The 142,879-nt window shown below is 46.2% G+C and overlaps 3 protein-coding genes and 1 pseudogene across 5 annotated transcripts; 3 read left to right on the forward strand and 1 right to left on the reverse strand.

Moving 5' to 3' along the window:
• The first annotated feature begins 5,048 nt into the window (after positions 1-5,048).
• On the forward strand, positions 5,049-29,490 carry CMBL (carboxymethylenebutenolidase homolog). 2 transcript variants are annotated; one of them, XM_068990623.1, is made up of 6 exons: positions 5,049-5,191; positions 17,507-17,740; positions 21,000-21,107; positions 24,699-24,841; positions 27,800-27,891; positions 28,752-29,490. In XM_068990623.1, exons 2-6 carry the CDS (start codon positions 17,526-17,528, stop codon positions 28,929-28,931), a joined length of 738 nt encoding a protein of 245 aa, XP_068846724.1. In that variant the 5' UTR covers positions 5,049-5,191; positions 17,507-17,525; the 3' UTR covers positions 28,932-29,490. The 2 variants fall into 2 exon arrangements, with proteins under 2 accessions (XP_068846724.1, XP_068846725.1); XM_068990624.1 differs by lacking the exon at positions 5,049-5,191 and adding an exon at positions 8,962-9,094.
• A 6,966-nt stretch (positions 29,491-36,456) lies between these two features.
• Positions 36,457-47,665, reverse strand: CCT5 (chaperonin containing TCP1 subunit 5). 2 transcript variants are annotated; one of them, XM_068990510.1, is made up of 11 exons: positions 47,510-47,665; positions 44,854-44,914; positions 44,163-44,327; positions 42,705-42,903; positions 40,881-41,073; positions 40,651-40,800; positions 40,330-40,449; positions 39,569-39,754; positions 38,801-38,938; positions 38,206-38,386; positions 36,457-36,999 (listed from the first exon to the last, which is right to left on the reverse strand). In XM_068990510.1, exons 1-11 carry the CDS (start codon positions 47,612-47,614, stop codon positions 36,872-36,874), a joined length of 1,626 nt encoding a protein of 541 aa, XP_068846611.1. In that variant the 5' UTR covers positions 47,615-47,665; the 3' UTR covers positions 36,457-36,871. The 2 variants fall into 2 exon arrangements, with proteins under 2 accessions (XP_068846611.1, XP_068846612.1); XM_068990511.1 differs by lacking the exon at positions 44,163-44,327.
• Positions 47,666-55,300: 7,635 nt separating this feature from the next.
• ATPSCKMT (ATP synthase c subunit lysine N-methyltransferase) lies at positions 55,301-67,446 on the forward strand. Its single transcript, XM_068990698.1, has 4 exons — positions 55,301-55,449; positions 56,121-56,258; positions 58,096-58,146; positions 66,048-67,446. The coding sequence occupies exons 1-4, from the start codon at positions 55,393-55,395 to the stop codon at positions 66,216-66,218; spliced, it is 417 nt and encodes a 138-aa protein (XP_068846799.1). The 5' UTR covers positions 55,301-55,392; the 3' UTR covers positions 66,219-67,446.
• LOC138094743 (U2 spliceosomal RNA) lies at positions 60,341-60,460 on the forward strand (annotated as a pseudogene).
• Positions 67,447-142,879: the final 75,433 nt, after the last annotated feature.

Below are 142,879 nucleotides of genomic sequence, written 5' to 3' on the forward strand. Positions count from 1 at the left end.
TTGGACACACAAATTTCTGCACCACCTCCCAACCACACCTTGGACCTTCTGAATCAGAGGCTCTGTGTTTGGGGGCCTGGCACTCTGTGGTTTAATAAACCCACCAGGGGATTCTGATGCATGATAAAATTTGAGAACCAAATCGAGTTTAATCCCTCATTTCATAGTTAATGAAACCGAGTCTAAAGAGAAGGACACATCTTTGGCTCAATATAAGGAGACAAGTCACTCTTTCCATTTTTCTGGAAACAGTGGCAGAACTTTATTTTGGGGGGCTCCAAAATCACTGCAGATGGTAACTGCAGCCATGAAATTAAAAGACATTTGGTCCTTGGAAGAAAAGCTATGATAAACCTAGACTATGTATTAAAAAGCAGAGACATCACTATGCTCAGGAAGATCCATAGAGTCAAAGTTACAGATTTTCCAGCAGTCATGTATGGATGTGAGAGTTGGACCATAAAGAGGGCTGAGTTCTGAAGAATTGATGCTTTTGAACTGTGGTGTTGGAGAAGACGCTTGAGAGCCCCTTGGACTGCAAGGAGATCCAATCAGTCCATCCTAAAGGAGATCAGTCTTGAGTGTTCATTGGAAGGACTGATGCTGAAGCTGAAGGTCCAATACTTTGTCCATCTGATGTGACGGGCTGACTCACTGGAAAAGACCCTGATCCTGGAAAAGACTGAGGGCAGGAGGAGAAGGGGACGACAGAGGATGAGATGGTTGGATGGCATCACTGACTAAATGGACATGAGTTTGAGCAAACTCTAGGAAATAGCGGCCAGGAAAGCCTGGTGTGCGGCAGTGGATGGAATTGCAGAGTTGGACATGACTTTGTGACTGAACAACAACAACAGGGAGAGGAGAAGAATAAGCGGCCTCTTATGGCACTCAGGTATTTTGAGGAGAGAGTACTCACAGCCTTTGTTTGGAGAAACCTCGGGTTACTACACTTGTGAAAGCAAAGTTGTCATCAACTAGAATATAATACACGATTCAATGAACCAGTTTGTCGTCCAAGATGCCAAAGGAATCGTTTTTTAGGAGTGCATATTGCCAACATCCGCTGGATCATCGAAAAAAGAAGAGAGATACAGAAAAACACCTATTTCTGCTTTATTGGCAATGCCAAAGCATTTGACTGTGTGGACCGCAATAAACTGTGGAAAAGTCTGAAAGAGATGGGAATACCAGACCACCTGACCTGCCTCTTGAGAAACCTATATGCAGGTCAGGAAGCAACAGTTAGAACTGGACATGGAACAACAGACTGGTTCCAAACAGGAAAAGGAGTAAGTCAAGGCTGTATATTGTCACCCTGCTTATTTTCACATGCAGAGTACATCATGAGAAACGCTGGGCTGGAAGAAGCACAAGTTGGAATCAAGATTGCCGGGAGAAATATCAATAACCTCAGATATGCAGATAACACCATCCTTATGGCAGAAAGTGAAGAGGAACTAAAAAGCCTCTTGATGAAAGTGAAAGAGGAGAATGAAAAAGTTGGCTTAAAGCTCAACATTCAGAAAATGAAGATCATGGCATCCGGTCCCATCACTTCTTGGGAAATAGATGGGGAAACAGCGGAAACAGTGTCAGACTTTAATTTTTTGGCTCCAAAATCACTGCAGATGGTGCTTGCAGCCATGAAATTAAAAGACGCTTACTCCTTGGAAGGAAAGTTATGACCAACCTAGATAGCATATTAAAAAGCAGAGATATTACTTTGCCAACAAAGGTCTGTTTAGTCGAGGCTATGGTTTTTCCAGTGGTCATATATGGATGCAAGAGTTGGACTGTGAAGAAAGCTGAGCACTGAAGAATTGATGCTTTTGAACTGTGGTGTTGGAGAAGACTCTTGAGAGTCCCTTGGACTTCAAGGAGATCCAGCCAGTCCATTCTGAAGGAGATCAGTCCTGGGTGTTCTTTGAAAGGAATGATGCTAAAGCTGAAATTCCAGTACTCTGGCCACCTCATGTGAAGAGCTGACTCACTGGAAAAGACTCTGATGCTGGGAGGGATTAGGGGCAGGAGGAGAAGGGGACGACAGAGGATGAGATGGTTGGATGGCATCACCGACTCGATGGACGTTGAGTCTGAGTGAACTCTGGGAGTTGGTGATGGACAGGGAGGCCTGGCGTGCTGCAATTCATGGGGTTGCAAAGAGTCGTACACAACTGAGCAACTGAAATGAACTGAACTGATTAGGGAAAAATCAAGAGCTGTAGCACTAAGGGAAGCTTCATGGAGAAGAATTTTAAAAGCTGGAAAGGATTTGCACAAATGGAAAAAGAGAAGGCGGCTCTTTCCCCAAAGTGGGAAAACCACAGGGAGGGAAAGGCAGAGAAAGGAAAATTGCAGCCAGGCTGAAGTGGAAGGTGCAAGTTAGGACAAAGAGAAAGCTTGTGGGCTGGATCTTGGAGATTATTTTAGGAAAACAGGTGGGAAAACAGTAGATACAAACCGTTCTGAATGTGGTTGTTATTCATTTGCTCAGTCGTGTCCATCTCTTTCCGATTCCATGAACTGCAGCACGCGAAGCTTCCCTGTCCTTCACCCTCTTCCGGGGTTTGCTCAAACTCACATCCATTGAGTCAGTGATGCTATCTAACCATCTCATCCTCTGTTGCCCTCTTCTCCTCTTGCCCTTCATCTTTCCCAGCATCAGGGTCTTTTCTAGCTAGTTGGCTCTTCGCATAAGGTGGCCAAAGTATTGGAGCTTCAGCTTAGGTAGGAGCAGAGGTGTATTTCACATTATAAGGCTGTCTCGTAAAATCTGAATCTGCCACACAACTTTGCTAGTTGGGAGTGATCTGGAGGTTTCCCAGGTGATAAAGAATATGGCTGCCAATGCAGGAGGCACGTGTTCGATCTCTGGGTCAGGAAGTTACCCTGGAGCAGGAAATGGCAACCCACTCCAGTATTCTTGCCTGGAAAATCCCCTGGATAGAGGAGCCTGGCAGGCTAACTGAGCATGCACGTGTACATCGACCTGGAGGACACTTAAAAAACCAAAACAAAAAAAAACTACTTTTAAGTATCTATGTCAATTTAGCACTGGGTTGGTATGTTTTGGCAAGACATGCATAGAGCTTCGAATATGAAATCCATCATGTTCAGTTCAGTGCAGTTGCTCAGTCATGTCCGACTGTTTGCAACCCCATGAATCGCAACAGGCCAGGCATCCCTGTCCATCACCAACTCCCGGAGTTCACCCAAACTCATGTCCATCGAGTCAGTGATGCCATCCAGCCACCTCATCCTCTGTCGTCCCCTTCTCCTCCTGCCCCCAATCCCTCCCAGCATGAGTCTTTTCCAATGAGTCAACTCTTCGCATGAGGTGGCCAAAGTACTGGAGTTTCAGCTTTAGCATCAGTCCTTCCAAAGAATACCCAGGACTGATCTCCTTTAGAATGGACTGGTTAACTAGTGTTAATAAATAAGAAGTCACTAATGATGCTTGAAGAGCAAAACTCAGCAAATACAGGAAAAATGATGCCTAATCAGTCACTTCTAATCCTTTCTTGTAAATGGTACTTACAAGATGCTTAGAAATAGTCTTATAGAAACAATTTTGTGTTTCCATGGAAACATATGCTTGTGTAGAGGTCACCCTTCAGGCTGTCTGATTTTTGTCTTTCAGTGTCTGAGAGCTATTTTACAATTCAGTAAGTTGTATGGAAATGATAGATAAACAAACTGACCTTTGCCTCTGTCTTGTGGGAAAAAAGCCAGTTTTGCCTTCGTCTGCATTTTCCTTTCAACATTCCTTTACTCCACATATGTGTGGACTCCCCAAAACTTTCTTTTGAACTAGTTTTAACATGTGCCTGGTGTTCTCATTAATTCATGAATAAGTAAAATCTTTAACACATGTCATTTTTATATCTGTGTGAGCATTGTTTTCCCTTTTTTGAAAATTACTCTTTAACAATCAGATTAAGTCTCACAAACCTTATTGCTGCAGGCTTTTATATTATTGACTCATCATCCCTCTGTGGAAAAAATGTCTTATGAAAAAGGTCACCCTTAATCTCGATTCACAAGGTTTCCAATTAGAAGCATCTTAATTAGCAAGGCTCTGGTCTCTCTGGCCATCAGATTTTGGATGAAACTCTTATGGTGTCAAAAAAACTGCTGTTCCTTTTCGCTCTGCCACTTATTTTACCCTCATTCCTTCCCGTTTTCTTTCTCAACCTTCCTCTGTGGCCAGTTGCCTTGGTTATCACACTCTCAGGTGACCTGAAAAGGCAGAGGGCGGGAGGTCAGGTATGAATACCTAGCCACCTACTTTTTAAAAGAGCCTAATTTAGATTTATAGCAAAGAAGCCACAGGCGAAGAGGGACGACGACAGAGGATGAGATGGTTGGAGGGCATCACCCATCCAATGGAGGCGAGCTTGGGCAAACTCAGGGGGATAGTGTGGGGAAGGAAATGGCAACCCACTCCAGTATTCTTGTTTAGAGGATCCGGTGGACAGAGGAGCCTGGTGGGCTGTTGTCCGTGGGGTCGCACAGAGTCGGACACGACTGAAGCGACTTAGCATGCGTGCATGCCTTGGTGAAGGAAATGGCAACCCACTCCAGTATTCTTGCCTGGAGAATCCCAGGGACAGAGGAGCCTGGTGGGCTGCCGTCTATGGGGTCCAACAGAGTCGGCCACGACTTAAGGGACTTAGCAGCAGCAGCAGCAGGGGTATAGTGAGGGGCAGGGAGATTTGGCGAGCTGCACAGTCTACGGGGTCGCAAAGAGGCAGATATGACTTAGCCACTAAACAACAACAAAGGGGTCACAGGCCTCCAGAACCAGGCACACATGTAAATTTCAGGGGCTCGCGGTCTTTATCCTCCCGGTCGACCTCCCTCCTTCCCCCATCCCTCCTCCCTCCCCCGTCCCTCCCCCGTCCTTCCTCCGTCCCTCCTCCCTCTCTCCTCCCTCCGGGCCTCCCCGCCCCTCCCCGCCCTCCGACTCCGGCCTTCGCGGAGGCTGGAATCCTGGACGGCCACTGGCCCGCCGGGATCCCGCCGCGCTTCGTCACCGCGTCCACTTCCGTCTCGGCCGAAGGCGCCTCCCCTTTCGGCTGGTCCCCGACCGGCTCCCCTGGGTCCCGCAGGACTGCGGCGCTGCCCTCTCCTGTCCAGTCCCCTCCTTCTCGCGGGGTGGACAGCGGTCTTCAGGCGGCTGGAGGAGGTAAGTGTGCTTTGCTGGCCCGAGGACTGCGCTGCAGGTCGGCGCTGTTCTGACTTGCGTGCGTGCGCGCGCAGGAGGCAAAGGAGGTCTTTGGCATACGTGCACAGGGAATGAACCTATCCAGTTCACTCCCGACACCTGCTTTCAGCAAAGCAGGACATTGTCCCTTGCAGGACCGCCACCCCGCCATCCTGCTTTGGAGTGTTTTCCTGTACTACACTTTCACTATACATTTTGAAAAGAAAGTTGAACTCATACTCTGCATAAATTTGCAATCTTTTTTTTTTTTTTCCCATGAAACACCATGTCACAATCCTTTCCTGCATGCTACTCTTCGTGACTGAGTTCCTACGGTTGAACATTTTGGTTGTAAAGTTCTTCCTATTAATGTAAAAGTGTGCGGGGAGTGGGGGTGGGGGTGCGGGGGGTGGGGGGTGGGAATGAGCATACCCGGGTCCAGTCGGTTCTCCACACTTTGAAGCATTTATTAACACGTGATGGAGAAGGGAGTGACAACCCACTCCAGTATTCTTGCCTCGGAAATCCCATGGACAGAGAGGAGCCTGGCGGGCTACAGTCTATGGGGCTGCAGAGAGTTGGACACGAAGCGACTTAGTGCGCTGTTAAGAGAGACTGGGGCTGGTCTAGGAGCGTGGCATCCTGGGTGCTGGCTGGGTCCTGCCAGCAGAGACTGTACAGTTCCCGCTGGGCCACGTGTGTCGGGAAGGCCCAGGCCTTGCTGACACTGGGCCCTGTGATTTAGGGCCACTTGGTGATGGGAATGCCACCTGTTGTTTTCAAAACCCATTTAAAGTAAGGTGGTCAGAAGTGAGCCTTGTGGGTATCAGTGGGAATGCCATCTGGGCCTCGCCACAGTCCAAGAAAAGGCCAAAGGCAGGTGTCTGGTTGCCAAGTTCACAGGCCAATCTATCCTCATCCCATCTTGTTTTCTAATTAATGTTCTCATGACTGTGTGCTCTCTGGAAAACACAGCCCAGACTGTGTGCGTGTCAGTCGCAAGGTGGTATCCGTGTAGCCCACTGGTCTCCTCTGTCCAAGGGATTCTCCAGGCAAGAATACGGGAGTGGGTTGCCATTCCCTTCTCCAGGGATCTTCCAGACCCAGGGATCGAACTCGGGTCTTCTGCATTCCTGGCTGATTCTTTACTGTTTGAGCCACCAGGGAAAGCCATGATTACTGAAAAACAAAAATAACTGGAGGAGTTGACGTTCACAGAACCATCTCTAAGGGTTGAGACTGAAGATCGATTGCCCTGCAAATTCCAATGTTGACCCTTAAAGGAAGCCCCCCAGCCTTTCCCGGCAGCCACCTTCGCGGTCCTGTAACATTCCTCAGTGTTGCTTTCAATGTCTTTGCAGGGATCTCCATCTCTAAATCTCTGAGGCTGCTGGCACTTTATTCCTTGACTTCTTTGCTAGTTGCATTTCCCTCGATGCCCATTTGCTTCACTCATTGAGATCTGCTTCTCTGTCTCTGTTAGAGAATCTTCATTGCTTGGGAAGTGTGTCTCCTGAGTTATTTAAATCCTTGGGAGGATGAAAGCAGAGACCAGCTTTACCACCCATTTCTCTCGCCTTCTGCCCTCCAGTGAGAAAAGGAGAGTGTTCAGTTACACAGTTAAAGGGTACTTTTCTGCGAAAGGCAAAATCATGACTCTAATACAAACATGAGCATGTGCTAAAGATTCTGATTTATTCATTAAAGAGGGAACTAGGCAGGTGTTATCATTGGTTCAAAAGAAGAAGTCAAGAGGCACACGTTCGTATGGAGTAAAAGGATGCCTCCGGAAGGTGCATCTTAGGGGAAGAGGGAGGACACAGCAGCCCCTTGGACTCTGCAGATGGAACACGCCCCAGGGATCTCCGTGGGTCTGCTGCTGCTGCTGCTGTCGAGTCAGTCATGTCTGACTCTGTGCGACCCCATAGACGGCAGCCCACCAGGCTCCTCCGTCCCTGGGATTCTCCAGGGAAGAACACTGGAGTGGGTTGCCATTTCCTCCTCCAATGCATGAAAGTGAAAGGTGAAAGTGCAGTTGCTCAGTCGTGTCTGACTCTTTGCCACCCCGTGGACTGCAGCCCACCAGGCTCCTCCGCCCATGGGCTTCTCCTCCGTCCATGGGACTCAGTCCATGGCAAGAGTACTGGAGTGGGTTGCCATTGCCTTCTCCCTCTGTGAGTCTAGACTTGTAATTTGGTGGAGACATTTGCTGTGTGAAGGAGGACTGGAGGGTGTTAAAGAAAAAATTAATCATTCGTGATGCTTGTTGAAACACGGTAAGGTAGAGTTATTCAGGACCATTGTGATAGCTGTAGGGACCAGTCCAGCAGGATTTTGCAGTAGGAGAGAGGCAAGGGGCTTTAACTCCAAGTGTCAGGAAAAGTGGGAATTTCTAGCCAGAGAGCAGAGTAGGGGTCAGTGGCTGAAAATAAGGGGATTCCGGCTTAAGCTGACGTAACAGGATTCTTGCAGAAAATGAGCCAGGGTGAGCAGACATCTCCTGGGGGGCGGTGGAGGAGGAGGAACCGAGTCAGATATGGAGAGTGGGGGCTGAACCGACTTAGCCCGGAGTCTTAATAACACTGCACGAAGCCCAAAGTCAGAGCCTGGCTGAGAAGAGAGTTCAGAGGGTCCTGACTGGAGTCAGATCAAGGAGAGCATCTTTGTCGAGGGATGAGAAAACCGGTCTGTAGAAGGTGGCTCTTGCAGTCATTCACAGTTGTGTGGGATCTTGCATGGATGTGGTGGGCGGATCGCGGGCTTCACTGCAGCATTCTGGGTGGCCTTGCCAAAAAAATTGTGCTCCTCGAGGTCTCCCCTGCTGGGGTCTGTCCTGGCCACCCCTGGTGTCATACAGAGGACTCTGACTTCTGGAGGCGTCCGTGGTGAAGACCACAGGTCTGATCTCGGCGTGGCTGGCACATGTGGCTTAGCCCACCTGCCACGATCCAGAAAAGCCCTTCTCGGTACATTTTATGAGGCCCCCGCCATAGGTGTCAGCCCACAGTCTGATCCCCTTACAGGAGGAAACCTTATCACTCACCATGACCTTGTCATGTCATTGAAGGAACTCTGTTTCAGTGGGAAAGTACCCGTTGACTATAGCACATCCTCTGAGCTGTGTGGTTCCAGGCCTGTTCACTGTATTTGACCTCTTCTGCAGCTCTGTGAACGCTGGGGGTTGCTGATAGTTTTGTAAATTTTGTCCTGACTGGTGATAAACTAATTGGCTTCCTCCCCTATGATGGAAAAATCTGTTTGGTCTCCACATACAGTTCATCTCAAGATCACTCTCCTGGGTAGACATCTGTGCCCTTTCCTTTTCCCCTTAGGCCCAGTTACAACATCTGCTTTATTTCCTCTTATTACACGAATAATACACAAGCCTTAACATGAAGTCATTTTGATAACTCTTCAGGAGTCATAATAGTTTTCCTTTGTTTCCTGAAAGTTATGTTGTAACAAGTGTGTACTTGGCGGGTAGGGTGAGGGAAGGGCCCAAATCCTAAAGTGTCTGTGCAGAAAATTTATGTCTAGTACAGTCAGTCGAGCGTCAAGGGCACGTTTCCCAAGGCTCTTGCCCACAGAGAAACTGTCTGCCCTGCCCGCCGTGGCCTTGGGCTGGGGCACACAGGCTGGGCTGGGCTGCTGTGCCACGTGAAGGCTCTGGCAGGAGTCCAGCCTTCGTGTGTGGCATGGCCAAGCCTGCCCTGGCCACCAGCCCTTTCTGCGGGAGAGAGACCTTTCGGGATCAGCCCAGAGAGTGGCTCTCTTGGCTGTAAACATTCCCTTCAGAAAGTGGATAGCAGTGGAAAGTCAAGGAAAAAGATTCTGATTCGAGGTTGCTGCTTTTCTGCTGTCTTGCCTCCTCATTGGACCGTCCAGGTAAGAAATTAGCTGGAGGAATTGCTTTTCAAGAAATAGTGTGCAGTGGCACATGAAATTCACTGCTATTGATTGCTCTGACTTCTGTTACTAATCATTGTTCTATAATGTTATTTACGGAAGCAAAGCCGTGAAAGATGCAGTCAGATTTTTCTACGATCCAGTGGCCCACTCTGTTTGTATTTTTTCTGGTTTCCAGAGCTCTGCTTAGCAGGCAGTTTTGTTGTTGTTGTTTTTAGCCCGACTCTTTGCAGCCCTGTGGACTGTAACTCGCCAGCTCTGTCCGTGGGATTTCCCAGGCAAGAATACTGGCGTGGGCTGTTGTTCCTTTCTCCAGGGGATCTTCTCGACCCAGGGATCAAACCCGAGTCTCCTGCATTGGCAGGTAGATTCTTTCCTACTGAGCCACCAGGGAGGTCGTCAAATGACTAACTCTTAATTTCTCTTTCCTTAAAATGTATTTATTGCTAGTTATGAACATTTAGAATCTGGTAGAAAGTACAGGATAGCATGTAACAGCCACCTATAGTTATATGACACAGATTTAAGATATGAATATTTTGTCCTGTGTACTTGAAACCAAAACTTTAAAAAAACAACAACAATTTTATTTATTTATTTGATTTTGGCTGTCCTGGGTCTTCGTTGCTGCACAGGATTTTCTCTAGGTGCCGTGAGTGCGGGCTACTCTCTAGTTGCACTGGGAGGGCTTCTCACTGTGATGGCTCCTTGTTGTGGAGCGCAGGCTCGAGAGTGCTCAGGTTTCAGTAGTTGCAGTCCGTGGGCTCAGAAGTTGCAGTCCGTGGGCTCAGAAGTTGCAGTCCGTGGGCTCAGAAGTTGCAGTCCCTGGGCTCAGAAGTTGCAGTCCGTGGGCTCAGAGGTTGCAGTCCGTGGGCTCAGAAGTTGCAGTCCGTGGGCTCAGAGGTTGCAGTCCGTGGGCTCAGAGGTTGCAGTCCGTGGGCTCTCCAGCACAGGCTTAGTTGTTCTGGTGCATGTGCTTTGTTGCTCTGCTGCATGTGGGATCTTCCTGGATCAAGGATTGAACCTGTGTCTCCTGCATTTTCAGGCAGATTGGTCACCCCTGAGCCACCAGGGAACCCCAAATCAAAGCTTTTTAAGGAAATAAGATGTAGCAAATACAGTTAAAACCAACAGTCTCCGTCTCTTACCTCCTGCCAATAACCACTGTGTAATGCGTGGTGTGTTTTATTCCCATGTGTTACACTTTTCCTACAGTGTATTTGTTAATGGAGTATTATTATTTGGAGGTCTTAGTGTTTATTTAGCATCAAAAAGCCATTGTCTTTTTATAAAACATGAGATTTTGAGATTGAACATTTTGGCACATATGTATGGAGTTTGTTCACTGAACTTGCAGTGTTGTTTATAAGAATGGATTAGCTTCCTGCAGCTGCTGTAACAAATCACCACAAACTGGGTGATTTAAGACAACAGAAGCTTACTTTCTCATTGTCCGGAGGCCAGAAATCTGAAATGAAGACGTTGGCAGGGCCATGCTCTTCCTGACACCTGTAAAGGAGAGTTTTTCCTTGTCTCTCTCCTGGCTTCTGGTGGTGGCTGCGGTCTTTGGCATCCTTGGCGTGTAGATGCCTCACTCCAGCCTCTGCCTGTGTTGTCCCGTGACTGTATCTGTACCCAAATTCATTTCTCTTCTAGGTACACCAGTCATTAATTATATTAACACCCACCCTCCTCCAGGATGTTGTTGTTTGGTCTCTCAGTCGTGTCTGACATTTTATGACCCCATGGACTGCAGCATGCCAGGCTTCCCCGTCCTTCACTATCTCCTGGAGTTGGCTCAAACTCATGTCCGTCGAGTCGGTGATGCCATCCAACCGTCTCATCTCCTGTCGTCTGTTTCTCTTCCTGCCGTCAATCTTTCCCAGCATCAGGGTCTTTTCCAATGAGTTGACTCTTCCCATCAGATGGCCAAAGTATTGGAGCTTCAGCTTCAGTATCAGTCCTTCCAATGCATATTCAGGGTTGATTTCCTTTAGAATTGACTTCCTTGCTGTCCAAGGGACTCTCAGGAGTCTTCTCCAGCGCCACAATTCTAAAGCATCACTTCTCTGGTGCTCAGCCTTCTTTATGGTCCAGCTCTCATCTCCGTACATGACTACTGGAAACACCATAGCTTTGACTATATGGACCTTTGTTGGCGAAGTAATGTCTCTGCTTTTTAATACGCTAAGTTGGTCATAGCTTTTGTTCCAAGGAGCAAGCGTCTTTTAATTTCATGGTTGCAGTCGCCATCTGCAGTGATTTTGGAGCCCAAGAAAATAAAGTCTGTCACTGTTTCCATTTTTCCTCATCTATTTGCCATGAAGTGATGGGACCAGATGCCATGATCTTGATTTTTTGAATGTTGAGTTTTAAGTCAGCTTTTCCACTCTCCTCTTTCACCTTCATCAAGAGGTTCTTTAGTTCCCCTTCTTAACCTGGTTACCTCCGCAAAGACCTTATTTCCAAATAAGGCCACTTTCATAGGTTCTGTGCGTTCAGACTTGAACAGTATCTTTGGAGGGGAACATGATTTAACCCATGACAGTGAGTAAATGACAGTGTATCCCATTCTCCTCCTGATGGTCCTTAGGTTGCTTGCATAGGTTGCTTGAAGTTGTTGCTACATCTTGATGGCAAGAACAGTCTTCCACATTCTCTGCGGGTGTGCGTGGTGAGCACATACACACATATGCATGAATTTCTCCAAGGAATACACCAAGTGGGGGATTTCTGGGCTGCAGGGTGCGTTCACTGTTGCCTTTGCTGACCTGCTTCCCAGAGTGTGTAGCAGTTTTTACTCCCTTCCTCCTCCCTACATGGGCATCATCTCTTGGTGCTGAAAGACTTATTGCTGATCTGCAAGAGGTAAAATGGTATGTTGTGTTGTTCTTAGTATAATTTCCTTAAATACCATTGAGGTTAAGTATATTTTCATATATGTTTACGGACCATTCAGGTATATCCTGTTGTGAATTGCCTATTCATATCTTTGGAGCATATTCTACTGGAGTTGTCTTTTTCTTGTTAATTTCTAACAATTCCTCATGTATTTTATCTGGATCCAACAGCCTCTACTTTGAAAAGAGTAACTTCATTTAGTCTGTATCTTGTTTTCCTCACTTTTTTTTTTTTTTGGAATCTTTTATCTTAGTGTTTAAAATTTTAATGAGAGTTTGAAAGCTTTTTGTTGTGGAACATCTGAAGGGTGTGTGAAAGGCCAGAGACTAGTACAAAAGACACTCCTGAACCCCTCACTTCCAGCACAGTCAGAACTTGGACACTCTCTGCCACCTTCATGGCCTACTGGGAGAGCCCCAGACTCCTGGTCATTTATTAGTATGTGTGTTAGCCTGTTGCTATAAAAGATAGGACTCATTAAAACCAAAACTATTGCTGATATAATACTATTCCTCTTTCCCTTCCCTCACCGCCGCCCCCCCCCCATTAAAATGATTCTCAATATCACCAAATACCCAGTCCGTCGATTTTCTCCAATCTTTTTCAAGTGTGTATTTACTTATTTGGCTGTGCCGGGTCTTAGCTGCAGCATGCAAACTCTTAGTTGCAGCATGCGGGATCCAGTTTCCTGATCAAGGGATTGAACCCAGGCCTCCTGCATTGCGACTTCGGAGTCTTAGCCACTGGACCACCAAGGAAGTCCCTTCAGTTTTCTCATAAGTGTTTTTTAGACTTGGTTACATCGGCACCTTCTTGCACTTAGAACAGCAGACAGCACTTCAGCACTTCCCATGAAACCACCAGCAAAAAACAGAATTACAAAAGACGTGGCTCTAAATAGACCACGAGAAGGACACTTGTTCACAGCATGCGAGCTGAAACAGGAAGTGAGAGCACAGCCTTGTTCAGCCTTGGCTGGGCATGCGCGTCTCGGTGGCTCAGATTTTTCGCACCTCTACACAGACCTGCAGATGACGCAAAAGCCCTGCAAATATTGATTTTGGCCTTCCGAGTAAATGTACCAAGTAGGCAAGTTCATGAATATAGAATCTGCAGGTCATGAGGTTCGACTGTGTGTGCTGATCACTCTCAAATGCATATCTTCAGCTTGGCCCCCGGCCCTGAGCTCGTGTGTTGTCATCCAACTGTCCCACTCAGGGCGTCTCAGAGCCATTTCAAACTCTCACGCCCCAGACTGAAGTCCTGGTCTCAAACCTGCTCTGTCTCACCCTCCCCTTCTTGTTGAGACCTTCTGTCCTTTCCCAGTTGCTCAAGCAAAAGACCTAGTCACCCCTGACTCTTTTCTGTCAAGTACCCTACCCATGCCATCTGTCAACAAAACCAATTGGCTGCGCTTGAAAAATCTACTCAGCCCCTGACTTTTCTCCCTCTTTTCTCCATTGCCCCTCTTGCAGAAATAATTTGGCTTTTCCTCCATATGAGATGGGAGCTATTGGAGGATCCTGGGAAGTGGCATATCCCCCACTGTCCTCCCTGATCTTTCTGTTCCAGTTACACTCTTCCTTGTTGTTCTTCACAAACTGAAAGAAAGGGGACGTCCTGGGTGGCTCAGTGGTAAAGAATCCACCGGCCGATGCAGGAGACAGGTTCGATCCGCGATTTGGAGACATCCCACGTACCATGGAGCAACTAAGCCCGTGTGGCACAACTGTTGGGTCTGTGCTATAGAGCCCAGAAGCCACAACTGCCGAGCCCACGTGCGATGATTCCTGAAGCCCACATGTCCTGGAGCCTGTGGTCCACAAGAGAAGCCGTGCAGTGAGAAGTCTGCACACTGCAAGTAAAGGAAAGCCCGTGCGGCAATGGAGACCCAGAATGGGCAAACACACACACACACACACACACACACACACATACACACGGAAAGCAAGCCAAACTTGTGTACCGATCACCTAGGTTCAGTAAGTGTTTGCAGTTTGCCATAACTGCTTTACGTGTCTATATGTGTGTCTTACATGTCTGTTTGATGAATGATTTGAGGGTAAACTTAAGATGTTGATACTTCATGCCCACTTGAACATACATCTTCTAAAACTAAAAATGTTCTCCTGCATAACTATCAGTTCAGTTCAGTCCAGTTCAGTTGCTCAGTCGTGTCCGACTCTTTGCGACCCCATGAATCGCAGCACACCAGGCCTCCCTGTCCATCACCAACTCCCGGAGTTCACTCAGATTCACGTCCATCGAGTCAGTGATGCCATCCAGTCATCTCATCCTCTGTCGTCCCCTTCTCCTCCTGCCCCCAATCCCTCCCAGCATCAGAGTCTTTTCCAATGAGTCAACTCTTCGCATGAGGTGGCCAAAGTACTGGAGTTTCAGCTTTAGCATCATTTCTTCCAAAGAAATCCCAGGGCTGATCTCCTTCAGAATGGACTGGTTGGATCTCCTTGCAGTCCAAGGGACTCTCAAGAGTCTTCTCCAACACCACGGTTTAAAAGCATAAATTCTTCGGTGCTCAGCCTTCTTCACAGTCCAACTCTCACATCCATACATGACTACAGGAAAAACCATAGCCTTGACTAGACGGACCTTAGTCGGCAAAGTAATGTCTCTGCTTTTGAATATACTATCTAGGTTGGTCATAACTTTTCTTCCAAGGAGTAAGCATCTTTTAATTTCATGGCTGCAGTTACCATCTGCAGTGATTTTGGAGCCCAAAAACATAAAGTCTGACACTGTTTCCACTGTTCCCCCATCTATTTCTCATGAAGTGATGGGACTGGATGCCATGATCTTCGTTTTCTGAATGTTGAGCTTTAGGCCAACTTTTTCACTCTCCACTTTCACTCTCATCCAGAGGCTTTTTAGTTCCTCTTCACTTTCTGCCATAAGGGTGGTGTCATCTGCATATCTGAGGTTATTGATATTTCTCCTGGCAATCTTGGTTCCAGCTTGTGTTTCTTCCAGTCCAGCGTTTCTCATGATGTATTCTGCATGTAAGTTAAATAAGCAGGGTGACAATATATAGCCTTGATATACTCCTACTATCACACCGTAGAAATTTAATATTAATTCATAATATCAACTATCATCCATATCCATTTCCTCGATTATTCCCCAAATGTCTCTTATAGCTGTTCTTTTAAAAATCATTTTATTTATTTCATTTATTTATATTTTTATTTTTTTACTTATTTATTTATTTTTTCTTTATTTTATTTATTTTTGCTGGGTCTTCGTTGCTGCTCAGGCTTTTCTCTAGCTGTGGAGAGTGGCGGCTACTCTTTGTGATGATGTGCAGGCTTCTCATTGCAGTGGCTTCCCTTGCATGGAGCACAAGCCTAGGCGACGCGGGCTTCAGGAGTTGAGGTGCAGGGGCTCAGTAGCTGGGGCTCCCCGGCTCTGGAGCGCAGGCTCTGTTGTGACGCACGGGCTTAGTTGCACCGAGCCATGTGGGGTCATCCTGGATCGGGGATTGAACCCACGTCTTCTGCATGGGCAGGTGGATTCTTTACCAGAGTTACCAGGGAAACGCTATAACTGTTCATAATTTGGAACCAGGATGTAGTCAAGATTCACACAGTGCGTTTGGTTTTCTTTCTCTTTAATCTCTTAATCTCCTGCTGCCTCATCCTTTATTTTTTCTTTTCCATTGGTTTCTGGAGTTAGGAATCTTTCCCTCTCTTGTATTCTGTGTATTTGTCAGTTTTTTTTCTGTTTCCAAATTTAATAGCATGAAGTTGTTCGTACTTACTATCTATGAGTTTTAAAAGGAAACATATGTAATCTTTTCATTCCTTGTGCGATTATGTTGTTGCTATGTGTCTTTATCATTCTGTCCTTTTTACTGATCCGGTTTCCTGGAGATATACCTATTTTATAACTCTTCAAAAAAACTCAGATTTTAATCATTTTCTGTTTTCTTCATTGTTTATTTTCATCTCATTATTTTCTTCTTTGGGGTTTATTCTGTTTTTCCCCTCACTTTTTTTTTTTTTTTAAGCTGAGCTTTAAAGGATCTTAGTTCCCTGACCATGGATTGAACCCAGGGCCCCTACAGTGGAAGCTTGGAGTCCTAACCACTGGACTACCAGGGAAGTCCCTTCTCTCACTTCATGAATTGGATTCTTAGCTTATTTCTGTTCTTTCCTTTTGTCAATTACATACACTTGAAGAGCATCAGAGAATGCCATCCTCAAATATGGCACTTGGGCATATTGATTATTTTGAGCTGAAGGCAACTGAGAAACAGCAGATGAAAAAAGAGTTGTTTTTCACTCCCACTTTCTACTTTTCTGCCTAAAATTAGGCCATAACTACCCCCTCCCCCGCTCCCCCGCAATGAGAGGAGCAACTGTTATCACCAGAGATGAAGAGCTGCCACTGAGACGAGTCTGCATGAACAAACTGGGCTCAAAGATCCTTCTCTTTTTATCAATTCCCCATGTCTTTCCTGGTCACATCTCCACAATTTATCACCCTTTGTTAAAATGGTATATAAGCCACGTGTCTGCTTCTTGGGCTTTCACTTCTTTTCTGCAAAGCCCCTGTGTACTCATTAAAAATATTAATAACATGTATGCTCTCTCTCCTGTTAATCTGCCATTTTTTAAAAAGGAACTTTCACTGAAGTATGATATATTCACTCCTTTTAAGTGAACAGTTTGATTGATGCTGAAGTTATCGAACTAGGTAGCCACCACCAAAACCAAGGTACAGAGCATGTCCATCATCCCAGTAAGCGCCCTGTCCTTTTGCAGCCAGTCTTCTTCCACTCCCAGCCTCTGGCAATAGTGGTTTAATTTCTTTCTCTCTTATTTTACCTTCCCTGGAATGTCACAGGGGCTTCCCTAGTGGCTCAGCGGTAAGGAATCTGTCTGCCAATGCTGGAGGTGCGGGTTCAGTCTCTGGATCAGGAAGATCCTTTGGAGTAGGGGCTGGGTACCTGCCCCAGTATTCTTGCCTGGGAAATCTTTCCTATGGACAGAGGAGCCTGGTGTGCTGCAGTTCATGGGGTTGGGTTGCAGAGTCATACATAACTGAGCATGCCTGCACATACTCTTGTACTTCTCATGATTGTAATGGGAGTGGATTCTGATCAGCCTTCATCTTATTACTCAGAACTAGAAGTGATCATTGACTTCTTGCCTGAATACACTTCCCCAGTGGCTCAGTGGTAAAGAATCCTCCTACCAGTGCAGGAGATGTGGGTTCGATCCCTGGGTCAGTAAGGTCCCCTGGAGAAGGAAATGGCAACCCACTCCAGAATTCTTGCGTGGAGAATGCCACGAACAGAGGAGCCTGGCAGGCTGTAGTCCATGGGGTGGCAAAGAGTCAGATACAACTGAGCAACTAAACAACATCATAGTTAAAATTAATTTTCCCTGTGCTCTTGATTTAAGTTTACTTATTGTTTGTAAGCTTTGGCTTTGCACCACTCAGAGTATAATGCCTGTTTTCTCTCTGTAGCCCGAGCTGAGTATCTCCAATGGCTAACGAAGCTCATCCTTGTCCGTGTGACATTGGCCACAGAATAGAGTATGGAGGGCTGGGGCATGAAGTTCAAGTGGAGCACATCAAGGCTTATCTCACCAAATCCCCCGTGGACGCTGGCAAAGCTGTGGTTGTCATTCAGGATATATTTGGCTGGCAGTTGCCCAACACCAGATATATGGCTGACATGATTGCAGGAAATGGATACACGTACGTATGAAATTCTGTGTGTGTGTGTTTTTTTTTTTTTGGCTTAAATTTTTGTAAATTTCTGTATTTTGTTTCCTTCAAAGGAAACAAAACCAAAAAACTCTGACTGTGTTGTGACGTACATTATCTATTTTCTTATCTCACTGAAAAGAAAAAAGGAAGTGAAGTCACTCAGTCATGTCCGACTCTTTCTGACCCCATGGACTGTAGCCTACCAGGCTCCTCCAATCCATGGAATTTTCCAGGCAAGAGTACTGAAGTGGGTTGCCATTTCCTTCTCCAAGGGGATCTTTCCAATCCAGGGATCAAACCCGGGTCTCCTGCTTTACTGTCTGAGCCACCAGGGAAACCCTTGAAATGGAGAATGTCATATGATAGCCAATATCCAATGGAAGCCAACTGCTCCCAACTCAATCTCTTGCCTTCAGATCCTTTGGTTGGCTGGCCGTGTAGACCTGCCGAGTGCTGAGAGAGTTATTTCCCCATGTGGGGCCCCACACAGACACTAGTGCAGGACAGCTGGGACAGAAGTCGGCAACTCTGAAATGGACCCATTACTTGGCTCCCGAAGCATCTCCACCTGGAGTCAGCTTTCACACACAGGACGCCCATGATTATCCTGGTCTAAACACAAACTATCATGTCAGAGTGAGACCTCCCTCACCTCCTGAAGGTCATCTCTTGGTCACGTTGCGTGGGCATGACTACCTTTGGTGAATGCTGTCATCTGTTTGCTCCTCACCACCCTGGTGTTGGTAGTAGCTTCAGTAAAGCTTCCCTGATAGCTCAATTGGCAAAGAATCTGCCTGCAGTGTAGGAGACCCTGGTTCAGTTCCTGGGTTGGGAAGATCCGCTGGAGAAGGGATAGGCTCCCCACTAGAGTATTCTTGGGCTTTCCTGGTGGCTCAGCCGGTAAAGAATCCGCCTGCAATGTGGGAGACCTGGGTTCGATCCCTGGGTTGGGAAGATCCCCTGGAGAAGGGAAAGGCTACCCACACCATATTCTGGCCTGGAGAATTCCATGGACTTTATAGTCCATGGGGTTGCAAAGAGTCGGACACGACTGAGCGACTTTCACTTTCTTTTCAATAAAGCTTGGAGGAGAGAGGGAGGGACCCTTCCTCTGTCCAGCTTCGCTAAGCGGAACGCCCAGCAAGCCCCGAGTGTGGTGCGCTCGATTCCCTTTTCTCAAAAAGAGGAGCTGCAAAGCAAAGGGAGCTCCTGTCTTGTTCTCCTACAAGGAGAACCCATTTAAAAGGTGCACGCCCACTGACGTGTGATGTGGATTTCCTGTTGACCGGAGAGAGGGTCTTCATTTGACTTTTCCCGTTTTCGTGCCCTCAGGTTTCTTTTTGAAGATGTGTGCTTAGTCACTCGGTCGTGTCTGACTCTTTGCAACCCCATGAGCTGTAACCTTCCGTGCTCCTCTGTCCAGGCAAGAGCACTGGAGTGGGTTGCAATGCCTTCCTCCAGGAGATCTTCCCAACCCAGGGATGGAACCCAGATCTCCCGCATTGCAGGTGGATTCCTTACCAGCTGAGCCACCAGGGAAGCCTCTTGAAGATGAGGCAGCTTAACTCTCCAGGGGCTACCCCATTATAAAAACAACAGCCAATCCTGGTTGCCTTCTGGCTCGGCCAGACTGTGGGCTAGGGTGGGTCCTGGGCGATTCTCCTTCATCCTCCCAACAACTCTGCTGAGGTGGGGCTGTCGCAGTTCTCATTTTGCTGGTCAGGAAACGGGCATGAAGGCAGAGGTCTCAGGGGCCCTAGGTCACCTGCTGTGACCAGGAGGCTGGATAGGATGGAGGCTACTATTGTTTCAGTTCCGTTCAGTGCAGTCGCTCAGTCGTGTCTGACTCTGCGACCCCATGGACAGCAGCATGCCAGCCTCCCTGTCCAGCACCAACTCCTGGAGCATGCTCAAACTCATGTCCATCGAGTCGGTGATGCCATCCAATCATCTCATCCTCTGTCGTCCCCTTCTCCTCCTGCCCTCAGTCTTTCCCAGCATCAAGGTCTTTTCCACTGAGTCAGTTATTCGCATCAGGTGACCAAAGCATTGGAGTTTCAGCTTCAGCATCAGTCCTTCCAATGAGTATTCAGGACTGATTTCCTTTAGGATGGACTGGTTCAGGTGGGTGCATTAGCTGGAGACGGAACATAAAAATTGGGTAAAGATGCCTGTGACTTACAAAGTCCCTTCATACTTGTCTATTTTCCCTTCAGAATAGTCTTCTGAGGTTGGGTGGTGCTTGGCGCCATCTCTGTCAGATCAAGAAAAAGAGGCTGAAAGTGATTAAGTGACTTGTTAAGGTTCCGGGGGGTGTCCCTGGTGGCTCAGTGGTAAAGAGTCCACCTGCCAATGTAGGAGATGAGGGTTCGATCCCTGGGTTGGGAAGATCCCCTGGAGGAGGAAATGGCAACCCACTCCAGTATTCTTGCCTGGGGAGTCCCATGGACAGAGGAGCCTGGCAGGCTACAGTCCATGGGGTCACCAAAAGGCAAAAAGTTGGACATGACTTCGTGACAACAGAAGGTTTCAGGGCAGAACAGGGCAGTCCTGGGACCTGAACTTAGATTCTCCTGACCCGATTTCAGTGTTCTTCCTCCCACCACCACCCCCCGCCCCCGCAAGAGGAGGAGCTGTGTTTCTCTGTCCATGGCTGTGACCTTTACTTTAGGGACTGGGTCTCTGGCTGGAGCCATGTTGCCCAGTCCCTGGGCTGATGCTCGTGGAAGGGGCTGACGTGGACCCCACAAGCCATCTTGTCTGCTCCTCAGCCCTTTTAGAGCCTGCCCAAGACCAGACCCTCCAGGCAGGAGATTGTGCCCCGTTGGCCTCTTGGGCAGAGGCTGAGAAATTGCTTGGTCATGGTGACTGGACCGCTCAGAGGTGTGCCCGCTAGCCCAAGGCTAACTCAAAAGGCCTGCTGAGAGGTGCGGCTCCCCAGGGGTAGGTGCCACCCAGAACCTTTGTCCCAGGTGTCACACCTCGTGGGCATTGTGCTGAGGCAGGTGTTTCGGAGGGGTTGGGCTCTGAACAGGCTGCTGGTGGCCGTGCACCTTGGGTTGTGAAAAGATGCTCTGGCCTGGGGCCAGCTGGCCCGTTGGCCGTGATCACAGTCCACCCGGTGGCCACTGCTTTTTCTTTTCCCGTGGTCCAGAACCTCCAGCACGGTAGGTTTCGTAAGGAAGGTAAACAGAGCCCGAACCCCAGCAGCTCTGACACTAAGACGGGTGGCTCTCCTATTTTACAGAACCATTGTTCCAGACTTCTTTGTCGGGCAGGAACCGTGGCATCCCTCGGGGGACTGGTCCACCTTCCCGGAGTGGTTGAAGACCAGAAATGCCAGAAAGATTGATAAGTAAGTTAACGAGTGTGTCACCAGCCGGCATGGAGGTCTTGGTGGAGCCCCCAGGGACCCAGGAAGCAAGAGGCTGGAGGGAGGGGTGGGTCTGGCTTCTCCATCACATAGGACCTTAGAGGCTACTGCTCACCGAGTCCTTCCTGAGGCAGGAAGACAAGGTCTATGCAGTGGAGGGGTAGAACCGCACAGGCACCCTGCCACCAGCAAGCTAACTTGCTTTGCCTTTTGGGAAATTCTTCATAGCACGGATGCTGAGGGAGCTTTCTTGAAGTCCCTGGGGTCCCCTCTCCCTTGGGCCCTCGGGGGCTATAGATCAACAGGCCTTCCTCTTCCTCGGGCTGCAGAACCGCTCGAAACAACAGGCAGAGAAGAGAGACTCGAGAAAACCTCAGGCCAGTTTCTGCTCAGCGGATTGGAAACTAAGCCTTGAGTGCTGTTCTCCCCCAGCGAGCCTCCCCACCTCCCTGGGGAAACTGCGGGTCTTTAGACCAGACCTGCCAGACCAGGGCTGCTGTCTTGCCAGGGTCCAGGGAGCAGTGGGAAGAAAAGGGGGGGGGGCAGGAAATCTCCCAGATTGCAGCCTTTCATTGAATTGGCTCCAGCCAGTCCAGAAGCAAGGACCAGAGTGCTCAGCTGCCACTCGGATCCCTTCTCTGTCTGGAGGGTGAAGGATGGAGACGGGGGAAGAGGCGGGATGTTCTCCAGGGCCAAGCTCCTCCTGAGTTAGAGACCTGAGTCCTGGGCAAACGGCTCCACCAACCCCTAGGCCTCGTCTCCCATCATTGGACTTTGTCCTGCCACGCATGTGAGCCTCGTGTTTGATAAGTTGCCCCCAAGCCCAGGCTGGGGCAATTGCAATAACAAGGCTCCCTACCGGTGGCCACCTGGTCCCCGGACTCTGCGCTCCTCTAGAGCTGACCCTGGGCTGTGGGCCCCTCCGTCCCCCGACCTGGGGGACCCCACGCTGACCCCTGCCCCCAGCCCCCAGGGGCCCGAGAATGGAGCTGGCATCAGACAGAGGTGTGGAGATGGGCATCCCAGGGATACCTTCTGAGCTGTGGATCAGCCTTTGCTCAGAGTCAGAAGATACCTCCCCAGCCTATCCGCCGTCCGCTGCAGCTCCTTGGCCCCCCTCCCCACGCTCACTGGGGTTCTGGACACCCTCTCTCTGGGTGCCTGTGCGGAGCAGCCGCGACGCTCTATGGCTCAGGCCAGGGTCTCCCTCGGGTCCCTGCACAGTCCGTCAGGCTGGGGAGATGCTGGAGGCTGCCCTGGGAGCTCCCCTCTTGCCAGGGCGTATCAGCAAGAGTAACAGCCTCAGGGTCTCACTGCGGGGGAGACCAGGGCCAGCGGCTCCCTTTGGAATTGCCTCTGGGGTGTGAAGCACCTTGTCTTGCGTCCCATCCCGGGAGATCTCACTGCAGGGCTATGGAGCCCCGGCTCCTTGCCCCAAGCTGGGGGACCCTCAGAGGTCACCCCAGCTCCAAGCTCCCCGAGGAGCCAGGTGAGGCTTTTGTAGAGACTTTGCCACTCCCCACTTTCTGTCCCCATCCTGCTTTCTCCCTTCCCCAGGGTGGACCCCGAGATCACTGGGGACCCAAGCTCCCACACATTTATCCATTTCCAGGCCTCCCTCCCGGGAGTTCAAGCTGCAAGCCGAAGGAAAACAAAATAAGCAAAGAGTTAAGAGTAAATTAGAAGTCGAAACACAAGAAAACCCAAGAGCCTGGGATGTGACTATGAAATTCAGCTTTGCGTGTGGGGGTGGGCTGGAGAGACTAGTTAGGACATTTTGAGGAAGAGCCCACGGGGCTGCCTCCCGTTCGTGAGTTCAGATCTGGGTGGTCCTTTCTGGCAGGCATCAGAGCAGCCCAGAGGGAGCCCTCCACAGGGGATAAGGAGAACTGCACCTTTTCAATCAAAATGAGACATAAAATGCAAGCACTAATTTGGAAAGTAGACCGGAGTCCTCGTGCCTGGTTAAGTCTTTTGTTTGAAAGAAAAGCCATCTTGAACTTACTGCTTAAGCAGTCGTGGGATTTGTTGGCTGACAGAACTGAAAAGAGATAGTTTCTGGCTCTGAGCAGAGGTTGATCCGTAGCTCAGAAGGTATCCGCATGATTCGACCTCCACACCCTTGTCTGATACTGGCTCCATTCTCGGGCAGCGTTTGCCTCGGGATGACAAGATGGCTGCAGCAGCTCCAGCCTCCTTTTGACTCTTTTCCTAGCAACCCAGCAAAATTCCCATTTTGTCCTGATGGTTATGATTGGGTCACAAGTCCATCCTTGAACCATTTATTGTGGCCAGAGATCACTTATACTCTGACTGGCCAGGCCTGAGTCACATATTACCGTCCTGGAACCAAGGCCCGCAAGGTATATGGACCAAGCATGGGGAGGAGAGATTCGTCTAAAGCTAAATCCTGGTGTTCCTGGGAAAGTGGGGAATATTTGCAGCAACAAAAGCAAAGATAGGGTCACTCGAGTCGGTTAAAGAATTTTTACAGAAATGCCCTCTTCCTTCTTGTCCCCTCCAATTAAGGCACTTATTCTTAAGATCAGAGCATTTGAGAAAAACCAAAATGACACAAACAGTGGCTTATTCCATTTCATTTTGCAGAATTACTCAGTTACTGCCCTTCTAACATTGTGAAAACTACTTGCACCCAGAATGGTATGATACAAACGTTTAAATATGTTCCAAGATATCTTATGATTAAAGGAGAAAAAAAGTGCAAGAGAATTGTTTTCTCTCTCCCGTTCTCTCTTTTTTATCCTTAATTGCAAACAGACAGCATTTCTTTCTTATCAGAACAAGCAGAACTTTCTGGGCAGGGCTTGCAGCCCTACCTCCATTTTGGCATCTTGCGTCTAAAAAAAAAAGTTGTATGAGTTCCAAATGACCAGTTTGCAAAAGAGCCATTTGCGAGAGGAGGGCCGCTGTCCCAGGTCCCCTCGGGCTTGCCTTGTCCTTGTGGCTTTCCCAACACCGCTGGGCTCCTGGGCACCAGAGGAAAGAGGCAAGGCAGAGTTAAAGTGTTGGGCAGGGAGCACAAAGGTGCCCAGTCAGACAGGGCTGGGGAGCTGTCTCCTGGTTGCGGCTGGGCCCTCCTGGGGAGGAGAGAGAGGAGCTGGAGGTGCTTTCTGGGGCAGGACTTGGATCAGGCCCTCGAGCTGAGCTGCAGTCGTTGGCTTTGATTCCAAGGCTGTGGGAGACTGTTGCTCAAACTCGTCCTGTTTGTGCCGCCCTGTTGGGTGGTTGGAAGAGGCTGGGCTTGGCAGGGAGACTTCCCGGGGGATAGGGCACTGGTTACTCATCAGCTGGGCAGGAGGGCAGGGCTCTGAAGGTAGGAATCTCAGAGCTTCCCAGAACAGCTGCTGACAAAGCCCTGTAACCATTGACACTTGCTGCCCGGCTTGCTTTCAAGGGGCCACACGATTTTTTTTTTTTTTTTTTTGTGGGGAGGGGTGGGGGGTCGTGCTGTGACCGGGGATTGAACCCGGGCCCTGGCAGTGGAGGTGCTGAGTCGTAACCACTGAACCACCCGGTTATTCCCCTTGAATGACTTTCCTTTCTGTTTCTTAGAGAGTTCGATGCAGTCTTGAAGTATCTGAAGCAACAGTGTCAGGCCAAGAGAATCGGCGTCGTGGGATTCTGCTGGGGTGGAATTGCTGTTCATCATCTGATGTTGAAATACCCAGAGCTCAGGGCAGGGGTGTCCGTCTATGGTAAATCTGCCTTGTGTGTTTTTACACAGTGAAAGCCGGAGCGGGTGTTGAGGGACAATGGCCGCAAGCTGCTTCCCCAGCTGAGGGTCTCAGATGTAACACAAAACCCAGTTGTGTAGAGATGTTGTGCTGATCTTCAGGAAACGGTTTTAAGAATCTGAAGCTAGAGGCGGATGTGTGTTCTAGCTGACCAGAGGAAACGAGGGCCCAGCAGCGTGCCTTTGGGAAAACCCCCTAACCCACGGGCTCAGTTTTTCACCTAGGATGGAGGGGAGAATGTTTCTTTCCACGATAAGGTTAATATCAAACAATGTTGTTAGCCACAGCTTTGAAAAGATTTTTTTTCTAAGATATGAATTCTCAACTACTCATACATGTGTGCCCTCCTGCACACACACACACATACACACACACACACACACACACACACACACACACACAGGTTTCCCAGGTGGCACTAGTGGTAAAGAATCCGCCTGCCAGTGCAGGAGATGGAGGAGATGCAGTTTGACCCCTGGCTCGGGAAGATCCCCTGGAGGAGGGAATGGCAGCTTGCTCCATTATTCCTGCCTGGAGAGTCCCCATGGACAGAGGAGTCTGGCGGACTCTTTAGTCCATGGTGTTGCAAACAGCTGGACACGGCTGAGCAGCTGAACACACGCACATGAAGAAAGGGAAAACCCACTCTAAAATGTAAATAGCAACATAAACATTTCATCCAGATAGACCAAAGGTATCACAGCAGTGACATAAGAACGTTATCTGTGTCAGTCAGTTCAGTCTCTCAGTCCTGACTCTTTGTGACCCCATGAACCGCAGCATGCCAGGCCTCCCTGTCCATCACCACCTCCCGGAGTCCAACCAAACCCATGTCCATTGAGTCGGTGATGCCATCCAACCATCTCATCCTCTGTCCTCCCCTTCTCCTCCTGCCGTCAATCTTTCCCAGCATCAGGGTCTTTTCACATGAGCCAGCTGTTTGCATCAGGTGGCCAAAGTATTGGAGTTTCAGCTTCAACATCTATATACAGAGACATTAAGTTAGGATGTGAAACGTTTGATTTTGGCTTTTTTTCGTAGTCGTATATTCCATAGTTATGCTAGAGATTCTTATTTAGCTTAATGGTTCCTTACTGTGGTATTTTCACTTACTTTTAGCATTTAAAGAGCCCTTTACCTGTTAATTTACACAAAGGTGTTAGTAAGTAGCTAGTTGCTGCTGTGCGCAATGGGGCTGGCCACCCAGGCGCTCCGGCGTGGACTGCTCGCCGACGCCCCCTCGTGGTCGCTGCTGCGAAGTGCCGACTGCGGAGCCGAGCTGGTCTTAGAGCCCTGGGGTCTCAAACGGCGGTCCAGCCACCCAACCAGGGCTTAACAGGACAGTGCAGAAAGCATGGCCCTCTTTCCCATGGCTCTTCTAGAGAAGAACTGCAGCTGAAGGGAGGCTCTCCGGGTTACCTAACTTTGCTACAGAAAATGGGGAAATTTTATCTCCTCTCTCCTAACCAGGATTCCCCATGACTACCCTTGAGTCAGGCTCCTCTGTGAGTCCTCTGTTTGCCTAGGTCCCGACCTTGGGCTCTGTCCTTGGCAAGAGTCCTCCACCCTCGATATGTGATCGAACTCCTCATGTCTCACCCTTGATGTCTTGTCACCCTGGCCTGCCTCCAGCAAGGAGAAAGTGTTAGTTGCTCAGTCTTGTCTGACTCTTTGTGACCCCAAGGACTCTCCGTGGACTGTACCTCTGTCCATGGGATTCTCCAGGCCAGAATACTGGAGTGGGTAGCCTTTCCCTTCTCCAGGGGATCTTCCCGACCCCGGGATCGGACCCGGGTCTCCGGCACTGCAGGCAGATTCTTTACCGTCTATGCCACCAGAGAAGCCCTGTCTCCAGCGAAGGCTTTGTCAAATGCTATCTGGCCAGCATCCCCTTTCCACTTGGTCCCTTTGTGACTTTCCATCCACCAGTCCTCACTCTGCTTTATTGTCAGTAAATCCCTCTTGTCCTTACAGTGTGGTTGAGTCTGGTCTCCCTCCCCCGCTGCAAATTCTTATTGAATAAAACATGCATATCTCGTTTAATAGGTGCCAAAATAATCTTTTCTTAAAGCTCCTCTTGAGCTTCCCTGATAGCTCAGCTGATAAAGAATCCACCTGCAATGTGTGAGGCCCTGGTTTGATCCCTGGGTCAGGAAGAGCCCCTGAAGAAGAGAAAGGCTACCTACTCCAGTATTCTGGCCTGGAGAATTCCATGGACTTCATAGTTCATGGGGTTGCAAAGTCAGACATGACTGAGTGACTTTCACTTAGAACTTCTCTTATTTCAAAATATCAATGGATGGCAAAACTTTTAGAGATTTTCCTATAGGACTGAGCACACCCACAGTTGTCTGAATCCATGAGGATTTTGACTAAATGATCTCTAAATTTCTAAAGGCACCTTTAGAAGGATAAAAGCTAATTATTATAAGTGACCCGCTAGGACCCTGCACTGTCCCCGGGGACTTCATACGCTTGGTCTTATTTGAGCACAAATACCCTGTCGAACACTGAAGTCAGAACCTCGGGGCTTGAGTAGACTGTGAGAAACTTCCAGAACAGCCCTGGTCAGATGGTCCAGGTTAGAAAGTTATCAGTTCTTGGTAAATGAAGGCACACCCCCGGGAGGGAGCATTTTTCAGGCTGCTCCGCCGCATCTTTACCAGCCAGGCAGCCGGCAAGGTCTACAGTCATCATTTAATGGCCCGATTCCTGGTGAGTGAGGTGGAGAGAAGGGAGAGCTGACTCAGCAGCCTTCTCTTTGAGCCCAGTTGTATGGGCCAGGCCACTTCTGTGGAACTGCTAAAAAAGAAGAGAGAGAAAACCCCCAAAGCACGACTTCCTTTGGAAAATCAAGCTCGCATCATTTTCTGTGGCTCGTGTACGGGATTCACACCCCCGTGTCTGCCCCTTCTCCAGGCATCATCAAAGACGCTGAAGACGTGTACGGCCTGAAGAATCCCACGCTGTTCATCTTTGCTGAAAACGATGCTGTGATTCCTCTCGAGCAGGTAAGCTGGCATCTTGTTTAAGAGGATGACTTGACATTTCGGGGAAGATATCCCAAAGGATTTGTGTGTTGCTCCAGATAGTTTTCAACACTGAAATTTTAAAAGTGGTTTTCTTTTGGGGGGGATTGTAGAGAGAGAGAGAGCTGGCATGGAGGCTCCTGGTAAGCAGGCCCTGCCTCCCTGTGCCCTGTGTGTAACCCTCCAATTACCATAAGTTCTCTGTCCTTGAAGGCATGGTTTTGTTAAATCCAGTATGTTGATAAGGTGAAGGCAGAAGGGAACTGTGGTTCAAAGCAGTTGTTTGGAAATTACTGTAGTTATTCATAACCCTTGTTGTTGTTCAGTCACCAAGTCGTGTCTGACTCTTTGGGACCCCATGGACTGCAGCATGCCAGGCCTCCCTGTCCATCACCATCTCCTGGACTTTGCCCAAGTTATATCTATTGAATTGGTGATGCCATCCAAATACAATACATCATATTACAACCAATGCATTATATTAATGTTGAATATACATTTCAAACAACTTGTATTTGAATCTACTGAAGTACAGATTGAATCCACTGAATATTGTGTGGTCAAATAGATTGAAGTATATTTTGAGTAATATGTGAATATATTAATATAACTTCAAAATAATGGATGTATCATTTTTATCAACATACTGCTCTGAATTCTCTCCTTTGCGAGAGGTTAGGATGGTGTCAGTTATAAAATTAAAAGTGAAAGCTTCATTCTAGCTCTGGTGCTTAAAGCACAGGCATTAAAGCTCTGTGATGAGCATTCGGGGAAGGAGTGGAGACTGGAACATACTGCTGGAGGGGTAATATCCTATCTTCATGACATCTTTTTCCCACCAGGTCTCTTTGCTGACTCAGAAGCTGAAAGAGCACTGCAAAGTGGAATATCAAATTAAAACGTTTTCCGGGCAGACGCATGGCTTTGTGCATCGCAAGAGAGAAGACTGTTCGCCTGAAGACAAGCCGTACATTGACGAGGCGAGGAGGAACTTACTTGAGTGGCTGAACAAGTATGTGTAGCCACGGGCAAGGGCAAACTTTCTACAAGTAGCTCTCATTCGGAAATATGCTTTGACATGTTTAGATCATTTTACTTTCACTTTACAGAAAATAAATCAAGGAATCCTGAAATTCATCGTGTCATTTGAAACACAAATTCAGAAGGAAAAGTTAATGTATGAAATACTTTCATCTTTAACATATGCCCAAAATAAGATTTTTAACAACAGGTCAATACCTGAAGAATTTGGGCGATAGAGTAATATCCTATTAGCAAAAAATCCTAGAGGTCCCCAAGGAACACGTGACGACTCAGGTATGGCCTTCGTGGCTTGAATTGAGCACATTCTCTAGAACAACTAAATTAGTGAAAGCATGAAAAGCATGAAATGTAAACTCAGGTAGCGCAAAAGCCCACCGTCATTGTACTTTTATCTCTGTCTTTACAGGAATGAATTTGTCATGATCATATACATATTGAGATTAAAGTAGGGTTCCATTGAACTAATTATATAAAGCTTATAAACTTGATTTTTTGGGTTTTTGAATCTGTGGCTTTTTCTAAAATCTAATAAACAGTGGATGAGAGTTGCCATCTGGCTGTCTCATGGTTTTTCAAACACGCCGTTTTTGGGCCCCCGGGGTTGGAGCTGCATCAAAAACTGCTCCTGTATTCAGCCAGGAGGCTGGCGGTGTCAGAGGTGAAGCTTCAGTGTTTACATTGAAATTCATTAAAATGAAATCAAAGCTAAGGGATTTCCCTGGTGGTCCAGAGGTTAAGAATTCACCTCTTCACACAGAGGGGTGTGGGTTCAATCCCTGGTTGGGGAGCTGAGATTCCCACATGCCTTGTGGCCCCCAAACCAGAACAAAACAGAAGCAATATGGTAACACATTTAATAAAGGGCTTTAAAAAATGATTCTCATTAAAAAAAATCATAAGCCAAGCCCTGGCTCCTCAAGAGCCGCCTCCCGAGTCAAGCCTCGTTAGCCGCGGGTGGCACAGCTTCTGAGTTTCTGCATCTGTGGCTTTTCCCGCATCCCATGGCTGCACCCTCATGATGCCATGAGACCTGCAGCCGTCCTTCTCGGCTGCAACTTGGAGACTCTCCACCCCACCGGGTCCTCAGCCTTCCCTCCCACTGCCCCTGGGGTCTGCAGACACTGAAGGCTGCTTGTGTTCTCCCGGGGGCCTGGGCCCTGCAGGCGGTACTCCTCACAGGCTGGGGGAAGGGGGCTTGCTTACGTACTGAGCTGCGGGTGGGCTTTCGGCCCAAGGTGCATGGGCTACCAGACCATTCCTTGTCAGGGCTGGGGTTTTGGGGTAAGGGCGAATCGGGACCCTTCTCTTCTAGAAGACGGGGAGTGAGACGATCCCTTCAGCCCCAGGGAACCTCTCTTCTGGGCCTGCAGGAACCCAGGGAAGGGGTGGCGGCTGATTGAATCTCTTCCTGGAGGGGCACCCGAGGGGCCAGGGCTGGAGGGCTGGCCCCTCTGGAGAGTGAGGGGGCCAGGGAGCAGAGGTGCCAGCCTGACCCTGTGGGGGCGGGGAGGGGAAGGGGGCGCTAGAGCATTAGGAAGGGAGCTGGGAGGGCACAGGGTCACCTGAAGTCGCTGAGAGACCATGCAGGAGCAGGGATACCACAGAGAAGTGGAGCTGTGGGGAGCAGAGTTTGGTTTCGGTCCAGCCTGGAATATCAGGTCTTCTTAGGCTGCAAATAACAGAAAGGCCCACTAACAAACAGTGGCTCAGACAGTCAGAGCTACGGTGTTTCTAGTGGTCACGTACAGATGCGCGAGCTGGACCATAAGGAAGGCTGAGCACCAAAGAATTGATGCTTCTGAACTGTGGTGCTGGAGAAGACTCTTGAGAGTCCCTTGAACCAGCAAGGAGATCAAACCAGTCCATCTTTCATTCATTGGAAGGACTGATGTTGAAGCTAAAACTCCAATACTTTGGCCACCTGGTGCAAAGAGAGGACTCATTTGAAAAGACCCTGATGCTGGGAAAGATTGAAGATGGGAGGAGAAGGTGACGACAGAGGATGAGATGGTTGCATGGCATCACAGACTCAATGGACATGAGTTTGAGTAAACTCTGGGAGTTGGTGATGGACAGGGAGGCCTGGCGTGCTGCAGTCCATGGGGTTGCAGAGTCGGATATGACTGAGTGACTGAACAGTAAAGAGAGTGATGGTGAAGTCTCCCCCAGACACCCTTAAACGGACCGGGAGTGGCTCAGGAGTCAGGATGTGGTAGGTGCCTGCTGCTCTGGGCCTCTCTCCTCCAGGCCTCGTGGGAAGGGAGGGAAATCCTGTCAATTTCTGTTAGGAGGGAGCTCTCCCAGAACCCAGCCTCTCCTCCCCCTAGCTGTCCTCCTGCCATGAAGGAGGCTGAGTGAGCCTGAGCTGAAGGGGGTCCATGGTCAGGACTGACTGGTTCCCGGCGCACCCCAGGGTGGGCCCAGTGGAGGCCTCCTGGCGGGTGGGCAGTAGAGGAGCCCCACGTGGATCTTGGGATTTGGGAACCAACTGCCAGGTGGCTGTGCCCCACGTGGGCAGAGGCAGGTGTGGAGCAGGATGAGAGTGAGGTGGGCGGGGAGGGGTCCCAGTATCCAGGCCCCAGCGTGTCAAGCTCCCGTGTGGCTTTGGGAAACGCCCTAATGCTCTGACCTCTGGTGGTGGTGGTTTAGGTGCTCAGTTGTCTGCCTCTTTGTGACCCCACGGACTGTAGCCCGCTAGGCTCCTCTGTCCATGGGATCTCCCAGGCAAGACTACTGGAGTGGGTTGCCATTTCCTCCTCTAGGGGATCTTCCTGACTCAGGGATCAAACTCGTGTCTGTTAAATCTCCTGCACTGGCAGGCGGATTCTTGACCACTCACACCCTCTAGTTCTTCTCAATGGGAAATCTACAAAATGAAGAAAGTGACATTATTTTGCAGATGGGTGTGGGCTTGTCATCAGGTGCTGGTCAGGGGGCTGAGCTGTGGTTGCTTCTGACTGTGTGCGTCAACCTGCCTTCACGGGTGCTGCAGAGGAGAGGGGCGGCGGAGCCCGCGCTCAGGACCCAGAGGGCTTTGCTCTGTTCTGTGAGGTGAAATGGTGAGAGACTATTTTTTGGGTACCATCTCCAGATAGTGACTGCAGCCATGAAATTAAAGGACGCTTGCTCCTTGGAAGAAAAGCTATGACCAACCTAGACAGCAAATTAAAAAACAGAGTCATTAATTTGCCAACAAAGGTCAGTTTAGTCAGAGCTATGGTTTTTCCAATGGTCATGTATGGATGTGAGAGTTGGACCATAAGGAAAGCTGAGCACTGAAGAAGTGAGGCTTTTGAACTGTGGTGTTGGAGAAGACTCCTGAGAGTCCCTTGGACTGCAAGGAGACCCAACCAGTCCATCCTAAAGGAAATCAGCCCTGAATATTCATTGGAAGGATTGATGCTGAAGCTGAAACTCCAATACTTTGGCCACCTGATGTGAAGAGCTGACTCATTTGAAAAGACCCTGATGCTGGGAAAGATTGAGGGCAGGAGAAGGGGACGACAGAGGATGAGATGGCTGGATGGCATCACTGACTCCATGGACATGAGTCTGAGTAGGCTCTGGGAGTTGGTGATGGAAAGGGAGGCCTGGCATGCTGCAGTCCATGGCATCACAGAGTCAGATATGACTGAGCGACTTCATTTTCACTTTCAAGAGGGCAGGGTGAGGATGCAGAGAGGTTCCAGCCCTGCCCTAGGGCAGCTCACTCCTGCTCCGTGCCCGTGGCTGCTGGCAGAAACTCCTGTCACTGTCACCTCCAGCGGCCAGGCTGGAGGCCGCCCTGGAGCAGGCCCTGGCTGAGCCCAGAGGGAAGTGCCCCATGGGGCCCTGCATGGCGCGTCAGTGCTTTGCCCTGGAAATGATGCTTCTTTCTGTTCATGGGCCGGAGCTGCTTACATGGCCCACCGGCCACAAGAATCCAGAAGTGTGACCCTGTCGGGTGCCCAGAAAGTGCTGGTGTGACAGACACGCACAAACTCTGTGGCTTAAGGACAGATGTATGACCCCATGGTTCTGTGGACTGGAAGCCCAGGTTGGCTTATGTTGGTTTCTCCACTCTGGGTCTCCTGAGGTCCAAGTGCAGATGCTGGCTGGCCAGGCTCTGGGGAGGATTCGCTTCCAGATACAGTTCACTTATCAACAACAGGCTTGAACTGCAAGAGTCCTCTTGCAGATTTTGCAAACGAGATTTCTCAATAGTAAACCCAACAGTACTACGTTTGATGTTGGCTGAATGCTCAGATGCAGAACCGAGCCCATGGAGGACAGGCTGTAATTTTTTCTTTCATTTTCAACGGCACAGATGGTCAGCGCCCCAACCTGTGTTTAAGGACCAACTGTTCCTTGCAGCTTAGGACCGAGCTCTTGTTTCCTTCCTCAGGACCTAGAGGCCTTCAGGGCCAGCAGGTGGGCGTCCAGTCCTTCGTACCTACCCGGCCCCGCTTCTGCTGTGGTTGCATGGGGCCCACCCACATCAGCTTTCTAAGGTCTGCCAGCTAGTACTTGACTCCACTTGCAAAGTCTCTTCACAGCAGCACCTGGATTAGTGTCTGACTGACTGCACCACCAGGCTGAACCCTGGTGTACATTCCTGCCTACCACAGGGAAGGGGTGGGTGCGTGAGACTCTAGGTGGGAGCACGGAAGCTGGAAGTCCACATGGTCGACTTCAGTTGTTTTTGAAACAGGAGTTGAAGATTATAATGCAAGTACTGATGAAGCTCTTAGTGCTTATCTTCAAAACATCTGCTATATGAACTTGAGTTTATTTCAGGCTGGTGCAAATTATGTAGCACCTCTTGAATCTGTCCATGACCAGCACTACTCATGAAGATCAGACGTACTAACAGAGCAGTTCTCAAACATTTTGATTTCAAGATCCGGGAATACTCATCAAGACCTGCGAAATGCCCTACCCCCTGCTGCTTGTTTATGCCAGTTACACTAACTGGCATTCAATGTGTTAATGTAATTTTATATTTTCCAAAATGAAAAAAGGGAGCAGCAGCATTATTTTCCACTTTTACAAACCTCAATGCCTTTCTTTACAGAGGACAGACAATAAGTTCTCCTATCTGCTTCTAACATGTGCTCAGTCCCTTAGTCGTGTCCAACTCTTTGCGACCCCATGGACTGTAGCCCCCCAGGCTCCTCTGTCCACGGGATTCTCCAGGCAAGTATACTAGAGTGGATGGCCATTTCCTTCTCCAAGGGATCTTCCCGACCCAGGGATCAAAACCATGTCTTCGGCATTGACAGGCAGTTTCTTTACCACTGAGTCACCTGGGAAGCTCTATTTCTGTGTGATTGCTTGTAATTAAAGATCAAGCCATTTAACAAACATCAAATAGGGACTTCCTTGGTGGTCCAGTGGTTAGAACTCTGCTTTCACTGCCAGGGGCTGAGGTTCTATCCCTGGCTAGGGAACTAAGATCCTAGAAACTGAGTGGCATGGCCAGAAAACAATAAAGCAGCTGAGTGGCATCGCCAGAAAACAATAAAGAACTCGCCTCCAACCCCTGAAACACTGAATAAAGCTGGAAGTGCAGGAACTGGGAACCAACAGGACAGTGTTGGGTACTGTGTGGGGATGTGGCCTCAGGGTCAAGGGCTTTATTGGCATGAGATACTGCTGCTGCTGCTAAGCTGCTTCAGTTGTGTCCGTCTCTGTGCAACCCCATAGACGGCAGCCCACCAGGCTCCTGTCCCTGGGACTCTCCAGGTAAGAATATTGGAGTGGGTTGCCATTTCCTTCTCCTATGCATGCATGCATGCTAAGTCGCTTCAGTCGTGTCCGGCTCTGTGCGACCCCATAGACAGCAGCCAACCAGGCTCCTCCATCCCTGGGATTCTCCAGACAAGAATACTGGAGCAGGTTGCTATTTCCTTTTCCAATACATGAAAGTGAAAGGTGAAAGTGAAGTTGCTCAGTTGTGTCTGACTGTTCGCAACCCCATGGACTGTAGCCTACCAGGCTTCTCTGTCCACGGAATTCTCCAGGCAAGAATACTGGAATGGGCTGCAATCTCCTCCAGGCATGAGATGGGGGTCAGCCAGAGCACAAGGGATGTAAACAAGCCACTTGGAATTGAAAGATAAAGGGCAACGTGGTACCTAGAAGAGGTGCTTTTTCTGGAAAGAATCAAAAGCATGTGAGCAACACATCTACAAGTTTGTTCATCAACTACGCAGTTTCTTTCAACCAAAACCCTTCAAGAACGTCTGTGGTTCCCTGTTGGAGTGGTTAAGTCTTCACTCAACCACAAACCGCTTCACGTAAGAGACTCCGGTTCAAAGCAAGCTGTTGGATGTTCTTCACAGGCTGAAATCCGCCCTTGTAAATCAACTCATCCAGACAACTAGGTCAAGACAGTATCTGAGTCGGTCTGTGTCTGCACTGAAACCAAACTTGAAATCGATGCATTCTGACGCTGCACCCAACAGGTAGTAAATAATAATCGAGCCACTTCAGAGGCCATTTCACGATGAGATACATACTAGGTTGTACGTTCATCAGGAAGAATGTTAGTGTTCCCTGCTAAGTTTTCTAATGAAACCACCAATGTTTTAACATGGAGCAAACACGACCCAACAGTTAAGACTGGCCAGCGTCCAGGTTCCCAGGAGAAACTAACGGCTCCAAACTCTCTCCCCTGGTGGCACAAGAGTGCACTTCATCATCACATCTTCTAAGCAGCATGCTTTTAGAAAAGCAAACACAAGCCAGCAGGGGGCAGAACAGCACGGGGAGGGGGTACCCCAGAGAAGTCAGCCAGGGTGTCTGACCCCACTCCACTGAATGCTGGCTGGAAGATGCTGGCCAATGAGGCCATTTGTAAGATGTGAACAGTAAGAAGGCTTTCTCCCAACACACGGTGGTAACAGGTGAAGCGCTCGGAGCACAGCCTGGCCTCTGCCAAGGGCTATGCCACTGTGAGCCAGTACTGTTTAGTTGCCAAGTCACGGAGATTTGCTTCTTGACTCCATGGACCATGGCCCACCAGGTTTCTCTGTCCATGGGGATTCTCCAGGCAAGAAGACTGGAGTGAGTTGCCATTTCCTCCTCCAGGGGATCTCCCAGACCCAGGGATCAAACCCACAGTAAGAAGAACTAACTCAATACCAACCTACACACATGGTAATTGCAAGGTGTTTCCTTCCACTCAACCCTTTTTTTCTGTTTCACTCTAACCTTCACTTGTTTTGTTCCCTGGAGAAAAGCCCAACTGGCTTCTGAATGACCTTCTAAGCACCTGAGGGGGGGCCCTTCTCTGCATGATGCTGGCCAGGGCTCTGGGTGGAGCCAGGCCAGGACAATGCCAGGGAGCTGTGTGAAGATCACACCATTAATGCTGGTCTACTCAGCACTGTGGGAACACCCCAGTCAGTATAACCGAACAGCACAGAAGACAGCCCACAGTCGTGTGGTGGATACTCATCTCTGAAGGGTCTCCACAATCAAAGACTCACCCATTTAGACAGATGCAGCACTTAAATAAATTTAATAGGACCAAGCCCATATTCCTCAATGTTAAAGTAAATCTTGAGACAAACCAAACGTTTAAAACTGTTAAAAACAGGGCGTACATTTAAAAAAAAAAAAAAATTAAACTCAAACCCCTTCAATTAAGGCATTTGATGAATGTTATAGTGAATGTTTAACTTAAAGAGCAGAATATAAAGGCTGTTTAGAGTTCCCTTTAATATAACAAATACAAAACCTTGTGAGATCACCTCTACACTTCCGTGTCTCTAACAAGTGAAACTATGGTTACAAACAGCTACTGCTGTCACAGCATCTACGACAGTGTCTGATACGGGACGTAACAATAAATAGCTGTAGATGCAGCACAAGACCCCCATTTATTTAGTCACAGGAGTGGATCTTACTCCTCATTTTACTCTAAATTCTCTCTTTACTCTTCAGATTCTCCAGGCTTACGGATGTCGTCAATCTTCAAAATCATTCTGACCATTTGTGTTGCAAGAGAGATCTGTTGCTTTTTGCCGATCAAAGTTTCTATGACATGTTGATGTTTCATATCTGAAAGACACAAATTCATTATTCTAAAACAGCATACTCTGATCATTAATGGAAAGTGAACGTCGCTCAGTCGTGTCTGACTCCTTGGGACCCCATGGACTGTAACCCGCCAGGCTCCTCTGTCCCTGGTGATTCTGCAGGCAAGAATACTGGAGTGGGCAGCCATACCCTCCTCCAGGGAATCTTTCCAACCCAGGGACTGAACGCAGGTCTTCTGAATTGCAGGCTGATTCTTTACTGTTTGAGCCACCAGGGTAGCCCGTTATCATTAATACCTTGTTCCTATTTATCAATCAAAGTAAAACTTAACAGAACTTTGAAAGCCACTAGTCTCGGTTATGTTTTCAGAAGAATACAATTTCATTACTTCCCAGGACATTCTGGAATGTGGGCCTGGTTACTGGAACACTGCGGAGGACAGGGAGTCCTCTTCAATAACAGGGTGAATTTCTCAGTGACTTGCTAAAGAGGCAATCATTCAGTGACTTCTCACCCCACAAAGTTCCCTACGCTATCGGTTAGTAAGCCCGAAGTCAGATCAGATGGTGCCTGACATGGAAAGCTGCTTCAGCAAAAACACAGACATTCAGGTTAAAGAAATGTAAACTGCCTGACAAGAAGTTGCTGCTGTTACTAAATCCTCAGGTTGCTAACCTGAAATCCAGAATACACCTGTAGTTCTGAGTAAAAAAAAAATAAGCCATCAGATTCTGTGGTCAGGATTGAGACAGAACCTCAGAGATGGCCCAACTAGTACAGAATCTGGGGATTCACCAGGACCACCATCCCACATGCTAGGGCTGTGCTACCGTTTCAGCAATGAATGATGAAGTGCTATGAAGCCACAGTACACACTCAATTTATAAAACACCCTCTGATTTACGGGACGCACCCACAGAATCAGTGGTAAACTGAAAGTCAATTTCACAGCTGTTCACTGACAGACATTTATATAAAAGAAATGAGATGGGAATGATTTTCTACAATGGAAATCACCTTTGGAATAAATACTGCACTGCATTTTTTTGTTGTAGCTTGCTAAAACCAGCATCCTAACAATTCCCCAGGTAATTATACCAAACACTAAAACTCAGGACCTGGGTACCTGAAGCGTGTTCAACAATTTAAAAAGCCAGGACCAGTTCATGGTACACGCTATGCAGCAATAATTCCCCAGCTTAGGTCAGATTGCACCCAGTGCCTCACCATTGGTCCCCTTGTGCAGACAGTCGATCCCAAGGGCAGGGTTCGCCTCCTTCACTTGTCTGGCCCGGACCTCGGTCATGGTCTGGATGGGGTTCATGCCGCTGTTCTCGGCGAGCGCCATGGGGATGACCTCCAGTGCGTCGGCGAAGGCGCGCATGGCGTACTGCTCCAGGGTCGGGCACTGCGAGGGCACAGGGTTACGTCAGCGTACTTGACAGAACCCCCAGCAGCTATTTGTGGACATTACAGAATGACACCCTTGGACAAGCTAATTCAGGATGAGTCCTCAGAACAGGCCGTCATATGAGTGCAGCTACAGGGCGAGGGTGCAGAAGGTACATGTCAGAAGTCAAGAGAGCCAGTTTTCCTGCTGCACCTTTAGTTACAACATCTAAGCAATTCTCAATTCCAGTTAATACTAAGTGTGCAGAGATCTGTGTCAAGGCTGCAGTCTGAAAAAGGCTGACAGACGCTGGCCTGTGGTAACCCACATCCACATCCTCAGGCACAAGGATCAGCTCAGATCAAAGGCCCGGAGTCTAGCCCCCGCCGCACACCATTCAGTCGGTCACACACCGCGGTCACAGGCCCTCACCTTGTCGGCCTCCTGGCTGACTGCCAGGGCGCAGGAGATCTCCGCAGCGCCCCCGCCGTACACCACGCGGCTGTCCCGGATCAGGTTGCGGATGACGCACAGAGCATCATGAAGGGAACGCTTGGCCTCCTCGATGATCTGGGAAAGCAAAGCTGCCCAAGTTAACGGTCCTATCTTCATTCTACTTTTCCTCCCTATAATGTACTTAGGGAAAAAACTCCCAAAATACTGGAGTAAGCCTAGGACTCACTCCAGGACATATGACCAAGTGGTAAAGGGGGTCAAACAAAAAAGACAAAGCAACAGCCTTACAATGAATGAGTCTTACTCATCGTGATGCACTAGAAACCCATCCCTGGAGAGTGGAGAGCGCACCCACGCTCCCTCAGGTCTGCGTTTCTACCTGAGACTGAGGAAAGGAAAGTGTGCCCTGTAGGCCCAACAGTGGCACATGGTCCTCAGGGTTTTACACTGTGACACAAACTTATTTTATCTTTTCTTGGGGGGGCGGGGGGGGCGGGTAGGGGAGAGGCCCGCACTGCGTGGCTTGAGGGATCTTAGTTCCCCGACCAGGGATCGAGTCCAAGCCCCAGCAGTGCAAGAGCAGAGTCCTAACACTGGACTGCTAGGGAATTCCGGAGGTGTCCCTGCTTCTCCAAGAAAGATGGCCCCGTCCTTCTTCAAGTGTCCCAGCTAAATACATTATGTGAAAAGTCCAATCACATTCCAGAATCAGAAAAAATGCAGGACAAATAAGCGAGTCCTTACCATCTTATTCCCTCCTCTGATGAAAATGGTGACGGCTCTGGAGTTCTTACACTGCTCGATGACCAGCATCTTGTCTTTGGTGGTCCCAAACGAGATCTCTTTCACAAGACCCGCAAAGCCCAGCTTCTCAGCTGTGAGCTCTGAGAACCGAGGGACGATGCGGCCGCCTGTGGCGATGGCGATCAACTGACGGGAGGAACGGAGAGACCAGCGTGGTGAGCAGGGAACTCTCAACACCAGACCACAGATGAGCCGAACGTGACCCACGACCGCCGTGCTCCCTAGAACCACCGCCCAAATCCAGCCCAAGAATCAAGGTCCAGCCCAACGCCTCGTTCAGGGAACAAGGTTCTGAAGGGTGGGTGACCTGCCACTATGACCCTGCACACACTCTCAGCTCTCCCCCTTTCCCTCCCGCCCCCATGAGGACCAACTACGCCTTGTCTGTGGGGCCACAGCATTTCTGGGCAACTCTGAATGTTTATGAGGCTGACACAGAAGTGCACAACCAGTCTGCCCCCTCAGAAGGCCAAGCAGACAGCAGTGAGAAAGGAAAGCACCTGAAAATGCCATGGAATGCCAGAAACACATGCACAAACAGCAGGAAGATTCTACCATTTCCCCCCTTGCAGCTCAGCCTCTGGTCTTGGAGCCTCAGCACAGTGTGGGAACCACAGCAGGGCGAGGTCACAGGGGCTTTGAGCAGAGATGTTCTGTGAGCTCAAGCCCTGCATGCAATCTCCTCGCAGGGGGCCTCCTACCTCAATTTCAGGTCCTCCGACCCAGCGAACCGCCGGCAGGTTATTCTGGAGAAGTAAATGATTCGCTTCATCGTCAAAGCCCCACTGGCAAATAGCTAGGTTAGCACCAGTTTCTTTAATCTGGGAAAGAAATGCCACAATCACGTTAACAGAAGTATTTTTTATGCTCTTCTATTGGAAAAATGGTTGAAACCAAGGCGAGAAACACAGCTGGGTATGTAGGTGGGAGCATTAAAGTACAGAGAAGAGAAAGAAATACACAAGTGGCTATGTTCTGTCAGCTCTAGTTTAAATCTCACTAGGAGCAGTCTTAAGGCGCACCTGCCGGATCATCTCTTCAAACTTCTCCTTTTCGTACTTCTGAAGGGCTTTAAAATCTTCCACAGATGTCACATCCAGCTTATGCTTCGTCTTTGGTTTTGGTGGCTCAAATGGACACGTGAGGATTGCAATCTTAGCATCTTCCACTTGCTGCAGGAAGAGACAGAGACCTATGAACTACCTGGAGGGCTCAAGAGGGAGAGGCCTGATGCCACGGAGGCACGGCTCACCTTGGGCATCTGCGGGTGACTGAAGTCCTTGTCCACGATCACGCCCTTGATCAGCTTGGTGTCCTCCAGCCGCCCGCCCACCTTGCCTTCTACCTTGATGAGCTCGAAGTCAACGTCCCTGCGCTGCATGTCGGCCACGGTGAGGACGGCATTCACGGCAATCTCGGCCATTTGCCGGTGACAGCTGTTAACCCTGAGGGGACACACAACACTGACCTTTCCTGTCCACGCGACAGTGACTGCAGCCAGAAAGAACACACGCTGCAAAACTCAGACAGCACGGCACAGCATGACCCACACGTATGTTACACAACTAACATATTCAGCGTCCCCAGGGAAGAATGTCACCACTACCTGTACTTTCAACAGTCTGGGGAGGGACGCTTAACCCGGGTCCAGGGACTCCAAAGGGAATCATAAACTGGGATGGGAAAAAAATTGTTAATAACTGTACTGTACTATTTTCTTCCATTATGAATGTACACGAAGAGACCACTAACGTATGTCAAGAACCAAAAATTTACCAAGACCACTACTTGGTAATAGCACTAACACTTTCAAGTCAAAACAGGAGAGAGAGGAAACTACCAAGGAGAAGCCAATCTTATCTACGGGACGTGCCCCACTCAACATCTGAAGCGACTGTTCAATTTCCCATCTGATTCTGAAAAAACCACAAAGCAACTGTAGCCCTCCAAATACAGTACCTGGAATCCTAAGTTACCTGGAAAAGATAGCCGAGAAACTACAAACATTGTGTGTCCTAAGTAACTGACAAACAATGTTTCAAAATATGTTGAGTGTATCTGGCCCTTGTTGGTCCATTTGAACGTTTTCTATAGAAAAGATCTACGCATACCGGAGTTTTCTAAAGACTTGCAAATAAAGCTGAGTCAACTTAGAAAGCAATAACACAGAATGTGTGCATTTCAAGAAAGGGTAAAGCCTTCTTTCCAGGAGAACCAGAGTGCTGTACTTACAATAAAGGCCACCCCGGGCAGTCACCCCTCCGAGGTGTGGTCTCGGCTCAGACCTGCGACAAGGAGGCAGCTGGCACCACAGAGGAAAGAAGGAAGCAGGCAACTTGGCTGCACTTGCCCCACCCTCTAAGTTGAGCCCATGTCATCCTTTAGGGCACAAATTTAAATACTTCCCAAATTGATGTGGATTAAGACAAACCGTGCAATAAGGTACCTTACATTAGGTTTTTATACTACATTTTAACAAGAGCCCCTAAGTCTCCACTGTTGTTCAAGGTGAGCTTGTCTTGTGGCTGAGGCGGCTGAGTCTCCAGGGGGCAAGAGCTGTTTTGTGTCTCCAAGACTCTAGCTCTAGGCCTGGCAAGTAATGAGCACTATGTACATGTTAGCAACAGCCCGTGTAAGACAATTTCAAGACTGCCCCTTCATACTAAACTAAAATTCTGGATCATTCAATTCCCTGTTGAATGAATAAGGAGCAGAACCTCTCCATTAAAATGCTTCCTAGCAAAGAAATGGTAGAAAGTGTTAGAAAAAATGAGTACTGCCCACTAGTAGGATCCTTTACCACCCTAGCCTATTTTCAGAAATAAAGAACTAAATAGCTTACAAAAACTATCAAGGGGACTTAACCAAACCTGGAAATCCAGCCTCTAACAAAAACACAAAATGCCCATATTTATATCTGCAGTAAAGAGAAAGTAAACCCAAGTAACAAAACCAGAAGGCAGTCATTAAATCAGTATGAAGCCACCGTGGATAATTCTGAGCTGTCTTTAAGACCCAGCACACGACCACAGCCTCCTGCACGAACGCGCCCTGCAGCCCCGCACTGTACACGCACACTTTGGAGCCCAGAGTGGTCTTCGCCGTCTGGATCAGGGGCTCAGTGTTCTTCATGTCGACAAGGACACTGTCGCTGATCTTGTCCAAGTGCTCGATAGCGATGCGGGCGGCCTGCTCATAGCCGTCGGCGATCCTGATGGGGTGAATGCCGCGGTCCAGCAGCTGCTCGGCCTCTTCCAACAGGGCGCCAGCCAGGACTGCGGATAAGACAGCACACCTGGCTCAGGAAACCGCTAGAACTCAAAACACATGAGATGCTGCCCTGGAAATACCAAGGTTCCAGATTTAAGCTACAAGTGTCTCAGAGGTAGAGGCCATCCTTAAAAATGGAGCCTCGTGTTTTGGTTCTAACAGGTACACAGATGGATGCTCAACTCTCAGTGACGTACAGAACGCAAAGAATGTAATACACAAACATTTTTATAAGGGAAAAAAACTTCCTGTTTCCTAGGCCAAGGGTTTCTATTCAGTGAAATTTATGCTGGCATTATACAGTATTAAATAAAATTTGTTTACTATCCCTCCCATAACCTGTTGCCTTCCCCTCTCATTTTAGCATCACAAAAATTAAGTTTGAATGCTGCTGCACTCCAAGTACATCCAGAACAGTGTTTGGTTCCCAATGAATGTATAAGATATTTGCTGAATTAATTAATTCAAATTTCAAATGCAGAAAAAATAACACTGAAGATATTCATCTCATCAATTCTCCCAAACTTAAATTTTCAAACACTGAAAACAAATTTCAAGAGTAATATAATGAATAGTTTACTTATTAAATCAGACATGTCACTCCTGAATATTTTAACATTCAGCTCCTAAGGACAGGCACAGTCTCCTGCATCGCTGTAACAAAACTGTCACACTCAGGAAATCTGTTTTTTTTTTTTTTTTTTTAAGGAAATCTTGACGTTGGTAAGATACTAATACATGACCTACAAATGACTCCACATATCCCAAACATCCTTCAGAGCCGAGAGAAAGAAATCTGGCACCCAGCCAGGTTTCACGCATTCGAGCTGCTGTCGCTTCTCTCGAGCTCCCTGAATCCAGATGAGCTGCCTAACTTGACTCCCCACCCCCTTCCTCTTCTTTTATACTGACACTTTTGAAGCGCCTGGGCCACTTGTCTTGTATCGTGTCCTTCCACATGGATTTGTCAGACTGTCTCCCCATGATGTGATTCAGAATAAACACTCAGCAAGCGTGTTAGGCTTGTAACATTCTTTGCAACCCCACAGACTGTAGCCCATCAGGCTCCTCTGCCCACAGAATTCTCCAGGCACGAATACTGGATTGGGTAGCCATTCCCTTTCTCAGGGGATCTTCCCGCTCCAAGGATCAAATCTGGGTCTTCTGAACTGCAGGTGGATTCTTTAATGTCTGAGCCACCAAGAAAGCCCTTAATATTAAATAACTCCTGTCAAACGAGAAAGGACATTTTCCCTTTTCTTACCAACCACTCCTGTGGTTCCGTCTCCGATCTCATCATCCTGTGATTTGGACAGTTCAACCATCAGCTTGGCGATCTGGTGGTCAACGTCCATCATGCTTAAGATGGTGGCGCCATCATTGGTCACAGTCACGTCACCATCTTTATCCACCATCATCTTATCAAGCCCTAAGAGACAACCATGTTTAAAATGACTGAGGGTGAAAAAAACTAAAAACCTTACACTAAACCTATAAAACAGTTACCTTGACTTCTTGACCCAGTACCTATCTAGGAGCTTATTACAAATAATTCAACATACATGAAGGAATATCTCCATGAAGACCTTTTTAGATTGGCTAACCTAAAGCAAAACATTGGAACAATTTAATGATGGCTAAAACCAGAGAAATTGAAAAAAAAAAAAAATTATGGAGCATCACTAAATGTAACATCACAAAATATAATGTTGCAAAAGACAATAGCTATGATTTGGAAAATGCTAATGAAATTATGTTAAGTGGAAAAAACGCCTGACCTAAATTTGGATGTAGCATGATGACTTTAACTGTGCTGAAGGTCTGGGATACATCCTAAACATCTGACCATATTAGGGGGAGGATGAGCCCCCCCGTCTCCTAACTTTCTGTCAACAGGTTGAATTGAATATCCTATACAACTTTCCTGAAAAACACAAGAATGTTAAGTTTCTTACCGTTTGGTCCAAGTGATGTTTTCATTGTATTTGCTACAGCCTTCGCTGCCATTATATGAGACTAAATGAGAAAGAAAAAGCCAATATTCAAGTTAGACATAATTTTAAGTTAAGAACATATAACTGATGGCTGTAAAACTCATGACATAGCTTCTATTCTCAAAAAAAGGCGGCAGACAGGTCCACATCTACCTGTGAAAACTGCACAACTCCTAGTGTTAGAAGACAATTCTTGTGCAAAACAACAGAGCCAAGTGCTCTGTGCTCGCTCTGTAACCCTCAACACCTCTAACGAGGCAGGTTCTCCAGGCCCATTTTACAGGCAAGAGCAGGGACAGTCTGACCCGAGGGGCTGTGCAGGACCATACGAAGCTGACTCCACGTGAGGAGTGCAGCCGTCAACACACAACACCCCGAAATGTCACACCATGGTTTACTGTACACTCCTCTCCCCAAAGGTCCTGACATACACAACTCCTCTCCCCAAAGGTCCAGTCAGTATACAACCCACAATCAAGAATTGCCCACCAAGGGAGTCAATGCTGAAAATAACAGAAGCCCAAATGCATCCTTCTCCCTTCCCATACATAATTACACTCATATTGCCTCCAAATACCTCATTTCCTGTCTTCCGATTCCTGCTGACACCAACCTAACTGATCCACCACACCACACAGATTTCCAGGGTCTCTCATTCACTGATCCTTCAGATTCATCCAGCTAAGTCATCCATTTTTCCGAACGTGTTGTTTTCCTCAGTCCCCAGCCCTTAAACGAAGTCACCAGTACTCTGACTCTCAAGTCTGTAAGTTTCAGGTGTTCTTCAAAGTCTGAGACCTCGCTCTGTGCCAGTGAGGGCGGCCAAGGCCTGCTCCCCAACATGCCCTCTGACCCCTGAAGCCTTGATGAAGACCTCCGCTCATTAAATCCTGACCAGTTTACAAAGCAGTTCAAATGCAATGTTCTGTGCAGCCTTCCCTTGTCACCCCATCTCACAGGTTAACAAGACACAAAGTTCACTAGGTTTGTAAAAATAATGGTTATTCTTAAAATACATCTTTGACTGATAGGTCTGCACGATGAAATATGTAAAGAATAATGACCACAAACAGGTGGTCCTTAACCAGGGGTGAACGTGCCCCCAGGAGACATGCGGCAATGCCTGGAGACATCCCTGGTTGTCACAATCAGGGAGGGACCGGAGAGGGTGGAGACCAGGTGCTGCTATGCATCCAGTACAGGACAGACCTCACAACAAAGCAGATCAGCCCCAAGGAGTCAGACGAGGCGGGTCTGAACCCTGGTCCTGTTCTTTACTAGCTCTGGGGCCACGTTTCTCTCTAAGACCTGTCTCAAGAGACCGAGGATTTCAAAGATGTGGCAGAGGCAAAATCACCTGTGGCTTCTGTTATACTGGTATTTTGGGTGCATGTGTTGGGTGTTACTTTCTCTGCTGGTTGCTTCCCATGAAAAACAGAACTGAACATGTAACACAAGTGGCCTGAGTGCCCACCACTGGTCAAAGGCTGGGTGACCACTTAAGTTACCCCATTTAATTCTTGTCCTCTGCTTGACAGGGATGTATTGCCCCCACTGGGAAAGGAGGTGTAACTTGCCCTAAGTCCAACAGCCCGGGACAGACCTGTAAAACCTCAAGACACTAAGGGACAGCTCAGACCTGATGACACGGTCATACACACCAACTTCATGGACTCCACCCCAATGCCACCTCCTCAGGCACAGTTCTACTTCAATTGTTACTCTGTCCAAACGCCCTGCAACGGCTCCCTCCCATCCCTGAGGATAACACGGTCACGTCAAGCCGCTCAAGAACTTCCACCTGTGTGAACCCCTGCAACTCAGACTATGCTGCTAAAACCAGACTGCTGTCTCCTCCTCCAAGGTGCCACGCGTTCTCCGGCTTTTGCTGTTCCTCTCCCTAGCAGCTAGCTCTCTCCCGTTCAAAACAGCGCTCCGTCCCGGACCAACAGCCAATCCTCTACCCAGAGTATTAAGGACCCCCTCTGACTTTTGACCAGCACGCACGCCCTCCCATAGCTGGTGATTCAGGTCACACACTGCCTTGTACTACGGTTATTGGTGACCACTTTTCACTCTTGCAGCTGTATTTTCTTCCTTAAAAGTGTACGTTTTTAACTTTTACGAGACCACACCCAGAACACGCCATGTATAAAGGAACTCAAAAATAAAATTACGCTGTCAATGGCTAAACCTTTAGGATGCCACGACGAAAATGACCCTCATTTCCTTTGAGGCCGTTGCAGGGACACCGACTGAAAGTTAAGAGCCAGAGTCCTAACCGGGCAGGTGACCTGAGAACACCCCCCTGCATCCTACAGACGAAAACACTGTTCGGTTGGAGAAACCAATGGGGACGCGCCTTCACCGCCTGAGAATTCAAGCCGCCCCACCCAACTCTGAAGAGCACCCGCGGGCCACCCTAATCCCCAAATGAGACTAAAGGCTTATACGTCGATTTTCCCGGGCGCGGGGCGAGGGACTGGAGACCAGAGTGGGCTCCCTCAAGCTCCCCCCTGAGCACATGGCAAAACGCCTCAGACATTGCGCAGGCGCAGAACCACCGGCTTCGCCCGCCTCCCCTCATCCCACCGCCAGTGCGTCCCGGGCCCGTTACCTTGAGGGCTTCAAGTCCCATAAGACGAGACTTGCGATCCTGATCCTTGATGATGAGGAAAGGACGGCCATATTCATCGAAGGCGAGGGTCCCCACGGACGCCATGATGCGGCAGCAAGAGTTACACTCTCTCAACCGGCGGAGACCACGCCGGAACCCAGAGCCCGCCTTCCTCTCGCGGGAGGGCGCAAGGGCTCGCGCAGGCGCAGTGCAGGCCGCCCGAGACCTATTTCTCACTTGAGACTAGTTTAACGCCAGACAGTACATTCTGGAAGCAACGACCTTCGGAAACTTCTATCATCCAGGAAGCTCTGGGGGGGTGGAAGTTTGAAGACACAACGGGAACTTTAGAATCCAAAAGCCAGGAATATATGTAAATTAGACATTCATTAAAGCTCGAAAATTGACTGTTTCTTGATAGCGTTTCCCAACGAGGAGCTTATTTACTTAGAACATTATTTTCTCCCTTGTTCCCCTCCCGGCTCTGGGAAGGTGGTAGAGTCCACTTCCAGCTTTCTAACTGCCGGAAATCTCGCGATGGATGGAGGAGAAGGTGAGGCCCGCCTCGCGCGGGAGCGGGCGTTTTAGGGCGCCGGCCCGGCGTGGGGTTCGCCGTCAGTCCCCGAAGCAGCCGGTCCGAGTTGGGCGCGGCGGGGCGGGGGATCCGCGAGCCGGTTCCCGGGCTCGCGGCCTGGCGCTCGGTGCTCAGTGTTCGCACCTGCGGTGCGTGCTTGTGCTTGGCCCTGGTTTCTGCCCGCCCGGAGCTGTTCTCAAGCGCCTTGCGGCGAATAACTCATTCAGTTCGGCACGATATTCCAACACGCGGGCCCTGGAGTCCCGCTGTCCCGCTTGGGGAATCACAGCTCCGCTTCTTTTTCTAGCTGCGTCTTTGGGGAAGTGACCTGTCTGCAGCAATGGCAATAATAACACTAGCATCTCTCTTTACGGGTTGAGGGAGAACCGTGCCTGACCCTTGGCAAGCTTTATGTAAGAGATCACTTGGTTTGCGCAAATACTTAGGTAACTAGCCCAGAGTTAACGCAGCTCCTAAGAAGAAAATGGACCTGGCCTTGCACTGAATTTGCACCCCCTGAAGCCCGGAGTTGTGCTGCTTCTGAAAGTTTTTTCCTGGCAACCCTAGCGAAGTCCCAGGTCCTCTAAATCCCTCCAGCTGCTTTTTCTTCAGAGCGCTGATTACGACCTAATCGTTTGTAGGCTTAAATTGATTTGTTGTGGGTTTCCAGCCTCAGCTGGTAACGAATTCGCCTGCAATATGGGAGGCCTGGGTTCGATCCCTGAGTTGGGAGGATCTCCTGGAGAAGGCAAAGGCTACTCACTCCAGTATTCTGGCCTGGAGAATGCCATGGACTGTATAGATCATTGGGTCGCAAAGAGTCGGACACGACGGAGCGACTTTCTCTTTCCAGCCTCCCACCATTCTGGCTGCCATAGAACAGGGGCTTTCCCTGTTGTATTATTCCTAGCCTTTTATTGTTTTGCTCAGAAGTTGAATGCGTGGGGCTATAACATTTAACCGTGGCCTGACAGGAACGGGTTTTGTCACCGGAGCCAGTGGTGATCATTTAACCTTTTCTTAGCTTGGCCCACCTGAGTGATGTTCCAAGGACATTTAAACTTTTGGAGTCAGGTCTCAATTCACTTTATTTATTTATTTATTATTTATTTATTATTTTTTAATTTTAAAATCTTAAATTCTTACATGTGTTCCCAAACATGAACCCCCCTCCCACCTCCCTCCCCATAACATCTCAGTGGGTTTTTTTTTTTTTTTAATTTTAAAATCTTAAATTCTTACATGTGTTCCCAAACATGAACCTCCCTCTCAATTCACTTTAGCTTGGCCAGTTCAGTGTTTCCTCGTTCACAGTGATGAATCTTGCAATCCATTTGGCTCCTTAGATTGTTGTGTAGTTCAGGGAATGTCTAGTGAGGTCTGCTATGTAGTTTATCTTTATTTTCCGTCAAAACATGGGGAAATTATTTTTTTCTAGTATCAGTACATTCTGTATTTCAAAAAGATACAAGAGATGTTAGACCAGTACAGGAGAGACTTCTCCAGTGGACAAAATAATGCACGTTAAAGGGACATAAAATATATGCTGTAATTTTTCAGCCTGTATGTATATGAAAGTACACAGTGGATAGCCCTAAAATAGTGACCTGCAAATACAAACCCCGCTTTAAACACAAATGGCAGGTCATAATCCCGGAAAGGCCTCTCCTTTCTTCCTGGCCATTTTACTTTGACTTGAATAAGAACCTTGTACCTTTTTGTGCCTCTTGCTCTAGGTGACCCAAACCTGTCCCTTAAAATTGAGGTCTTCAACTATTATCAGATGTCAGTATTTAAGCAAGGCTGGAGACAATGGAAGTCCACTTTTTTGGGTCTTCATCTCAAGGACTGGATCCCTCCAACCCCTCAACAGAAATAGCCAGTGGTCCCCCACAGCTCCCATCTAAAGAGCGCATGTGACAGAAATCTTGTGTAATTTATTTATATGACAGTGAGTAGACTGAATCTACTCGGAGAAGGCAATGGCAGCCCACTCCAGTACTCTTGCTGGGAAGGTCCCGTGGATGGAAGAGCTTGGTAGGCTGCAGTCCACGGGATCGCTAGGAGTCGGACACGACTTCACTTTCACTTTCATGCATTGGAGAAGGAAATGGCAACCCACTCCAGTATTCTTGCCTGGAGAATCCCAGGGACGGGAGAGCCAGGTGGGCTGCCGTCTGTGGGATTGCACAGAGTCGGACATGACTGAAGCGACTTAGCAGCAGCAGCAGACTGAATCTAACACGTTGCATCAAAAAGATTTAGAGATTTGTAGAAGCTGTCTTTTTTTTTTTGATAGGTAAGAAGTGGATTAATTAGAGAGAAACACTCCATAGACAAGAATGTTGGCTGTCTTAGGCAAGAGTGGCCTCGAAATAATGGCGTGGTTAGTTTTTTGGCTTTTTCTTTTTAGTTTTAATTCTTTTAAATTATGAAAGTATGATAACATGTTTACAGGAGACTTGAAAAACACAGAACAAGGTTACATGTAGTTCCACTATGTAGAAGCAATCTTGATTTTACTTTTTAATCTTTAGTGACTGGTTTTCACTGGTAAAGACCAGTATATTTTTTGTTGAACTGATATAGCAATATTTAGGATATATAGTTTGGATTTACATAGTAACTTCTTCAAAAGTTCATATAAATTTTTGTGATGTTGAAAGGCTTTTGTAGCTGTAGAGACTTGAGGCAGAAAAGTGCATGACACCATCAAGCGACACACTGCTGCTGGTGTCGCCTTTTTTAAAAACAAATAGTGTATTGCCTTTGCTCAGAAAGTTTCATCCCACTGTGTATGAATAAAGGACAAGTTTAGCCTGGTGGTCAGGGACTCACACCCCTTACTCCCCAAACACTCTCTGGCTTGCCTTACCTTGATTTCCGAGGCAGCCTTCTTTTGAGAATGTCCCTTTCTCAATAGAAGCATCCCCTGCTTTTTTAAACTTTACACCACTTTGCTTTTATGAAAAACCTACATTAGTACCTGTTTTTCCCAAACTGAAGTCCAAAGAGGATTTTCACTTTCATGCTAAAAGGGGACAAGGGAGGTGGCCTTCTGAGTTATGCAGCGAGCTGACCCCGGGGGCAGCATGCACCCCGAGGGGCTCTTTCCTGGGAACCACACTCAGCATCCAGCCGCCACAGCGCTGATCCCTGTCCGTTAGCACCTGTGCTCTATCTAGACGTGTTCTGTGCGTCCTTTAGCAAGGCGTGCCCTGAGGTAATTGCTTCTTCACTTTAATTCCGTTCGGCTTATGAAAGGTTTCACAGAGACACTGCTTTTGGACAGCGTGGGAGACCTGTACCCTTAGGTCCTGCTGAAATCCTGTTTCTACCCACACCTTCCCGGTTCCATCATTGGGATCAGCCTTTCTTCCACCTCCTCTCATGTTCCCACCACTTTTGGTACATGTTATAGAGCATCTCGTACGCTTTGTAACTGTCTCAGTATAACCCACCATTCACACAGGCTACAGGGGTGCCCTGGAGACCAGGAGCGCTTTATTACATCTTTTTGCTGGTTAAGTTGAAGAGCACATGTCTACACAGGTGAAACAGTTGTTTGGGTCCTCTGACTTGAGTTTATCTAATCAGCTGCCTATTGGCTTATGCTCCCTAGAGAAATGGATCCGTTACCATCTGAGCTTCCAGGGAAAGCCCAACTAGAGAAACGATCCATCAGCAGATAGTTGGGAAACAAAATGTGGGCTGTCCATACCGTGGAATATTATTTGACAGTAAGGAGAAATGAAGCACTGGTGTGATAAAGTGCCACACCGGGGATGAATCACTCACTAGGTGAAGAGTCAACCACAAAAACCACGAGCTGCGTGATTTCATGAAAGTCTTCTTTCTTTAGTTTATTTTTAATTGGAGGATAATTGCTTTATAGTATTGTGTTGGCATCTGCCATACAACAACGTGAATCAGACATATATATGTCCCCTCCCTCTTGAACTTCACAGCCCACCTCATCCCATCCCACCCTTGTAGGTTGTCTCGAGTACTGCACTGAGCTCCCAGTGTTACACAGCAGGAGAGTCTGCTTTCTTTAGAGACAGGAAGTAGATTTGTGTTTGCTTAGGGCTGGAGGGGAGAAGGCAATGGCACCCCACTCCAGTACTTTTGCCTGGAAAATCCCATGGGCGGAGGAGCCTGGTGGGCTGCAGTACATGGGGTTGCTAAGAGTCTGATGCGACTGAGCGACTTCACTTTCACTTTCATGCATTGGAGAAGGAAATGGGAATCCACTCCAGTGTTCTTGCCTGGAGAATCCCAGGGACGAGGGAGCCTGGTGGGCTACCGTCTATGGGGTTGCACAGAGTCAGACACGACTGAAGTGACTTAGCAGTAGCAGTAGCAGCAGGATTAGAGGGGGCGGGGAGGATGAGGGTAATGGCTGAAGCATAAGGGTTCATCCTATGGAAGTAATGAAAACGTTCTAAATTTAACTGGTGATGGATTTAAGGAATTGGCTCTTGTGACTCTGGAGGCCCATACCCACTGAGTGCTCAGTCGCTCAGTCATCTCCAACTCTTTGCGACTCTGTAGACTGTAGCCCACCAGGCTCCTCTGTCCATGGGATTCTCCAGGCAAGAGTACTGGAGTGGGTTGCCATTTCCTTCAGGGGATCTTCCCAATCCAGGAATCGAACCCCGGTCTCCTGCATTGCAGGCATATTCTTTACCAACTGGGCTATGAGGGAAGCCCCAACAACTCATCTCGTGCTACACAACTCTGAGTTCTGAGACTCCAGAGCTGTGTGACTGAGATCTTTCTGATCGCTGTGCTCTACAGTTGAAACACCTGCAGAAGGACTTCTTTTATACAAGGCAAGGCAGACGTGCCTGCCTTTAAAAAAGAAAAAAATCAAATGCTCTTCCATTAGCATGTTAAGTTCCTCCATGCAATACTGAAAAGTATGAATGAGAATGTACTTAAAACTCTTGCTTTCTGTCAAACACGATCACTTTTCTAAACTTTACTTTAATTTTACCTCCATCACTGGCACCGCGAGTAGACTTCTGTTACTATTTCTGAGTTGGTCTTCTGCCATGACACCAGTTGTAAAACTCACTTTAGGAGACCTCAGCCTTCAATAACAAAGCCACTCTGAGCGGGAGATGCTGAGGTGGGTCAGCTGTGGGCTTCCGGTGTGTTCTGTATCCACGTTAGGGCCTCACCTCAGTTGCAGTAAATTACCACATCTCATGGGCTTCTCTGGGTGGCTCGGGTAAAGAAGCTGCCTGCCAGTTCAGGAGACGGGGGTTCGATCCCTGGGTTAGGAAGATCCCCTGAGGAGGAAATGGCACCTACTCCAGTATTCTTGCCTGGAAAATTCCATGGATCGAGGACCCTGGTGGACTGCAGTCCATGGGGTCGCAAAGAGTTAGACACGGCTGAGTGAGCATGCACACCTCGGGACGGTAAGCAGAAGTAAGTCCAAATCTTACTTCCCAGCACCTGTGAGGACGCTGCCTGAGCCACTCGGTGGATGTGGTTGAGTGAAGGACTTCAAGATGGGAGGCTTCTCCTGGCCTGTCTGGGTGGCCCAGTGTACTCTCCAGGAAAGGATTCCTTTCTAAGAAGGAAAGGGGAGCAGGGGTGTCAGAGGAAGTGTGTTGTGGTGCCGGTGGCTGGACTGGAGTGGGGCCACTGGCCGAGGAGTACGGGCGGCCTGCCGTACCCCAGGGCTTCCAGAAGGGACAGGCACGCCCACTCTGTTTCAAAATCTGACCTCCAGAACTGTACCTTTAATAAGCGTGTATCGTTTTTAGCCCGCCTAGTTTATGGTAATTTCTTATCGCAGCAGTGGGAGACTAAACACAGTGACCTTTTGAACAGAAACTGTGAACACTAATGTCTTCAAATGATGAGACTTGTGTGCCCCTTCCTCTTACTCCGTTTGCCTACAGATTCCCGTGGTCTTGGCATTAGAGCCTCAGCTAGATGGAGAGCTGGTTCGGGGCACGGTGGTCTTGTTCCGGTGGGGTTCCAGTGCTGGGCGCTGTTGTGCATGCTCTTCCTGTATCCCCTTGTCTCATCCTTACAATGAGCCCGTGATCCCCACTTTACAGACGAGGAGACTGAGGTTCCGAGAGGTCACAGCTGTTAGTAAGGGATGGAGCCAGGATCCGACCTCGGCAGGCTCTGCAGCAGTGCCCTTACTCTCTGTGCTGTGCCCATCATTAATCCATTTCCGAATTAATTTCAAATAAATTTCAATGTAAAAAATGTGAGATCCTGTTACGAATACATTCTAAAGCATAAAACTCAGGAGGATGTTTAAGGTACCATTTATTCCCTCGGTAATCAGTGATTAGAGTTTGTTTTACTCTCTACTGTGATAGCACTGAAATGAGTTTTTTTGTCCTTTATGGATCTGCTTTAAAAATCTCCTTATTACCATGGCTATTTAAGATTTTTAGTAAAATTTTGTCTCCTCTGTTAACTTCAGAATTGAATTTGTACCACTGGATATTTGATGCCTGACCAATTTTGATGTAGAATGCTTTCTTCCTATTTGAAATAGGATAATGGTTAGACATTTTTATGCTTTCTATGAAGTTTTGTTCTGAACCACAAAAATACAGAGTGCATGGTTAATATTTGTATTAATGGATTGTTGTTTAGTTGCTAAGTCATGTCCGAGTCTTTGTGATACCATGAACTGCAGAACAGCGGGCTCCCCTGCTGTCTTTATCTCCAGGAGTTTATTCAAGCTCATGTCCATTGAGTTGGTGATCCATGGGTACTGATTCATACCGATACTGATTCATAAGTAGATTTGAACACATTATTTTCCGGGGATGACTCCTAGGGGGAAAAAATCAGTATGTTGGAAAGAAAAGATTTCAGTCTTCCATTAGTATTGAATAATTTTCTGTTAAACACACTAGTTGATAGACTCTAGAACTCATTGTGGAATTCTACATTTGTAATTCCAATTGTTTTGAGCAAAATTAGCCTTTAAAAGGCACTAGTTTATTTGTTAATAAGAACTGTGGGGGAAAAAACCCTACCTTGGATTTCTGATTTGATGTTTCATATATCTTTTTCTGCTCTCAACCCAGGGACACACCTAGCAACACTTGAAGAAGGACGGCCGCCAGAATGCGTTCCACCTGCAAGTCTTGAAGCCAGCAGTTTGAAGAAAAGCAGCTGGGGGGTCTTATTTACTGGCATTGTTGGGGGGACGCTGGTGGCTCTGTATGCTGTGGCCACACCATTTATAACACCAGCCCTCCGAAGAATTTGTTTGCCTTTTGTACCTGCAACTACGAAACAGATCGAAAATGTTGTGAAAATGTTGCAATGCAGGAGCGGACCCCTGGTGGACATTGGTAGTGGTGACGGACGTATTGTGAGTTACTTGAAGACGTTTTAAGGTTTACGTTTTCTTAGGTTTTATGTTTTAAAATTTTTGTTTCACATTTCTTATGAGGCTTATGCAAAGCCTTGTTAAATTGATAGCCTAATAAAGTAGTCATTTAATTTTGTGTTTGTTTGGCTGAACTACTAAGTCCTTCAGCAGGACTTTGGAATTTATTTTTCTCAGATTAATTGTTCTTAAAGGAGAAAGTGCTCTGGATGTCTGGTAAAAAGGAACAATTGATTGATGATTATGAAATTGTTCATTAAAAAACTTAGGCCAACAGAAACATGTTAAGTCATGTAGTTTGACTATTTTACATTTTTTTTTCCAAGGATGACTCCTAGGGAAAAAAAAAAATATCAGTATTTTGGGAAAAAATATTTCAGTCTTCCATTAGTATTGAATAATTTTCTGTAAAACCCTTTAGTTGGTATTGAATTAATTCTGCTTCTTGTGGGTTCAATCCCTGTGTTGGGAAGATCCCTTGGAGGAGGAAAGGGGTGACCCACTCCAGTATTCTTGCCTGGAAAATCCCTCAGACAGAGGAGCCTGATAGGCTATTGTCCATGGGTTCGCAAAAAGCTGGACATGATGTAGGGACTCAACAACAGTAACAACTTAAGTCTTTTTCTGATCTTGAACATAGCCTCTCCCTGCAGGTGATCGCAGCTGCAAAGGAAGGGTTCACAGCTGTGGGTTATGAGTTGAACCCCTGGCTCGTCTGGTACTCCAGGTACCGCGCTTGGAGGGAAGGGGTGCAGGCATCGGCCAGATTTTACATCTCAGACTTGTGGAAGGTACGTACGGCAGAGGGCATGCTAAAGTACTCCACTGCCAAACTTTATGATTTTTGATTAGTATGACTGAAAACTGAATTAAAATAGAGAGTTAAAGTGTATATTTCGGCATTATGAAATGTGAAAAGCTTTTAAATTGGCAGATTTTACAAATCAGCCCTACGTTAGAGTAGAAACTTAAGGTTTATAACTTTACAGGTCATGTGAGTACTTCTAAGGCTTAATTTACTCAATTTTAAATGTTCTCATTTCTCTTTATTATGCAGTGATAAGATTTTTTTAATCTCATTTGTAAGTGTTGTACGTTGTCATATAGGCATTAACTTGTTAATGTCATTCTTGGTAAGTAGTTTTGTGTGTGTGAGTGTGTATTTATATGTACATATAAATATGTGTGTCTGAGTGTGTTTGAGACTGTGTCTGAGTTTGTCTGAGTGTGTTTATGTGTGTGTGTATATGTGAGTGTGTGCACGCTAATGTGAGAGTGTGTGTGGGTACATGTGTGTACGTGTATATATACCGAGGGAGAGACAGAAGTGTAGTGCAGGAGAAAGGAAAGGCCCCACCAGCCATGCTGTGATGCTCCTTTGTGTCTTCAGAAAGTATAAGATATTTCCAAGTTTACTTGTTTTCTAAAAAACGCCTGGTAGTTTTGCTTTAGGAATGCTCCATAAAATGCTTTTTCTTAAATAAGAATTTTCCTTTGTAATAGTGTCATCAGTAGCTTATAAAAATTCACTTGAGTTTTGTTTGCCTTGGTTTTTATTCCATATATACGTAAATGATCTCTCTATAGAGTAAATAAAACTTTTATTGGGTAATAAGAATTTTGACTGGCAAAGCACTTTTCCCCCCAGTTTTCCAACTAAAGACCATTTTATTGCCATTTTTACTTAGTGTTTTAGAGAAGAGGAGGGGGACCAGAATTCTAAGGATGACTCCATAGGAGAAACAGGTGGTTCTGAAAAACCTGGAGTTCTTGCTAAGCTTGTTTGGTGTAGAGCAGAGTAGAAAGTGGGTCGGCGTGCAGATGGCCCAGTCTACCAGGGTGACCACCAGTGGTCACTGGTGAGTCCCTGCTTTTCTGACCATTGGTCTGGGTGGCCCTGTGTGGAGTGGCTGTGAGGATGAGCTGGGATAGCTTCTGCAGAACCTTCTGGAAAACTGTAACAGATGAGCTAACATGGGTGAAAGTATTAACACGGGAAATCTTAAAAAGGGCCACTGTTTGTGAAAACCCACTGTTTTTTTCAACTTCTGTTTTGTATTGGGGTATATATGCTGGAAAAAACTGAAGGCCAGAAGAGAAGAGGGCAACACAGGATGAGATGGTTGGGTGGCATCACCAACTCAATGGACATGAGTTTGAGCAAACTCTAGGAGGTAGTGAAGGACGGGGAAGCCTGGCATGCTGCAGTCCATGGAGTCACAAAGAGTCAGACAGCTTAGCAACTGAATAACAACAATGACCGATTAACAATGTTGTGATAGTTTCAGGTGGACACCAAAGGGACTCAGTCATACACATACATGTATCCACTTCCCTCCAAACTCCCCTCCCATTCAGGCTGCCACATAACATTGAGCACAATTCCTTGTGCAATACAGTAGGTCCTTGTTGGATATCCACTTTAAATATAGCAGTAGGTACATGTCCATCCCAAACTCCCTAACGGCCCCTCCCCAGTGGCAACCAGAAATTCGTTTTCTAAGTCTGTGAGTCTCTTTCTGGAAAACGGACCATTTTTTGAAATGGGAAATTGCTACTCATTTCGAAATAAAGCTGATGTTTGACTTTCCAGAATTAATCTGTGAATTGTTTCTCCCTTCTCTTCAGGTCACCTTTTCGCAGTACTCAAATGTTGTTATCTTTGGTGTGCCCCAGATGGTGAGTACACCCTTCCTGCCACCCAAGTGTCTTTTCTAGGTTAGGAGGGGGTTTCTGGCCTGCTCCCCCGTGTGCAGAATGACAGATCATTGGTTTAACAAAGTACTTTAGGGCCTTAATAGTTTAATCATGAAAGATTCAGTCTTGTAGTTTAAAAGTTCTGCTTTAGATGAAGGTCTCAGGGATCTGCCTAAGCCCTAACAATTTGAGTCTGAAAACTGCTTTATGAGCTCCTGGTGTCTAATGTGAGTGGGTTTTCACAGTTGCTCACTTATTATATCCAGCTGAAATCACTTGGGAAAGTTAACGGCAGGGGGCTTCCCTGATGGCTCAGTGGTAAAGAATGTGTGTGCAATGCAGGAAACATGGGTTCAATCCCTGGGTTGGGAAGATCTTCTAGAGAAGAGAATGACTACCCACTCCATTATTCTTGCTTGGGGAATTCCATGGACAGAGGAGTGTGGCAATATATTGTCCATGGAGTCACAGAGTTGGACACAACTGATGCGACTTAGCATGCACACACAAGCGTTGACTAGTTTCCATTGACCTCAGTTGGCTGATTTGTATTGAATTCTGACTCTGTACTTTGGAAAGTGAAAACGCTGCGGCATTGGACTGCAAATGGTCCTAAATTTAGCCTTTGGAAAGATGACCAGAATGGGAGGCTTTCATTGTAATTGTTGGTTTACTGACTGTAGAAAGAAATCCTCCTTCACTTTTCAAGCTCTATAATTGTCGGCATAGTAATCCTGGCAGATTTTGTTGTTTGCCGAAATGCCACTAAGTAAGTGATACGGTTTTTATTTAAAAAAAAAATGGCCTTTGTTGTTATGCTTTCTTATTCATATCTCAGTTTTTCCTTACGGTATCTCATGCTGGAGACATTTTTTTCTGTTAGAATTTTCAGTGAACTGCTTTTTTCTCTCTTTTTTAAAAAAAGTATTTGGAAGTGCTTCTGTTAGATGCTCTTGGAAGTGATAGGGTTCTGTACGCTCATGATTCTCAGCGAGCCTAACATGAAGATGAAACCCGGGTGTCTATACTTTTGTTATAAAAATGGAAAGAGGTAGAAAGGCATGATCTCTGATCATTTAAAAAAAAACCTAAAAACGTATTTAGTTTCAGAATTGCTATGGAATTTGATGGTTTTTTTTTTTCCTACTTATTGTGAAGTTTGAGCATTCTTTTGGGATAATTGGCATTTTGAGGCAAAGAACCTTAATTTAAAATCCATGCTTTACACAGATAGAAAGCTGGCATGTTTGCGCCCTCTTGAGAGGCCCCGAGGTGCTGTCCCAGCAGGGGGCAGCACTGGCCTTCTCCTGGCTCCAGCTCCTTGGCTACTCAACCGCATTTGAAGTGTGGTCAGTTTTGGGAACTGTTCACCCAAGGGAAGAGTGTTATTTTGATAAATACTTTCGTGATTATGGGCCATTCTTCTGTACACAGAGGAACCTTAAATAAGGCACTTGCAGCATTTCACCGTTCCCAGGAAGAAGGAAGCAGCTGAAATGCACAAAGTGCCCACGTCTCCTGGCACGAGAGGGATTCAGCCAACTTGGAGTCCTCCACGCAGGGGGACGATCAGAGTGCTGAGGCTCAGATGGCCTCGGTGGGTCTGGGAGGCTTGGTTTCCCTGGTGGAGGTCCCTGTTTTCTGCCCTCCCCAGGCCTTGCCTGCGTGGAGACAGTGAGAGGAGGGAGGGGGCTGCCAGGGGTATCAGGGGCCAGGTCGGCCCTTGGGGTCCTTAGAGCCCTGGAAAATTCTTTTAGGCTGTCTGGGCCCATTATGCCATCTCCTGTTAGAACGTATTTCCCTTCTCCACGCACTGGCCGGTGTCCCGGTAGGGGCCTGATGGCTGGACAGAGCCAGCATGGCAGGAAGGGTTTCCTGTGGCTGCTGGGGCACACGTGGGCCGTGAGAAGCCGGAGGTGGCGTTGGGAGCGTCAGAGGGTGTTATGTGGCCTCCCTCTCCTTCTGCTGCTGGACTGGTGGTCCCTCAGCTCTGCTTCCGGTGCCGGACTGGCGGTCCCTCACAGCCTTGCGTTTCCAGTGCCAGACTGGCGGTTCTTCACAGTTCTGCACAGCAGCGCTCGGCTTACAGTGGCCTGAGCCTGCATCATGCGTTTGTGTCCAGAGTAGCTGGAGTGAGAGTGCCATTGGACCTGGCAGACCAGTGCCTGGATGGGAGGTCGCTTCTCAGGCTTTTGGCTAAGATCAAGTGTGGTATCTGTCCTTATCAGTTTAATGTCTGGGGCTTCCCTCATAGCTCAGTTGGTAAAGAATCCGCCTGCAATGCAGGAGACCCTAGTTCTATTCCTGGGTCAAGAAGATCCGCTGGAGAAGGGATAGGCTACCCACTCCAGTATTCTTGGGCTTCCCTTGTGGCTCAGTTGGTAAAAACTCCACCTGCAGTGTGGGAGACCTGGATTCGATCCTTGGATTGGGAAGATCCCCTGGAGAAGGGAACAACTAATCATTCCAGTATTCTGGCCTGGAGAATTCTACAGTCCATTGGGTCACAAAGAGTCAGACAGGACTGAACAGCTTTCACTTTCACGTTCACCATGAACTCACCTGCGAGGAGGGTGGGACAGATAGGTCATGTCCTCGTTGAAAACCCTCCGGTGACTTCGTCATGCTTTAAAGCAGCGATGAGAAGGTCCAACCTTCCGTCTGGCCTTGGCACCTGGCTGCCCCTGGCTCTCTGCGCACTGGCCCTGCCCTCCTCATGGCTGCTGGACCACACTGTGTGGGCCCGTGTCCTCCCCGAGACTCCAGTCCCCCCAACTCTGGGCCTGGTTAGTGAACGTCTGCTGACCACTCACAGGTCCAGATGTCTCTTCCTCCGAGAAGCCATCCTTGATTGCCCTGTGCGATGAGCCCCGATACCACGATTTCCAAAGCTTGTTCCCTTCCCTGTGGACACGTGATTGCACTTCTCCTCATGTGATGGCTTTGGTGGCATTGGCCGTGTGCACTGCACTGTGAGCTCAGGGACAGGGCAGACCTGTTGAGCTCTGCCAGACTCCCAGCTCCTGGCTCAGAGTGATCACCTAGGAAATGTTTGTTAAACGAATGGATGAATATGGTATAAACATGCGCGTTAAGTACACTCTTCCCATGGGCTATTAAGTTTCATAACTTCAAAGGATGACTCATGTAATTTTAGTTACAAATTCTGTTATGAATCCATGAGTGAAAATACTGCGTAGTGTTCTGATAAAGAAACAGCATTCGTGACCGTGAATCCTGCATTCAATCATTCATTAAACAAGTGTTTACTCAGGGTCCACTAAGCATCAGACCCTGTTCAAGTACTTCAGTGAATAAAGAGAAAAAAGGAAACATCCCTGCCCCAAGGTATTTACATGCTAGTTGGGAGAGCAGGTATTCAGTGAGACGGGAGTGTAGACTGTGGTACGGTAAGGGGGGTCAGTGTTCACCAAAGCGTGAGAGGGAGACTGTCTTCGAAGAGGGGACTTTGAAAGTGAGGGGGAGCCGTGCGGCCATGTCTGGAAGAGCGCTGCAGGTCGAGGAACAGCCTCTGCGAAAGGAAAGGTGCTGAGGGGTGTGTGGCTCTGGGCCCAGAGGCAGCGAGGGGGTGCTCGTGGTGGGAGGGGGTGAGCAGGGGTGGCCGGGGAGAGAGACGGGGGCCAGGCGGGAAGGACAGGGCCTGCCGTGGGGAGCAGAGGGTGGGGGAGATGCTGGGAGACGGGTCTGAGCTCTTGCGGACATCCAGGCCGTCAGTGGGGGAGGCCAGTGCCAGGGTGGAGAAGCCGGTGACAGGTGGTCAGACTCTGGATGCTCGATGAGGACAGGAACAACAGGGTGAGCTGACAGATCCAGTGGGGGGCACCCTGGGGTGTCTGACCTGAGCTGCTGGAGTCTGCTGAGCTGGGAAGCTGCTGGCAGACTGGGTAGGGGTAGGGTGGGGGGATCAGGAATTCCTCATGACACACGCAGTCTGGGACACGTGTGGGGTGACATGTGTAGGCAGCGGCCGATACCCGGAGGTCTGGGTTCAAGGTAGGGGACTTGTGGGGTGTCAGCGCCCAGGAGCTGAAGCCGTGGGGGGCTGAGATCACCCGGGGAGGGGCCAAAGCCTTGCTGGACCTGAGCCCTGGCCTCAAGCACATGAGGGGCCCCCGGCAAAGGACGCAGAGGAGTTGGGGTGGAGGAAATGGGGGTGGAGTGGCCCAGTGGCTCAGAGCTGCGGACGGGCCTGGCTGTTGTGTCTTGTGCCTTTAGCTGGTTTCAGCTTATGTTTCAAGTTTTGAAGAGGTGATTAGAATAGGATGAGTTCATGTCACTGTGAAACGTATAATTGTATGAATTCCTTTGAGTTTCATTAGGCGGAGATGACACATCACGGCTTCTCTTGGTGTAAGATATCAAGACCCAGGCTTGTTGCATATTTATGTGTAATTTAGTCCATTAATTTCTTATGATTGAAATAGAGCCTTTCATTCATAGGTTTATCTTGACTTAGCATATGACAGTCATTTGGAAATAAAAGATCTGTAAAAGAGAAAAGAATAGTAATCTGAATAAATTCACAGTTGTCCTTTTTATGAACAAAATTAGCATAAGAAACCCCTCACATTTTGGAAAAACACATATTGTCTTATTCTTTGCTTATTTAATTATCCCCTCAAGGAACAAAATTTTTGCTTTCTTTTTTTGTTTAAAGAGCAATCTTTGGCAAGCTGTTAAAAGAATAAAAATATTCCATCCTTTAGTGGAATTTATTCATTGTTATCTCGGTTTTGATTATAGTAAAGAATCAGAATTTTGGCTCACTCCAGCCACAGGTCATATAGAGGAGTTTTTTTCCAAACCGCTTTTTAAAGACACAGGTGAGGAATCAAACTGTCGTAGAAAATTCGTTCATCTTAATTTAACAGATTACTTTAATTAATTTTTGTCCGTGCCGGGTCTTCATTGATGTGCTTGGGCTTTCTGTAGTTGCGGCGAGCAGGGGCTCCTCCCTAGTTGCGGTGCACAAGCTTCTCATTGCAGTGCCTTCCCTTGTTGTGAGCACAGGCTCTAGGTGCTCGGGCTTCAGTCATTAAAGCTCACGGGCTCAGTAGTTGTGGTGCGTGCGCTTAGTTGCTCCGTGGCATGTGGAATCTTCTGGACTAGGGATCAAAACCCGTGTCCCCTGCATGGGCAGGCAGAGTCCTATCTGGCACATACAGTCTGGGACACGTGTGGGTTGACACATGTAGGCATGTCAGGTGGGCAGCAGCACATGCCCGGAGGTCTGGCTCAAGGTAGGGGGCTCGTTGGGGCATCCGCGCCCAGGAGCTGAAGCCAAGGGGGTACTGAGATCACCCGGGAAGGGGCCAAAGCCTTGCTGGACCTGAGCCACCAGGGAAGTCCTGCTTAATTACTTTTAAAGAGCGTAGCTTTTGCACAGGTCTTGGTTTCGAAACATTGCTTCTCATTCAGAGGAACCAGGAACGTTTGAGAAGTGGCTGATCCCGGGGCTGGGAAGGGAAGGTGTGAAAGCCTGGAACATTTAGTTGAGTCTGAATGTGAGGAAGCGCTCAGAAGGTTCGGTCGGGGCACGTGCACAGGAGAGAAGCCAGCTTGAGGGGCTCCAGGTGACCAAGCCGGACCAGTTGAGAGTTAGAAGAAATGAGGACGACAGTGGATCAGAACCCGTTGATGAATCCGTGATGAATCCATCATGCTCACAGTGATGGAGACAGCGGGGGGAAAGCTCTTCCTTGAGATTCTGACTGTTGATCTGAAAGGAAGGGTGGACTTGGCAAGTGGCCGCTTTCAACCTGTGTAGTGAAATGGACTCAGGCAGAGTCATCGAGAATGCAGCACTCACCGGGGGACAGTTAGACGAGTAACAAGACATTCACATCTTCCCAGGTGTCTGCCCACAGTATCATGTTCATTTTGAAGGAGGAATAGTAACCACACTGTGGAGACGCTGAGATGCCTCCTCAGCCGAGTGGTATGTCACCCTCAAAGCAGAAGGACTGCACGGGCTCAGGACTGTCGAGTGTGCGAAGTTCACAGCCCCTCTGCTGGGTTGTTGCCATGGACGCACACGCCGCTCATCACAAGCAGACGCCAGAGGGACTCGCCTGTATCCTTTTGTTTTCTTTTTTTGAGTTAAAATTTTATTTGGGGGCGAAATGAGGACTGTAGCCTGGGAGACAGCCCCTCAGATGGCTCTGAGAAACTGCTCCAAAGAGGCAGAGGGATAGTATTTATGTGATTTTGGTGAAAGAGGAATACTTACAGTCAAGCACATACGTTTTTTTCGCAGAAGGTTTCTGCTGGTCACAAGAGACAGTCATCACCATGAAGGATTTTACTGCTTTTTTAGATAGGAGGAGGTGCAAGAATTGGGCTCATGAAATCAGCTCCTGAAGATACCTGTCTCTCTGAAGGCATGTCCTGTCAGTTTTTCCCGAGCACAGAGTGCCTCCTTTCTGCTGTCCAACCTGAACTCCCTTCAGGGGATGTTGGCTGTCAGCAGCTGCAGCAGCATGTGATTTAACCCTTGTAGAGGTAGATGGCAAATGCCAGTTTGCAGTCAACAGGGCCTACTCATGGTCGTAAATTCGACCGTCCTTTGGGAGGCTTTTCGTGACCGTTTCATCTGACAGTGCTAGGAAGGCTCATTCCAAGGGCCAGCGAAGATTTTGCAGGCGGCTCACTCAGTGTGCACTGAACTAGGTCCATCAGCAGCAACCAGGGGGCTCTGGACCAGCTGTCTTACTCAATCTGTCATGGTCCGGGCAAAACTCCCTCTTGTATCTTCCCATATTTAGAGTTACACGATTACAATCATTGACCATATACAGGAGTATGTATTTGATCAACTGCTTCGAGTCGACTGGCCTGTGTTCTTAAAGGAGGTTATTGTCATGAGAGACAAAGAAAGGTGAGAGATTGTTCCAGATTCAAGGAAGCCAAGGAACCGTTACAGCTCTGTGCACTGTGCGACCCTGGACCAGGGGAAGGTGTGAAGGATGTTCCTTGGGCATTTGATCGGGTGCTGTTGGGATGATTGTTGTTGGGATACAAAGTTTCCTGAATTTGATAACTGTGTTGAGGCTCTTTCTCAGAAAACACTGAAGTACCAGGGAGTAAAGGGGCATGTTGTAGGCAGCCTGTTCTCAGATGGTTTAGAAAAAGTGTTCTGAGAGAGGAGGGGTGTAGAGCAAGTCACATAAAGCGACTGTGACAAACTGTTGAGAACTGGTGAGCCCAGGTAAAGGAATATAGGAGTTTTTTTGCTCTGTTCTTGTATCCTTCCTGTAAATTTGAAATTATTTGAAAATAATAAAAGAATAGAGAAAAATATATTTAAGAGGTGAAGCTGGTAATATATTTTTAGGACCTGAAGATAAAATTTTAAGCAGCTGTTAATTTGCTAATATAATCACAGTGTCAGTACTTTTAGTAAACAGTAAAACTCTTACTTCACAAATAGATTACTTACAAAGTTTTGTATAAGTGATACGTAAGAGAATTTTACTTTTCGTAAATTATATTGACTATAAAGAAATTAATTATTGGTATATTATGGATATCTTTTTTAAAGAATTGTGAAATGTTTGATCATATTTCAATTTGGTAGAATGTGTATTTTTTTTCATGGTCTAATTCCATGTTTCTTTAGTTAGGAAAGTGGAAATCTGTGATACACATTTGCTAAAAATGACAGATTTTATATTTGATGATAGAAAATAGTCTTAAAACGGTGGTTCACGTGACTGCTGTATTTTGGTGGATTGTCGCCCAGGAGTGCTCTGTTTTACAATCAATAATTTGGCACAGATATTTTCAGGGACACAGAAGGACACTGAGGAGCCCCTTCCTGTGACCCCCCTGCTCCCTGAAATGATGGCTTTCGTTCTCCGCAGATGGCGCAGCTGGAGGAGAAGCTTGAGCTCGAGCTTCAGGGCGACGCGCGGGTCATTGCTTGCCGGTTCCCCTTCCCGCACTGGACCCCGGCGCAGGTCACGGGGGAGGGGATAGACACCGTGTGGGCCTACGACGCGCGCTCTTTCAGGGCAGGAGGTGGGAGGCCCTGAAGACCCGTGCGCTTCCCGTTGGTCATTCCCGTACAGCCTCTACCAGAGTTTTCTGAGGTGTTGGAGTCTTTGACCTTCTAGGGACTTAAGGCTGTGTCTTCAGCAAAAATTATGTTTTTCACCGCTGTGGAATGAGAAGTGACAATTACTTTCCCTGACTTTTGGAGAAAATAAGCAGAAGTTGAGGCCAGCAGGTAGATGAAAAGCCCTTTTTGCGGTGTACGCCAACAACTGTGCTCACCACTCTTCATGCACTTGGCCGTGAGAAGATTCAAGTAGGCTGTGCTCACGTTGATGGCTGGGAAAGACGTTAGCAGCTCTGCACGTTGTGAAGGATATGATTTGATGCCACAGATGACAAGAAATAATTTTTAAAGAGGGAATGTATTGTAAATGCTTGCTGTTTCCTATAACTTTATTCATACTTTAGATTTATCACTCTTTTTTTTTTCTTTCTTTCTGTACTTCAGGACAAGATTAATTTTCTAAAGGTTTGGAGAAGTGTTATATTTTATAACACTTTTTTTGGAATAACTTGTTCCAAGGCTATTGGATTACTGTATTTTGTCAATCTAAGATCTATATGTGTGTGTAAATCTGTGTACATACATACACATTTTAACATCTCTGAATTGTGACATACCTTCCAGTTGATGGTCTTTTGTAACTTAATTGGCAGTGTGGCGCTTCATGGCAGTTGTATGTCAGCCACTGTTGGCAGTCTCAGATTTGATGAACTGTGGTGGAATAGTTGGTATGATTTGATAGTGGAATAAACCATCCTGAGCTTTGGTAAGGCAGACCTGGGTTCAGAGCCCTGCTTCAGCAGCAGCAGGGCCTTGTCCAAGTGGCTGGGCCTTGGTTTCCTGAGCATCGCTGTCGTTTGGATAGTTAAATGCTGAACAGGGGGCTGGAGACCGATCTGTAGAACTCTCAGCATGGAGTCTGAGGCCTGTAAGTGGTGTTTATTATTTCAGACACTAAAGAAAAGCTTATTCACAGAAGCTACAGATTATTTCTGCTAGTCACCTCTTTATTTTATTAAAGCAGCCATTTATTTAATATTTCTCATTTGTGAGAAGAGACTTAACTAATTTAGATAAAGACACATCAAGGAAAACCTTTGAATGTTAGTAGATAAACTTTACATATCTGAAAAATGAATATTGACTTGGCTCGCACAATCCCCATGTATCACAGAAAGGAATTAAACTCCCAGTAATATTACACCTGAAACCTGAACACCAAACCATCTTAAGAGAGGTTTGATAAAATGAGATGGTTTGCATTTTTAACTAAACTGATAAAAATATGATCAGTTTGATAATCTTCACTTTCACGAGCAGCAAGTTGGGACTCATTCATTCAACAAATGCTTATTGACTGTCTACTGTGCAATAAACTTTTCTGATTCAATGGTGGGTGACGTGCAAGTCCCCAGATCTTACGGGGTTTATGTTCTAGAAGAGAGACAAACAGGTGAGTGAATGTTACCATGTGTGAATTCTCTGGAAGACGTAAGCGGTGTGATGGTGTAATGAGAAGCGAGTGTGTCTGGGGTGAGAGGGTGGGATATTGTGGACATTCACCAGAGCGTACGGCAGAGTATGCAGAACCTACGGCAGGAGTCTCCTTAAGTCTCGACAGACGAGCAGACAGACCAGAAGCACGTGCCTTGGTTGTGTGGTGTGTCTTGTCCCCCACTGGGGCCATAGAGGGCTGTTTGTTGTTCAGTTGCTGAGTCCTGTCTGACTCTGGCAATCCTATGAACTGTAGCCCTCCAGGCTCCTCTGTCCTTGGGATTTCCCAGGCAGGAATACTGGAGTGGATTGCCATTTCCCCCTCCAGGGGATCTTCCTGACCCAGGGATCAAATGTCTCCTGAATTGGCAAGCAGATTCTTCACCACTGAGCCACCAGGGAAGCCCTCAGGCTACCTTGTTAATGATAAACCCATGTTGTTCTTAAGCTGCTTTCACGCGGGTGCTGTGATATTTGCAACCTCAGCAGTCTGATGGAGACAGGAGGAGTGAGGGGGGAAGCCTGCTGGCAAGGTTGGAAGGTGTGTCTGGAGTGTTCCAGAGGGATGGCAAGCCCCCAGGAACTCCCACCTGCTCTCAGAGTGGTGTTTAGGAATCATACCAAGTCACGGGGTCTATGACCTTGGGCCCGGCCTTCACAGCCGACATCCCGTGAGAGCATCTTGTTCCTGGGGACATGGGAAGCAGAATCTCCACTGTATCCTTGCTCCTGGGGAGTTCTGTTGGGGGAGAGATGATTTCTCAGGCTTGGAAAGGACTTGGGAAAAGTAAGGGAAGAACTCACCTTGGACTGCCCTTCAGATAGAGGAGCTATTATGGGCTGCATGTTTGTTTCCTGTGTAGAAATCCTAACCTCCCCAGTGTGTTGGCATCAGGAAGGGGGGACTTGGCTTTAGGTTATGAGGGTGGATTCGTGCCCTGATGAAAGAGACCCCAGAGTGCTCCCTCGCCCTGTCCACCACAGAAGGTCACAGCGGGAAGAGGGCCCCCACCAGACCCCACAACAGCCAGCACCTTGATCCTGGACTCCCCAGCCTCCGGGACAGTGAGAAGTAGACACTTGGTGTTTCAGCCCCTTTCTGTGGTATCGGTCAGAGCGGCCTGATCTGACTGAGACCAGCCAGCGCAGAGAAGAGCCGTGCCAGCCCTTCCCAGACCTGTCTGTGCTCCAGCCAACATTTTCTTAGCCCCAGCGAGGAAGGGAAGTGAGAGGGAGCCTGGCTTAAAGAGGACTCTCCTGGGAACCCACCAGGAAGGGCAGGAAACCAGCCCACTGCCCTGATGAGCGCGGCCGAGTAAGCTCCCGGTCGGTTGGAAACGGTGGGTGGACGCTCTTAGTGAAGGCGGCCTCCGTGGGAGGGATCTTCTCTCTGGATCTCCCCTCCTGACACTCACCCGGGGGATGCTTTGAACACAGTTTGCCCCTGGACTAACATGGGTGATAGAACTGGAAATAGAAAAAGGAAGAGAAGAAACTGCTCTGAGAAACAGAGTGAATTCTGGATGGTAAAGGGTCTTGAGAACACACCGAAAGAGGCACAGTCATAGAGGTGGTGATGTGGGCTTCCCTGGTGGCTCAGTGATAAAGAATCCGCCTGCCAACGCAGGAGACACGCGTTCGATCCATGGTCTGGGAAGATCCCACATGCCAAGGGGCAGCTGAGTCTGTGTGTCACAGCTGTGGAGTCCACATGCCAAGACCGTGCCTGGGGCCTGTGAGCCACAGGAGAAACCATCTCTATGAGAAAGCTGCACACTGCAACTGGGGGGCAGCCCCTGCTGGCCGTAACTTAGAGAAAGCCCACACACAGCAACGAAGACCCAGTGCAGCCAAAAAATAAGTGGATTTATATTAAAAAATATGAGGCTGTGGTATTTACCTTGGATGAGAGATGGTTCGGAGGAAAGATCCTTCAAAGTTTGCAGGGTTGCCAAGCAGCAGCAGAAAGGAAAGCGACAACACGGCCGTGCGGTTTCCGTGCACTGGGAGCGTCCTGGCCTGGTCTCGTCTTCAGGGAGGTGGCACTGTATTTATTTTTCCTTTTTAGCCAAGGGGGAGAGAGTGTGTGTGTGTGTGTGTGTGTGTGTGTGTGTGTGTGTGTGTGTGATCATTAACATGCTCAGTTACAAACTGCTCTGGTGTGTGTGTATGTATATGTGTGTGATCATTAACTTGCTCAGTTACAACCCCCCCCACCCCAGTGTGTGTATGTATGTGTGTGTGTGTGTGATCATTAACTTGCTCAGTTACAACCCCCCCCACCCCAGTGTGTGTATGTATGTGTGTGTGTGTGTGTGATCATTAACTTGCTCAGTTACAGCCCGCCTTGGGAGCTCAGGGTCTTACTGCAGTTGGCTGCTGCTCTGCAGTTCGACCTGTTCTGTGGCTCCGTGGTATGAACTGGGGTCATCGGGTGGGAGCCAGACAGATGTGAAGTTCACACTTAGGATGAAGTCCTTGGAGGACCTGCTGAGTCGCTGGTCACTGGAGAGGCTGGAGCCGAGGCAGGCCGGCCACTGGGTGGAGATGTTGCAGAAGAGATCCGTCCTCCAGCAGACTGAGTGCTGAGACGACCTGGGCTGATGACGAGCTCCGCAGTCCTGGCAGGGCTGCCTGCGTCCTGTCTGCCAACCTCTGGGGGTCTGGGAGGCATCAAGACAGGCTTCAGCTGTGAAGGTGAGTCGCACAACTCCACAGAACTCAGCACCCCAAACACAACTACCTTGGGATGTGCTGACAAGGTAGCTGAATTGTTGGGGTGCAGGCGAGGCAGGCGAGTAAAGAGAAACGTACCAGGGTCTCCAGCTGGGAAATGTGCAGGAGCAGAGAAGGAGGTTGGAATCTACAACCCATCAAGGGCTCAGCTGGAGAGGACGTGGTCGGGTTCACTGGGCACTGATTAACCCGGGGGACTGTTTCTGAAGCCTCTGATGAAAACAGGTCACTAATGACACCTCACTCCCTTCTGACATCGCCTGACCTTGGGACCTTGTCCCAGGAGCTGCCTTCTGAACCCCCCTCGACCCTTCCCCAGCTTGTCTGACCAGGCTTGGCATCTGAGACGGGAGCTGAGCTGTGGAGTTTTGTGTTGAGAATTTTAATTGAGGAACAGCAGGATTGGGGGCCGTCAAGTGGGAGCTCAGGTCAGGAAGTTGAGGTCAGAGGACCTTGGAAAGGTGTGAGAGACAAGAGACAGGCTTCTCTCTGGTCAGGGCCTCAGTGCAGGGGGCTGGCCATGGGCCTGGTGGGGGGTGGGAGCTCCTACCAGATGCCGGCCCTCGACCACCGATCTCTGGGTGGCTGGGGGAGCTGTCACTGTTTCTGGGATGTCCCAGCTCCCTCTTCATTGGATTCAACTGAGTGTTGGTTCCTTGAAGAACTCTGTTTAGGAACGGGGTTATTTTGTGACGATTGAAAATACCACTTGTCATAGTGGGTATTAAACACAAGGAAATAATTTTCCCCCAAGATGTTGCAAGTTGTATTGTCATTTAGTTGATACATCATGTCTGATTCTTTTGCAACCCCTGGACTGTAGCCCCCCAGGCTCCTCTGTCCATGGGATTTGCCAGGCAAGAATACTGGAGTGGGTTGCCATTTCCTTCTCCAGGGGATCTTCCCGACCCAAGGATTGGACCAATGTGTTCTGCATTGGCAGGAGAGTTTCCTACTGCTGAGCCACCAGGGAATCCCACAAACTATATACTTAGGTGGAAGAAGTGGATATTTATATAAACGTAAGAAAATTTCCATCTAAGTAACACAGTATAGTTCAGGTAGAAAACTTTAGTGGTCTGGGATCCTCTTGGGCAGGACTCCATCTCCCTTTAGAGGGGAGCATTCTTGTAAAAACACCAAGTTATGATTGTGTTGGAATCGTCCCACTTGTGACCCTATGGACTGATGCAAATTGAACGTGAACAACAACAACAAAATCACATTGCCTCTTCTAGGTGAGGGAGATTAGATGTATTTTTCTAACTTAATATTATGGTGTGAACGTTATCCGAGAAGGATGGATAAAACAGTAGCTCATCAGTCACTATCTTCAATTCAAGGATGCGAGGGAGGAATCAAGTGATTTTTCTTCTCTGTAATATTGTACGATGAGCAATTGGGCAGCCAAATTATTTTTCCTACGAATGAATGCAAATGTCAAATGATTTTCCCAAAAACGCCATCTGTATCCCAAATTTGGTGGATGCATTTGCGTGGTGGAATCGCGCAGGGTTTGCTGTAAATACAGCTTTGTCGTGTTGCGCATGCAGAGTGTGACAGCTGAAGAAGGGACAGTGAGTCACAGTCTGCTGCTGCCAAGCTGCTAAGTCACTTCAGTTGTGTTCGACTCTGTGTGACCCCAGAGATGGCAGCCCATCAGGCTCCCCCGTCCCTGGGATTCTCCAGGCAAGAACACTGGAGTGGGTTGCCATTTTCTTCTCCAATGCATGAAAGTGAAAAGTGAAAGTGAAGTCACTCAGTCGTGTCCGACTCTTCGTGACCCCATGGACTGCAGCCTCCCAGGCTCCTCCGTCCGTGGGATTCTCCAGGCAAGAGCACTGGAGTGGGGTGCCATTGCCTTCTCTGTGAGTCACAGGACATTAGGTGCAATACCGATACCAAGTAGCTGGCAGTCAGCAGAATTGTGAGGCGAGTGAGGCTGATGGTTCCCGGTCTTCCCTTTACCTCCCCCTGCGCCAACCTTGTCCCAGGCTCTAATCCTTTACCCTTTAAAACAAAATAATATATTTAAAATTTTTATTTATTTTCAAGTGTACCACTTTAAAGTCTTTATTGAATTTGGTACAGTATTGCTTCTGTTTTACATTTTGGTTTTTTGGCTGCGAGGTATGTGGGATCTTAGCTGGACGACCAGGGATCAAATCCGCACTCCCTGCAATGGAAGGCGAAGTCTTAACCCCTGAACCTCCAGGAAAATCTCTACCCCTACCCCTTTTTTTGCACATTTTTTTCACACTTAGCATTTCTTTTAAAAAAAAAAAATTGAAGTATAGTTGGTTTACAGTGTTTTAGTTTCAAGTGTACAGCAAACTGATTCAGTTGTACATGTGAATATATATTTTCAGATTCTTTTCCTTTATAGGCTATTACAAAATATTGAGTATAATTTCCTGTGAAACACAGTAGGTTCTTGTTGTTTATTTATTTTATATACAATACTGTGTATCTGTTAATCCCAAACTCCTAACTTATCCGTACCCCTCATCACTTAACCCTTTTTTTTTTTTTGCACCTCTGCTTTTAAGCATTATATTTTTAAAGATACTTGTATTTTGTTAAGGAGAATGTTAATATAAATTTGAATTTTAGTAAGGCTGAAAGAGATGAATTTGTAATGGAGACGTGTCAGATTCCTTGCTTCCATCTGCCCTTACCCCAGTCTCACCTATACTACTCAGTTGGTGCAACTTGGAAACCAGAGCATCCACAGAAAGAATCACTGGTACCTGGGGAGACTCCCTGGGCCGCCCAGACAGACAGCTCTGTGGCGCTGGAGACTGCCCAGGGGAGAGTAATTTATACAAACAGCATGGGAATGCTGCTCAGGGGGAAGTGTATAGCCACGATGAGCCCGCGAGGGCTTCCACTTGCTACCAGCCTGGGACAGCGCAAGCCCTGGGTCATTGCAGACGCTGCTGTTAAAATTTCTTGAAATACAACAGAAAGGACTTCACGTTGAGAGTCACGTCCCTTCCAGCGGAAGCTTCCAGTTCTACTCTCATCATTCAAACCTAAGCTCCCCTTGCAGGAAAATCCGATATGAACCAGCATGACTTCTAGGTTGATTCTCTCCTCTCTGCACCAGTGGTCTGCCAGCTGACTGGTGTTAGAGCAACAGGTATCACTGTGGTGCAGGGTGTTGTCAGGTGTAATGAACACGAGGCGGAACAGCACAGATTGCTTCTATTTATGTCATCATGGAGTATTCACGCGCTCACACATGCCTTCTCGCTCCCACACACACACACAGACACACACAGCGTACCCTACCTGAAGTAATCTATGAATATATGAGAAACTGGTACTAGCTTTTGCATCTCAGGAGGGTGGCTGGCGTTTGGAACTTGATGTACAAGGAAGACATCTTTCATTACATATTTTAAAACATATATACATTTTTTGCATTTTTACCATACTTATAACTTTTTAATGAAGAGTTAAATTTTTACAAGTTCATGCACATAGATGAGCTCTGATTCACATACCAGACACCACTTTTAGAGCACACTGGAGAGAGAACGGCTCAGCAGTGTGGCACTGAAGTGGGCCAGGCTGTTGCAAGACTCTCCTCTCCACAGGATTCTCTAGGCAAGAATACTGGAGTGGGTTGCCATTTTCTTCTCCAGGGGATCTTCCCAACCCCGGGATCAAACCAGTGGTCTCCTTCATCTCCTGCATTGGCAGGTGTATGCTTTGCCACTGAGCCAGCTGGGAAGCCCACGCTGGTAAATAAGAGGAGAAAATCGGAGACCTGGACCTTCCAGGGCAAATCTACTGGCTGTCAGAGCCAAGCTTTTGTGAAGATGGAGAACTCAGTTTCAGTGGTTTGTGTGGGTGACATATTGTTTGTGATTTTTTTTGTATCGTCAGATTTTTTCTTCTTTCCTCCCTGTTATATGTCTTTATCATAAAATGAAAGTGAGAAACATGATTTGTGAGATTTTAGGCCAGTGGTCCCCAAAATTAGAGACGGAGACGAGGCGGGTGGGCGAGGTGGTGGACTCAGTGGGCGAGGAGGAGAGCGGGCAGCCCTGGGCAGCGCCTCCCTTTGCTGGACCGGCCCTCCCCTTCCTCCCCGCCCCCTCGTGGCCACTGTAGGTCATGTCCAGCCCCTCCTCTCCCCTTCATCCTCGTCGTCCTTTCCCACCACCTCTGGGAGATGGCTCCTAACTTCTAGAACAGGTCATGCCCAACTGGTCCTGTCACTTTCTCTTTTGTACTGTCTGAAAAAGGACATCTTGGTAGATTAGCAAGTGTCATGCACGGACAGTGCTGAATGGAACATTTAGGTTATTGATTCTAAGTAACCATAACTCCTGTCTGAAGCCTTTCCTCTGTGTCTAGGGAGCCCCGAGGGTATGATCTCCGGGGCTGGAGGTTCGCTCCCAGCCCTTCAGAAAGCCCCGTTTACCGTGGACACCCTTGTTAGAAATGCCTTTCTTAAACCTGGCTGAAACCTGGCTCCCTGGCATGTCCCATGCACTGGTCTAATATTACACCCTGGGGACCACCCTGAACACGTCTAGGACTTCCTCCATGGGCTGGAGCTTCAAAGATTTGAAGAATTGTCTCCCATCCTCAGTTTATCATCTATTCTCATAGTTCTTGGTAAAAATTAACTTCCCTGGGCTGGTTACTGCCCTCTTAAGAAGCTAGACTCGGTGTGATCTTTCTAACGTGTGGCTGCTGGACCCAGACATGGCCCCAGGCGTGGCTGGATCAGCGCAGAAAACAGGCTCCTTCCTTACCTTCAGATTAGCTGAACACGTGACAGTCTCAGTCATGTGGACTTCTTAGTTTTGCTCCTTAGTCATGATCTGTCCCCAATTATACAAACCACATTCATGGAATTAAAACATTTTTTAAAAAAATTTTTTTAATTAGAGGATACATTACTTCATGACTCAGGGAACCCAAAGCTGGTGCTCTGTGACAATTTGGAGGGATGCGTGGGGAGGGAGGTGGGAGGGGGGGATTCAGGAGGGAGGGGGCACGTATATACCTATGGCTTTTATGTTGATGTATGGAATTTCTTTTGTGTGTGTGTGTGACCCAAGCGGGTTTTCATTTGTGAAGCCAGTGAATAACAGATACGTTCTGAAATCTTTTATCGAGTTTGATTTGCCCACCTGCCAGGGGATTTGAAGGGACCGCTGGATCTTCATCTCCGCATCTGTCATCTGGTTGTCCCTGAGCCACCCGCAGCTGCGACAGCCACGCCATCGGTGTTCGCAGCCACCCTGGGTGCAGGGAGCAGGCACAGCCTCCCAGTGGGGCAGAGCCCTGGAACCTCCCCTCCTGGAGCCCGCGTCACCGCCACCTGGGCTCAGTTGCTGGGTCCCAGCTTGGGGGCAGTCCGGGCATATCTTCGCTGGTCGGTCCATATGTATTTGATGAATAAATGGGCAAATGAAGGGTGTCAGGGGAGGCTGGGCCTCTGGCCCTGCTGTCTTACTGAAGTGGGCTGTTTTCCTTGACCCCACACCCTGTGGTGTTGGCTTCCTGGTTAAAAATGAAAACTCGCTACCCTGGCAGGGTTCATTCCTAGCCATCCACACTGTCTCTCGGAGTCTCTACTTTTTTTTTTTTTTTTTTTTACATTTTTTTATTATGTGCTTCCTCACATTTTTCTTTAAGAAATAACAGGCTAACCGAGGTCTAGTTGATATTCAACCCCCTCCACCCCAACAAAACACAGGACATTTTGACATATACAGTTTGGACATGCACATACCTGTGGAACCATCACCACAGTCAAGGTAATAAACATATCTGTCACCTCCAAGGGTTGTCTCCGGTTCTTCTGCGTTTTGTTGTTGTTATGGTGGGAAGAACACTTACCGTGAGGTCTGCCCTCCTGACAGACTGGGACGTGTACAGTACTGAATTGTTCACCCTAGGCACTGTTTTGGGCAGTAGACTTCTAGAATTTACTCGTCTTATACAACCGAGACTTTATACCCATGGAACACGTCTCCCTTTCACTTCTCCATCTAGCCCTTGGCAACCCCCTCTCTACTCTCTGCTTCTGGGAGTCTGCCTCTATTAAATTTCTTACAAAAGTGGAATCATGCAGTATCTGTCTTTTTGTGCTGACACGGTGTCCTCCGGATTCATCCGTGTACTCACACATGGCAGGGATCTCTGTTTCCTTTTTGCTGGGGTAGGTAAACCTCCGCCCACCTCTTTGCTGAGGTTCAGCCCTGTCAGTCTACAGTTTCCAGAATCGACCTTGCTCCCCTTTTCAGGACTAATGTCTGCACACTGCCAGGAGATCACCATCTCCCTCCTGTCGTACACAATTTCTCCAACATCCCCAGGGATAAAGTCATTTCTGGGCAATATTTTATTCTAACATGGATTCTTTAAGAGCCATTAACTCACCCGGCTGTCTCTCTGTATATTAAAAAAGCCCAAGTTGGATTACATTTTGCTATCCATTCTGTTTTTAAAAAATCTTTCGTTTATATATAAACTCTGTATAGTTTGATGACTATAGAATTCTCACAATGCTGATTTCTTCCTGAGTGAAAGTGAAGTCACTCAGTTGTGTCCGACTCTGCAACTCCATGGACTGCAGCCTCCTAGGTTCCTCCGTCCATGGGATTTTCCAGGCAATAATACTGGAGTGGGGTGCCATTTAAATGAGTCTAAATTTGAAATTTCTAATGAAAAATGTTTCTTACTATAATCACTAATTGAGATAAGCTTTACCTATATGAACAATTTTTCATTTATGGTATTTCAGTGTAGAAATCTTAAGTATTTGGGGGAGTGGTGGGTTCCAAAATAAAACGATGGATTTCACATTTACCACATGATTCTGCTTGTATTTACAATTTACAGATCACTTTCTGGGTAGTGGACTTCCCAGGTGGTGCTATTCCAAGTAATAATTTTTTTTTTTTTTTAAATCTCTTTTCTCTCTTCCCTTGGACTGGCACCTTCATCTGACTTTTTGTCTTGTCTCTTGCATCGTAGAACCTGGCATTTGCTGTGTCCTGTTTCTGTTCTTGAAAGGGTCTTTTCCTTCCACATTGTAATGTTTCCAAATGCAGTTTTTGATCTTGAAATTCACGCTGTAACAAAGCCTCTTGTTTTGTTTTGTTCGCATTTAAATAGGTGTCATCTTGTTTCTTCATGTTTTATTTCGTAGCCTGTCTGCTGACACAGCATCACTTTTGTTTCCAGTAAATGAAAGGAAAACATTTCCACCCACTTAGTAGTTAGGCAGAGAGAAGGGAAAAAAGCCTGAGCGCTCAGCAGTTCTCTGAGATAAGTGCGTGGTGGATTCACGTTTTATTCTGTTTCGCTGTTTGGTTCACAGGTCAGTGTTTTGTGTCTTCAGTAGTTGTGATTGTCTGTTAAGGTTTTTACCTGATGCTTTTTAAGACATGGATTTTGAACCTATTTAAAAAGAGTTTCCATTAAAACAGGAAACTTCTGATTTTTTTTTCAAGCATAAGGAGTTACTTTGCTACAGAATGAAATGGATTATGTTTAGAGCAATAGGAACAAACAAATATTTCAAATTATCCATATGACTATTGGTCAAATCCTACAAACTGCTAAGCAAACGTGCAAATAATTCAGATGGACTATGATGAATTCTGTCCCAGAGGAAATGAACTATTGCTAGAATTAAGACAAGGGAGAGGATCTTACTGCTTGATTTGTATGTGGAAGGAAATGATGAAGGATGGTGATTTGCTATTTACAATTTCTCCCCCACAGCAGGAGAAAGTTTCAAAGTGGGTTTGATATATTTTTTTTTTTTTTTCTTTCAGTTTTCAATCCTTTGTTCAGAAAAACCAATATTCTGGCCTAAGGAAATAGAAATAACTTCCAAGGGTAGGCCAGTAATGATACCATATAAAAGAACTGTTTAGAATGTTTTGACCTAATGTTTTAAGGTGTTAATTGTAAAATATTAAAGCTATATACATAAAAATTTGCAGTATAATTTACAGAAAAAGAAAACCCTTTTTAGTTTACAGGGCTGTTAGTTTTGACAGATACATGCGGGTCACATAATTATATACAATGAAATATAGAATAATCCCATTATCCACAAAATTCCCTTGTGCCCCTCTATGGTCAGACCCTCTCCCAACCCCTGCTCCCTGGCAGCCACTCATCTATTTCCTGTCCCTCTATTTTCCAGAATATCCTGTAGATGGAATCTTACAGGATGTTAAGGGCTTCTCAGGTGGTGCTAGTGGTAAAGAATCCACCTGCCAATGCAGGAGACAAGAGATGTGGGTTCCATCTGTGGGTTTGATACCTGGGTTGGGAAGATCCTCTGAACTAGGAAGTGGCAACCCACTCCAGTATCCTTGCCTGGAGAATTCCATGGACAGAGGAGCCTGGTGGGCTACAGTCCATGGGGCCATAAAGAGTGGGATACAACTGAGCGACTGAACACATACAGAGTGTAAACCTTCGAGTCTGGCTACTTTGACTTAGCAATATGCATTTGAGATTCATCTGTGTCGTGTGTTTATTAATCTTGATTGCTGAGTAGGGGTCTATTGTATGGGATACACCTGATTTTATCATTCACCAGTAGAAAAACATTTGGATTTTTTTTTGCAGTTCTTGATGATTATGAATAAAGTTAGTGTAAACATTTGCATAGTGTTTTTTTTTTTGAACACAACTGTTTGTTGAAGTTGGATAAATACCTAGAAATAGAATTGCTGGTGTATGTTATGTTTTAAGAAACTGCCAGTATAAACTGCGTGTATATTAATATTGTCCATGTTCCCACTGGCAGCTTTGGAGAGTTCTGGTAGCTTGCTGTCCTCATCAGCCCTTGGTTATCTGAGTTTTCTCCCCTCATTCAAATAAGTTTGTACTGATTTTTTTATTAGAGTGTCATTTTACATTTTTTAAAAATGATGTCATGGGGAGCATCTTTGTATAATCTTATCTGCTACCCATAACACATCAGTTTTTTAACCAAGTGTCTATTCAAGTATTTTGCCTGTTTTAAAAATTGGGTTGTTTGTTTACTTATTACTGAGTTTTGATAGTTCTTTATATATTTAGGTTACAAATATATAGGAGACGTGTGTTTTGCCAATATTTTCTTCTAGTCTGTGGCTTTTCTTTTCTCCTTCACTGAGCAGTATATTTTGCAAAGCAGTTTTTAATTTTGATGAAGTCCAACTTAATCTTTTATGAGTTGTACTTTCATGTCACATCTAAGAAATCTTTCCTAAAGTCACAAAAGATTTTCTCCTATGTTTACTTTTAGATGTATTACAGTTTTAGGTTTTATGTTAAGGTCTGTGATTTATTTTGGGTTAAATATTGTGGAGTAAGATATGGATTAAGGCTTAATTCTTTGCATGTGAAAGTGTGAAAGTGTTAGTTGCTCAGTCATGTCCAACTCTTTTTGACCCCGTGGACTGTAGCCCGCCAGGCTCCTCTGTGCATGGAATTCTCCAGAAAGAATACTGGAATGCATAGCCATTCCCTTCTCCAGGGTATCTTCTCGACACAGGGATTGAACCCAAGTCTCCTGCGCTGCAGGCAGATTCCTCACCATCTGAGCCACCAGGGAAGCCCTTTTCTTTGCGTGTGTGTGTGTGTGTGTGTTAGTGGCCCAGTCCTGCATGACTCCTGGTGACCCCATGGATTGTAGCTCCCCAGGCGCCTCTGTCCGTGGGATTCTCCAGGTAAGAATACTGGAGTGGGTTGCCATGCCCTCCTTCAACAGATGGAGTGGGTTGCCATGCCCTCCTTCAACAGATCTTCCAATGCAGGGATCGATCCCAGGTCTTCCACATTGCATGCAGATTCTTTACTGTCTGAGCCACCAGGGAAGCCCTTCTTTGCATTAGGCCATTCAATTATTCCAGCAGCATTTGTTGAAAAAATTGTATTTTCTCTTTTGAATTGTCATTGCATTTGTGTTGAAAATCAATTGACAAAATATATGTAAGTCTCTTCTGGACTGCGTATTTTCTTCCACTGATTTATGTATCTGTCCTTTCTTTAATTTCATATAGTCCTGAGGACTTCAGTTTTATAAGGTTCAACTTTGTCTTTTGTAAAAATTGTTTTGGCCATGTGGTTCCTTTGGCTTTTCGTGTAAATTTTAGAATCAGCTTGTCAATTTCTACAAAAAGATCTACTGGGATTTTGAAGGAATTTTCATTAAATATATAGGTTAATTTGGGAGAATTGATGTCTTAACAATATTGAGTCTTCCAGTTCATGAACACAGTATGTCTCACATTTGCTTAAGTGTTTACATTTTTCATCAGTATTTTGTAGTTTCTGGCGTTTATTTTTTTGGGCTCCAAAATCACTGCGGATGGTGATTGCAGCCATGAAATTAAAAGACGCTTACTCCTTGGAAGAAAAGTTATGACCAACCCAGATAGCATATTGAAAAGCAGAGACATTACTTTGCCAACTAAGGTCCATCTAGTCAAGGCTATGGTTTTTCCTGTGGTCATGTATGGATGTGAGAGTTGGACTGTGAAAAAAGCTGAGTGCTGAAGAATTGATTCTTTTGTACTGTGGTGTTGGAGAAGACTCTTGAGAGTCCCTTGGTCTGCAAGGAGATCCAACCAGTCCATCCTAAAGGAGATCAGTCCTGGCATTTCTTTAGAGGGAATGATGCTGAAGCTGAAACTCCAGTACTTTGGCCACTTCATGTGAAGAGTTGACTCATTGGAAAAGACTCTGATGCTGGGAGGGATTTGGGGCAGGAGGAAAAGGGGACGACAGAGGATGAAATGGTTGGATGGCATCACTGACTCGATGGATGTGAGTCTGAGTGAACTCCAGGAGTTGGTGATGGACAGGGAGGCCTGGCATACTGTGATTCATGGGGTCGCAAAGAGTTGGACACGACTGAGCGACTGAACTGAACTGATCTTGCACAGATTTTGTTGGATTTGTACCTAAGTATTTCATGCTTTGGGGTACTATTGTAAATGATGCTTTAAAGATGTCAATTTCCAATTTTTTTTTAATTGCTGGTACATAAAAGTACAACTCATTTTAATATATTGACCATGACTTTGCTAAAGCCACTTATTAGTTATAGCTCCTTTGTAGATTCTTTGGGATTTTTAATGTACAGAATCTTTTTTATTTTGGTTATTTCTTTTTTTAACATTAAAGAAAACCTTTTTATTTTGTTTTGGGTTATAGCTGATTCCCTGGTGGCTCAGATGGTAAAGAATCTCCCACAGTGTGAGAGACCCAGGTTCAATCCCTGGATTGGGAAGATTCCTGGAGAAGGGAATGGCAACCCACTCCCGTGTTCAGCCTGGAGAATCTCAAGGACAGAGGAGTCTGGTGGGTTACAGTCCATGGGGTGGCAAAGAGTCGGACACGACTGAGTGACTGAGCACGCACTAGACTTTTATCAGATGTATAATTTGTAACTATTTTTCCCTATTCTGTGGGTTGTCTGTTCACTTTTCTTTTTTTTTTTTTTTGAGGACTCTTCTCCTGTAGGAGGCCACCTTCTCATTGTGAGCCTACATGGCCTTTCCTTTTTCCAGGTGCGTAGGGACAGAAAGAGAGGAAGGGAGCGTGAGAATTGTCTCTTCTTTTTTAGAAACTTTATTTGGCTGTGTCGGATCTTAGTTGCAGGACGTGGGCTGTTTCATTGCGGTGAGCGGGCTCTTTCTCGCAGCCCCCAGGTTTTTCTCCAGTTGTGGCATGAGGGTCTCTAGAACCCGTGAGCTCAGTGGTGGTTTAGATCTTAACTTCTTTCAACAGTGTTTTATAGTTTTTCATGTTCAAATCTTGCACTTTTTTTCTTGAGTGTTCTTTTCTATGCTATTGTAAATGGAATTGTTTTCTTAATTTCCTTTTCAGATTGTTCATTGTTAGTATATAGAAATGCAGTTGATCTTGTACTTGGCAACCTTTCTAAACTTGTCTGTTAGCTCTGATAGTGTGCTTGAGAATACCTTAGGATTTTCTGTGTATGAGATCATATCATCTAATCTGGCTATTTCAATTTCTTTTTCTTGACTAATTGTCCTGGTTAGAATCTCCAGTACAATGTTGAAGAGGAGTGGTGAGAGTGGATGTCCTTGTGTTATTCCTGGTCTTACGGGGGAAAGCTTTCAATCCTTCAGCATTAACTATGCTTTTATCTGTGGGCTTTTTGGGTAGATATCATTTGTCAGGATGAGAAAGCTTACTTCTATTCCTAGTTTAATGAGTATTATGATGAAAGGTGCTAGCTTTTGTCGTATGGTTTTCCTTTATCTATTCAGGTGATCTTGTGATCTTTGTTTTTAGTTCCTGGATTCAGTTTCCTAGTATTTTGTTGAGGAGTTTTATGCCTATAGCCATAAGGAATGATTTGTGGTTTTCTTTTCTTATGATGTCTTTATCTGGTTTTGGTACCAGGGAAATGCTAGACTCATAGAATGAGTTTGGAAAATGTTCCCTTCTCTTCTATTTTTTTTGTAGATTTTGTGAAGGACTGACATTAATTCTTCTTTAAACATTTGATAAGATTCACAAGTGAAGCCATATGGTTACCCGATGCTTTAGAAGAAAATAAAATATGTTTTATTTTTACATACATACTATATTTAGGTTTAGGGCTTTCCTGGCGGCTGAGCAGAAAAGAATCTGCCTACAATGCAGGAGACCTGGGTTCAGTCCCTGGGTTGGGACAATCCTCTGGAGAAGGGAAAGGCTACCCACTCCAGTATTCTGGCCTGGAGAATTCCAGGACTGTATAGTCCATGGGGTCACAAAGAGTCGGACATGACTGAGCAACTTTCACTTCACTTCAAGATAAAGCAATTTAAAATTTCTGTTGTTTCCAAGCCTGTTATAGCTGACATTTTGTTCTTTAAGTAATTAATTGTGATTTAACAAGGGTGATTTCACCTTAAGACTTTAAGTAACATTTGTGTTTAAGAGATTTGGTACTGTCATGAATCAAGGAAGATGAACATGAAAATATGATCCTAAGAAAATTTTCTAATTGCTAATTTGATGATTTCTTATAATTCACCTTATCATCGTCTCTCCTTTAAACAAAACCAGTTACAAAGAAAATATTCTTAGGTGAATAAAAATATGTCCTTTCCTATGTTTAAAACATCAACAAAAAGTTTAACTTTATTACCCCCCAGTTCAGAGAATTCTAAAGTACTCTTCAGTCTGAAGGATATTCTTAGAGGTGAAAAAAAAGGAAATCGTGTGACATACAGCAAAGCAAATGAGAGTCTCAAAGTGAAAAATCTGTGGTGAGATGAATCGTCAATCACTCTGCAAGGTCTAATTCTTCCTGTTGCATTTTCTTATTTTGGCCCAGTGACACATTCAGTGAAGGATCATGATTTTATGCAATTAATTCCATGACTATAAGTACTGAAAAGGAGAGGTTATTAAAACTCGGGAGACTTCTGAGTTCTAGCAAAACCATTAAAAAGGAACTAATGTGATAATAAAATGAAAAGCAATTCAAAACTTATCAGCCTAATAAAGAATATTACCAAATATCTTACTGTAATAAAGATCTTTGAAAATGAAACAAAGGAAAAAAAAAGAAAGGCTCACCAGCTCAGATTAACAATCTGTTATGATGGGTTTGGCCCTCATTAAATGAGCCACGATATCTTGAAGAGGGTATTTAATTACCAAGTGATTTGTAACCAGATTCACTGGAGAATTATAGGAGGAATTGTAAACATGTTGACATCAACACCACACACAAAGTCTGGCCACAAACATTGTCTATATTTGGTACTCAGTGCTTTTTCTGTGATCCAGACAGAAGCAGTTCTTGCCTCTGCAAGGCAGTGAATTACACGTACGATGCATTGAAACACCACCATTGTGCCAAGAAGGGCAAGGTATTTCATCTCTATGAAGAGAGTTTGATGTCAAGAAACGCACTGTGGCAGATGGCAGTACATACGGGTCTCTTCCCTTCCCCACTGTAGAAGTGGAGGGGAGAAGTCGATTAGATGTCCACCCTTGGACTCTAATCCCCAACCGCAGAAGAAAGGCTGCCTTCCTCGGCAGAGATTTGTGCCCATTTTATCTTGTTGACACACAAGATTGTAGAGCTCACAATGATTACATTTCAAAACCACTGGAAAGCCTGAGAGGAGCCACTGAGCAAAATGCAGGTAATCAGAATCACAGAGATGTCAGGTGCCCTCCTGCTCCAACAACAGTCAACCCTGCATATTCATTGGAACGACTGATGCTGAAGCTGAAGCTCCAATACTTTGGACACCTGATGCTAAGAGTCGACACATTGGAAAAGACTGATGCTAGGAAAGATTGAAGGCAGGAGGGGAAGGGGATGACAGATGATGAGATGGTTGGATGGCATCATTGATTCAATGGACATGCGTTTGAGCAAGCTCTGGGAGATAGTGAAGGACAGGGAAGGCTGGTGTGCTGTAGTCCACGGGGTTGTGAAGATTTGGACATGACTTAGGACTGAACAACTCCTGCTCCGTCTGCTCTGCCCTCAACATTGTTACGGATTTCTCTCCATCACTCTTTCATTCCTGTTTCATGTCCTTCTCCCTCATCACCTTTTTTCAAAGTTCTCCTCCTCCCAGGACCCCTAAGTTACTTCTGAGTGCTATCTACTCAGAAGTAAATAAATGCACAGCCTAAAAGCTGTCAGTTAGGTTTCATCTGGGAAATTACTGAGGATGGTGGCCAGGAATGTGGCGTCTCAGGTAGCTCTGAGGATGGTTACAAAGAGGAAAAGGAGGAGCCAGGATACACAGTTTTTGTGGAAAAAATAAAAACAACCCTCGTAGAACATCAAAAGATAGCTGCTAATCACAAAACCCGGATATCTCAAGGTAACAATTTTGGTGCTTTTCTACGTAAGGGAAGACGCAGGATCCGGCTCATTGCGGTTACTCCTCTGATGTGCACCCTCACCGTCTGTGGTCAGTATCCTGTTTATCTCCATCCTGAATTCCCCTTAGGGCACACCGTCAGGCGGCTGCAGTGGCTGATGGCTTGATGACCGCAACATCCTTTGTTTACTGAAATGGCTGGTGGCACTCTTTGTCCACAGGATCTCAGAAATCTCACTGTTTTTGACTCCGCTCTCACAAAAACCATGCCTATGAGCTTTTCCATAGCAATCTCCAGTCATTATAAAATTGGAACAGACTTTAAGAAAATTTCATCAAACCCTCTCAGGTTAGATGAGAGAGAACCAAGAAAGTGTGCCCCTGGTCACAGGGAAGTGGCTGGACTGGAGTGGGAACACAGGGTCCTTCAGTTCAGTTCAGTCGCTCAGTTGTGTCCGACTCTTTGTGACCCCATGGATTTCAGCATGCCAGGCCTCCCTGTTCATCACCATCTTCTGGAGTTCACTCAGACTCATGTCCCTCAAGTCCATGATGCCATCCAGCCATCTCATTCTTGGTCGTCCTCTTCTCCTCCTGCCCCCAATCCCTCCCAGCATCAGAGTCTTTCCAATGAGTCAACTCTTCGCATGAGGTGGCCAAAGTACTGGATTTTCAGCTTTAGCATCATTCTTTCTAAAGAAATCCCAGGGTTGATCTCCTTCAGAATGGACTGGTTGGATCTCCTTGCAGTCCAAGGGACTCTCAAAAGTCTTCTCCAACACCACAGTTCAAAAGCATCAATTCTTCGGCGCTCAGCCGCCTTCACAGTCCAACTCTCACATCCATACGTGACCACAGGAAAAACCATAGCCTTGACTAGACGGACCTTAGTCGGCAAAGTAATGTCTCTGCTTTGACTATACTATCTAGGTTGGTCATAACTTTTCTTCCAAGGAGTAAGCGTCTTTTAATTTCATGGCTGCAAGTCATCATCTGCAGTGATTTTGGAGCCCAAAAATAAAAAGTCAGACACTGTTTCCCCATCTATTTCCCATGAAGTGATGGGACTGGATGCCATGATCTTCATTTTCTGAATGTTGAGCTTTAAGCCAACTTTTTCGCTCTCCTCCTCCACTTTCATCAAGAGGCTTTTTAGCTCCTCTTCACTTTCTGCCATAAGGGTGGTGTCATCTGCATATCTGAGGTTATTGATATTTCTCCCGGCAATCTTGATTCCACCTTGTGTTTCTTCCAGTCCAGCGTTTCTCATGATGTACTCTGCATAAAAGTTAAATAAGCAGGGTGACAGTATACAGCCTTGACGTACTCCTTTTCCTATTTGGAACCAGTCCGTTGTTCCATGTCCAGTTCTAACTGTTGCTTCCTGACCTGCATACAGGTTTCTCAAGAGGCAGGTTAGGTGGTCTGGTATTCCCATCTCTTTCAGAATTTTCCACAGTTTATTGTGATCCACATAGTCAAAGGCTTTGGCATAGTCAATAAAGCAGAAATAGATGTTTTTCTGGAACTCTCTTGCTTTTTCCATGATCCAGCGGATGTTGGCAATTTGATCTCTGGTTCCTCTGCCTTTTCTAAAACCAGCTTGAACATCAGGGAGTTCACGGTTTTCTCCAAGCCTGGCTTGGAGAATTTTGAGCATTACTTTACTAGCATGTGAGATGAGTGCAATTGTGTGGTAGTTTGAGCATTCTTTGGCATTGCCTTTCTTTGGGATTGGAATGAAAACTGACCTTTTCCAGTCCTGTGGCCACTGCTGAGTTTTCCAAATTTGCTGGCATATTGAGTGCGGCACTTTCACAGCATCATCTTTCAGGATTTGAAACAGCTCAACTGGAATTCCGTCACTTCCACTAGCTTTGTTCGTAGTGATGCTTTCTAAGGCCCACTTGACTTCACTTTCCAAGATGTCTGGCTCTAGATTAGTGATCACATCATCATGATTATCTGGGTCGTGAAGATCTTTTTTGTACATTTCTTCCATGTATTCTTGCCACTTCTTAAATCTTCTGCTTCTGTTAGGTCCATACCATTTCTGTGCTTTATTGAGCCTATCTTTGCATGAAATGTTTCCTTGGTATCTCTAATTTTCTTGAAGAGATCTCTAGTCTTTCCCATTCTGTTCTTTTCCTCTATTTCTTTGCACTGATCGCTGAAGAAGGCTTTCTTATCTCTTCTTGCTATTCTTTGGAACTCTGCATTCAGATGCTTATATCTTTCCTTTTCTCCTTTGCTTTTCACCTCTCTTCTTTTCACAGCTATTTGTAAGGCCTCCCCAGACAGCCATTTTGCTTTTTTGCATTTCTTTTCCATGGGGATGGTCTTGATCCCTGTCTCCTGTACAATGTTATGAACCTCATTCCATAGTTCATCTGGCACTCTATCTATCAGATCTAGTCCCTTAAATCTATTTCTCACTTCCACTGTATAATCATAAGGAATTTGATTTAGGTCATACCTGAATGGTCTAGCGGTTTTCCCTACTTTCTTCAATTTAAGTCTGAATTTGACAATAAGGAGTTCATGATGCGAGCCACAGTCAGCTCCTGGTGTTGTTTTTGTTGACTGTATAGAGCTTCTCCATCTTTGGCTGCATAGAATATAATCAATCTGATTTCGGTGTTGACCATCTGGTGATGTCCATGTATAGAGTCTTCTCTTGTGTTGTTGGAAGAGGGTGTTTGCTATGATCAGTGTATTTTCTTGTCAAATCTCTGTTAGTCTTTGCCCTGCTTCATTCCGCATTCCAAGGCCAAATTTGCCTGTTACTCCAGGTGTTTCTTGACTTCCTACTTTTGCATTCCAGTCCCCTATAATGAAAAGGACATCTTTTTTGGTGTTACTTCTAAAACATCTTGTAGGTCTTCATAAAACTGTTCAACTTCAGCTTCTTCAGCATTACTGGTTGGGGCATAGACTTGGATAACTGTGATATTGAATGGTTTGCCTTGGGGACGAACAGAGATCATTCTGTCGTTTTTGAGATTGCATCCAGGTACTGCATTTTGGACTCTTTTGTTGACCATGATGGCTACTCCATTTCTTCTGAGGGATTCCTGCCCGCAGTAGTAGATATAAAGGTCACCCGAGTTAAATTCACCCATTCCAGTCCATTTTAGTTTGCTGATTCCTAGAATGTCGACGTTCACCCTTGCCATCTCTTGTTTGACCGCTTCCAATTTGCCTTGATTCATGGACCTGACATTCCAGGTTCCTATGCAATATTGCTCTTTACAGCATCGGATCTTGCTTCTATCACCAGTCACATCCACAGCTGGGTATTGTTTTTGCTTTGGCTCCATCCCTTCATTCTTTCTGGAGTTATTTCTCCACTGATCTCCAGTAGCATATTGGGCACCTAATGACCTGGGGAGTTCCTCTTTTGGTATCCTATCATTTTGCCTTTTCATACCGTTCATGGGGTTCTCAAGGCAAGAATACTGAAGTGGCTTGCCATTCCCTTCTCCAGTGGACCACAGTCTGTCAGACCTCTCCACCATGACCTGCCTGTCTTGGGTTGCCTCACAGGCATGGTTTGGTTTCATTGAGTTAGACAAGGCTGTGGTCCTAGTGTGATTAGATTGACTAGTTTTCTGTGGGTATGGTTTCAGTGTGTCTGCCCTCTGATGCCCTCTTGCAACACCTACCATCCTACTTGGGTTTCTCTTACCTTGGGCGTGGGGTATCTCTTTACGGCTGCTCCAGCAAAGCACAGCCGCTGCTCCTTACCTTGGACGAGGGGTATCTCCTTACTGCCGCCGTTCCTGACCTTCTGGCCCTTCCTAAATGCCTGTTGAGTTAATTCACACCAGGCTGGTCATAGCACTGCTGGTGTGTTATCCAGTCTCTAAGATGTTTTTTCAGAAGGGTATGGGCTTAGTCGCTCAGTTGTGTCTGACTCTTTGCAACCACAGGCTGCAGCCCACCAGGCCTCTCTGTCCATGGGGATTCTCCAGGCAAGAATACTGAAGTGAGTTGCCATGCTCTCCTCTAGGGGATCTTCCCAACTCAGGGATAGAACCCAGGTCTTCTGCATTGCAGGTGGATTCTTTACCATCTGAGCCACCAGGGAAGCCCCTTGTGTTTCTCAGAACTGTTTCAGGAGATGTTTTTTCAGAAGTGTGTAGAGCCATGAAATTAAAAGGCTCTTGAGAGTCCCTTGAACTACAGAGAGGTCAAACCGGTCAATCCTAAAGAAAATCAACCCTGAATATGCATTGAAAGGACTGATGCTGAAGCTGTAGCTCCAATACTTTGGCCACCTGATGCAAAGGGCCAACTCATTCAAAAAGACCCTGGTGCTGGGAAAGATTGAGGGCAGGAGGAGAAGGGGATGACAGAGGAGGAGATGGTTGGTTGACATCACCGATTCAATGGACATGAGTTTGAGCAAACTCTGGAGATGGTGAAGGACGGGGAAGATTGGTGTGCTGCAGTCCTTGGGGTTGCAGAGACACAACTGAGTGACTGAACAACGTAGAGCCATTGAATGAATCCATATGGTACATCTTCTTGGAGCATCAATTCAACTAGAACTGATACTGCAGAAAGGAAGATTAAGGACTGTGTTGATTAAGCTGTTGTCTCTCAGCTCCCCCAACCTTTCTGTGGTCAGTGTGCTGGTGTTGGGCTAAGTGTCTGCAGGGTGAAAGTTGCTCAGTCGTGTCCGACTCCTTGCGACCCCATGAACGATACCATGGAATTCTCCAGGCCAGAATACTGGAGTGGGTAGCCTTTCCCTCCTCCAGGGGAATCTTCCCAACCCAGGGATTGAACCCAGGTCTCCCGCACTGCAGGCAGATTCTTTACCAGCTGAACCACAAGGGAAGTCGGATTGTCTGCAACCTAGGTTCTGTTTCTGAGCTGCTCCTTTTAAGGCACTGCCAAAAGGGAGCGCCAGAGGGTGGCTGCTAGGCTGAAGGAGGAAGAAGGGTCCTCCTTGGTGCTTTTTCCTGTTAGTGACCACCCAGTGACTGACTGCCTGCTGATGGTTCCTTACCCCGCAGCATCTGATGTTGCAGTAATAACAAGTGCAGTTTCCCATGTGCACACAACCCATTTCATTGATCCCCTTAGAAACACCCACATGCTGTTCATGTCTCCACCCCAGAGACCTTCAAACCCTGTGGGACTCGCTTCTCTGGTTCTAGGGTTTAATGATCCCAACCTCTTCCTTTTGTTTCCCGGCCCTGGGGTGTTTAGTTGCTTTCTGCATTACAACCTCTGGGAACCTCAGTTCAGTTCGGCTCAGTCATGTCCGACTCTTTGCAGCCCCATGGGCTGCAGCACGCCAGACCTCCCTGTCCATCACCAACTCCCAGAGTTTGCTCAAACTTATGTCCATTGAGTCTGTGATGCCATCCAACCATCTCACCCTCTGTCGTCTCCTCCTCCCGCCTTCAATCTTTCCCAGCATCAGGGTCTTTTCAAATGAGTCAGTTTTTTGCATCAGGTGGCCAAAGGATTGGAGTTTCAGCTTCAGCATCAGTCCTTTCAATGAATATTCAGGACTGATCTCCTTTAGAATGGACTGATTGGATCTCCTTGCAGTCCAAGGGACTCTCAAGAGTCTTCTTCAACACCACAGTTCAAAAGCATTAATTCTTCGGCGCTCAGCTTTCTTTATAGTCCAACTCTCACATCCATACTTGACTACTAGAAAAACCATAGCTTTGACTAGACTAGGAACCTCCCTGTCCCCTATTTGCATTTTTTAGGTCACACCAGTGCTTGGTTATCAAGCTTTTATGTTAAATTCTCAGTCGAAATAATGGGCGTGTTTTGTTTCCCCTATCAGACTCTGAGTGATATAAGTACTTCAGTCTGTGTTTATGATTATATTAAGCATAAATATCTGTGGAGTATAGCACAGAAATTATATACATTTAAAAGACAAAACAGGGACTTCTTCAAAGGAATTTGGCACTCTTTCAGAAATGCCTCCTGCATTTCCTTCCAGATACCTTCCTTATCTTCTATTAGGGTTACCCTAGTGAGGAAGTCTGGGAAACATTTTAATGAGTTGTTCCTGAGGGCTTTTTAATGCCAGGAGGGGGAATTTCCAGAGACTAAGACTTCATTTAAGGAGATAGAACAGGCAGTTTGACCGAGAGGATGACTTTTAGCAGCGCTTTACAAATTTTACCTCTGATCAAGTCATACTGCCTTCAGTCTTTCCCCTGCCTCAGTCTTTCCCAGCATCAGGGTCTTGGAGGCAGGAGGAAAAGGGGACAACAGAGGATGAGACAGTTGGATGGCATCACTGACTCGATGGACATGAGTTTGAGCAAACTCTGGGAGTTGGTGAAGGGCAGGGAAACCTGGCCTGCTGCAGTCCATGGGGCTGCAAAGAGTTGGACATGACAGCAGTTGAACTGAGCTGAAGTCATACTGCGATGACGAAGAGTATGGCTTTAAATGGCATTATTCAGGTAATGATCAGAAAACAGCAATGGGTTGTTATCAGAAGCAGTTTTCCTGAACTCTGCATATAAGTGCTCAGTCAGGTCAGTCCCACTCTTTGTGACCCAAACTTCGTGGACTGTTGCCCACCAGGCTCCTTAGTCCATGGGGTTTTCCAGGCAAGAGTACTGGAGTGCGTTGGCATGCCCTCCTCCAAGGGATCTTCCTGACCCAGGGACTGAACCTTCGTCTCCTGCATTACAGGTGGATTCTTTATCACTGAGCCACCAAGGAAGCCTTCCTGAACTCTATAAAATTCTAGGAAAGTTTTAGCTCGAGCTGAGTGGCCCATCCCATATGGGCTGGGTAGTTCATGTGTGAATCAGAGCTTTAACCAGCCCTTGGAGGTGGGATAAGTTGCATCTTCTGATTCAAGCCAGAGCTAAACTAGCAGCTGTGGTTTGTTCTGTTCACTGATCAGCGAAGCTTCTCTTTCACATTGGAACACCCCTGCATATGCTTGGCAGGCTGATGGTGTCTTGTTTGCAGTTCCCAGAGAAGACATAACCACGGAGCATCATCCTTCTCAAGCAGACTCCCAGTGTTCTTCTTGAAGTAAATAAGGCAAGAGAACAACAAGAGAGCAGACTCATTCTTGAATGTATCACACATAAAATTGCTCGTAATGCAGTTTAGTGTCTGGAGATAATAATCAGTCTTGCATTTCTAAAGTTGTGACCACGTGGGGTGGGAGTGAGTGGGAGGGAGGTCTCAAGGGCAGGGTATATATGTGTACATACAGCTGATTCATTCCCTTGTATATGAGAAACTAGCACAACACTGGAAAGCAATTCTACTCCAAAAAACAGTTGTAAACACAATAGTAATGTTGTAAACAGGTACACAACCTCCTTGTCCTCCAAACAGAAAACCAGCGCTTGGAAATTACACTGTGGTCAAAAGCAAAGAAATGTCTAGAGACAGTTGGGTAAGATGTGTGGAACAGGCTGGAAGCAATGAAGCTGCACAAGTGAGTTTAGGTCTGGTCCATGGACCTTATGGAATCTAGAGGAAGCTTTCTTCTGCTGTTACGTGAGTAAATAGCATGAGTATGAATGACAAGATAGTCTTTATGGGAAAAGAACTCCAAAAACAGGGCCGCTTGAGAAGAGAAGACGACCCACTCCATCCCTTTGCCTGATTAAGGCATAGAAGTAGAGAACAGAATCTGTGTTAGAAGAATTATCTACATATATGAAAATATTTTTCTACGTTAACTGCCAGGAGCCTCTTAAAATCATGGAAGCACAGACTACAAAGCTCTGACATGCTAGAGCTGGTTCCATAACACAGAGATATCCTGTAGTTACAGGTCTTTTTTTTTTTTTTTTTAGATTCCATGGCTCATATCCTCAAAAATAACCAAGCCTAAAATAAATTCACCTGAGAAACAAATTAAACACAGCCCAGATAATTCACTTACTGCTGTATATTCTTAGAAATGAAAGCCATTTTCTCTCCAAATGGGTTTCAAGGTCCTCTCATTCCATGAGATGCTCCTGAGAAGTTCTGCAGTGAAGAAACCCATTTTAACTTTCGATCCATTTTTTTCAACTTTGTTGGAACACAGAATTCTTTTTTTTTTTCATGTATCGTCTCTTAAAATCCAATGGAAACTACATTTTAAAGACTGGGAGATGGCCTAAGGTATTCTCTTGCATATAGAACCACAGAGGAAGACTGGTGTCTTCTTTTTTTATATATAACTTATATTTATTTATTCAAGTTTTGGCTGCACTGGGTCCTTGTTGCTTTGCATGGACTTTCTCTAGGCGGGGGCTACTCTTGCTTGTGGTGAGTGGGCCTCTCATTGTGCAGACTTCTTTCGTTGAGCACAGGCTCTAGGCACACGGGGCTTCAGTAGTTGTAACCAGCAGGCTCAGTAATTATGGCTCACGGGCTCAGTCGTTCCCTGGCATGTGCAATCCTCCCTTGACCAGGGATCAAACCCAGGACCCCTGCACTGGCATGCAGAGTCTTACCTACTGTGCCACCAGGGAAATCCTGGTGTCTTCTTTTTGCTTGCAGTCTTTTGGAAAGTTTATTTGAGCTTATTCTCAGGTGTCTTGATCTAAAAATATGAGTATAGAATCATAAGGACTATTGACTATTATTTTCACAGATTTCTTCCCTGGTGGCTCAGATGGTAAAGAATCTGCCTGCAATGCAGGAGACATAGGTTTAATCCCCAGGTTGGGAAGATCTCCTGGAGCAGGAAATGACAACCCACTCCAGTATACCTGCCTGGAGAATTCCATGGACAGAGGAACCTGTGGGGTCCCAGAGAATCGGACATGACTGAGTGACTAGCACTTTTTTCACTTTTACTTCTTTCTACCATAAAGTAGAAGAAGAAGTACTTTTAAAGTGAAAGAAGTACTTTTACTTCTTTCTGCCATAACAGTTCCAGATGATGTTATCTTTGTCAGACCCTGCTGCTGCTGCTACTAAGTCGCTTCAGTCACGTCTGACTCTGTGCGACCCCACAGACGGCAGCCCACCAGGCTCCTCTCCTGGGATTCTCCAGGCAAGAATACTGGAATGGGTTGCCATTTCCTTTTCCAATGCACGCATGCATGCTAAGTTGCTTCAGTCGTGTCTGACTCTGTGCGACCCTATGGACAGCACCCACCAGGCTCCTCTGTCCATGGGATTCTCTAGGCAAGAATACTGGAGTGGGTTGCCATTTCTTCTCCATTGTCAGACCCTGTCTCTTAGCAAAAATGACATGGAGCAGTATCTGCTCTGCACCCCCTACTGGCCAATGCATAGTGAAGAGGTAACATGAGAAAACTAATTATATTTTCTAGCTGTGAAAGTATGGGTCTTTTACTTACTGTAGCGTAGTTTATCTTATTCTGACTGTAACAGAAATTGCTGCCAGGAGTTGGATGCTAAGAGCAGGAAAATTATAATTTGTCATTGGTTTGAAGGACAAGTCATAGGCAGTGAAGAAACTGATAACGTCTGGAAAGATGACAATCCTTGTTGTGCAGGTGCAAACATTTTGGTGAAACTGTTGCTCATGGTTATTTGGAAGGCAGATTATATGCCTAATGAATTTACAGCTAGAAAAAGATGCAGACAGACAATATAGTTGACTCTTAGACAACCATGGATCGTGTAGTACTGTAGCATTTACTGTTGAAAAATACCTGCGTATAAGCGGACCTGCGCAGTTCAAATGTGTGTTGTTCAAGGGTCAGCTGTATTACTGACATGTCGGTTTCCATTGGCTGCACTTGACAAAGTATTGTAAGAAAAACAAGGTCAGAAAAGAATTAGCTGGATTCCAAGCAGGAGTTCATGGAAGATTTGAGACTTTGGAATATTGAAAAAGCTGACTGATTTTTAGACTGCAAACAGCAGAAGATAAAATTGAGAAAACCTCTTAGCAATAAAAAGGAATTAAATCTGAGTCTTGCAGCCCAAGGCGTGACCTCTGTGCCTACTGTTAAAAACCATTCAACCGATTATATTTCCTCGGCTGTCACACCGTTATTAAAACCTCTGCAAGGTTTATTTCATCTTGTAGAGTATTTATTTTTATTTATTTATTTTGGCCATGCCATATGGGATCTTAGTTCCTGGACCAAGGATCGAACCCACGCCCCCTGCACTAGGCAAGTCCCAAGACAGGTCTTAATAATAACTGGTTGTGCCTGTTGGCATATGGAGTTTTCTGGAATCAAACAGATAAAAGACTGATGAAGTTGTTGCAAGAAGTATACTTCCAAAAGAATCACCAGGCCGGATTAAAATTGGATTAAAATAAAAATTGTTTAGGACCCTTGGACCCTAAACGTTTAGGTCGGAAAGTGGGCTGAGTAAGCCACACAGCTCCCAAGCAGAGCATGTCCCCTGAGGCTTACTTCAGATGAGTCTACGACCCGTGTGTGAAGCCAAGGCCTGTGGAAGATGAGGGATAATGAGGCTTCTTGCAGGGAGCATATTCAGGGACTAATGTCCCTCACCCCCAGGATGGAACTCCTAGTACTGGGTTGGCCAAAAGAACAAAACTTTTGGCCAACCCAGTATTTGTCCAGGGGATTTCAGGACCAGTGAAGAACACTGTCTGTTATATATCTCCTATTTTCCTTCTTTCCAAAGAGAAACGTTTGTTGGCGTTGTCTGTTTCTTGTTTGCTCTTTGTAAACTGGGTGTCTGTATCTTTTTATTTTGTAAGTCTCCAGAATGAGAGATGCCGTATCTGGGACCACTTTAGTTGCCGTGTACCACTTGCTGTCATGGGCTGAACTGTGTCCCCCCAAATCAAATGTTGCAGCCTTAATGCCCAAGGAGACTCCATTCAGAGATAGGAACTTTAAAAGAGGGAATTAAGGTTAAGTGAGGTCCTAAGCTGATACGATCAGTTTCAAGGGCGGCTAACCCTGCTGACACCACCGCTCTCCTCCAGAGCTGTATGAAATAAACTTCTATTGTTTAAGTCCCAAGTCGGCAATATTTTGTCACACCAGCCGGAAGAGCCTAATATACCTTTGGATGAAGGGACAAGCATATATCACCCAGAGGTGCTGGATCAGTGACTGGATGGATTTTTATGTTGTCCTTCTTGGGGAGGGAATAAGTGAATTTTGTCTAAGGGAAGAAAACAGAGCTGACTGGCCACCAGAGAGGCAGATTACCATTAGAACTCTTCAGCCATTAAGATGGTACTTCCACGACCCCTTGAAGATTGGCATGGTCACATGGCTCCCTTGGCCAATCGGATGTGAGCAGATGTGACCTGGTGTTTGTCTAGGCAGAGTCCCTTAAGAGCTAATGCATGATGTGCTGACCCCCCTTCCCTCTGCCACAGCATTTGTGATGTTCCAGATGGTAGAGTGTCTGCCAGCCTGTGTCCCTGAATACTGACAACACGGAGCAGGGTCCCAGCCAATCCATAATAGTCACGAGCAGGGTGAGAAATGATGTTTACGATCATTGAGATTTCGGGGAGTGTTTATTACTGTGGCATAACCTAGTCTATCTCGATTGATGTAATCAATAATATGGGTAGGGAAAGTCTCCGAAATGCTCATAGAAAATTTGATTGTGTCATATGATTAATCCAATATATTGGAGCTTGTCCTTCATTAGATAAAGAAGTAGAGCTGATGTTGGAGGATGCCCATCCATCACTGCATTGTCCTCTGTCTTCAAAGGTGATGCTGCTGAATGACTATGGGAAGAACATGTTTTAGGTTAATTTGTCAGTAGTGGTAATGGATTCTTTTATAACCATTCACTCTTCTCCACTCAGCTACCTCTTAGGAAGGCAAGGGTTATATGTCATCAGAGTCAATCGGGGCCTCAAATCCACCATGTCAGTTCCATTCACTTTGTGCTACAATAAATGGGCACCACCAGTTGACAGCAACAAGGCGGAGTCACCAGGGAATCCTCAGGTCCTGTTTAGCTTCAACACGAACCAGAAGCCAGGAGCACGGGGCAAGGTATGACCACCTACAGATTGCAGACATTTGCAAGGTCAAAGTATAGTGACCTGAGGAATATCTGTTGTATTCCTTTGTGAATAATGAGCTTGCAAGGACGTTTTACCATGTGCATTGCCAATAAGTCATCAATAAAACTCTTTGCATGTAGACTGGTGTGTTGTTATAACAGGAGTTAAGACTAACTGAACACGTTCTGTGGGGTAGACTGCACGGTTGTCTGTTGTATGTATGTTGTTTGCTCTCCAACAATGCTTCAGAAAGCAGAAAACTTCAAGGGTGTGTGTGTGTGTGAGAGAGAGAGAGAGAGAGAGACAGAGACAGAAGAATCTAGAAGAAGAAAACTTTTGGGAAAGATTGCATATGAGGTTGAAGAAGGAAATGGCAACCCAGTCCAGTATTCTTGCCTGGGAAATCCCACGGACAAGGGGAGCCTGGTGGCTATAGTCCATGGGGTCGCAAAGAGTCGGACACGACTGAGTGAGTGAGCATGCGTGCAGGCATATGAGGTTAGAAGGCAGAATTGTAGTCTTCAGTCAGAGCATTGTCCCTGTCTCCCGGGAGCTGTCTTTGGCCACGTTTTTCTCAACAGTCCTTCTGTGCAGTGTGGCCCTCCCACCTCTGCCCACAGCTAATTGTCCAAGGGGGCTCTTGACCGAAAGAGCCTCTAGAGGCAGAAGTCATGAGAGTTGAAGCTTGGAGTTGAGCCGACTGAGCGGTCTGGCCCCTCTGGAAGGCCTATGGTGAGAGAGGGAAGAAGAAAGTGAGCTGTAGAGGGGAAGGGCTGGAGACCGAGCCTGGAGGGTCCCAGTGGCTGGCTCCCCCGGTCTTGTCCTTGACGAACTCAAGGACAACCCAGCGTCCTTATGCGTGAGTTTCCTGTGGCTGCTGTAACCAATGACCACAAACGAAAGTGAAAGTTGCTCAGTCGTGTCCGACTCTTTGTGACCCCAGGAACTATACAGTCCAAGGAATTCTCCAGGCCAGAATACTGGAGTGGGTGGCCTTTCTCTTCTCCAGGGGATCTCTAACCCAGGGATCAAACCCAGGTCTCCTGCATTGTGGGTGGATTCTTTACCAGCTGAGCCACCAGGGAAGCCCAAGAATACTGGAGTGGGTAGCCTATCTCTTCTTCAGCAGATCTTCCCAACCCAGGAATTGAACTGGGGTCTCCTGCATTGCAGGTGGATTCTTTACCAACTGAGCTATGAGGGAAGCCCACAAACTAAGTGGTTTAAAATAACAGAAATGTAGCCTTTCAGAGTTCTGGAGGCCAGAAGCCCAAGGCCAAGGTGTCGGCCGGGTTGGCTCCCCTCGAGGTCTCTGAGGGAGGGAATCAGTTCAGGTGCCTCTCCTGGCTCCAGGGGATGGGTGGCCATCCCTGGCAGTCCCTGGCAGTCCCTGGTGTGGGCTGCGTCTCGCCAGTCTCTGACTCTGCTGTTACGCGCATGTTCTCCGTGTCTTTTCACGCCACCTTCTGTCTGTCTGTCTGTCTCTTCTCCTTTATTTATTTTTAAAGATTTTTTTTTTGATGTGGACCATTTTTAAAGTCTGTATTGAATTGAATTTATTACAATATGGCTTCTGTTTTATGTTTTGTTTTTTTTTGCCCCCCGAGACATGTGTGACGTCCGCTCCCTGAACAGGGACCGAACCTGCACTCCCTGCATTGGGGAAGGCAGATTCTTAACCACTGGATCAAGGGAAGTCCCTTCTCCTCTCTTTATAAGGACACCAGTCATACCGGAGGAGGGCCACTCTAATGACCTCACCTTGACTTGATCCATGTCCAAGACCCTATTTCCAAATAAGGTTCATTTACAGGTGCTAGGGTTCAGACTTGAATACATTTTCTGGTTGGGGTGCAGCGAACGGGACGGGGGACATAATTCAACCCATAACGCCTTGTATTCATCTTTTCCCTTAAGCTTCCTGGACGTGATCTCTGTCTCTTGCAGTGTCACCTGGGTTTGCAGGGAGGGGGACCTGAGGCAGACCTTGGGGGCCTGGAGGCAGAGCAGGTGTAGGGGAAGAAGCGCTGATATGAGATATAGAACCCCCCCCCCCCCCCCCGCCCCACACCTGTGGTGGGAAGGGATGTGTGATCAGGAGCTGAATTGACAGAATAACTCAAGGGAGAGCCGTGTGAGGCTGTCTATCTCGGCCCCGCAGAGGTGGACAGACAGGGTTAGAGCTATTGGGACTCTTGCCTTCAGAAGAGAGAGAAGCCCGGCTCAAAACTGCTTAAGTAAAGAAGAGGGAGGTGGGATTACTGACACGTGTAGCTGGGAAGACAGGGGACGCTGTGTATAAACCAGAGTAAAGCGTAACCAGTGCTCTGTTATGTGGAAATATCAAAAAGAGCCAGGAAATATCTTATCATGTCTAGAAATGAATAATAGCAATAATAATCATTTTAAAAGTGTATATATGAATACATTGTTGAATGGCCATTTTTTAAACTGAATATGACACAACAATGATTACTTCAATTATACATAATATAACAAGGGTCTAAAAAAGAAGAAAGGTTTTTGCTGAAATAGAAAAGGTTTCAGGAAGAGTTAAAATACCAGCTATTATTTGTCTGATGAATTACATTAGATATTTATCATAGGTCTGGAGTTGTAAAGAGTGACTTGAAGCTGGAATTTTTCAGGGCTCGTGATCTGAAACCCAGTTTCAGTGTTACTGGAATTCAAATTATCACCATTCCACGGAGGGCATCCATCAGCTGTCCAGTCTCTAGACCAGGATGAGAATGGTGACAAAATTTAAAGAATGTGGATTCTATTCCCAGCTAGTCAAGGTACCTCTTTTTTTGTTCATTCTTTTTTCATTAGAGGTAAGATATGAGAGCAGTGAAATCAGTCTCTTAAATTTATCAACCAAACGACAGTAGGAACTTCAGCTCAGCAAGATGAAGAGCATGGATTTGAAATTTAAGGACTAACTAATGTTGGAATAGAACAGGGAGCGTGTAGGTGTCCACGCAGCTTCTACCTCGTCTTTGGGGCATAAGGAGAAAGTGTTAGACAGTGTGAACGGATGTAGAAAATCATTCTCAAAAGAGTGAATGGACATTATTCTAAAATGCTCTGACAAGAAGGTCAAAGTCCTTATCTCCAATTCGTTTTAAATTTCAAGAAAAATGCAAAACAGAAAGAGAGGAAAAGGGAAGAAAGTGTGTTGTCCAGCTTGTTGATGCCTCATTGGCCTTTCATGATGATGATGTCATCTGATTAATTAGTAGTTTCTTTTGTGAAACACGTGCACATGACAGAATATTCAAGAGTGAAAATGTCTTAGCTCTACCTCCCACTCCTGATTCGTTAATTTTTCCTTAAAGGTACCCTTGGTCACTGGTTTCTTATGTGTACACATACCTGGCAATCTTCTTTGTATTTACTACACGAATTAATTTGAAATTCTTTTCATTGCATATTGACGCACATGGATCCATGAAGCACTGTGCTTCCCCCGCCCCCAAAACTGGAAATGGCACTCTATCATATAGATGCATCATGATATTTTTAATTGTCCACTATATATATATATATATTTTTTTTTAGGTCTTTTGTCACGAGAAATAATGATTTTTTGTGTGTATACATTTATGAGTATGCCTGTAGGATACATTCTCAAGATAAACATGTCAGACCAGGGTCAGTAGGAAAACAGAAGCCAGTCCATGTAGTTCTGCTGTTAAAGATTTTAATAAAGGGAGTGAGGGCTTACACATCCTTGGCACACTCAGGTCAGCAAAGATTAAGTAAATGTTAGTGTCTCAGTCATATTCGACTCTTTGTGACCCCATGGACTCTAGCTTGCCAGGCTATGGAATTCTCCAGGCAAGAATACTGGAGTGGGTTGCTATTCCCTTACTCCAGGGGATCTTCCCGACCCAAGGATCGAACCCGGGTCTCCTGCACTGCAGGCATAGTCTTTACTCTCTGACCCACCGGGGAGCTAAGGTTAGAGAAGATGCAAAAAGCAATCTCAGGTTGAAGCCCCTGAGTGGGTGGTCCTTACAAGCTCACCGTGAAACTGCTGTAAGCTCCCAGAAACCCTCACCAGGGACCTCACACTGTAGCGCAAGGTGGTGGTTCTCAAGAGGTGCCAGGAGCAAGCCGCAGGCCCCTGTCCCCCAGCCTAGCTCCACCTGTGAATGCAAAACAGCGGTGGCCCCTCCCCTTCTCTTATCCACGAGGGTTTCTCATTGGAGGAGTAACTCAGAACCTGGGAGGGGCTTCTGGGGGATGTAGCCCCTCCCTTTTCTTTTATGATTCAGAGACTTTAGAAGGTGGTAATGAGGAGTTGACAACAGACCATCCGGTGTAAGCAATGTGTAAGGAAGTGCTGGGTTGATGGGTATGTGATTAAAATTTTAATCACGACTGCCTAATTGCTGCTCAGAGAGGCTGTACCCATTTATATCTCCAGCCCAGAGTATAAAAGAGCAGTTATAAGAATACCTCTTTCCTTGCACTCTTGCCAACACAACGGATTCTAAAAAAGATTTTAACTTTGCTAAGTTGATAATAGAAAATAATATTGTATTGTAGTTTCTAATTTGTATTTTTAAATGATGAGATTTATTTTTTATAATTTTAAAAACCACTTTTTCTTCCCTGGATTGGGAAAATCCCCTGGGAAAGGAAATGGCAACCCACTCCAGTATTTTTGCCTGGAGAATTCCATGGACAGAGGAGCCTGGTGGGCTACAGTCCATGGGGTTGCAAAGAGCCGGACACGACTGAGTGACTAACACACTTTTCCCCCCTGCGATGAGTCTATTCATATCCTTTGCCCGTTTTGATATTATGCCGCTGCTCTTTTTCTTACTGATTTATAGGAGCCTTTTGTCATGGTGCTACAAACATATACCAGTCCTGGTTTCTTTTTTGCTGTGCATAAAATTTTAATGTTCTTTATCCAGATTTAAAAAAATCTCCTATTTATAGCTTTTGGATTTTGCGTCGTCCACAAAAGTCCTCCCCTACTCTGAGAACATAAGGGACTTTGCCTGAATTTTCTTCAGGAATATTTATGAATTTTTTAAAAAATGTAAATGTTTGACCCACTTGTGATTTATTTTGGTACAACAAGTGTCACAGGGATCTAACTTAATATTTTCCACATGGACTAAAGGAAAGCAGAGAGTTCTAGATTAAGCTGTATTCTTGGTAGAAGTTGTGAATTGCAGACATCCCACCGGCAGGCTTGGGCAGCCCCAGGTCGGGTAGTGCAGGCAGAGGACAGGGAGAGACTTTCCTGGGGTTGGGGCAGAGCTGGAGGCAGAAGTGAGCTCCTCACAGTCACAGCTGGGAGTGAGACTGGCCGAGGATGGGTCTAGTGATGCGAGGAGGAAGCAGATGGGTCCACCAGAAGGATGCTCCTCAGCGTCAGCCCAAGGTAAAGGAAGGGGGCTGTGAACAGACAGCTGCAGTCACTGTGTTTTGGGAAGTCTGGCCAGGTGGAGCACTGAGGGGAGGGCAGATGGCACAGCAGGGGAGCCTGAGTGGATGTGCCCTCCCAGCGCCAGGCTGAGCCACCGACTCGGGGCTTCTTCCTCAGGGCTGAGACAGAGGAGCTGCTTGCAGACAAGGGGCACGTTTCAAACCAGGACTCTCAGGTGCATCCCTGGAGTCAAGAGTGCAGGATCCTGGGGTGGGGTGGGGGAGGCTGCAGGCCTGGGGTTCTGTTTCTGCTCAGGACTCAGCCCCTGAGCACTTCGCATCAGTCCGAGCGTCCTTGTGGGATCTGTGGCTCAATAATGAGACAATATATTTGGTGTGACATTTTCGCTGTGCCAGGGTGTAGGTGGGCTCTCCACTCACCATCTCTTTGCATCTTTACCTGCTGCTATCGGGCTTCCCAGGTGGCACTGTGGTAAAGAATTGCCAGCCAATGTAGGAGATGCAAGAGACGGGGGTTCCATCCCTGGGAGAGGAGATCCCCTGGAGGAGGAGATGGCAACCCACTCCAGTATTCCTTCCTGGAGAATCCCATAGACAGAGGAGCCTGGCGAGCCACAGTCTGTGGGGTCGCAAAGATTTGGACACGACTGAGCAACTGAGTGCACATACAATTCTGCCATCACTGGGAAAAGTAAGAGTGGGATTGGGACAGATTGGGAAACTGAGGCTTAATTCCCTGAATGTCACAGAGATTGAACTTGAGAAGAGTGTCTCTGAGTCTAGAACTGAGCTCTTAACTGCTCTAAAGTTGTGTCTGTGACTCAAGGTCAGCTAATGTTTCTGCTCTTGGTTATGATTCATGTACATGTATAAAGTGTTCAATTATAATTAAAAATGTACCTAGATATTGGGATGTAAGAGAACAGAATTGCTGACGTACACTCCAGTCTGAGCAAGTCAATGCCTCCATAGATTTTTAGGAACTTCTTTGGGGCAGTCATCCCTTTCTTTCCAAATTGCCTGTCCCAGCTTCTCACAGATGCCAGTCTTTCCTTCAGAGGAGACAGGGCTTTCGTAAGAGATAAGTTTTGTTCTGAAAGCTGGATGGCTGTGTGTCCTTCTGTGCCCTTCACGTCCTCTACAGGGCACACAAAGCAGAGGTTTGATTATTTTTTCTAGAATACAGGAGGAGAAAAGGTGGCTTTAAAAGCAGTGTTTAGCTTTCACATCCACTCGCTATTTTTGTGCAATTATTTGATAAGAAAACCAAAGTTATAGGATTGACCGTGTTTCTGTGAAAGGGAGTCTTTCAGCTCTTTCTCGGCAAACTCTGACCCTCCCTATCACTAGCAGCAGGCTTCCTGAGGTCTGGAAACCAGGGCTGGCTGCTGGGACACCACCCCCAGGGGGTGGTACAGGGTCCCCCGCTTAGAAGGGCTCTGTGGGGGGTGGTGGTACAGGGTCCCCTGCTCAGAAGGACTCTGTGCTTGGTTTAACACTGTCGCTGTCTTAAAAGTTTTGCATAAGGAACCTTGTGCTTCCTTTTACTCATGTTTATTTATTTTCGGTTGCATCGAGTCTTCGTTGTGGCGCACGAGGTCTTTCGTTGCAGTGTGCAGGCTTCTCTCTGGTTGTGGGGCCCTGGCTCAGCAGTTGTGACCACTCAGGCTTAGATGCCCTGGTGGCATGTGGGATCTTAGTTCCCAGACCAGGGATCAAGCCCGTATCCCCTACAATGGAAGGCAGATTCTTAACCGCTGGACCACCAGGGAAGTCTCACCTTGCATTTTCTTTCCGCACTGGGTCCTGCAAATTACATACATGTTCCTGCCTGACATGACGTGGTGAGGGGGCCTTGCAGAAACCTGGGATAGAATACTTTATTGACCTCCAGTGATGTCCTCATTTTCCCAGGTGCAGGGAGCCAGTCTGCTAAGGTATTATGTGGGCTGCGGCCCGCATCTCTCTACGGGCACCTCTGACACCTTTCTGCCTCCTCTGCCCTGCTGTAACCATCCGCAACCTGTAATTAAAGTAGCAGAGCTGTTATTGAGAGAGATGGGAGAAACAAGCTCGCAACTAGGACCTTTGCCCCAAACTCGCAGTTGTTTATCCTCCGAGATTCTGTGAGCCTGTCTCCTTGGGTCTCTTCGTATCTTGTGATATATGGTACCTGTCCATTACCACGGGGATAATTTCCAGGCGGATTCTGTTTCTTCTGACAGCCTGGCACCAACGACAGCGCTTAGGTGAGTGGGGTTTTGATCTGGTTCATGTTAAATCATTTGTAGAAGCTCAGGAGATAAAACATAAAACAAACTCGTGCTTGTTGAAGCAGAGATGCCTCCACCGCTGCATCCCACCTGCCCTCCCACCTCTGGGATCCTAGGGAGAAAAGCTCATAAGCTCCTGGCTTAGATCCATGTATGGTCCTTCCAGTGTCAAAACCTAAGCTTACTTAGATACCTAAGCATTCCTCAGAGCACAAAAATACGGGAAGAGTGAAAAGTTCTCTATGGTGAAAGGTACTGCAGAATATTAAAACAGTTCAAGGGCGCTGTTCAGCCGGACAAAGGAATTGGAGAGAAGAGGCCAGAGGTGTCCCAGGTTGGGTTTTTCCAACCTCTGGGGTTTAAGGCGTGATGATCTGAGATGGAGCTGATGTAATAATAGAAATAAAGTAAAAGTGAAGTTGTTCAGTCATGTCCGACTCTTTGCGACCCCATGGACTGTAGCCAATCAGGTTCCTCCATCCATGGAATTTTCCAGGCAAGAGTACTGGAGTGGGTTGCCATTTCCTTCTCCAGGGGATCTTCCCAACCCAGGAATCAAAGCCAGGTCTCCTGCATTGCGGGCAGACGCTTTACCTTCTGAGCCACAGGGAAGCCTAAGTGCACAATCAAATGTGATGTGCTTAAACCATCCAGAAACCTCCCCTCCCCAGGTCCAGGGAAAAACTTGTCTTCCACAGAACTGGTTCCTGGTGCCAAAAAGTCTGGGGGTTGCTGAGCTAGGATATTTCAGCTTAGACACCCCTATAGATTCTTCAGGTCTTGAGTATCTACTTTTTCAGTCTTGTCATGATATTCCTTCATTTACTTCTTCTAACAACTGCAGAAAGTAAGGTAGTGGGGTACGTTGATCACATGAATGGACCACTGAATGAGCCCGCCTCACCCCTAACCTTTTAGACTCCTCCCACTCTGAAGCTGGGCTTGACCGCATGACTTGCTTTGACCACTGGGAAGTAGCAAATGGGAGCCTGTTGTGCTCTGCCCTATCAGTCAGGGTTCTCTGAAGAAATAGAACCGATAGGATGTACATTGATACAGAAGCGGAAATTTATCAGAGGAATGGGCTCGCATGGTTACGGTGGCTGAGAAACCACACTGTCTGTCTCTGCAAACTTGAAAACCAGGGAGGCAGATGGTGTATTTCAGGCTGAGTCCCAGGGCCTGAGACCAGGGCGGCGGTGATGAGTCTTGAGAGCCCGAGCACCAGGAGAGCCTTTGTCCAAGGGCCGGAGAAGTCGGGTGTCTCAGCTCAAGCAGAGAGAGACAGAATCCACCTTTCCTTTACCTTTCTGTTTTGTTCAGGATCTCAGACGAAGCGCACCTGCCATAGTGAGGACCATCTTCTTTACTCTGTATACTGGTTCCAAAGTGACTCTGTTCTGGAGACACCCTCACAGACAGGTCGGAAACAATATTTTCCTAGCTCCGTGGGTATCCCTTAGCTGGGTCAGGTGAATACACAAAACCAACCATCACAGGCTATGCTGCAAAAGGCCGCCCTCTCCTCCCAGCCCCCATACTTTCGTCAGCAAACACTTTCCACCCCTTTTCGTCGTTTCCTCGTGTATTTCCCTCCATAACTCTAAATAGGATGCTTTTACTGCTGTTTCTTCACTTTCAGCATAGATTACAGTTTTATTACTCTTGAATTTATATTATGAAAATGCAGGACTTAGCTATGTTACATGATCATACAATCGTCACATGAACATGTTTCCCTTTCTCATATCTCGCCTTAAAATGCTGAACACATTTTGTGTGTGTGTGTGTGTGTGTGTGTAATTCTTTTTCTCCACATTCAAGGATGGATGGGTTTAGAGATCTAGTGTTGTCATAATTTTAGCTGTGTAAATCTTGTTTACAAGTGAGACACATTATATCTCAGTGATTATATTTCATTTCTTGTGCATTTTTTCAGTTCCTTTTCCTGGAAATTGTTTTCTTCTCTCTTTTCTGTGTTTCTTCATCTCTCTCTCTGATCCTATCTTTTCACACACTCAACCAGTTTTTCCCCCCAACTTTTATTACAATTTTTCATAAGGTCGAACCTCTCAGATAACTTCTCAGATATTTGTTTGGATAAGCCACTGAGATGTTATGGTACCCCCTGCTACCCCCCCACCCCCGGTTCATTGAGTTGCAGTTGACATGTCACATTGTATAAGTTTAAGGTGTACAACATGATGATTTGATACGCTTACATGTGCAAAATGATGCCCGCAAGAGGTTCATTAATACCTCAATCACCTCACATAATTGCCATTTAAGAGTTTTATTTATTCTTAATTGGAGGATAATTGCTTTATAATACTATGTTGGTTTCTGCCATGCATCAACATAATTCAGCCACAGGTATGTATATGTCCCCTCCCTCTTGAACCTCCCTCTCAGCTCCGACCCCAAAAATGGCGAGAATGTTTAAGATCTACGTTCTTAGCAAATTTCATGTATATACTGTCAAGTGTAGTTGACTGTAGTCATCACGCTGTACATCAGGGCCCCAGGACTCACTCATAATTGGAAGTTTGTACCCTTTGACCAACTTCTCATTTCCCCCGCCCCAGCCAGCCCCTAGCAGCCACCATCCTTCTCTCGACTTCTGTGAGTTCTGCTTTTTTAGATTCCACATGTAAGTAAGATCAGATAATATTTGTCTTTCTCGGTCTGACTTATTTCGTTTAGCATAATGCCATGAAGTTCCATCCATCCTTCCATTAATTTTGTTTCAAAAGGCAGGATGCTTTCTGTTTTTAATAGGTGACTAACAGTCCATTGTGTGTGTGTGTGTCTCTCACATCTTTATCTTTGCATCCGTAGACGGACTCTTAGGTTGTTTCCGTATCTTGGCCATTGTGAATAATGCTTCAGTGAAAACGGGGGTGCAGATACCTCATCAAAATACTGATTTGGGGAATTTCCTGGTGGTTCAGTGGTTAGGACTTGGCACTTTCACTGCTGGGGCCTAGGTTCATTCCTTGGTCAGGGAACTGGGATCCCCCAAACTGTGAGCTTTGAAAATACAGTTTGAAAACTATTTTCCAAAAAACAAAGGATATCAATTCCATTTTCTGTGTATTTATACCCAGAATTAGAATAGCTGGATCGTATGATAATTCGAGTTTTGATTTTTGAAGAATCTGCATACTGTGTTACAGAATGTGCCAACTTACGTTCCCAGCAACAGTGCACGGGGTCTCTGTTTCCACACCCTTGCCAGCACTCTTCTAGGCATCTTACAGTTTCAGCTCTGCATTTAAATCTTTAAAATCCATTCTGAGTTAGTTTTTGTAAGTGGAAAAAGATAGAGGTTCAGCTTCTTTCTTCTGCTTGGGATTATGCGGTTTTCCCAACACCATTTATTGGAGAAGCTATCCTTTCCTCATCAGTGTTCTTCACTCCCATGTCGAATATTAGTGACTGTTTATCTGTGGGTTTATTTCTGGCCTCTTGATTCTGTTCCGTGGTCTATGTATATATTTTTATGCCAGCAATGTCCAGTTTTGATTACTATGGCTTTGTAATGAAGTTTGAAAAACCAAGAAGTGTGAAACTTCCAGTTTTTCAAGATTTCTCTGACTATTCAGAGTCTTTCGTTGTTCCATACAAGTTTTTTTTTTTCTATGTCTGTAAAAATTATCTTTGGAATTTTTACTGCATTGAATCTATAGGTTGTTTTGGGTAGTGTGGCTATTTTAACAATGTCCTTCCAATCGATGAACACAGGATATATTTCTATTTATTTCTGTCTCCTTTAATTTCTTTCATTAAGTCTTGTACTTTTCAGTGTACACCTTCTTGGTGTTAGTTTATTCCTAATTCTTTTATTGTTTTTGATGCTATCATAAACACTATTGTTTTGTTTATTCTTTTTCAGATATTTTGTTGTTAGTGTATAGAAGTGCAACTGATTACTGATTTGTTCATTTTATATCCTGCAACTGTACTTGAATTTATTAATCCTAACAGCTTTTTGGTGGTCTTTAGGATTGTCTCTATATAAGATTATGCAGTCTGAAAATAGAGACAATTTTACTTTTTCGTTTCTGATTGGGATACATTTTATTTCTTTTTCTTACCTAATTGTCAGTCAAGATTTTGTGGTTATTTTCCACGTGGGATTATTATAGCAATACCTGAGTGATAAAGAGGCTTCCTCATATGTCTAGAGATCTCTGGCTGGCGGCTCATTTTTAAGAATGGAGCACTCAAGATAAGAGAACATACTCTGTATGATTTTAATACCTTTAGACCATGAAATTTTTGTGATAGTCTATGGGAACCTGAAGAGAACCTGTATCCTACTGTTGTGTGAAAGTTGTATAAGTCTTGATTCTGTTGAATTGGGTCATAGTGCTTTTCAGGTCTACTATATTCTTTTACTTTTCTGTATATTCATTCTATTAATTTTTAAGCGTGGGATATTGAAACTCCAGCTAAAAATATTAATTTATCTACTTAAAAATAATTGTAATATATAGTAGAACTGTATGTAACTTTGTTCTTTATTTTCCACATCTCCCGTAAATGTGTTGTCATGCTTTCATAACTTAAAATAATAGATAAAGCAATTTTCTGCCCCCCCCCCCACCAAAAAAAAAGAATGAAGCACTGAAAAGGGACCTGAGACCCGGTGTGCTTGAATGGGGCTTGGAGACTTTATGGTGACTGTGCGGGGGACATAGGCAGTTCATAGGGAGCCTCCAAATGTCAGTGTCTGCAGATCTTGCTATGGTGCCCCCACTTTTCCTGGGATGTCCTTGTCCCACTACTGGAATTTTACATCTTACTTCCTGCAGTCTCATGAATGTCTCTCTAGTATATCCTCATATGGCAGGAAGAGTGAGAAAGCTCTTGTGTCTCTTCTTATAAGGGCACTAATCCCATTCAGGAGGGCTCCGCCCTCAAGAGGAAATCATCTACCAAAGACCCTCCGCCAACACCATCCGTTGGGGGTTAGGATTTCGACATATGAATTTTTAGGGAGCCATCAACATTCAGCCCATAATGCATCATGAGCTAAAGAGTCAGATGTGGATAGTGCTGATCCCTGAGAGTGCTGATGCTAGCTCACCTCTCATACTTGTTGGGAAGCGCTTTCCTGGTCTCTTTGCCTCTTCTTTCTTTCCTGACCCAGAGGATTCAGAGCTGGATTTAATGAACAGGAGAAGAAGTACAAGCTGAAAAAAGAGAAAAAGGGCAGCTCCCCTCCTGACTGCAACAACCTGACCTGGAGAAGGAAAAGAAACCTGATCTTGGAATCAAGGTTTGAATTTTGATGCTTGTGTGGGACTGGATATTTAAAATGTGGAACTGAACTTTTATTTTGTGAACTTATTTTGTGATTAAGGTCTTTTTAAAGTTTTTAATTTAACAGTGGCCAGAAAGTTCAAGAGGCTGAGTTTTTACCCAGAAGTAGAAGAACTTGTTCATTAGCAGTTTGAAAGGGGAAATGAGAGTAGATATTAATAAATTTCAGTTGCTTTGTGATTATATTCCAGAATCTGAATCAGTCAGTTTAGTTCAGTCACTTAGTCATGCCCAAATCTTTGTAATCCCATAGACTGCAGCATGCCAGGCTTCCCTGTTTATCACCAACTCCTAGAGCTTGCTCAAACTCATGTCTGTCAAGTCTGTGGCCGTCAAATCATCTCACCCTCTGACATCCCCTTCTCCTCCTGCCCTCAATCTTTCCCAGCATCAGGGTCTTTTCAAATGAGTCTGTTCTTTGCATCAGCTGGCCAAAGGACTGGAGTTTCAGCTTTAGCATTAGTCCTTCCAATGAATATTCAGGGTTGATTTCCTTTAGGATGGACTGGTTGGATCTCCTTGCAGTCCAAGGGACTCTCAAGAGTCTTCTCCAACACCACAGTTCAAAAGCATCAATTCTTTGGCGCTCAGTTTTCTTTCTAGTCCAACTCTCACATCCATACATGACTATGGAAAAACCATAGCTTTGACTAGATGGACCTTTCTTGGCAAAGTAATGTCTCTGCTTTTTAATATGCTGTCTAGGTTGGTCATAACTTCTCTTCCAAGGAGCGAGTGCTTTTAATTTCATGGCTGCAGTCATCATCTGCAGTGATTTTGGAGCCTCCCAAATAAAGTCTCTCAGGGCACTCAGGTCCTGTGCACTGGGATGACCCTGAGGGATGGGATGGGGAGGGAGGTGGGAGGTGGGTTCAGGATGGGGGACACATGTACACCCATGGATGATTCATGTCAATGTATGGCAAAAACCACTACAATATTATAAAGTAATTAGCCTCCAATTAAAATAAATAAATTAAATAAAAGTCTGTCACTGTTTACATTGTTTCTCCATCTATTTGCTACGAAGTGATGGGACCAGATGCCGTGATCTTCATTTTCTGAATGTTGAATTTTAAGCCAACTTTTTATTTTCCTCTTTCACTTTCATCAAGAGGCTCTTTAGTTCTTCTTTGCTTTCGGCCATAGGGTAATATCATCTGCATATCTGAGGTTCAGTTCAGTTCAATCGCTCAGTCGTGTCCGACTCTTTGCGACCCCATGAATCGCAGCACGCCAGGCCTCCCTGTCCATCACCATCTCCCGGAGTTCACTCAGACTCATGTCCATCGAGTCCATGATGCCATCCAGCCATCCCATCCTTGGTCGTCCCCTTATCCTCCTGCTCCCAAACCCTCCCAGCATCAGAGTCTTTTCCAATGAGTCAACTCTTCGCATGAGGTGGCCAAAGTACTGGAGTTTCAGCTTCAGCATCATTCCCTCCAAAGAAATCCCAGAGTTGATCTCCTTCAGAATGGACTGGTTGGATCTCCTTGCAGTCCAAGGGACTCTCAAGAGTCTTCTCCAACACCACAGTTCAAAAGCATCAATTCTTCAGTGCTCAGCCTTCTTCACAGTCCAACTCTCACATCCATACATGACCACAGGAAAAACCATAGCCTTGACTAGACGGACCTTAGTCGGCAAAGTAATGTCCCTGATTTTGAATATGCTATCTAGGTTGGTCATAACTTTTCTTCCAAGGAGTAAGCGTCTTTTAATTTTATGGCTGCAGTCACCATCTGCACTGATTTTGGAGCCCCAAAAAATAAAGTCTGACACTGTTTCCACTGTTTCCCCGTCTAATTCCCATGAAGTGATGGGACCGGATGCCATGATCTTTGTTTTCTGAATGTTGAGCTTTAAGCCAACTTTTTCACTCTCCTCTTTCACTTTCATCTGAGGTTATTGATATTTTTTCTGGCAATCTTGATTCCAGTTTGTGCTTCATCCAGCCAAGCATTTCGCATGATGTACTCTGCATATAAGTTAAATAGGCAGGGTGACAATATACAGCCTTGACAATATACAGACAATATACTCCTTTCCTGATTTGGAACCAGTCTGTTGTTCCGTGTCCAGTTCTAACTGTTGTTTCTTGACCTGCATACAGATTTCTCAGGAGGCAGGTAAGGTGATCTGGTATTCCCATCTCTTGAAGAATTTTCCACAGTTTGTTGTGATTCACACAGTCAAAGGCCTTGTTGTAGTCAATAAAGCAGAGGTAGATGTTTTTCTGGAACTCTCTTGCTTTTTTGATGATCCAACAGATTTTGCAATTTGATCTCTGTTTTCTCTGCCTTTTGTAAATCCAGCTTGAACATCTTGAAGTTCATGGTTCACATGCTGTTGAAGCCTGGCTTGAAGAATTTTGAGCATTTCTTTGCTAGTGTGTGAGAGGAGTGCAATTGTGTGGTAGTTTGAACATCCTTTGGCATTGCCTTTCTTTAGGTTTGGAATGAAAACTGACCTTTTCCAGTCCCATGGCCACTGCTGAGTTTTCCAAATTTGCTAGCATATGGAGTGCAGCACTTTAATGGCATCATCTTTTAGGATTTGAAACAGGTCTACTGGAATTCCACCACCTCCATTAGCTTTGTTCGTAGTGATGCCTCCTAAGCCCACTTGACTTTGCATTCCAGGATGTCGGGCTCTAGGTGAGTGATCACACCATTGTGGTTATTTGGGTCATGAAGATCTTTTTTGTTTAGCTTTTCTGTGTATTCTTGCCACCTCTTAATATCTTCTGCTTCTGTTAGGTCCATACCATTTCTGTCCTTTATTGTGCCCTTCTTTGCATGAAATGTTCCCTTGATATCTCTAATTTTCTTGAAGAGATCTCTAGTCTTTCCCATTCTGTTGTTTTCCTCTATTTCTTTGCATTGATCACTGAGGAAGGCTTTCTTATCTCTCCTTGTTATTCTTTGGAACTCTGCATTCAAATGGGTGTATTTGAATCTGAATAGTTCATCCTAATAGCTACACTTATCTGAGAATCTTTTTATTTTGCTCTTCCTCTTGAGAGGATAAAATTCTAGGTTATTATTTTTTCATCACTTCAATAATATATATTCCACTGTCTTCCAACATCTAATCCTATTGAAGAGGAGTCTGTGTCACCGTAATTGTCATTTGTGTTTCTGCACATCTCATAAAGGAGACACTGACAACTTCTGTTCCAGACTATCTTTTTAAGGGTATTTATAGAAAAAAACGGCTTTGGGAGACAGATATGGTGTCTTCTTCTGGAGACACAGGTAGGTTTGTTTCAGGATCTTTAACTCTCCTGCATGCATCGAGGGCTTTTTCTTGTTGTTGTTGATTATAAGTGTTTTTCATTGATGTTGTGAGCTCAGCTTTGCCTTTTTTTTTCTTAGAGCATAGTGAGTACCATTTAGACAAGAAGTTTACCAAATGTGAGTAAATAATCACTTTAATGGACTTTTCTCGAGTGTTTAATTTTAAGGTAATGTAATTAATACTGGAGTTGCAGTTGTCATAGCAATTAACTATTGATAATTCCATTTAACGGCACTGATTTTAATTTCAACAAACACTGTCTATGTTTACTTCTCAACATTTATTTGAATACTTAGTCTTTTTTTTCTTAAGCTTAACTCATCCAGCCTTCCTTATCATATACTGTCTTGGGACTTGCTGATCGGTGGTATTGCTGTTCCTAAACTTTTGCAGTGATTCCAGTCCCATTCAATGCTCCGCACACTTTCCTTTCCCCTTGCTCACACTAGGTATGTTACATTTCCCATTTTATGACTTTTCACTTCTTCAAACTGCCCTTTATTGCTCGAAGTTCCACATTGTAATTTGAAAAGGAGAACACTAAAATATCTGTTTCTGAACGACCTGCTAACTACGGGGCTGTGATTGTATTCAAAATTGATAGGTCAGCTGAAACTTTATTTTATTCAACTCGAGAGGTATTTTTGTAGCTGATTATTCTTGCTTATGGCTTTACCTAGAGCTTTTTATTCCACGGTTACATTTTGTACCATGTTAAATATTTTTTCATCTATTTTTCACAAAGCTAGATAAAAATGTTAACAAAGACATAAAAGCCATATGTTAAACCTGGAATAGTATTGGAATCAGAAGTGATAGACTGCACCATCTTACTTTTATTGTTTTCTGAGATTTATTGCTGTGGAGAAGATTCAGCCCAAGACTATGATGGCTAATAGAGTTAGACCAAATTTTCAGATATCTAAAATTATGGCACTAAAACTTCTTTCATATGCTAACTGGAAATGAAAAGGAAAATACGTTCAGATAAACGTCCTGAGGTAGGAAAAGAAATAGCAACCATACAGATGAGACAAGTCTTGCTTGTTATCTCTGTTAGATTGGCTGTTCTTACTGAGAGCTGCTCCATCATTCGAGTCCTTCTCCCTTCAGTGATAACCCACAATACACTGTCGCCCCAGGGAAGCCAGGAAGCTCTGTGCAAGATGGCAGAGAGTCACTGCAGTTCTCTTCCTTCCTCATCGTCAGCCTGGGTCCCTGGAGTCCCTGGGGTTCCCTGGGCTGGCTTTGTGACCAAGGGGGCAGGGCACTTCCTATTTATGGGACGTGAGTCCACATATAGCATCACATTCTTCAAGGGGTCCATGATCTTCCAGATGCCAAGAGTGGAGTCTAAAAGCATCTCTCTTTTACAGAAGACTCTCTTAGAAATTATATTGATTATTACAAACGGACTGATGGGTATTTAAAAGCAAAAATATCACTTTGCAGACAAAAGTCTGTTTAGTCAAAGCAACGGTTTTCTCCCTAGTCCTAAATGGATGTGAGAGTTGGGCCATAAAGAAGGCTGAGCTCCAAAGAATTGATGCTTTTGAATTGTGGTGCTGGTGAAGACTCTTGAGAGTCCCTTGGACAGCAAGGAGATCAAAGCAGTCAATCCTAAAAGGAAATAAACCCTGGATACTCATTGGAAGGACTGATGCTGAACTCCAATCCTTTGGCCACTTGATTCGAAGAGTTCACTCGTTGGAAAAGACCCTGATGCTGGGAAAGATCGAAGGCAAAAGGAGAAGGGAGTGGCAGAGTATGAGATGGTTGGATGGCATCACTGACTCAAGGGACATGAATTTGAGCAAACTCTGGAAGATAGTGGAGAATAGAGGAGCCTTGTATGCTGCAGTCCATGGGGTTGCAAAGAGTTGGACAAAACCAACAAGCAATGAATTGATATTAAGCATATTATTAATAATGTATATGATTATGTGCCAGGACTGTCCTAAGTTCTTGGTTACAAAATTTAAAAAAAACTTATGGATAACTGCAAATGTATAACAACAGGGAAAGCAAAAATATTATTCTCTATGTGCTTATCACCCAGCTTCAATCACCATCAACATTTTGCTAATTGTTATTAGGCTTTGAAATACATCGCCTGATATAGTTGCCATTAGTACCCTAGGGGTAGGTACTCTTGATAAACCTTTTTTTAGATGAGGATCCAGAGGCTTGGAGAAGCTCAGCTGCTGGCTCATGGTTGTACAGCTTGTGAGTAGAGTGTGGACTTGAACTAGGGGCTGGTCAGCTCTGGAGCCACCCTCATCTTAGGCCACTAGGGGTCTCCCTTCTTGAGTGACTGCCTCCTACCTTCACATGCCCGTGTGTGTGTGTGTGTGTGTGTGTGTGTCTGTGTCTGTGTGTGTGTGTGTCTGTGTGTGTGTGTCTGTGTGTGTGTAGTTGTTCAGTTGTGTCCCACTCTTAGGGACCCTTTGGACTGTAGTCCACCAGGCTCCTCTGTCCATGGGATTTTCTAGGCAAGAATACTGGAGTGGGTTGCCATTTCCTTTTCCCTAGTCTTCCCCACCCAAGGATTGAACCTGTGTCTCCTGCTTTGCAAGAGGATTCTCTACCTGCTGAGCCATCGGGGAAGCCCCTCTGCCTGGCTTCCCTGCAAATACTTTCATCTTGGGAGTAGCTCCATTTACTGAGCACCTCCTCAGCCTTTTTTTTTTTCAGTTTTAGTGAAAGTCACTCAGTTGTGTCTGACTCTTTGCAACTCTATGGACCCCATGAACTATGTATGCAGTCCATAGAATTCTCTAGGCCAGAATACTGGAGTGGGTAGCTGTTCCCGTCTCTAGGGACTCTTCCCAATCCAGGGATTGAACCCAGGTCTCCCACATTGCAGGTGGATTCTTTACCAGCCAAGCCACCTGATAGCTGGGGTTTCCCGATAGCTCAGTTGATAAAGAATCCACCTGCAATGCAGGAGACCCTGGTTTGATTCCTGGGTCTGGAAGATCCTCTGGAGAACGGATAGGCTACCCACTCCAGTATTTTTGGACTTCCCTTAAGGCTCAGCTGATAAAGAATCCACCCGCAATGCTGGAGACCTGGATTCGATCTCTGGGTTGGAAAGATGCCCTGGAGAAGGGAAAGGTTACCCACTCCAGTATTCCGACCTGGAGAATTCCATGGATTGTATTCATGGGGTCGCAAAGAGTTGGACATGACTGAGTGACTTTCACTTCACTCCCTCAGCTTTATGTGTGGTTTTATCCTGTTGTTTTTTGCCTGCTTTTAAAAAAAATGTATTCTTCCTGCTTTTAATAAAGTGTCTCTGAGAGATGTATTTTATCCTCAATTTACAGATGAGGAAACCTCAGGACAGATGTTAGACAACTCAGCCAGTGTTGTACTTAATCAGTGATGGAATTGATGCTGGAATCCAGACAGTCCGACTTCTCTCCAACACACACTGGGCTCCAGGCTCAGTTAAATGTGGCATGAAATTAAAAGAGTGTATTTTCTAGAATTGAAAAGTGTTAGTCACTCAGTCGTGTCCAACTCTTTGGGACCCTCTGGACTGTAGCCCACCAGACTCCTCTGTCGGTGGGATTCTCCAGGCAAGAATACTGGAGTGGGTAGCCATTCCCTTCTCCAGGGGATCTTTCCAACCCAGGAATCTAATCCATGTCTTCCACATTGTGGGAAGGTTCTTTTCTGTGTGAGCCACCAGGGAAGCCCATTTTCTAAAAGGGAGTTTATATTCATGGGGTCAACTAATGGTGGCGAGAATTGGGCACCGAGCTGGAGACTGCGGCTATTTCAGCACAGAGGAGGGTGTGAGGCTAATGGGGTTCCCCCTGCCTGCCCTCGGGGCACTGTGATGTCTCTGGGGGCCCCCTCCCCCACTCGCATCAGATCCTCAGGGTCCAGGGCAGGTTCTAGGTTCCCATTTCTAAGCCGGGCCTCAGGCACTGACGTGATGTTCCCGTGGCTTTGTGCCATCTTTTAGAGGACGAAGAGACTTCCTGAAACTGGTAAGTTTCAGGACCATCCCTCACCCCTGGACAGTGAGATCTGTCCTCTGAGACCAGAGGCAGCATCACTCATCATCGACCAAAAGGTACCATGGCTTCATCATGCTTATAGGAGCACCCAGGCCAGTGACACCCCAGCATTTGGAAGACACTCCTGTCCTTCAGGGGGGTGACTGGCTCAGCTTAGTCTGTGTCATCCACTGCCTCAGCCAAACATGTTACCTTTATGCACAGAGATGAGGAAACCAAGCGTTTTGCTTTGTGTGGAGGTAGGTAGGAAAGAAAAAGCTATAGGGAAGGGACTTCCCTGGTGGTCCAGTGGCTACGAGTCCCAATCCCTGGCTGGGGAGCTAGATCCCACATGGTGCAACTAAGACTGGGCGAAGCCAAGTAAATAAATAAATACTGAAAAAAGACTACAGGGAAAGTATCAGGAGCCTGAAGATTATTATTACAAGTTGAGGTATGCTTATATTAATTAGTTAGTTAGTGTTAGTTGCTCAGTTGTGTCCAACTCTTTGCAACCTCATGGACTTATGAATAGCAATAATTAATTTACATTTTCACAGTATTGCAAGCCCACATTACTTCTGGATCATTAAAATGCAATGATCGTTTGACTAAGTGGTTGATTAGAAAAGTCACGTATATTGATACAGGTATAGAAAGTGCTACTGGATACACATCTACTAATTACTGGGCTGGCGACCGTCCACGGGCTCGCACAGAGTGGGACACGACTGAGCGACTAAGCACACAGACATACAGTGAGCATGTGCTATTTCCCATCATCAGAAAAAGAAACCCCCAAAGATAAAGCACAGACTAGGGAGGTGAGCTTTCACTTTTTAATCCCTGCAGCTCACCTGGGGAGGGTTGCTGTCAAAATCCCCTGGCAAGTGGCAGGCTTCCTGTCACCCCACTTCCCTCTCCCATCACTGGTTCCTGGTTTGAGTAACTCCAGGCACACCCAGACACCGCTTGTTAGGACAACACTGTGTGGGAGGCCCACTGGAGAAGACTTCACCCACGCTGCACCCCAGTCCTCATCTTAACTCAAGCAGTCCTTTGAGAATTCAGATGCTTGCTGGAGCTCGTAGTCACCCTCTTTGCTGCTGCAGTAGCATACTGATGGGGACTGAACTCACGCTTTCCATTCCAGGCAGTCTTAATACCCTGGCTAGACTCCATGGTCTGGCCCAGCTCCCAAATCCATGCGCAAATCAATCTCCATGGCTGGAGGATGCAATAATCTGTTTGACTTTAGCCAGGCAGGCACGGACCTTGAGTGGGGGGCGGGGAGGGTGGAGTCAGGCTCTCAACAACAGAGTTGAGTGGTGGAGAGGTTTGTAAAGGCCTTGAGGATTCTGTGCCTTGAACAAGGGAAAGAGTGCTTGGGGAGGGGAGACATGCTGGATGTCTGCTTCACTGATGCGTATTTTCCAGATTTATGTGCTCATCAGATGGCTGGACCAGATACTCCCAGACTTTGGTGTTTTCATTTTTTTATGACCTTTTCCTTCAAATGGAAAGTATAAGTCTTACTTTGTTTTTCTGAGACCTGGGAGAAACTGTGGATAGCTTCACAGGTATAGATGTTGCGTTTGGGTTATTCAGTTAATGACGGCAGTGAGGCTTCCCTGGGGGCTCAGTGGTAAAGAATCTGCCTGCCAATGCAGGAGGCATAAGAGACCCGGTTTGATCCCTGGGTTGGGAAGATCCCCTGTAGAAGGGAATGGCAACCCACTCCAGTATTCTTGCCTGGAGAATCCCATGGACAGAGGAGTCTGGCAGACTATAGTCCACAGGATTATAAAGAGTCAGACATGACTGAGCACACACACGTGCACACACACACACACAATGCCTCCCATTGTATAGAACAGGGCCATATGTAAACATTTTATTTCCCCCTTATATCTGTTTCTAATAAGCTATTTCTTGTTATTAGTGATGCTGTTAAGTTTTATTTATCTCATTGCAGTTCCTATTCCTGTCTTTGTCTCTGTTCCTTGGAAGAAACCAAATCCAAGCTTGCACTGAAAATTTGTAATGTTCCAGGTTCAGATTCCCATCCCTTTTCCATCAATTACAGCAACACAACTGTAAATATTAATACTTCCATTTTACGGATGTGGACCCAGGAAACATGGGACTTGTCAAGATGGTGCCTCAGTAGAGAGAGCGCTGTGTGTTTGTTGGGGCCACACCAGCTGCTGGCCAAGCAGGCCTCTAAGTCTCAGGCGTTTGTTGCTCACTCATGGGACAACCCGTCGGGGGGTTCCCAGGTGGTGGGTGGCTTTCGTCCCCCCTCGCCTTCTGCCTTGTGCTTCTGCTGTTTTCTGGGACCTTGGAGCAGTCAGCATGTAGCTGCCATCCACACAAAGTCAAGCCTCTTCTTTATTCTGGAATCCCATCTTTCCCTTTACGGTCTGACTTTAAAGAAGGCTGAGCACCGAAGAATTGATGCTTTCAAGCTGTGGTGCTGGAGAAGACTCTTGAGAGCCCCTTGGACAGCAAGGAGATCCAACTAGTCCATCCTAAAGGAAATCAACCCTGAATATTCATTGGAAGGACTGATGCTGAAGCTGAAGCTCCAATACTTTGGCCACCTGATGCGGAGAGCCGACACATTGGAGAAGACCCTGATGCTGGGACAGATTGAAGGTGGGAGGAGAAGAGGGTGACAGAAAATGAGATGGTTGGATGACATCATCGACTCAATGGACATGAGTTTGAGCAAACTCCAGGAGATACTGGCCTGCTGCAGCCCATGGGGTTGCAAAGATTGAGCGACTGAACAACAGCAACAGCATCTTTCCCCATGAATATACTCACACACGGTGACTTTCATCTTTTCACGTTGCCTGGTAAACACTTCCATTAACAACATTTTTAAAAACAAAGTTTGTAAAGCTTAATGTAGGTTTATTGTGTCTCCCAATTTTTAATTCCCAAACAGTAGCAGAGAAACCATATATTTTTCTCACTCTCAAATATTAGCCTTGTATTTCCCTTTAGCTTTTTTCTTTCAATAAAACTGCATTTCTTGACAACGTCTGTTTTTTTTCATTGCTTTCCTCTCATTTCCCACCTCAAAGGTTGCTTCTGTAGGTGTTTTGACAGTTGCCTGGCTTGGCCAGGCTCCCGTGGAGAATGGATATTTCCTGGCTTCTCTGTGTTACTGCTCAGGCTATTAACAGCTCCTTAAATGGACTCAGCTTTCAAGTCACCACTGGCCTTTTCAAGGTTGTTGGCCATGGGTGGGGAAGTTTCTAGCCCTTTCTAAAGCTCTCTGAACCTTGTTTGGCATTTAGCTGCTTTTCATGAAAGTCCTGGGATACCCTGGAGGCTCAGATGGTAAAGAATCTACCTGCAATGCAGGAGACCTGGATTCGATCCTTGGGTTGGGAAGACCCCCTGGAGAAGGGAATAGCAACCCGCTCCAGTATTCTTGCCTGGGAACGAGCTACAGTCCATGGAGCTGCAAAGAGTTCAACTTGACTGCGTGGCTAACACTTTCATGAAAATCCTAGATTGGTTAGGAGGAAAAAATTTCCCCTAGTCCTGGGATCAAGACTTTGAAAAGAAATGTCTACAGTGCATTGTTTTTGATTCTTTCTTAGTGAGTTATCCTGAGGCCCAAGATGCGAGGTCTGAGATTTAATAGCCATGGAGGGTGAATGAACAAGAGGATGAAAGGTTACAGGTGATCCCACCATGCGGCGAGCGAGTCCCTGCTATTAGCTCCATCCCAGGACCAGGTCAGCATCATGCTTGGGCTCTGGATACTCTTCTCCAAGACGATCATTGTCAGTCAGGTGTTTCCAAGAAATGGACCACTTTGCCTGGTTGTTCCAGAAGCTGGGCTGCTGAATGAGGAGGCAGCTGAGCTTTCTGCAGCACTGCAGGGATGCTGACTCACTGTCCCCAGGGCTCCACTGGAGGCAGAAGGCAGTGGTGGCCTTGGGGCACTCCTTTCTTAAAATCAAGAATGTGACATGGGCTGAGCTCAGAGGTTTAACTCCACCCCTATGTCTCGGCTTGGTGTGCCCTCTGACTGATGAGAGGTGGGCTGTTCCTTGGAGGGGGACGGAGAGCTTGGTCAGGTGGTCTGCCTTGTAAGGACTTAAGTGAAGGCTTTGTTGTTTTTTAGTCACTGAGTCATATCCAACTCTTTGTGACCCCATGGAGTATAGCCTGCTGGCCTTCTCTGTCCGTGGGATTTTCCAGGCAAGAATACTGGAGTGGGTTGCCATTTCTTCCTCAAGGGAATCTTCCCGACCCAGAGATTGAACCCGAGTTTCCTGCACTGGCGGGCAGATTCTTTATCACTGAGCAATCTGGGAAGCCCCAGTGTAAGGTAGGTCTAATAGTTCCAGGGAAATCCCAAAAGCTGAACCACAGGGTCGCTGGGATAAAAATACAAAAACTCTTGACAACATGGATGTGTGTGGGAAGCAACACTTAGCCACTCAGTATTATTTTTCTAGTTGTTCTGTAAGATACTCTTTTTTTTTCTTTGTTGGCAAAGTAATGTCTCTGCTTTTTTTTTTTTAATTAAAAAAATTTTTTTTTTAACTTTATTTGATATTTTTAAACTCATGGCAGTTACTGAATTTCCTAGATCCTCAGATATCACTGATTGTAAAACACATTATCAATTAAATAACTGTATTTTTGGTGTGATGAGAACAAAATACTATTGCTTAAAATGGGCTGTTTGCAAAACACATTCCAAATTTTAGAAATGGTAAAATGTGATGAAATGCTAATATTTTAGCTCAAGGAAATATATCAGAAAAGATTTTCAGCTCTAGACTAGAGCAACACCAGCTCTGTAGGTAGTAGAAGAGGCTTTTTGTTTTTTCCAGGTTATTTATCCCTTTTCCTGAAGTTTGGGGTCTCAATTACAGGAGCAGGCAGAAGCCAGTGGCTGTAGTGGTGAGGCTCCCGCAGGGCGATTTGTGGGTGTAATTTCTTGCTGTTGTCTGTTCTGCCGTCCTCCTAGCTTGCATTGAAACCCGCTGTGAGCCAGCGGACCCCTAGGGAGTGAATTTGCAGGAAGATAAATTCCCCTGTCCCTGCCTACCTTTGAATGCTATTGTGGAAACTGAATAGAATACAGATCACCCCCAAATTGAATTCTTGTACCTGCTCTGCTAAGTAGAAAATTGCATATCAAATAGGTTCCTAGACTCAGCGCGGTCTAGACACAAAACTTGCTTCCAGTTTTTAATGTTCTTGGTCATTCAGGCATATGACACCCGTTTGCCCCAATCATTTCAGGATCTCAGGCATTTTATTTCGGGGAAGTTATCGCTGCTTCCTGCCAACCCCTGTCCCTGCCCTACCTGCAGTGTTCTCGAGGATACTGTGTTTATCTCTGTTACAGCATCAGCAGCCTCAATTGGCACTGCTTAGACGTAGGGACTGGGTCTCATTTTTATCCTAAGTGTTTAGTATTAGCACACATCACTGTGCAAGAAATGCATATTAATGCGCGAGGGCAGGGAGAAATGGCTGGCATTAGGACCTCTAAAGATCCTTCTCGCATGGACTTACCCTGAAAGGCAGCCCAGTGCCCCTCTCCTGTGTAGAGCATGTGGGTAAGAGGATAACTGGTGTCTGATGATAATTCTCTCCTTGATGTAACTCCTCATTTGGTCCTTTGTTTCCTCTGAACACTAGTAGGTGCCTCTGTAGAGGAAGTTACAGAGCCTGGTTCTGCTACTGCAACTGTGGCAGTTATGCTCAACCTCCAGGCGGCTGCACATTCTGCAAAGCAGGAAGGGAGATGCCAACCACAAAGTGAAAATGCACAGACACTCAAGTTCCATCCAGGGTCAGTGCCAGTTGTTGGCAGACTGAGTGTCTCCAGGCTGGGGATTATTTGGGGACCATCAAGAAGACCAAGGATGGGTCCCTCACTGGTGTAACAGCACATCAGCTTTGTGCTTTGCTCCTTTGAGGTGGAAACCTTTCATCTTCAAGTGCACGCTCAGCCGCTTCAGTCCCGTCTGACTCTTTGTGACCCCCATGGACTGCAACCCGCCAGCCTCCTCTGTCCTTGGGATTCTCCAGGCAAGAATATTGAAGTAGGTTGCCCTACCCTGCTCCAGGGGATCTTCCTGACCTGGGGATGGAACCCACATCTCCTGTGTTGCAGGTGGATTCTTTACCTGCTGAGCCATCAGAGAGTCCTAAGTAAATTTACCTCCATGATAGGGATATATGTGGGGCACAGCGTAAATTGAGTGTCAAAGAAATTAGAACATGAAATGTGAGTTTTGTCCTGGGATGGCTTTGCCAAGAGGAACCTTTGCTTGTGTTCCGAGACTTGTGAGACTCTCCCGAGACAAGGGCCTGGGGGTGGAGCCTGAGCTGTTTGATTGGCAGGAGGCAGAATCCCAGATCAGTGCACCCCACCCCCCACCTCCTTGATTTTTCTCTCTGGATCTTATGGTTTAGTTATGCATTTCTCTTGGCTTTCTGTAGGAGTGATTTTCCCTGAGGAGTGCTACACTGTGGAAATTGGAGGGGGCATTTTTGGTTGTGACAATGATGGAGAGTGTGCTAAGTCACTTCAGTCGTGTCTGACTCTTTGCGACCCTAAAGACTGTAGCCCACCAAGCTCCTCTGTCCATGGGATTCTCCAGGCATGAATAGAAGGGCCTCTGCTCTTGATAGCATTTAGTGAGCATGGCCCAGGGACATTGTGTCTTGGAGAGTGTGGGGCAGTCCTATCTGTGGAAGGATCTCCTGGTGTCCTGCTGGACTTTCTAATGTCCCAAGGGACTTTCCTCAGGTCATGGATGTGATCTAGCCCTGGATAATGCTGACCTGGGATGCCTTTTGTAGCTACAGTTTTCTTAATGACCTTCTGTACAGGTCTCCCAAAGAAATTTTTCCATGATGTGTCAGGGACCAACAAAATATATATAAAAGAAAATCATTACAATATTTCATGTGAGATTGTATAGATATTGACAAGTTCCTTTTTTGAAAAGTAATATGTATGGCCGCTCAATTAAACAGTCACCAAATAACAAGGAATTCACCAGTATTTCCAAATGCGCCGTCTTGGTGTTTGTAGCTCACCATGTGTTTGAAGTGTGACATAATTCTTATGGAACACATTCAATTTGTTGCTTCCTAGTTTCAACAGGAGCAGTTAAATCTGTCTCCTTTTAGACAAATTGTTAATGAAAAGGCAGCAGAACAATCATTTTCCTGTGATACGCAATTCTGTCCCCTTAAATACAGGAGCCTGACAGAGCCATTCAGCACTGAGCACTTTCTCCTCTGTGCAGCTGAACTCTCTCTGACCCTCGGATACTAACAACTGGAGCAAAAAGGGAAGAAAGAGGGGGAAAGTTAGCTAAATCTAAAAACTCACCTGTAATACACAGAGTCCCGAAAGTTGAATGGGAAGTATATATTACCTTATTGTTTTCAGATACCGTGTGCTTCTGCTGCCAAATCTATTCTTATCGATTTTAAAGTATCTTAAGATGTGGGGGCAGTGTTTGGAAGATAGTGAGACTGTCTGAAAGATTCAGTTTAGAGTCCTGAGTTTTCCTCTCTTTTAGTAGTGAGTCAGTGCTGCTGCTAACAGCACGGTGTTCCTTTCTTCAAGAGACCCCGTGGATTACACAGTCCACGGGAATTCTCCAGCCAGAATACTGGACTGGGTAGCCTTTCCCTTCTCCAGGGGATCTTCTCAACCCAGGGACTGAACCCAGGTCTCCCGCATTGCCCGCAGATTCTTTACCAGCTGAGCCACCAGGGAAGGCCAAGAATGTTGGAGTGGGTAGCCTATTCTTTCTGCAGCAGATCTTCCCAACCCAGGAATTGAACCAGGTTCTCCTGCATTGCAGGTGGATTCTTTACCAACTGAACTATCAGGGAAGTCCTCAAGAGACCCATGCAGGAGAAAACAAAAGAGTTTAGCCATCCATCCAAAACAAGCGTGTGATTTGACCTCATTTTAATATTTATTTATTATATTTTCTTGAATAGAATTGAACCAAGACAGTTTTACATCCTATTATAAAGAAATAAGATATTCAACCATGTCTTTAGAACATAGTGTAGAATAGTGACCGATGGTGTTTAATGAGTGTATATTCTCTGCCATTCTGTACCAAGGTTGTCAGCTGACCTCACCAATGATGGGTGGATGTCATGATTATCACCCAAGCAGAAACATGCAGAAATGTGAGTCAGAGAGGTTATGGTTGAATAGCATCACCGACTCAATGGATGTGAATTTGAGCAAACTCTGGGAGATAATGAGGGACAGGGAAGCCTGGCGTGCTGCAGTCCATGGGGTTGCAGAGAGTCGGACACGATTCAGTAACTGAACAACGACAGAGATCACTCAGCAAGTTTGTGGCAGAGCCAGCTTTTACACTCAGGAAGGCAAACTGAAGTTAAGACGCTTAACCCTACATGATGCCACAGCTGGAGATCACTTCACACAGTAAAACCTTGTCAATTCCGACTGCTTTGGAGATCTGGGAAGGAATGGTCTGAATGACAGGACGTTTGAAAAGAAATGCTATCTGACACATCCAAGAGATGTGTGTAAAGTAAATACAGATTTTAAAATCAGGCAAGAAGTCTTGACAATCTCATTTTACTGTAAAGGAAGATATCTGGTTTTAAAAATACTGAAGCATTTAATTTTAAGGGTCTTGATGCTAAGTGGGTGCTAAGTTGCTTCAGTTGTGTCTGGCTCTTTGTGACTCTGTACACTGTAGTCCGCCAGGCTTCTCCATCTATGGGATTTTCCAAGGCAAGATTTCTGGAGTGGGTTGCCATTTCTTTCTCCAGGGCACTTTCCCGACCCAGGGATCGAACTCTCCTCTCCTGCATTGGCAGATAGGTTCTTTACCACTAGCGCCACCTTTCGTGATTCTAATCCATGATTTTTCACAGTAGAAATGTGACCTATTCGCGTGTTGATTATACATAGGGCCATGTGGACCATGGAAGGGCCTTGCAGACGTGTAAGTCACAGATGGTGGAATCTTTGAGAGTGTAGACTCCAGGCTCAGGGCTGGATTCAAAGGCTTGTATAATGCCCCAGGGTTGAAGACTAGATGGATCAATAGGTATTCAGCAGCCCTTAGTGCAGAGAAGCTCAACTGATGCAGACAGTCATCACTACTACAGCCAAAAAGAGGACCCTGGGCTCGGGAGTGAGCAGGAGACAGATACCACAGCTAACCACCCTCTGTAGTGCATCAGATGTGCGCAGTCCTGTTGAAGGAAGTGAGTCTGGAAGGGAGATGTGGCCCGACCCCAGACAGCCTCAGCACAGTGTTTGGGCTCCATTTCTGCTGGCACTAGGGAGCAGGGATGATGCTGGTGTGAAATGGGAGGATTTAGGAAGGGATCTGATGAGGAGGGACAACAGAGACCTTGTCCGGAGGAGGACAGAGAAAGGAGACCAGAGCGAGGCAAATGCTCACGGTGCCTGTCAGGGTGCCAAGCAGGAGGTTGAAGGCTGGGGCACATCAGACCCCCAGCCTGTGCCCACCACGCTGGAGACCACATGGGTCACAGGGCCTGAGCTCCTGCTCACCAGTAACCACTCATAAGTTTTCTCCCCGGGTTACGCATAGCAGAGACTGCAGTGGCCACATGAAACAGAGGGTTTAGGCCACTTGACAGTTGTATCTCTCCTTGTGAATTTGTAAGTCTGGATCTGGGCTTCCCTGGTGGTTGAACAGTACAGAATCCACCTGCCAATGCAAGAAATTCAGGCTCTATCCCCAGGTTGGGAAGATCCCCTGGAGGAGGAAATAGCAGCCTACTCCAGTATTCTTGCCTGGAGAATCCCATGGACAGAGGAGCCTGGCAGCTTACAGCCCATGGGGTTGCAGAGTCGGACACGACTGAGTGACTAACATACACACAGGTTTTGTTTATTTACTCAAGGTAGAGACTTGCGGACATTTTTCACTCTCCTCTTCCCCCCATTCATTTGGACACCAAGTCCTTGGTGAAAGCTCTTCTTAAATATCACTCCCAGCCCTGGATCTCTGTCTGTCACCTCCACTCAGAACTTGGGGTTGGTGCCCAAGTCCAGGGGTGGCCGTTAGCTGGCCCCCTCACCTCTTTTCTTCCTCTTTTCCGGCTCCAACGCAGTCATGCTCTATGTTGCTGCTCCATAGATGATTTACCATCTCTGCTTCCTATACAAGGACGCAGCACCACCAGCAGCAACCAGCCAACCCACAGAACCCACAAAGCCTCTTCAGTGGCCCTCCGTTGCCTGCACGGTGAACTCTCGGATTCACAGTAAAGGATGCTTGTCATCTGGCCCTGACTTTCCAGCGCCTTTCCCGTCTTACAGTGCAGCCACTCTACCTGCCTCTCTGCCCGTTTCCTGAGAAAGTTTTGCGTTTGTGAGTTGGTTTTGTTTTTAAATGCAACTCTGTGCTTTTATACCTATTGGGGACGCCGTTTCTCATACCCTATCTCGTCGTTTGCTGGTTGAATTCGTGTTCACCAAGGCTTGGTTCAAAGGGGCGTGTGTGTGTGCTCAGTTGCTCAGTCGTGTCTAACTCTTTATGACCCCATGAACTGTAGCCCGCCAGGCTTCCCTGTCTGTGCAATTTCCCAGTCAAGAATGCTGGAGTGGATTGCCATTTCCTACTCCAGGGGATCTTCCTGACCCAGGGATCGAACCTCTATCTCCGGAGTCTCCTGCATTGGCAGGCGGATACTTTACCACTGAGCCATCTGGGAAGCCAGCTGGCAGACATTCCTTTCCCTGTGTTTTCGTGGTGACAGGAATGCACTCGTGTTCACATTGTATTGCACGTGCTTCTCTTCCAGCGGCTTATGTGGTCTCTGAGCTGCTGCAAGGCAGGCCCTGTGTATTGCGGTGCGCACTGTGGGTGGCCCCGGCGGTCACTGGATGGAGGGAGGGATGGTGGCAGTGTTCCATAGATGGGGGGGCATGAAGAACTGTAAAAAAGAGTCAGAAGCCATGAGCTGTAACAGCTCAGGCCTATGTGATTGACTTTTATGTGCCATAGAACCTTGCCCTATTGCCAGCAGTTTTGGGAAGCGTCTCAGCCCTAATGCTTTAAGCACGTTGCTGTAATTCCACTCTCCATAAAGTGGTCTTTAAATTGTGTTTTGAGGCTGGGAAGTAACACATCAGTGACATGCTTAACTGTACAGCCACAGCAAAACGGGAATCTAGACCTGTCTGTATGCAAACACCAGGCTTCAAGTTCATCATTGTTATTAGGAAATGAAAATACAGCCGGAGCAGAAACCACAGTATATTTCCCTCTGCCTGTGTTGTGTTTTTGTCAATGGGGCTTCTGAAGGACTAGGCATTTACAAACCCATTAGAATGAACAATTTTATATCCACATGTAAAATTAAAGGAATTAAAGGATCTGCCTGAGATACACTTGTTTAAACCTCTATTAACGTCTCTCTTGGTTTTGTTGTCTAGGTTAGTGATATATTATTGGAGTAGAAAATGTCCCAGTCCTGTGTATACTTTCTAAATCTCAATGTATTTTTTTTTTTCTGACAAGGTGTAGAATTGATTTTCTTCTCTTCTGTCCAAAATATAAGATGTAGGGACAACAAAACTGTTTTTAAATGCAAAGCATACTATACTTCTTTTTTTCCAGTTCTTTATTATTATTTTTTAAAACTCTCATTTGTATCATCACATTGTGTATTTTCCAAAGATGGATGCTCTTGGCTTCTCCAAGCTCTCATGTGAGCCCATTAATTCCTTTTCCTTAAGCCCATCAAGCAGTATTTACCGTGGTGTTTACCAAGGCCTCCCCTAGCTTGCGTGGGATCCGGGGCAAATAGTCTTTGTGAGGCCTCTGGCCATGTTAACAATTTGATTGAAACATGTGTTCAAAAATGCATGAGGGGACTTTCCTGGTGGTCCAGTGGTTATGAATCCTCCTTGCAATACAGGCAATGTGGGTTCAATTCCTGGGCAGGGAACTAAGATCCCACATGCAACTAAGCCCAGAGTTTGCAACTCCTGAGTCCACACACCAGAGCTCGAGAGTCAGTGCACAGCCATGAAAGAGCCTGCATGCCACAGCTAAGACTTGACACAGCCAAATAAATAAATATTTAAAAAATGCATGGCTCCATTGAGGTGTATTGATTTATCAATGAAGGTTTAGAATCATGTAGAGAGGAGATACTGAGAAACTTATTTTTTTTCCCAATCAGTGCACGTGAAGCTGCTTCCTCCTCTCCAGGCACCAACTCTATCTGTTCAAGTCTAGGGACCATGACTTCATCGTGTTCATGGTCCAAGGCACCAGTTCCTGATCATTCCACACCCCCCACCTTGCTGTCACACATGACACATGGCTCTTTGGAACCTGTTTACACTGAAACAACACGGTTCATCTTGCCCGTGTGGTTTCCTGGGGCGCTTACCGAAGCCACACTGTATTACACACAATGGACATCGTCCCTTCAGCCGTCCAGGAACACTGGCTTCCAGCGACAATCTCAGGGTGTTACTGTGCTTTGTCAGTGATGGGTATGAAGGCAACCCTTCCCCAGAGGATGCAGCAATGCTTGGATGATAACTTCTCTGTGGTCGTGGTCAATGTGCTGATTTTATAGCATAAGGGAGAACAGCACATCTTCTGTGTCTTGAACTCTTTAGATGCTCGTCTCTGCGAGCTTCAATGTGCTTTCTCGGTGTCTACTCCACAACACGGGTCGGGCTGGGGGAGAGGAGCGGTCTCCTGGCTCAGAGAACATCTGTCCCTTATCCTACACTCACCTAGGAAAGTACAGCCATAAAAGATTTCCTTTGGATTTACTGTTACTTCTGTAAAAATGTCAACCTGAAGGTTTGCAGATAGTCTCCTGAGTTATCCCAGAGACAGTGCACAAGGTATTCTCACATAACTGGGAATCTTGACAAATCCCGAATTGTCCAAGAGCCCAGTAGTTGATAAAAAAATCTCATTCTTATGTCCCGGCCATTGTGCATGTGTGTGTATGCGAGTTATTCTAAGTGCTTAGCGGTTCTCATAATTTTCTGCACCCATTTGTGAAGTGTATTTTGATGTTGATTTTATTTTTCCTTTGTGAAAAAATATAATAATGGCGTAACAACTTTCCAAATGGATACTGATGGTGAAGGAGGCTCTGTGTGTGGCAGGGGGACAGGAGGTACGTGCAATGCTCCGTTGCTGTTGTTCAGTCGCTCAGTTGTGTCTAACTCTCTGTGACCCCCTGGACTGCAGCACATCAGGCTTCCCTGTCTTCACCATCTCCCAGAGTTTGCTCAGACTCATGTACGTTGAGTTGATGATGCCATCCAGCCATCTCATCCTCTGCAGTGTTCTGTAGTTTTAGCCCAATTTTGCTGTGAATCTAAAATTAAAAAAATACTACCATGAGGAAAATACTGACTCAGAAGACTGTGATGTCACCATGTTAACGGAGGTGGGAGAGGATGTTTTAAAGTCGCACGGTACATGGGGCAATGATATGGAAAGTCCTAGCAGGAGATGGGTGCAGCCGCCTCTTAGGACTGCCAGACATATGACCTGGAGACTGAGGGAGAGTTGGGGTGACACCCCTGCCCTCCAGGCTAAAAGACATCTGCCACCACCCCAGCTGCCCCTGGGTGCTAAGGACCAGAGGCAGCACTGTAGTTGGAACACAGATGGGCAAAAGCCAATCCACAGACCTACACACTTGGCTCCAGTCCAAGGATCAGCAGTGACCCTTCGTGAGCTCAGACCCCTGAACTTGCCCGGTGTCTGACACGAGTAAGAATCTCCAAAATCAGCACATCAGCACAGTTCTGCCAGCCTGTGTGGGTGCTCAGTTGCGTTTGACATGTTGCGACCCCGTAGACTGTCAGGCTGCTCTGTCCGTGGAATATTCCAGGCAAGAATACCAGACTGGGTTGCCATGCCCTCCTCCAGGGGATCTTCCCCACCCAGGGATCGACCTGTATCTTTTGCTCCTCCTACGCTGGTGGGAAGATTCTTTACCACTGCTCTGCCAAACCTTTGAGACCAATATGGTACCACCTGGTGGGAGTCATCTGCTGGCCAGGCTGCCCTCCTGGAACCAGAGCTCAGTCAGGGCTGACAACCCAGCAGCATGAATCTGCTTGCTACTTGGCGCATCTGGTCGACCCATTTCCAAACCACAGTGTCTGGAAACTAGACACGTTTGCCCCTTAGGTAGTGGAGGAAGCCTGTGCTTCACTCCCCGTATCTTTTCTCCACCAGCAGTTGAAGCTTGAGAGGTCGATACCAGCTGCATGCGGTCCTTCCCGAGATCCCCTCGCAGCCTTGGGCCACTTTCCTGACTGGCCTGGTCAGTGTGCCTCATCTGGTCTCACTGTCAGATTCAGAACTGCCCTGTACAGCTGTGCAGTTTGCATGCTGCACAGTGGTGCCTGTTCCCAGGAGGCGCCACTCCCATCACAGACGGTGCAGATATTTCACTACAGCAGATGGCGCTAAACTGTCTTGTTCTAAAAAAGATCGGTGTATTAGGATGATTTGTTTTTTGAGAAATGGAAATCTAGAAGAAGGGGGCACCTTTTAAGAATTTGCAGGAAATAGCCATATGGGCTAGCAGTGCCTTGAGCTACACCTGCCCACTCTCTGCTGGCCAAGCTGTGGAGGCACCTTCATTTTCCCCTTGTTAACATCATTCATTCATGCATTCATTTATTCACTGACAGTTATCCAGTGCCCACTATGTGCCCAAACCCTGAGAATTTGGGAGGTTTTGTGAGCAGTTCCGCTACATGTTGGGGGGGAGGTGGCCCGTTGTTTAGTGGCCCAGGCCCCCCTAGGGTGTGTCCAGTTTTGGCCAGCAGACCATGATCAGGAAGAGCAGCGTGTGACTCTGGGCCAAGCAGTTGAGAAGAGGTATCGCTCCCACTCCTCTTCCCATCTGGGTGGATGCACAAGCCTCAGTGGCCTGTGGAGGCCAATCCACGGAGCTTGGCGTGTGGTCACACAAAGTCCTGATGAGCACAGTTGACATGAGCACGGCTTCCTTGTCAGATGGACCTGGATTCAAGCCCTAACGTTGCCGCTCATCAGCTGTGCGGCTTTAATCTTCAACCCCAAAGTCCTATTTCCTCACCTACAAAATGCAAAGAACAATCCCCCAGCGCCTCCATGGTTGGGAGGAATACAGGGTGTCTCACACACACACACACACACACACATACACACACAGCGTGAGGAGAGAAGGCACTCAGCAAGTGGCCCCCACATTGCCCCAGGGCTGGGGTGTCCGTGGTGATTAAGGCTGTGGGCTCTGGACCAGGCAGCTTGGACCTGAATCCTGGGTCTGCCCTTCTTGCTGTCTCGGGGACATGACTTACTCATCTGTTAAATGGGGACAACAGCAGTCCCTATGTTATAAACAGGTTGGGAGGATGAAATTGAATTGAGAACAGGGCCAGGCACAGGGTAAACACTGGGTGTAGTGGGCTGAGCGGTGGCCTCCCGAATGGTAATGCTAATCCATGAACCCCTGACTGTGACCTTATTTGGAAAAAGGGTCATGGCTGACATCATTAAGTTGATCTTGAGACCAGATCGTTCTGGATTATTTGGATGGGCCCTAAGTCCGATGACACATGCCCTTGTAAAAGGCAGAAGAGAATAAGGTGGACCACAGAGAAGAAAGCTGTGAGGAGACAGAGTAGAGTGGTGCAGCCAGACGCCAAGGAACGCTGGCAGCCCCGAGATGCTGGAGGAGGCGAGCAGGGATCCTCTCCAAGGCCTCTGGAGGGAACTTGGCACCTTGATGTCAGATATCTGGCTGTTAGGACTGTGAGAGCATCCATTCCTGAGGTTTGTACTTTTTAATTTTTTGTTGGCATATAATTGCTTCACAATGTTGTGTTAGTTTCTGTTGTACAACAGTGTGAATCAGCTATCAGTTCAGTTCAGTCGCTCAGTCGTGTCCAACTCTTTGCAACCCCATGGACTGCAGCACGCCAGGCTTCCCTGGCCATCACCAACTCCCGGAGCCTACTCAAACTCATCTCCATCACGTTGGTGATGTTATCCAACCATCTCATCCTCTGTCGTCCCCTTCTCCTCCTGCCCTCAATCTTTCCCAGCATCAGGGTCTTTTCCAATGAGTCAGTTCTTTGCATCAGGTGGCCAAAGTATTGGAGTTTCAGCTTCAGCATCAGTCCTTCCAATGAATACTCAGGACTGATTTCCTTTAGGATGGACTGGTTGGATCTCCTTGCAGTCCAAGGGACTCTCAAGAGTCTTCTCCAACACCACAGTTCAAAAGCATCAATTCTTTGGTGCTCTGCTTTCTTTCTAGTCCAACTCTCACATCTATACATGACCACTGGAAAAACCATAGCATATGTATACATATATCCCCTCCCTCCTGAGCCTCCCTACCATCACCCTCCCCCATCCCATCCCACCTCTCTAAGTCATCACAGAGCACAGAGAGAGGCTCCCTATGTTATACAGCAGCTTCCCACTAGCTTTGGAGTGGGGAACCCACTCCAGTATTCCTGCCTGGAGAACCCCATGGACAGAGGAGCCTGGTGGGCCACAGCCCATGGGGTCGCAAAGAGTTAGACATGACTGAGCGGCTAACACTGCTGCTACTATGTCCCCCTAGTAGCCATCTGACACATGCTAGTGGACATATGGCAACGCCACGCTCAGTTTGTCCCACCCTCTTCTTCCCCTCCGCTGTGTCCGCAAGTCTGTCCTCCACATCTGTGTTTCTATTCCCGCCCTGCAGACAGGTCCCTAACTCTCCTCAGTGTCCCCAGCGCCCTGGGAGAGTCCCTCCTGGAGGAGAGCCATGGCCCTCACTGCACCTGTTTGCCGACCCGCTGTGACCACACGTGGTGAGGCTGGTGATGCAGGAGGCTGTTCCTCGGAAAGAGACCTGGGTTCTGGTAGAAAGGGGATGACTGCTTAGTCATCCAAATGACAGATGTCGATTCCAGGGACCTGGGACATGAGTCCTGTTGGAAGGAGGTGGATGGTGGTTTCCTGGGGTCGGGGTGAGGTCATGGCTTCCCCAGGGGAGGCAGAGCCAGAGGGTAGTCGGGGAAGCAGGTGAGCACACCTGGGTCCTGACTGCCTGGGTGGGATCAGGAAGGAGGAGGGTGTGGACGCGTAGAAAGAAGAGGAGCCCTCGGAGACAGCCTCACCTCCCACAGAGGTTTGGAGAATGTGCTGGAAGAACCTGGTGGCCTGGAGTCACCTCTCACGGACGTTTGAAGGACCTAGCACCCTGGAAGGGCAGCGCCTTGCGGCTTTAGCTTCTTGCTCCTTGAAGATGGAGACGGCCAGCCCTTACCTGGCTCCATTTCTGTCTCTAGCTGGGAGTTTCAGGGGTGACATGGACAGGCATCGCAAGCAGCAGCTGCTCTGCTGCGCATGCGCAGGGGACGCAGGTAGGCTCCCCTTTGTTCTCATAGCTGGTCCCCAGAAAAGTCCTACCTGGGCCATTCAGGGAGCGGCGGTGACAGGCGGGGACCACAGCCCTCCTGGGACCCGTCCTCCTCCCTGAGCCCTTCTCACCCCTCCCCGCACCCCCAGAGGCATCTGGTCTCGGGGTGAAGACGCTGAGTAGGTCTCATCACCTTACTGATTTTTTTTTCCTCTAGCAGTTCTGAATTCGTGGATGCCCGGTCACCTGCTTACAGAAATGGAAACTGGTTCATAGATTTAAACCCCAGACCTGAGGAGTACGTTCCAGGAAAGCATGAGGTGAGGGTATCTTTCCATCTGGTTTACGGCCTCCTTCGCTGAGCGGCTCTGCCCTTGGCCTCGCCGAGGTTTTATAACTGGCTCTCATTTTGGTCCGGCAGAGACCCCCTCCGGAGTCGTAGGGAGAGGACGCCGGCCCCTCACTTTCTCTGTGAGCGGATCTTTTCTCTCGCCTGATACAACAGTCGTAAGCAAGACGCCAGTAAATAAATCGCTCAGTTCCCACCGAAATTGCCTATGCTGGAATTTGTGCCTTTTAGAGACACATGAATGATGACTGGGGCGCAGCATCCTTTTATGTGAACCGAGATGATTCCAGCCCAGATAGTAGAAATGTGAGAAGCCTCAGAGAAGTCTGTTCTCTGGGTTATAAATTCCTTTTCTCTCTAATGCCTTGGCCTTATCTGGAGATTCTCTTGGCTGCGCTTTCTTCTTTCATGGCTGTCTCTTTATTCACCCTCTTCCTTCTTTTCGGGGATTTTACTAGCTCAGCAGCTGCAGCTGAATTGAGCCAAGAATATTTGCTCTGGTGGCCGAGAGATGGTCTTACATCGCCTCCGAGGCCGTCTCTTCCTGGCACACTGGTGCCCTTCTGTAACTCTGTCCTTTTCAGAATCAGCTCTGCTTGAGCTTGGTTTAAAAAAAAAAAAAAAGTCAGCAAATGACAAAACAATTTCAAATGACTGGGTTTGTTCACCTTTCTTTAGCTGCCCTTAAAATCACATTCCTTTCCTAACTAACTTTCAAAGTGTGTTTTTTGGCTGTGTCTACAGGATGTTTTAAAAGGTATTATTATTTTTTTAACAAAAGAACAGTGTGACCAGATGCATTTTAAAATAGCTTGTGCACTTGAAATAACAAGCCAGAGGTTTTGTTGCTAGAGCCTTGGAAATCCTGGTGGGGCTCTGATGAAATGGAAAAGTAACTGTCAGTCACACAGTTCTCAGAACTTGTGTACTTTGGGGGCAGTTATGGTATTCTTCAGGACCTCCTTGGTCACCCATGGTAAGGAATCCACCTGCAATGCAGGAGATGTGGGTTCGATCCCCGGGTCAGGAAGATCCCCTGGAGAAGGAAATGGAATCCCATTCCAGTATTCTTGCTTGGAGAATCGCGTGGAGCCTGGAGGCTATAGTCCATGGGGTGGCCAAAGGGTCCTACACGACTTAGCAACTAAACAACAACAATGGCATTCTTCATAGAACCTAAATCTACCTTGGGAGTTGTAATTGAACTTGAAAACACCTGAGGCTAAGGCTTTGGGTGTGCAGAGGGGTAAACAGAAGTCAGGTTTGGGGAAGATAGGGTCAAAAGGAGCTTAGAGAAAGTGGGGCAAAGGGGAAAAATATGTTGTAATGGCAGAGAGAGGCCCAACTTTATCAGCTGTGATGATGCAAAGATAAAATAAAAATTAAGGCTGAAACAAAATGACTCTGAAAGTTTTAGAATTAACTGAAAAGATAATGTAGCAATATTCATACAGATAAATTAGAACTCAAAATGAAAAGAGTTAAGGAAAGAGACAATTCATATTAGTAAAAGTGAAGTTGCACCAAAGAAATATAACAGCTTTGATACTATAAACACCTACTACCACAACTTTTTGTTTGTTTTTAGTGCCCCCCCATGTCAATATCCTCAATTCATTTAGTCCTTTTACGTTCCTATTGAAAAAGTAAAAACTGTAGTATTTTTATTTTTTTTAAAAGATGCGTTTGTTTATTTTTCTTTATAGCTGTACTGGGGCTTCACTGCTGCCTGTGGACTCTCTGCAGTTGCTGTGCACAGAGGCTGCTCAGTGCAGCGGTTTCTCTTGTTGTGGAGCACAGGCCCCAGTAGTTTGGGACATGGTCCTAGCTGTCTTGCTGCATGTGCGATCAAATCCAGGGGTCCCTTGCATTGGCAGGCGAGTTCTTTATCACTGGGACATAAGGAAAGCCCCTGAAGTAGTTACTTTTAAAAGACACTGAGGGATTTTCTGGTGATAGGCTTACATACCTTCCTATCGTATACAAAACAAATTTTATTATTTTTGTATACATACCTTGCAAGCACGTGTGCTAAGGTGCTTCAGTTGTGTTTGACTCTTTGTGACCTTATGGACGGTAGCCCCGCCAGGCTCCTCTGTCCATGGGATTCTCCAAGCAAGAATACTGGAGTGGGTTGCCATGCCCTCCTTCAGGGGATCTTCCCAAGCCAGGGATCGAACCCATGTCTCTTACGTCTCCGGCATTGGCAGGCGTGTTCTTTACCACTGGTGCCACCTGGGAAGCCCTGTATACATGCCTTATTCTTGTATAATTAATAGTCCATGGATCAATTTGACTTATCCCCTCTTAAATTCAAGTGTCTACTTATGGCTTAAAGTAACCTGACAATAGGGCCATTATCTTGCCACATCTTTGAAATATTTACAGCTAAGTTTCTTTGAAAAAGAAATTGACTAACCTAGAATTGAAGAGATGTTAACACACTGCTCTTGTAATGGGGAGAACCGTGGCCTTAAGATATGCTTACATACTGATCCCTCGAGCCTCTAAATACCACCTTACTCGTGAAGAATCTTTGTAAGTGTAATAAAGTGAAGAATCTTGAGATGAGAGCCTTCTGAATTACCCAAGTGGATTCTAAACGCTATCACAACGCCATCGCAAGTGTCTTTGTAAGAGAGAAGCAGAGGGGAACTGGAGACACAGGGGCGGAGACGACATGAAGATGGAGGGAGAGACTGAAGTGAGGTGGCCTCCAGCCAGTGTGGGCAGCCCCCAGAAGCTGGAAGCCGTAGACAGTGGATTGTCACTAAGGGTCTCAGGAGGAAGCAAGGCCCTGATGACACCTTGATTTCAGACTTCTGGTCTCCAGAACTGTGACATCAGAGACTTCCGTTGTCTTCATGCAGATGTAGGGCAGAAACCAACACAGTATTGTAAATTATCCTCCACCTGAAAACAAACACATTTTAAAAAAGAAAAAAGAATTTCTGTTGTTTAAAGCTACTTGTGAAAGTGTCAGTCTCCCAGTCATATCCGACTCTTTGTGACCCCATGGACTATAGCCCACCAGGCTCCTCTGTCCATGGGATTTCCCAGGCAAGAATACTGGAGTGGGTTGCCATTCCCTTCTCCAGGGAATCTTCTCCACCCAGGGATTAAACCTGGGTGTCCTGCATTGCAGGTGGACTCTTTACCTTCTGAGCCACAGGGAAGCCCGTAAAGCCACTAAGTTTGTGGTAATTTGTTATGGCAGCCATAGGAAAGAATATTCTCAAAAACGAACAGATTAAGAAAAAGAATAACCAATTAGAATATCAAGGGTTTGAAAAATGGAATTAACTCTATGTCCAGCTGAAGTGTGCTCCTTTTAAATACATATATAGAAATGTTTATTAAAATTGACCATGTCCTACACCACAGAGGAAATGTGCAATTTCCCAAGTTGAAGTCATCGAGTCTTCATTCTTTTGGGGGCACTGCAATAAAAACAGCAACCACCCACAAAAAGATGGACAGAACATCCCCTGAATGCATTGGGAGATTAAAAAATAGCTTCTAAATAATTCATGTTTTAATGAGAAAGTCAAAATGGAACTTATAGTACTTAAAAGCAAATGACTACCCAAGCTGTGCATATAAACTTGTGAGATAAAACCACAGTGTTACTCAAAGGAGAATTTCGAGCTAGGAATGCAATTATTAGAAAACAATAAAGATTGAAAAGAAATTAGCTGAGCTTTCTTAGCTGTTAAAAAAAAAAAGAACAGCAAAACAGATCTAAAGAGAGTAGAAGGAAGGAAATTATGTCGATTAGAGCAGAAATTAATGAAGTAGAAAACCAGAAAGTCCCGTAGCATTAATCAACAAACAGAAGCAAGTTATTTAAAGTGATTAAGAAAATCAGTGAGTTTCGGGCAGGTATGATCAATGAAAAAGAAAAAATATAAATAAATATCATGAGGAAACAAGAAAAGATCTATAGTTGTAAATATTTTTGACTCAAAATATTTCAAAGAATTAAATATCTTTATACTAATACTTTAAGTAGCTGATATTGAAAAGTTCCTAAGATACAAATAATCAAGATTGACCCAAGAACAAGTAGTGAAACAATCGTGAACGGAAATGATAGACAGAGATCAATAAGCAAGAGGAGTTGCAGAGGGGGACATGACTTAGTGACTGAACAACAAAGCCAAGTCCATGCTGTTTCCTAGATGCGCTGTGTGCTGTGCTTAGTTGCTCAGTCGTGTCCGACTCTTTGTGACCCCAGGGACTGTAGCCCGCCAGGCTCCTCTGTCCATGGGGATTCTCCAGGCAAGAATACTGGAGTGGGCTGCCATGCCCTCCTTCAACAGATCTTCCACCCCAGGGATCGAACCCAGGTCTCCCTCATTGCAGGTGAATTCTTTACTGTCTGAGCTACCAGGGAAACCCCAATAAATGAGTTCTACCAAATAATCAAGGAGAAGATAACTTAGATTCGGGAAAGCTATTCTAGAGTATAGAAAAAGATGGAACAAAGTCTTCCATAGCCATCTGGTGTCTCAGACTCTGTGATCCCAGGGAAGACCTGGTGTAGTCAAATAAATACATAAATAAAAATACTGAAAAAAGAAAAAGAATGCTTACAAACCCATTTTATGAAGTTAGTAGAAAACATGTTATCAAAACTATACAAGGAAAGAATAAAAAACCCCAAAGGCTCATTACACTTATGAATGTGTGTGCAGAAACCATAAAAATATTAGCAAATTGAATTTTACAGTTTATTAATAGGACAATACACCTTGAGCCAGTTAGGGTTGCTTCAACAAAGAATATTAATCAGTGTGGTTAACTGCCTGAAATTAAAAGAAAAAACCCCAAGCCTCCATGATTTTCATAATAGATGCTAACCTCCCTCCCCCACCCAATATAAATATTCGTTCACCACATAAACCTTGAGAAAACTGAATAGAAGGAAGCTCTTTGAACTAATAATAATATATACCAGAAAATCATAGAGGTCCCCTTACTTAATGATGTAACAAAATTTAAATAGTCACTGCTCCTATATGTCTTAGCTACAGTGCAAGAAAAGAAATAAAAAATTTAAAAGAAGAAACAAAACTGTTATTATGTTCAGATGTTATAATTGCTCAAGTTGAGAAACCAAAGGAATCACCTGGCAAATGATGAAGACCAATCAATTAGTTTAGCAGAAAGGCTGAATGTAAGCTGAACATATGAAGAGCTTTAATTTTTCTTTAGCTTGCAATGCGTAGTTAGAGATTACAATAGAAGAAAAATGATCTGCTTCATAATAGCAACGAAGTATGTTATGTACCTAAGAATAGACCTGTGGCCACCATGCCAGGAGCATAGCCAGTCTCCTCCCTTCTTTACTAAACAACCTCAAATTATGTTTATGTTGGCAATATTCTAAAAAAAAAAAAAAAAAAAAACTTGATCTTCCAGCATGCTTTGCAGCTAGGGTTGCCCATGTGATAGGCAGAATTCCATGGGAAGGCATTCCTTACCAGATGAGAATGTCACATTTCTTCCTGCCTGGAAGACAGACAAGATGCTAGGAGGCACAGCAGCCTTCTTGTGATCACAGCATGAAAGCTTCCTGCTGGGGATGGTGGAAAAAACAGCAGAAGATGCTCTGTTCCCATGGGGCAAAGCATTGGGCCTGACTGCCTTGGGCTTGTTGGAGAGAGGTGGAAAGGAGGAAGAGGGGGACAGGACAGGGGCGAGAGGGAGGGAGAACCTCACATGTTATAGTCACTGGTGTTTAGATTTTCTCTACCTCACAAGGGAACACATTTCTAACTAATGCAAAACCTAAAAAATGTTAAAACTGAAATGAACAAATCCATAAAATTTCATAGTAGAACATGAAAAGTAGCCTAAAAAACACAGAGCTGTACTCTGATCCCAAATGGAAAGATTCTACATGGTAATGAGGTGGCTGTTGTTGTTATTGAGTTGCTAAGTTGTGTCTGATTCTTTGCAACCCCATGGACTATAACCTGCCAGGCTCCTCTGTCCCTGGGAATACTGGAGTGGGTTGCTTTTTCCTTCTCCAGGGAATCTTCCCGATCCAGGGATCCAACCTGCGTTTTTGTCTCCTGCATTGGCAGGTGGATTCTTTACCACGAGCGCCAGCTGGGAAGCCCCAGGCCCCTCCTGGACAGCATGAGTGATCGCTTTCTTACCAGTTATCTGCACTCTAGTTGGCCGTCTCCTCAGACAAGTTATGTTGAGATGCCCCTCATAGGCTTGCTCTCCTCTCTATGAGCATCCGATCTCGAGAGGACCCCTCCCTTAGCTCCTCATCCAGATCGCCAAATCAAAGCCCAAATCCTATAGGTGGTTCTTTCTAACACTCTCTTCTTGAACATCCCACCTCCGCCAGTTCTCCACAGTGCATGATCTCTCTCCTCACAATGAGTAATAAGTGTGACTTGTTTACCAGAAATTCAAAGTATATTTCTGGTGGCTTTGCCTGGAGGGCATTGAAAATACATGTATGTGAAATATATGAAATAGAAACTAAAAGTGAGCCAAAATATGTAATATTAAGAATAGCATATTCCTGTTTATTAATGGTGTGAAACTTTCTAGACCATCTCTTTCTGTCCTCATTAGAGTACATTAAGGACTTTGTTGATGTTCAGTTGCTAAGCTGCATCCGTGGACTGTGGCATGGCAGGCTTCCCTGTCCTTCACTGTCTCTTGGAGTTTGCTCAGACTCACGTCCACAGCCTTGTGTAACTCAGTGAAGCAATGAGCCATGCTGTGTGGGGCCACCCAAGACGGATGGGTCATGGTGGAGAGTTCTGACAAAACGTGGTCCACTGGAGAAGGAAATGGCAAACCATTTCATTATCCTTGCCTCAGGAACCCCATGAACAGTATGAAAAGGCAAAAAGAACTTCTAAAAATAGTAATATAATCAAATATTCATTATGAAAGAAATCTTGTTTACTTTGTTGTGATACAGTGATCTGAAGGCTAGATTCCAAGTTCAGTTTATTTTGACAAGGGTTTTAATGTTGTCTTAGCTGAGAGTGTGGAGAAGGCAATGGCACCCCACTCCAGTACTCTTGCCTGGAAAATCCCATGGATGGAGAGCCTGGTAGGCTGCAGTCCATGGGGTCGCAAAGGGTCGCGAAGAGTCAAACACGACTGAGTGACTTCACTTTCACATTTCACTTTTGTGCATTGGAAAAGGAAATGGCAACCCATTCAAGTGTTCTTACCTGGAGAATCCCAGGGATGCGGGAGCCTGGTGGGCTGCAGTCTATGGGGTTGCACAGAGTCAGACATGACTGAAGTGACTTAGCAGCAGCAGTAGCTGAGAGTGAGATTTTCCAAATATAGGTAGATCCAAATGGTTTTGCTTACTAAACCATGAGATTCATTTTTTTTTTGACAGTGAAAGTTTTCCTTTATTGAACTTTGTCTATATAATTGTTAGTAAATTTTTAAAAAAGTGAAAAATAAAAATTGCAATGAAGAAGAAAAAATTATGGACTCATAG

Source organism: Capricornis sumatraensis, chromosome 18 (genome assembly GCF_032405125.1).
Source record: "Capricornis sumatraensis isolate serow.1 chromosome 18, serow.2, whole genome shotgun sequence".
Taxonomy (NCBI): domain Eukaryota; kingdom Metazoa; phylum Chordata; class Mammalia; order Artiodactyla; family Bovidae; genus Capricornis; species Capricornis sumatraensis.

Bases quoted from the DNA above. Each gene is read 5' to 3' on its own strand.
- CMBL (XM_068990623.1), top strand. From the start codon at position 17,526: ATGGCTAACGAAGCTCATCCTTGTCCGTGTGACATTGGCCACAGAATA. The intron at 17,741-20,999 runs GTACGTATGAAA...CCTATTTTACAG, and splicing joins ATTGCAGGAAATGGATACAC to AACCATTGTTCCAGACTTCT. The intron at 27,892-28,751 runs GTAAGCTGGCAT...TTTTCCCACCAG, and splicing joins CTGTGATTCCTCTCGAGCAG to GTCTCTTTGCTGACTCAGAA.
- ATPSCKMT (XM_068990698.1), top strand. From the start codon at position 55,393: ATGTTGCAATGCAGGAGCGGACCCCTGGTGGACATTGGTAGTGGTGAC. The intron at 56,259-58,095 runs GTACGTACGGCA...CCTTCTCTTCAG, and splicing joins ACATCTCAGACTTGTGGAAG to GTCACCTTTTCGCAGTACTC. The intron at 58,147-66,047 runs GTGAGTACACCC...CGTTCTCCGCAG, and splicing joins TCTTTGGTGTGCCCCAGATG to ATGGCGCAGCTGGAGGAGAA.
- CCT5 (XM_068990510.1), bottom strand. From the start codon at position 47,614: ATGGCGTCCGTGGGGACCCTCGCCTTCGATGAATATGGCCGTCCTTTC. The intron at 40,450-40,650 runs GTGCGCCTTAAG...TTTCTTTCCCAG, and splicing joins TTGAAGAGATGATCCGGCAG to ATTAAAGAAACTGGTGCTAA. The intron at 38,387-38,800 runs GTGAGGGCCTGT...GTGCCCTCGCAG, and splicing joins TCAGCCAGGAGGCCGACAAG to TGCCCGACCCTGGAGCAGTA.